The sequence below is a fragment of the Rhamphochromis longiceps genome, linkage group LG20 (genome assembly GCF_057381845.1).
Source record: "Rhamphochromis longiceps isolate RC_006_pf linkage group LG20, R_longiceps_female_GT1.1, whole genome shotgun sequence".
NCBI classification, from domain to species: domain Eukaryota; kingdom Metazoa; phylum Chordata; class Actinopteri; order Cichliformes; family Cichlidae; genus Rhamphochromis; species Rhamphochromis longiceps.
Window position 1 is genome coordinate 31,080,596 of NC_140576.1, and position 101,181 is coordinate 31,181,776.

The following is a 101,181-nucleotide window of genomic DNA, read 5'->3' on the forward strand; positions in this document are numbered from 1 at the left end:
GGGTGCTGCCGTGGGCACATCGCTCGTGCCAAAGCGCTCACAGGCGGAGGATAGTCCTCCTCCAGCCGCTATCAGGGCAGGAGATGTTCACGTGCGTCCAAACTGCAAATGAATCGCGCACGAGCAAAGCCGCCGCTCCCGCACTGACTGTAACGCAGTCAATTCTTCTTTTACTGTTATGCTGTTTTGTGGATCACAAGGTTTAAAACTACTTGTAAACACACACACAGTAACTCCAGCTGCAGCGCAAATAACAACGAAAATTGTTTGTAAACGTGTCCTGTAGTTTACAGGTGCAGACAGTGCAACAGCTTCCAGGTCATTTATTCTGCCAATATGGCAAGAAGGTCATAACTGCTTCAAGCACTGTCTATATCAGGGGTAGGCAACGCCAGGCCTCGAGGGCCGGTGTCCTGCAGGTTTTAGATCTCACCCTGGGTCAACACACCTGAATCAAATGATTAGTTCATTACCAGCCCCCTGGAGAACTTCAAGACATGTTTAGGAGGTAATTTAGCCATTTGAATCAGCTGTGTTGGTTCAAGGACACATCTAAAACCTGCCGGACACCAGCACTCGAGGCCTGGCGTTGCCTACCCCTGGTCTATATGATCTGGTCAGAGAGGCTGACTGCATCACCGCTGATGATGAGTACTAGCGGTTAGTGATGGCCAAATGAAGCTTTCCGAAGCACTGAAGCTTGTATTGAAAAACGGTTCATTACTCGAAGCTTTTCAACACAGTCCTCTCTGGTGACATCTGGTGGTGAAACTGTTGAAGAGCAGCTTGAATCTGCAAAATAAAACGGACTGCTCAATTATCACTGCTCACACAAGAGTAGAGTTCTCTCTGATATTGGGCCACCGTTCCGTTGCTTTGAACATGTAATTGGTTTTGTTTTCTCGATTGGGGGCCTGAAAAAAATGTAATGCGTATTTGCGTAATACATTTTGATCAATAAACGTTCCCTATTTAAACATGCACTATGGTGTGGCCTTTCTTTGCTCATAACTCATTGATGTTGGTAAATACAATAAGTGAGCAATATATATAATATACATATGAGAATGCACAGCACATTATGGAGTATGCCCCTGCTGTGGAGTCCTGCCTCCATCTTGTCATTTAATCACTGGACAGCTGGACAGGTTCATACAAAATATTAGATGAGGCCAATTGTCCTATACATATTTTTGACCTAGGGGTGGAATTGATTGTGAATTGGAAAGGGAAAATGCTTAGGGGGCTGAGTATGGCTGCATCGTTGTGAGTAAACAAAGGTCAGCGATTAGCTAATGAACCTTCTAACGATGGCGTCAGTGAGCAAACAGACATCAGGTGCACCTGAATGCACGTGATGTCCTCTGCTTTTGCGGGTTCACAGATGTTTCTGCAAAAAGCCTGGAAGACAAAACTGAGACATGAACACACTGCAGGTCCGCCTCAGATTTAGACCTGCAGCCGTGTGTGTGTTTTAAACCTGTGAATAAAGAGGACTGTTCTGAAGTCTGGTGTGAGTCTGTGGCTCTGTAAATATAATTTATCGTTCGTTCTGAGTTTCAGCAGCTTCACACTCTTCTGTAGTTTTGCGGTTTGTGCGTGGGAAATAAAACGTGCCTTAAATTTTATCTTTCCTGTACAAACATTTATATTTTGTGCTCTAACAATGAGAACATGTGTCTGCAAGTGTGGCTTAGAAATAAATAAATAAATCATCATGTTTCTATTTTTGTCACTGGCTGTCATTTATGGATTTCAAATATTATTATTGTTATTTTATTTTTTGTGTTCACAAGTTTCCCCGTACTCACACAGGGCGTGTGAGTGTGTGTACGACGTTGAAAAAATCAACTCACTCACAAAACGGTGTCTAATTTATACTATATTAGGGGGAAAAGACAGTTTGGAAATTTATGACAAATATCTGTAAAATTCTTTTGGAAAGTCTAAACATTTTAAGTCAAGGAGTAAGATCTATGTATTTTATTTTCAAGGTTATAATGGAAAAATGTAGACATTTGAACTGCTAGTAGAAATAATTAGTAAATATAGTTTTATAGAACACCCACAAATTAAGGCTGACAACAAGCTACAAGCTCATCTGCTGCTCACTGCGAGAATAGTGTGCAGGGACCATCTACAAAGTGCAACACCCAAATATGTAAAACATGCATATTCAGCAATAACCATGGTGCCTTGTAGTGTTACCACTGCACTGGGGTTTTCAGACTAAAAAGTCTGAATTTTACCTCACTTTCCTTAGCCCGGCCCATGGCTTCAGCTGCAACATAAAAGTGACTGGGGAATTTCAAGATGTACATCATAGACCTTTCTTATGCTACAAACCGCAGGTCCTTTTAAAAGATGCCAAACGGCTCTTAAAGAATGAGGAAATTTTGAGAAAATGTCCTACAATCCTTTGGCATTCAATAAATCCATATTTTAAAACACCCCTGTGGAAACGTTAAGAGTTCACAGATTGTCCAGCAGGGGGCACCGTTACATTTAAATGTGATTTAGAGCGCTTCACCAATCAAAAGGGAGTTTTTCCAAGCAGGTCGCTGCTGGGATCTGATCACCGCCTGACTGGATCAGGCCATGTAATGTTTAAAAACCTGCCCTTCTTCAAGAGATGTTTTATCTACAATTATAGCAATCTATAATTTTTTTCTTTTCCTTTTTAATGACATCGGACCCATGATTTTATACGAGCGATCTTTATGACGCACATTTCCACGAAATTAAAGTTAAGCTATATATGTCTAAGTAAGTGACTCGCGGTCGTCTTTAAAGCTCCAGAAGCCACTTATCAGTAAAATTATTCTTGGTTTGGGTGGTGCTCCTTCCCCGTGTTTTGTTTGTTTTGGAGGTAATCAGTTTAGTACACTTTATGGTTATTTTCTTTTAACCAGTTAAACCCTGCCCACTGCTCACATTTAGAGCAGTCTACAGACTCAACTTTTGATTCACAGAGATTAAGCCTATATACACCAGCCTCATTATGTAATACTTTGGACATGTTTAATACATGCATTCAATTCTCAAAGTACATGTGACGGTAAATAAAGAATAAAATGTCTTTTCAATGCTGCAGCAAGAGTACTGACAGGGACTAGAAAGAGAGAGCATATTTCTCCTATATTGGCTTCCCTTCATTGGCTCCCTGTTAAACCCAGAATTGGATTCAAAATCCTGCTCCTCACACACAAGGTCTTAAATAATCAGGTCCCATCTTATCTTAATGACCTTGTAGTACTATATCACCCCATTAGAGCACTTCGCTCTTGCCCTGCAGGCTAACTTGTTGTTCCTAGAGTATTTAAAAGTAGAATGGGAAGCAGAGCCTTCAGCCTTCAGGCCCCTCTTCTGTGGAACCAGCTTCCAACTTGGATTCGGGAGACAGACACTATCTCTACTTTCAAGATTAGGCTTCAAACTTAGGGCTGGACCAGGTGACCCTGAATCCTTCTATAGTTATGCTGCAATAGATGTAGGCTGCTGGGGGATTCCCATGATGCACGAGTATTTCTTTTTCAGTCACCTTTCTCACTCACTACATGTTTATACACCTCTTTGCACTGAATCACACTTGTTATTCATCTCTGGCTCTCTTCCACAGCATGTTTTTCTTCTCTCTCTCCCCCAACCGGTCACGAGCCTGGTTCTGCCAGAGGGTTCTTCCTGTTAAAAGGGAGCTTTTCCTTCCCACTGTTGGAAAAGCTCATAGGGGGTCATATGATTGTTGGGTTTTTCTCTGTATGCATTACTATAGGGTCTACCTTACAACATAAAGCGCCTTGAGGCGACTGTTGTTGTGATTTGGCACTGAAAAAATAAAATAGAATTGAATTTAATGTAACAGCAAAAACAATCTACAAATCAGTTTTCCAGTAACTGCTGTTAAAATATTTGATGCTTCCAGGTCTTGGTTTGTTTAAAAAACGAGAAGTTTAGAGGGAAGATGTTTCTGTAGTAGATCAGCTAACACAACACACGTCTGAAACTTGAAAAGGAGTCCAACTAGACAGGGTACCCTTTTTGTTTTTTTCTGCATGAGGGAACAAAGGCAATGAAACTTCACTTTATTTAAATCACAACTAATTCTGACAAATCCAGACAAAAAGGTGGAGGGGCCAGATGTGATGTAATGTAGTTTTAGCTTATTGGTATTGACTAACTTCAGTGATCCATTGTGTTTGGAAATGCTCTCTGGTCACAGTTGCATTTGAATACATTTTTTCATACTTTAGCAGAACAAACTGTACTAAAACAGGAAAAGAAAAAATAGTTCTGCATTGAGATTTGTAAGAAATCATTTAAATTATTTTCCAGAAGTTACCTGGAAAATTAACAATGATAGCAGATTTCACAGAAGGATAGGGAAAAGACCAAACTAAAGTCATTGTTAGATGTAAATAGATTTCTCTGAACAGTCACAGAGTTTGGGTTATTCGATTTTAATCAAGATTGACAAGTATTCATGTACCGTAATTCCCGGACTACAGAGCGCACCTGATTAAAAGCCGCATGCTCTAATTTTAGAAAGAAAATCAATTTCATACTTGTACAGGCCGCACCGGATTTTAATTCACTTGTAATAAAAGATATTTACACAGAAATATTACATGTGAGGATTTTTAAAGTTTAATTTAATCCGTAAGGTAACATAAACGTTATGGTAACATACAAAAATACATACTGCAAATGCTTTTTTTCCTCGAACAGCGCCTGTAACACGGCTACCTTTAAGTATACGTACGTATCAGTAACACACAAATTACGTTGCTTATGGTTTTTTTACGGAACAGTGCACAAACAACATTAAAACATCTCTTAACAACCGGTAAAAATATATACCGTATATATACACTACTTATCAGTTTTATTGGTCTACTGTTACCAGGCAAAATGTTTTTGGCCACATGAAAAAAAAAAAAATGCATTAGCCGCACGTCAGTATAAGCCGCAGTGTTCACAAGTAGCGGCTTATGACCCGAAAACTACGGTACATTTCCCACTTCCCGGTATAAAAAAAAGCATCTTACACGCTCAGGATGCGTTCGTTTACAGCAACAAAAATCTTTTTTATTTAATGTTTCAAAAAGATAAAATACAAACCAATTTTTTTGAAAACCTTTGACCTAAAAAGCCCAAATTTATTCATGACTAAAAATGATCAGTCACTGACTCAGTCCGTTTACAGATGCAGACATACCTGCATGAAAACTGTACACAAAGCAAACGAGTATAAAATGTGACACATCTGAAGAAAATAAGCAAGAGAATCTCCCGGTCACGGTGTTGCTCACAGCCCCATCACAGAGGGAAACACAGCAGCACCTGTGGAAGGAAGGAGAGTGCATTCAATCCATTCACAATGTCTCTCATTAACCCCTGTCATCTAAACTCACACGACGTCAAAATCAGTCTGCGTCTACTTCAGCGCAGTCTCGTACTTTTTGGGCTACCTTGACCATCTCCTGTGTCCGATTCCGGGACTTTCCAGTCCAGTTGGCGCCCTTTTTCATAGAGTCCCTTAAGGACCTTCCTCACTTCATCATTCCCGCCGCCATGACTCAGCTCCAGGTACTTCCTGTACAGCTGCAGGGCAGTGCGTGCATCCTCTATGCTGTCATGGGTTTCCCCCTGGATGTTGAGGTCTGTGGACATCAAGAAGAAAACAATCAGAAATGAGTTAAGGTAAACTGTTATCTTCAGATTTCAGAAGAGAATTACATTTATTGATAACGAGTGAAATAAAATGATTATCTTTATACATTTTTAAGTGTTTCAGCTTGAAATGTGTCTATAACCTTGACAGAAAGGTCTCCGACACTCATACATCAGTGTACTGTAATCTGCTACCATCTGGGATTTTTTTACACTGTGTGTATGTTGGAAGTTGTGATTTTATTTATTAATTTATTAATTTTTTGATTGGTTGGTTTAAGACTTCAAGATTTAAAGGAAAACTCACACATATTTGAATTAGTTAATTTAATTAAATAAAAAGTACAGGATTATTTTTTGAGGCATTCATCTGTATGTCTGAAGATCATTGAATGCAAAGACTTTAATGCTGTACATAGACGTGAGTTGCAGGTAAGGCTCATGGGCTTTTGTAGAAAATGCTAATGTCAGCTGGTCCCTTGCACCACGGCATCGCCAAATGTGTTAACTACTAACCTTTGTTTTTTGTACATTTTTTGATTTGTTTGTTTTTACAGTAAGCTCTATATTTTAACCTTGACTTACCGAGAAAATACCAGGCAAGAAATCTAAGAGAAATCATCCTCTTGCGGGGCAAATGGAAGAGATGGACAGTATCAACAACTTGATCTTTTGGAACCTTAAAAAACAAAAGAAAAACCTTAAAAATCACATCTAATCACTCTAAAAGTTGTGAGATGACTAAATTTGACTTTACTGAGCTCTAAATTATACACACTAGTTTATAGCAACAACATACCAGTAAGTTGATGACACGAAAATCTTTCTGTAGGCCGTGACCTACAAAGCGAACTCCTGTGTCAATGAGGAAGCGCAACTTTAGGTAGGTTGACTTCAGAGTGGTCAGATGCTTAGACGATATTTTGGCATCCAGGTCTCCAGGTTTGATGCCAGAGTATTGTGTCAAATAGTCGACCACCTGGAAGAACAAATTGACCAGTTAGCAGGTGGATCCTTTAAACATTATGTAATCATACTCTCTGCAGCTTCTCACCTGCTCCTGAGTGGAGATGTAGTCATCGATGAAGGGGACCCCCTCGTTGGGCCCCTGACCCCTCACACAGGTGATCCTGGCCACAGACATCTGACTGGGCTTAATGGTTGATTTGGTGCCATCACTGCGTAGCTCTGCTTCTTCCTGCAGACGCACACATTAAAGAGTTGGGTTTAATAACAACAAGATTACTTTAGAAAGACTCCAGGTTGTCAGTGGACTCGAACCCAGTACCTTTTCACGATAATACATCAGCTTTTTACTGCTTATGGGTAAAAAGCATTCCATTTAACACAGTCTAACCTAGGAGAGCACATATTACTAACCTTATTAACTGGACACCTGGATTAGTTTCATGAGTTAACCATTATGACCAGTCTGTTGTGACAAAGAGCTCCCTGTAAATGTCTATAATATTTTTTTATCATGAAAGATTATGTCTTCCCACCTTCTTCTTCAATCGGCAGGCTTTAGGGGTCACCTCCATCTCACCCTACCCATAACACCCACCATGTCTTCCTTCACTACATCCATAAACCACCTCTGTGGCCTTCCTCTTTTCCACCAGGCTGTCCAATATATCCACCATCCCTCCTCTGCACATGTCCAAACCACCTCAGTCTTGCCTGTCTAACTTTGTCGTGGCTGAGCAGCCCCTCTGATGAACTCATTTCTAATCCTATTCTTTCTGTAACACTTTTTCCTCATAACCAGGTCATCAGCTACAGGTAATACTTAATATTTAGTGTTATAGATTTCAACCTGGAAGCAATTTTTTTTTTAGTTATTTGGTTTAACATAAGACGATACAAATCATAATCAGATCATGATTAAAAAGGGCCTGATGTCTCCAGGTCACTGTAAATTTCCATGTCATGGAGATTTGTGTAGACTTTATTGTCAGCTTTTCGCAGGTAAACAACTCCAAACAAAAACTTCAAAGAGTACACTGCGCTTTGAAGTCACACTGCTACAGGAAAAGCAGAAGTGGTTTAATCCCATGGATTCCTCTTTATTATCAAAGTGTTTACACTAACCACAAAACAATGTGACAAATATCTGGCAATTTCACTCCTTTGAAATCCCACACAATATATTATTTTCAGTTTCAAGTTAACACCAGTGCATTATGGTTAGAATAGTTCTCCTTTAAGATGGGGAATGTTGTAATGGAGTGGGTGGATAAAACTTGAATGGGTTTTGAATTAAATTCATCCAAAATCAGAAAAAAAATTCAAAGCCACACAAAGCAGAAGTATGCGGAATGAAGAGGAAGGATCTTTTAATACGGTAAAGCAAGCAACGACAACCCGATTAATGTGGTTACAAGTGTTTTACAGGGTAATGTATTCACACTAGGGCTGCCACAAACGATTATTTTGATAGTCGACTAGTCACCGATTATTTTTGCGATTAGTCGACTAATCCATTAGACGTAAAACTACAGCTTATTGCACCAGCAGCATCTGCTTTTATATAACTATCATTAGCTTACAGCTTTAAGTGTGTAAGGTCTGTGCTAACTAAAAATAAAGACAAGATGATAGTTTATTAAATTTTAATGAAATTTGCAGATTGTTTCGGTGAAGTTTAATAAACTCCTTGCTATCTAAAATATAACAGGACACTGGAGTATATTCTGGAGCATCTCACACTTCTGATAATCAGCTGTCTGCTTGACGTTTATTCAGCTGTGTAAAAACTATAACTTTAATCTCAGACAAACTGATTTACTCAGGAACAAATAAAATACTAAAAAAAAAAAGCCAAACAATAACATTTTAAGTTATCTAAGTGACTCATATATATTTAACCTGAGTAGCGAAAGACGGCGGTGGGTTTGAAAACGATTTGCGGGGAGTCCGGTGTTCTCAGGGCGCTAGTGAGCCTAGCCCCCGGCTCGCTAACGAGCTAGTGGGTAACAGACGTCTCTGAAAACGTCGGAGCGCTTTTGAAAATATGTGGTGTCCTGGTAAACTGAGCAGATATTTGAGGTTTACACAGCTACATTCTCACCTGAAAATATGTTAAACGTTTATTTTGTGACCCAGAAAGAATAATAAGAGTAATATTAAAACTAACTAGCTGCCGCCATTGTTGGAAACTGAGCTGGGCTGCGCTATGAATTCTGGGACACAGCTGCTGCTTCTTCTTCTTCTTCTTCGGGGTTTAACGGTAGCTGACATCCTTGTACATGCAATGCTGCCATCTTCTGTTTCAGTCCGTTATTACACTCTTAAATCCTGCCACTTATTCCTCTTACAAAGCTTCAAACGACGCGTCGACTATTAAATCAGTCGTCGACGATTTTGATAGTCGACGTAATCGTGACTAGTCGACAAATCGTGGCAGCCCTACTTCACACAGTGGTATTGTGGTTAGAGTTACCTGATTGAGTGTTACAAACTCAGCGTCCAGCCCCACCAGATCACCAGCCTGCGGCATCTCACTGACCATGAGAGGGATAAAAGTGGCATGTGTCTTCCTCTGCTTCCGAGCCAGTGACGCCTCTGTGAGCAGCACGCTAGCATCTATGGGATTTTTAACTGAGGCAAACAGCAGAGCATGAGCAGTTAGATCAATAAAAAGAAAACCTTCAGATTTATTATGCTGAAACTTACTGCGGAGGTCGTATTTGGTGTGGTAGTTTCTCTTAGCGTAATACAGAATGGCTGGCACTTTCCAGCTCACATCAAACTGTGCAGCCTCAGTCTGAAAACAAAAACAATAAATCAACAGATAAAATAATAAATAGCTTTAGGTGACTGCACACGTTTACATTAGCAAAAATAAATAAGCAGTAAAATCCTTACTTTATCAATCGGTTCAATGAGGAAGTCATTGAAAAGGTACCACTGCTGGTGTGTGACTCCCTGAAATAATAAAATCATTTTAAATGTTAAAAATGTAACTTTTCAAAGTGAGTTTATCTCAGACTGCAATTTCTTATCTAAGACTAACGCACCTCTTTTCTTTGATGGTAGGTCTCACCCACTTTAATGTGTGCAACCAGATTACCACCCGTGCGAGCATCCAGGATGTGCGGCACCGTGACCACCAAGTCATACAGAGAAGCTCCCTCCGCCTCTTCAGCAGCACTTAACTAGTAACAGATAAAGTACGAGATAAAGAGAAGATAAACTTTTTTTTTTAACCACATGCTGTTACAGCAGCCAAAACAGTACACCCAATTTAAGATAAATAACCGTTAAAATAGAATATCTCAGTAACTCAAACTCTAATCTTTCTGTTTTTGTTTAAAAAAAAACCAAAACAGAAAGGAGCACAAATGAACAGAAAAAAAAATGAAGTAAAATAAATACAGGGGTTAGAGATCTAAAACTCTTAAGTTAAAGACAATAATGGTTTAAAATTATCTAAAAATTGAAATAAAATATAGCTAAATGCTATATATAAAAAATAATAATATGGCAGCAGGTTATTCCAGAGATTTTCCCCTAATACTCTCCAGTTACTCCTGAAGTCCCCAGATGGGAGAGCAGGCCAGATGAGATATATAATGTTTTCAATGGTTTCTGAGACATCCCGGACTACACCCATTCACCTCAACTAACACTTTTGGTAATAACCATAGGTGACTTGGAGGTGCTTATACCAGCTGTTTCCCACTTGACTGCAAACCACACCAGTACATGCTAACAGTCTCACTCAGATGAAGCCCGCAGAACCAAAAAAAAAGGGATGCTATTCTGAGCTTCCCAAAGCAGATACCCACCCCAGCTACATCTGCACTAATTCAGGTTTCTTCCACACCAGTGAGGGAACATTCCACATCCCAATGAACAGACAGTGATGCTTCGAGTCAACATATCCAAGCCCCTGTCTTTTCTTGATACCTTGATACCCAGGTCACACTGCACCTGAGCCCAGCGTCTCTCCCTGCATGTGGTGGGTCCATAGAGGGGCAGATCTGTTTACAGGTTTTGCCCCGCTCAGTGCCCGGCAATGTGGATTTTCTACATCTCTCTTAGTCTCTTATCCCTGCCCTGATAGCAGTTAGCCTTGGAACATGAAACAGATCCCTGGATCAAAGGGATGTGCAAATCCCTCTCTCATCAATAAGGTGTCAGTTTGTCAGGGGTTGTAAAAAAACTATATAAAAAGTTACATAATATATAATATAATGAAGTGTGTGTGTACAGTAAAACAAAATAAGAGATATAAATTTAACAAAGAAAGAATAAAGATGTCTTACTAAATGTAATGGGGAAAAAAGTGCAGCAAAGTTGCTCAATAAAACAATGTCTAAGTGTGGCCAGCAGATTTACTGCTCAGGGATACTGCAGTGAGTGGACAGGGAGGAAAATTACAGACTGAAATTATTTCAAATTATTGTTAGCTCAAGAAGCTCTAAAGGCCTCACCTCCTCGGTCTCAGACCACCTGCTGATCTCTAGTCCTTGACTTTTGCTGATGGACATCTTGAGAGTGGCGGGGATCCAGATGTGCCGCAGATCCTCTGTGCGAGTGTCAAAGGTGATGCCCTCCATACCGCAAATCTCCTCCCCACTGCACAAAGTTTAAAGTGTAAAGTTCAACAACATATTTAATCACAATTTAAGATAAAGAAGTGCAATTTCAACAGCACATTTCAGTTTTTCTCCATGATCAATGTAGAAAATTACAGAAAAAGATCTGATAGCTCAGTGCCAAAAGACTGTCCCATATTTGATGTTTCTTTTTTTCCTACTGAAACTTTTCTGTCATTTAATTGTTTATCCAATCCTCACTACTTTGGTGTAGTATGAATGGACACAGGGGAAGGTCTTTATCGGGAGGAAAAACTATAACACAACAAACACAGTTAAAAGTCCAATAATTTATACCTACCTTCATTTTTCCAAAGTTGTCTACCGGACCAGATTGGAGTCTTTGTCAAGCTCATTCTGGCCCAACTAAGGCCTCCAAACCTTATGTTTGACACCCCTAAGGCTTCTCAAAGTGCTCCTTCCAATGTACAGCTGTGTGTGTGTGTGTGTGTGTGTGTGTGTGTGTGTGTGTGTGTGTGTGTGTGTGTGTGTGTGTGTGTGTGTGACTATTTCTTTAAAATGAAAAGGGGTCTTACTCTACTTACTCTAAGCACCACTCAGTGGGCATGGGAGGTGGTTCTTTAGGTTTTGCTGGTTTCTCTTTCTGCTTGGCTTTATTGAAAGCATACTATAAAAAACATTCATGTAATTAATAACAAGTTGAAGAAGACCATCTTGGTTTTAATTTTTATCTTTTTAATGACAGAATCAATGTCGCTTACCTCGGCCTGAACCTTCCAGAATTCAGCCTCTTTAGCACTGTTCACCTCACAGTTTATCACCAAAACATCTGGTAGACATCGAATGTTTCGTGTCTGCACCTACAGTGTAACACAAACACACTATCACTCTGCAGCATGGCTAACAATCTGTTATGTATTGACAATATGAGTGAATAAAAGCTGTAACTCACTGTGGGCTGATACTTCTCACAGTTTTCACACCATGCCTGAGTGCTCTGCTCCAGGCAGATGCTTTTCTTCAGGATCTCAGCAAAGTCATACTCCTTTATTGTTTTTTCTGAAAAATATCAGAGTCAAATGAATATACTGGTAACAGATATAGCCTACTGCTCACTCAACATTAAAACTACCCATCTGTAATGGAGGACATTCAAATATTTAAAGCTACAAATACAGAACAATAAAATATAGTAGCTCTGGAAAAGGATATACAGAGGAAGATAATTAAATTTCTAAATACAGGATTAAAAAAACATATATTGGAAACTGATAAGATAAAATTATCATTATTATTATTATTTTTAAATGTAAGCATATGATATATATATACACGTGTAAGAAAGAGGAGATATTATGAGTGTGAAATGCACACCTCAGTGCTCTCAAACTGACCTTGAGTGTTCTGCTCGGGGTAATGCATGGTGAAGAGCAGCGTGAGGGAGGAGCGGACCGTTTCTTTGCCACAGCGACACAAACTACTGTTCTCAACTTCACAACCAAACAGCTTTCCAATGACAGACTCACCAGAGGAGCCCAGACAACTGCAACACAAACACAGAGCAGTCACATTTGTTACGCAGATGTTATCTTTTAAACGGTTTCTACTTTTATAAACAAACTTAATAAGACTGGAAATATGTTCAGTAAGACTGCAGGGCTTTCTAGACTCAGAGCAGTTTTTGCTCTGTGAGTGACTAGCGGTGGGGAAAGAGTAAGGAATCCTGCAAATGATTCACTTTCTCTCAACAGAGGTACAAGTTCCTGTCAAGGTACTCGTCTGATCTTTTATACAGTCTCACGTAACAATAAACTGGATGTTAAATAAATCCAGGTGATATGAGGTGTTTTGTAATGTTACTGTCACTTAATTGTTAGATGTATGTAATTATGTCTGTAATTGTGATGCCTTTTTTGATGTGGTTGTCTCTATCGAACAATCACCACACTCAGAAAGAGAATTTCTCAAAGGATAATGACAACATAACAATTGAACTATTTCCAAGCATTGGTCCCCAGGCACAACACCCATATGTGTGTGCTTTGGCCAAGGCCACAGTGACGGGAAGTGTAAAGTAACCATGTTAAGGATGGAAGAAACACCAGCTCCAGAGGAAACCCACAGACCCAGGGCTCTTTCTCTAAGCAGCCTAGAACACATCCAGACTGATGTATTATACCTGCTGCTAGCACCTCTGTAGGCTTGCGGACCCTCCTGCTCCTGTGTCTCCTGGTGAAGCTGGGTGAGGATGAAACGATTCCAACTTTGGATTAAGCGACCAAGCCTAGCCTTCCCCGTTTGCTCGTCCGAGTCTGAGAGGATCAGGCCCAACGCCGAGGCTTCAGGGATGGTTCGAAATGCTCTGAGGAAGTTACTGGCCTTGAGGAAGATGATAGGAGATGGTACTTTGGGAAAGCTACATAATAAATTATTGTCCAGTTGCAAAGAAATGAGGATTCAATTTAAGGGTTCTGTATTTCCCAAGAGGCTGAATCGTTATTTCAGAGAAATGAATGAAAAAACTTACCTGACATGGATCTCCTCGTGACAAATCTAACATGTGAAAGAGGAAGCCGAGCTCACAGGCCAAACAAAACTCTTTCTGGCACAAATGATTCTGAACAAGGCAGCGAATCGGCTCCAGGAAATATAACACCTAAGACAAAAAACCAGAGAGCAACTCTTGATGATGTCTCATATCAAAAAAATAAATTTTTACCAAACACATTGTAAATCTTCAGTCTCTTACCTGGATCATGCAGTTACAGTAGGCATTGGGAATGTGTGGCTCCAGGCCAGCAAACAAGGTCCTGTTGTAATGTTTGAAGTCAAAGTCCTCCAATCCAAGTTTAGAGTATTTAATTGTGACCTGAAGCAGAACAAAGACATCTTCATCACGTGTTTTGGAAATCTAAATTTACAGTAAAACTTTATAGATTGTGATACGTCAACAATAAATCTCATCTCTATATGAGAACGAGAATGAAATAAAGTCCAACCTTTCTATACTTTTTGGGCACCATGTAAAGATGTGGCTCTTCATCACGTCCTATTGGTGACTCAGGGACCTGGTTGTAATTATCATAATCAGGCTCCACATCTTTAATCTTATAAGGAACCTGAAACCAAAACAGGGACCACAAAAAAATGTTAAATTATGTTAAAAACCATGTGTTTAACTGGTTTTCAACCTTAAAATAGAAAGATTGTTAGGATTTTGTGAAGAAGGACAATTAAAAATCTTTTTTCCCCATTTAAATTAGCATAACCAAGTTCTTCACATGCCTGGTTCCTGGGGCGGGTACGAGGATTTGCTGCGTAACCAATGAAGCCAACAGTTTTCATAGTGCGGAGGATTTCTGGGTCCACCGGAGGGGCTCGTCTGTTTAAAAAAAAAAGAAGAAAAAAACAAAAACCAAAAAAAAAACCCCCACACGTTTTAGATTGTAAAGCAGTTAAGGGGAAAAGGGGGAAGGGGCAGCTACAAGCCATGCTTCTCATTCTGAAGTGCCTTTAATAGTGAAACAGGAGTAAATTAATATATTCGTTCAAAAAAAAAAAAAACCAAAAAAAAACTGCATCACAAACTTTACAAAATCTGAACACGAAATCCAACCAATTTCAAGCCATAGTTTACATGTTTTAATTAGTGTCATAAAATATGGCGTGTCTCTGTCCCTTCACATAAAGTGTGTAATATATGGCTTCAAATACAGATGTCATCATTTTCATAGGTAATGTTATCAACTATGACTGCAGAGAAGAGAAATTAACCACTTCCAGATTGTCAAGTAATATGTTTATGGTATGAACAGTTATGTCATGCATGAGATCGTACATCTCCACTGATCCAGCTTCTCTTTCCTGGTTTGGTTTTACCATATAAATTCAGAAAAGCTTGAAAATGTTTGATATTTCTCCACACTGTTTAAAAACTTTTTTTCTTCTTTTTTTTTTGGTAAAGAAAAACGATCCTTAAAAAACTGAAGTCAACAATGCTTTACTCTGTCTCTCAATTCTTTCCAACTTCCTTATTCTGTCTGTGGCATCCAGCCCCGAGCCCACAGGTTCCTGATGAAAATGTAAATTTCTTAAAAACACGTCATAAACCTATAGTTTAATTTTCCACCGAGGCTAAATAAATTCCTAAAACAGCTGGGAACTTAAAGTCTTGGCAATAGTGTATTTTTTGGAACCACTTTCTGCCTTTGATGTATTTCTTTGTATTTTGAGAAGTGTGACAGTGTAATGTGGAGTTCATTTGAGATAAACTATAGTGACCCTGATGAACTTTTAAAGACAAAAACAGTTTGGTTTTCTATCCGAGTTACTTTCCAGAGTGTGTGTTTCAGTTCAGTTTTTGGTGACTTATTTGTTTTTAATTTAAGTACAACAGTTTTGTATATACTGTTAATAATTGTGTTACCTGGGGCTGGGTGTAGCCAGGGCAGTGGGCCAGTCTGACAGCAGAGGCTCAGTGCTCGTCAGCGGCATGGGGATCAGAGAGAGGGGCAGCAGGTCGTGATTCCAGTCCAGCTGAGGCAGTGTGTCCACGAGGCAGGGCAGGGCAAATTCCGTCTCCCGTGAGTAGTCGTTGAATGAAACTTCTGGAGCATCGGACCAAAGGTGCACACATCCCCCTGAATCCCCAAAGGCTAAGGCTTGTTTGCTTGTTGACACGTCAAAACTCATGAGCAACTGGCCCACTGTGTTGACGTGAAAAATATCTGCCATGTTGGCAAGGCCGGTGGGCTCACAGAACTGGCACTGACCTGGAAAAAGAGAGAATACAGGCGGTTATAGTGAAGCTAAATGTACCATCCATCCACTCTCTTGCACTTTCAATTCAGGATCACGAGGCAGCGGGGCTGGAGCATATTCCAGCTATCATAGGATGACAGGCTGTCGGACTGTTGCAGGGCCAACACAGAGAGACATACAACCATTTGCACTCACATTCACACCTATGGTCAACTGAGAATCACCAGATAACCTAATGCCACTAACTGCATGTCTTTGAACTGCAGGAGGGAGCCACAGAGAACGCAAACTCTGGCCAGAAGGCGGATTCATACCCAGGACTAGCGCTAACCCCCACATAACCATGTTGCCCGGCTACATGTACCAGTTTTTGGAAGCATAAGAGACTGCGGTAAACTACTTATCAGATGTCAGTTTTGTTATTGACTTTCCTAATGATAATATATAAAAACTAAATGATGACTCCTATCATCAAAGTGTTCTGCTTTAGCTCTTAAAACCATACAAGACCAGAAAAATACAGTCATTGCATGAGGTCCTGTGCAACAGCTGGAAAGAGGAACAAACACATCAGGAATGCCACAACAGCTCTTGCTGGCCTCACTGTACAGCATTAAAATGAAAATAATTGTGTACATTGCTTGTGTCATGAGCACACTCTTCTATAGCACTAAGAGCTGGACAACATACTCCAGGTGGGAAAAAGACTCAACCCCTTTTCACTTATGATACCATAGTTACAAAGAGAAAAAAATACATTTGACTGTAATGACGAAATTTCGTCTTGGTATTTCTTGGTATTTCGCTTATGTTGACCAAACAAACCAAGGAAACTAACAAGCAATCAGACTAAAGAACTCTAAAATTGACTAGACTCTTTAGTTCATACCTGTCTGTGAGAGGATTGCAAGCCGTGACGTGTAGGTAGGAATGAAGCGCAAGAAGAGGGGATCCACATGCACCTGAAGGGGGGTTACAGCACGCATCATGCGGAGGTCATACACCATGAGGAAACGGTCACATGCCAACCCATTCAGGCCTCGGCTGGAGAATCCACATGCAGCCAGAAGGTTTCCGTGAACATCAAAGTCTGACAAGCTGCCAGAAAATGCGTCAAACTCATGCTCCATCTTAAAGGTACGCAAGTCACGAAGGGTCACCTGTTTTGAACGAAGGGTAAATGTGAGAGTCATGTAAAACAAACAAATATATTTTTTCAAAACTGATATAATCATATGAGACTTACTTTGCCAGAAGTGTGTCCACAGAAGAAGAAACGATTGGTCTGACGCATTATTGCCACTCCAGGTACCTCCACTGTGAACTGGAAGTACAACCAAAACAGCAGACAGTCAGACACTCGCTGTGAAGTGCTATGTTGTGCCAGTGGTCTATGCTTATATCAGGCTTGATAAATGCAAGCCTGATGTCTTACTTTTTGAGTTTCTTGGACTGTATTCAGGTCAACTTCAGCCACATAGTTTTGCAATCCACCCATGAGCAGCGTGTTGTTATCAGTCATGAGGAGGCTGTGCATATCAGCTCCTTCCTCCATCCTGCAAAGCACCAAAAATGGCCATTAATTCCATAACCGTAAAAATATTTTCATATCTCCATGTCATATACAATCACTATGAGCACAAAAACATAGAGGAAAAACACACCCCTATTTAAGATAGGTAGGATTCACAATAATATCTACTGACAGTGTTTCTTCTGTATTTTTGCAGAAAACTTCACCAGGACACTTAATGTTGTATTTTCTCTAATTTCTCACCAATATTGTGCAACATATCAACAATCAATGTAAAAGTAAACTCTTACGGATAATCAAACATGACGAGACCTCCACGAGTGTAACATCTCAGGTTGCATTTAGAGAGGACCAGCACGCCTGTTTCCAAACTCTGAATATGTCGGATGTCATCGGTTGCGTGGACTTGGAAAGAAGAGTAGCGTGCCATTGTTGGTCCAAAGAATGATGTTACATGACCCTTAAAAGAACACAAAAAAGGAATATTACAAAGTGTAACGGCTGACGAAACGATCTGTCCTCCAATATAATTCTGGTTCTCACTCTGTGGTTTCCCATCCAGAGCATTTCCTCCTGCAGGTCAAAATGTGTTGCAGTGACAGGGATGCCAACTTCTGAAACTACACTGTGCAGCTCAGAAAAGATCCCCTCCATCAGGTGTACAGGCTCCGGGACGGTCACAGCCTGTCCCTCTGGGTATAGCTCCACACCCTGGAGTAGTTTTGGGTTTAGGTGTGGGTCCATGGAGGGTTCCAGGCCTGCATCTAGAGTTCCATGAAGGCTGGCTGAGTATTCACCCATCCCAGGGTCAAGACCGTCAAAGTTCATCATGGATTCAGTTAAATCAACCTAAAGAGAAACGCCAACGCATGTTAATAGTGACACCGGGGTCATGTTAAGGTGTTGGATTGGAACCAGTTTGTCTTTGTATTTTTGTTGCTGGGTCTGAAGTGCTCTAATGTTAGGATGTTAGGCTTGGAGAAGGTTCTTTCGAGTTTTTCCTTTTCCAAGACGGTAGTCTTGTTTTATTTCTTTTTGGTTAAAATCTGAGGTTGTTTCTTTGACTTAACACTGACTTAATATCCCATCATACTTTTAGAGTTGGAGAAGGAATTCGGATGAGAGGTGAAACATCTTAAAAAACCTAAGAAGAAGTCCAGTAGTCCTAAAAGCAGGCGCTACTACAATGACCTGGATTACTGAGAATCTGCAAAAACATCCTGCAGCTTTGATGCTAGCTTTGACGTAGCTTTAGAGTTCGCGTTTGTAAGCTAACAGGGGGAAAGACCCGAAAGACGATTCTCTGGTATCCATTTCTAAAACATAAATAGGGTAGATAATCTAAAAAGTAAAATAAAATATCTCACACACAAGAGTATTGTCTAATTCAGCCGTGTTTGAACGCTGTTTGTGTCCTGTATCTAAATTAGCTAATGTTAGCAGCGTTGTGGCTAACCTGAATTGTTCATGCTAAACTGTACGATACCTGTAATACTAAACAGGCCCACCCATTTCTTAAACTTAAAAATATACCGATTTAAGGTCATCACCTACCTAAGCCTGAACTGCAAAGGTGTCCATGCTCACACTTCATTCACAACAACAAACACACGGATACTGGAAAACGTTTCCGGGGCACCTCTGGTGCGTTTAGGAACCGCGCTGGAGCGTAGGCTTCCGTTGTTATGCCAGACGCACATTTCATTTTAAGAGTACAGTAGGCCTATTCATTAAGTCTTTAAGTTGATTTAGCTAGTCATTCAGTAAAACACTAGTAAATTATCTTATTAATCATAGTTCATAGTTTATGTTTTTCACTGACAAAAACACAAGCACATGAGATTTATAGGTCCTTTTGGAGTTGTTTTCAAACATCTCAGTTATCTTGACAGCTAACTTGACAGCGCTAAAAATATATATATTAATCTAATACTAACATCAATTATTCTCTTTGTATGGCTAGCTCTCTAACCCTAGCGCCGCATGATACGTGAATGCACCGTGAACTCCCGTTTGTGTTTGTGAGTTCCTGAGTTCGACTCAGGTCGGGTTCCTTTTATATAGAGTTTGCGTGTTTTCTTTGAGGGTACTCCGGCTTCTTCCCACGGTGATAAGACATCCAATTAGCGGGGTTAGACTAACTGATTGATTCTAAATTTCTCATAGCTGTGAATGTTGGGTTACTATGGTCACTATGGTAACTGCGAAAACGCTCCATCAGATTAAGGTATGCCAGAGTTCAAGGGAAATTTTAAAATTACGCATTGTTTATTTCATCATCAGAAAGGTGACAATTAAAAGGTTTTTTTTCTCTATACTCAAATTTCCATGCCATCATGGGTGTAATGACAATTCAGGCTAATTTTATATCATAAGGTCATGAACAAACATTAACAAACAAAGCCAGTCAAAGCCAGTAGCTGTATTGCATGAGGCATTTCTGGAAATATGAACATATTGAAGTCAATGAAAGTGTTAACATCATGTTTTGGTTGTTTTTCGTTGGGATTTGCCAGTGATTACTCATCCTGATAGTTTCAATTATCGTTTGCTATGTCAAATCAAATTTGCAATATTAAAAACAGCTAATAGTAATTCAAAATATGGTATTTCTTTATCTACAGCTGGGATAAATGTGTAAATTATATTCAGTGAAATATATGTAACCTTGCTATTAAACATGGGCTGTTTCTAACATAAAAAGCAGAGTTTATAACACGATTTTCTTCAATGTAAAGATTAGTTTAAAATAATTCTTTAGCACTTCACTGATGGCCAGCCGTTCAGCGCACTTCGGGAAATAATCACGACCTTTTCCCCCAAGATGAGGGACTTTTCATCAATCCACTCTTATCTGTGTCCATCGACATAAAAATAATATTTTCCAAATGATGTCAAAAATTCCATATGATGAGGTTGGAGGCGGTGGATTTAGACTCATACACAGATGTTCACACATGGCTTGTATCAATTCGACTACGCAATGAATTAAAAATATGTCGCTTGTTTAAATTTAGGAATTAAAAACTATGCTACCTTGGGCTTAGAGAATATTAAAATTCAACAAATTCCCAAGTTTTAAATCTTTGTTTTAAACTTGGGAATCATCATGTTATCATGGTGACGCAACCCACAAAGCGTGTTCAGTGACACTAAAGACGTAGGGGAAAAGTGATAATTCGTGTCCACGGAAAAGCAATCATTTATTTAAAATAAATAAATAAATCTTGTCTCTTTGTAGGGTAATTGAGGTGATTAAAGAACTACTTGTGCTTCAAAAGTTCTTATTTCTTACGCTTATTTCTTATACTGCTTGTCAGGGACCAAGGCATAGGACACATGTGTTTAATTCAAAAATTGGATTTTATCTATCCAAAAATATGAAAAATAATTGACAAAGCCAAAACCTTAAATAGGCAGACCAATAAAAGAGGACAACTCAATAAACTAAACTCAAAATAACCACTAACAAAATCTCAAACAAAGATAAGAAAAACTGGTCACCTGAAATGACGCAAGGGAACTTACTGGCTTAGCTAAATTATATGAAAGACAAGGGGAAAACAAAGTGGTTGCCATATAACCAATTAACACAAAACAATTAAACAAACTCCAAACACCCCCGAGGCAATGAAGCATGTGGTTTAGTCCAATGAGGCTGTCAGCGGTATTTCAGATCCCCCAGCCCTTTGCCAAACCTTTTGCCAAACCTTTTGCCAACTGGAAAGGAGAAACAGAACCCCCAGGTAACTCAGCCAAAGAAAGCTGCTGTACTATACCATAAAACAGAACTTTGGCCCTGCAGTGTTGATATGTGCGCAGTCCATATAAACCTTGGAAGGTGTGATGGAGAAAAATACATTTAATAAAGAAAAAATATATTGGACAATAAGTTAAATATATTTAAAGTATTGACTGCAGAGTAAACTAAAGTGAAGCAACTAGTGGTGAGTTGTGGAGCTTGCCATCACAGAAAGTGAATAGTGAAGTCGATCAGAAATCAACGTGGAGTGTTAAAAGAAATTATATATTTAAATAAATATGCATTTGTATCAAATTAAAGTGAAGATATTAAAATGAATGGCGCAGAAATAATCAAATGTGGCAGTTAATATAAACTGTTATGATGGAACCATGATGGCTCTTCTTTTTTACAGAAAGGTATCCGTGGTGTTTCACCTGCATGTGTCGATAAACTGTGGAAGTACGAGTTTATGATCCATCACTTGCAAACTCTGTGAAATGCAAGAACTCCCTCCGATTTTCTTTCTTTCTTTGTTTAAAAAAAATCATATTAAACTAAATATCTTTGAATCTTGGATTACTGCCTTGGTAAAACACCTGCACCTACCGGATGTGTTCCAATATTTTCTAATAAATAATTATTGCCATACAAATTATTTCTAAACGAAATATTTAGTGTGGATAATAAAAGTAATTGTTCGCTGCTACTGAAAATAACAAAGAGGACTGCACCATTTGATAACAGCACAAACCGACTATAAACGACCTGAGCAGGAGCTTTTTCTGGACTTTTATTCCTGGACAAAGTGTGATAAGAATTATGTGCATAATATGGTTTTCTCACAAGCCTAAAGTGAGGAGCTATAACGTTTATGCTTTTATTGGTCATGTCTTTGCCGTATTTTTGAGTGGTTCTCAAACCTTTTCTGGCATGTCCTCTCCCTCCCCCTACAGTTAAAAGTAATAATAATAATAATAATAATAATAATAATAATAATAATAATAATAATAATGATGATGATGATGATAACGGTCGCCTTGATTACACCAACACACTCTTGTTTATTTCCCCTATATCATAAGTTTAATCAGCTTGGTTTCAGTTTATATTCTCCCCCTGGTCGTGTCACAGTGAGTGCCTATAGCATCGCGTGGTTTAACTGCGCAGCCACAAGTTAGAAGTGATTAATCCCAGCAACAACTAGGACACACAGAAGTGGGACTGTGCGTGATCCAGGGGTTTACATAGCAGCGTATGTTGACGTTGTTCAGGGGGAAATCTCCCATAGCAGCGAGAACATCAAAGCAACAGAGAGTGTGTGAAAGAGATGGTTGACCCGCAATTTTCGGATCCTCTGTCGTGTTAATCTTTCTTGATTGGACAAAAACGCCATATATGTGTTTATCCTATCAGCTGAGGATGAGCTATTTGACAGAGGTAGGAGCTTAATGCATTTTTCTGCTAATCTGAAATAAAGTCTCTAACCAAAGCTTTTTAATTGACAAATAAACACATAGATGGTCAGTAAATGTAATAGCAGGACCAAATCATTAGTGTTTGTGTGTTTTCGCAATAACGTTGAACAGAAATGGGAAAGATAAAGGAAGTGTATATCTTATGTCTTCCCTGAACTTTTTCTTTCTCAGAAAAAAAACAGACTATTTGGTTTTTCTCTGGTAGTGAAGAGGGGCAGATCATGGACACAAACGGAAAGTTTGCCCAATAAGAACTCACCTCGTTATCGCTCTGAAATACAAAGGTTACTCTCACTTCCTCGCCAGATGTGAAACTTTGATTAGAAAGACTTTAGTTGGTGTCTTTTTCCTTGTAATCTTTCGCACATAATAAGTGAAAAATGTGGTCATTGTGAATGATTTGATATTACACGATTAAAGCGACCCATAAAGGGGAAGACATGAACATTGTCAGACTGAATAACATTGTTGCTAACCTGGATTTTTTCTTTTGTCTTTCTTTCATTGTATTGTATACGGCGCGGGACATCTTGGGCTCTTTAGCGTCATGGTTTAAAGCCCACAGCCTGCCGACCCGAGTATTTTTGCTAACCGTGTACCCATCTTCTGATAGCTGATGGCAGCAGCCTTATCTGAAACATGACAGTGAGTTCACTGTACTCAAATGGCCTCCACAGCCACCAGATCTAAGTCGAGATTCGGGATGATGGAGAATCACATCGTGGTTAAGCAGCCGCAACAACTATTTGATGCTATCATGCCGATATGAACCACAATCTCTGATAAATGTCACCTTCATCTTGAGGTTTGACACGAAGAATTAAGACTGTGCTTAAGGCACACAACGGAGGGCTCAACCAGGTCTTGTGCCAAAGAGTGACAGTCTGCAAATAAAAATAAAAATGACGTTGTTGTCCTATAACCTGTCAAACAAATGCCAAACACATCTCTCATGAATGATATCAAGCCATTTTTAATCAAAAAGAACATTCCTATCACCAGCCAGTTAGTTTTACATATTGTTTTTATTTATCTGGTAAAAAGTGAAATTGATGTTAAAATACTTCTTTCAAGAGAGATCCTGCCAAGAGGGCGGCAATATGGAATTCATATAAAGATATTTTATGTGCCCAAAAAGGCTTGGTTGATCATAAACCTAAAAAGTAGGTATTGTACAACAACGCAGTCACAAATAGCTAAACTTGCAAAACAGGTAACTTCTTTATTTTATATATAACATATATATTTAACATATATACATGGCATTTATTAACATGAGCAAAGATATTAGAAACAACAAAATCGCAAATCACTTTCAGCAGGCACAAGGCTGGTACGAGTGAGGCGTCCCCAGTTAAGTGACCGGTGAATGCAGTTTTCCCTTTGAGGGTAACAGCATGACTGTGCCCCGATGTGAAACTTTGATTAGAAAATGTTTAAGCGAGTTGGCCTTTTTCGCTTGTAGCCTTATCACAAACAGTAAAGCATGAAACTGTGGTGGCGCTGACTAATTTCATATGATGTGTAATTAGAGCAACTCAATAATTAAAAAAGGGAAAGACGTGGATTTTGCAAGCCGACGAATATCATTGTTATGATCGGAGTTTCGCATTCTTCCAATGAATTCGACCTGAATTACCTAATGCGTTTCCTGTCTTCCTGTTGCGTAGTTAATTGGCTCACACCTGAGAGGGAAGCCCTTGGGAAACCCTGCATTTGTATTGAGTCACAAGTTAAAAGCATCCCTCGCGCTCTCATTCTCAAATCACACTCAGACGGGGCGAGTTCTTTTTAACAGACGATATTTAAGGTCCCAGCACCTCTCTCACAGAAAGGATCTCACAGCAGGAGGCAACTAACTAACTAACCATGGCGCACTCTTTTACTTTTGCTGTTCTCTCTTTAATGTTTTTTTCCACCGCGTCTGCTGCTCCAGCCGGGCATCAAGAATCCTGCGTTGACGTACAGACCAGTTCGCTGGAACTTAATAAAATTGCTAGAAATGTATCTCTGGAGGTGAGTTGTTCAATTTTTTTCCCAAGCTATTTCTTAATTTCTCCTTTTTAACCACTAGTGGAGGGGAAAACAAACTTTTTACTGCGCATTTGGAATATGTTTTGCTCACTCAAACGCATGCTTAGACGATGCCAAAGCAATAAACACATTTAAAAAGTCTAGTTTTAAAGTATGAAAGGTTTTCTCACAGGAGATGCATTACATTGTACCACGATGTGCTCATACCGACTGTTTCCAAATGTTCTGCAGGCACGAAAGGGATTAGTTACGAGGGAAGAGATACAATTTAGCACCTTACTTGTGTGGATGAACTCAAAAGACATGTGTGATCCTGGGACCCTCAAACAGGAATCTCTGGTAATATCACCTATAAGAATTATAAACTGTGACATGAATTTAATTGAACTGATATTGACATAAATCTGTGACTTCAAAATACGATATGTTATCTGATTAGGTGCGATTTCTAATCCTTTTTGTCTATTCTTCGTCCTTAGCCATGCTTTGGGAAGATCATCAAAGTCCTTGACCGTTACAGAAGTCTGGTGAGGAGGATTTCTGAATTTGAAAGGTGCTCAGAGTTTGCCAGCCAGGTGGTGCCAGTGATAAATAAGCTGCACACTGACGTGACGAAGTGCGCTGATTCGAAGGGAGAATGGGGAGCAGTGGTAAGTTTGGTCATCAAAGTATTTGCTTTTGACAACAGCACTGATACAGCATGCTTGCTGATCGGTCTGATTCTGCAGGATCTAGCCGTCGGAGAAGTAACAATTCCGGAGTGGGAGAAGCCGTATCTGTGTCACTACATTCTGGACAGACTCTTCTCCTTCTCCATCTTCACCGCTCGCGTCCTTTCAGTTGGAGATCCGGCTCACCACACAGACGGAACGACTCAGAAATGCATGTAGAACCTCACAGTATTTTAAATACTCAATGTATTGAGCATCTTTTAAATTGATCACAGTGATCGCAGTTTGTAGTGCAGTTTTCTGTAGTTAATAATTTATCGATTTTAATGATCTTTCCGAAAGGTTTGATATATTTATTAAAGTTTTTATTTATTGTATTTATTGTTTTTATTCATAATAATCAATGAATACTTAATGTATTCACCACTGTATTTTTCATTCAAACTGTATACAATATTTATTATAATAAAAACTGCTACGCATGATAACGTGTTTTGACCCTTAAATTTATTTAGATATATATTATTTATCCTATGGCGATTGTTCTTTTTGCCCAAACGATCACAATAAATGCTTACTCATTCAGGAAATTTATGAAGTTACCTGCGCTGAGGTATCCCTCTTCTCATTGAATAATTTTGAATAATAATGTTATGGTGCTAAAAGGAAGCTGTGCTTTCCTAAAACATTCCTGCTGCACTACTTCCTGCATATTTCCTCCCAGTCAACGCCTCTGCTCAGACCTGTTTGTTTGCATTCAGATGATGCAACGCATGTACAGCGGTAATTCAAAGAAAGGGGAAAAGAGAGAGAATGTGACACGTTTTTAAGGGGAAGAGGAAGTATTAATGAGCGTAAAGGCACTCTAGGCTGCTCAACAAGGAAGTCTCTCCTACTGTGAGTGATTTGATATCCTGAAATTATTCCGCCTCCCTCGTGTCCCACCCACCTGCACTCTTTGTGAGTTCGAAACTCCATACTCTACAGTTTCCATCCACTGCTGGAGAGCACAACTTATTTTCCTGGCTCTCGGAGCACATGAGGAAATTATTTACCTATTGAGCACATTTGCAAAAACTGAAAAATGTTCAATAAGTAATCACGTCAAATATAACACACAAAGAAAAATAACAGATGTGAACCCACATACAGCATTTAAGGTGCTACACTAATCAGCAATGGATGCTTTTGATGTCTGTGGGTAGGATCAGTTTTTTTTTTTTTTTTTTTTTTTTTAAATCACCTGCATGGTTTATTGTATGAGACGTGACGTTTACTCTGCAGAGGATTTGTGATGCAATCAGGAAGTTCAGAAATGTTACGATTAGTCACTCGAGAGATTTTGTAATTACGGTTATGATAATTTAAAAAAATCCTGGGCGGTGTATTGAAGGGATTAGGTCAAAATTATTTCCTTTAAAAAAAAATCTTGAACCAATTAGATTGCAAAATGAAAAGATCACCAAATACGACACAATATACTCATGGCAATCAGATGTAATCACATGATTTATATACAATAATGCAAGCTTTTCCTTTTGATAAAGCTTACAGACTGGGGAACTTCCAGTGATGTACTGAGCATTTCTTTCCTTTTCCCCTCATTCATCATGCATATTATTAACTCCTGTCTTCTCTCCCCCTAAGTCCATTGCTTTATGATAAAAATCTAAAATGTAAATGTTAAAAATTTCAGTCTGGATTGAAGAGCTGCCAATGTGACTCAAAATGTTTTGTTTTGTTTTTGTTTTTTGCTTTTGCGCACCAGTATCAAAACAGCAACTGTTTGAGTCTGTTATTTTGCAGAAACTGAAGATTTTCAGTTATTCCTTCCCACCTTTGGAAAGGACAGCTCAAGTTAATCAATAGAATTACTGCTGAAAAAAAACCCAAAAACAAAACAAAAAAACTAGATGGCTGTGTAAAGATGTTTGACCATACTGGAACATATTGTACAGTCTTTTTTTATTTATTTAAACTCAAACAGCAGCTGTCAAAACAGCAGCTCATGATCCACTTTTTTTCTTTTTTTGTCCATACTGTGAGTGTGCTCTATTATGTTGCAAACACTTAAGCTGTTCAGTGTCCCTGATTCTGAAACGCTCATCGTTTATGACAGGGGTCCCCAATCCCAGTCCACGAGGGCCGGTGTCCCTGCAGGTTTTAGATGTGTCCTTGATCCATCACAGCTGATTTAAATGGATAAATTACCTTCTCAACATGTCTTGAAGTTCTTCAGAGGCCTGGTAATGAACTAATCATGTGATTCAGGTGTGTTGACCCAGGGTGCGATCTAAAACCTGCAGGGACACCGGCCCTCGCGGACTAGGATTGGGGACCCCTGGTTTATGATTATGTCGATTGGTCAATCAGAGGATTCTTAGATTAGCCTTTATTGTCTCCCTTGGGAGAAATTCACCTTGGTCAAATGAGGCAAACATGTCATCTAAGAGATCAGACACATAGAAATCCTCATTACCACATGCAGCCACCCATTGCCATTTAATAATATGATTGATAATGGCACTATAGAAAATGTGGTTTGGTCAGTGGTTGTTGATCAGTGGTCATGAGAATTTGCATAATCATGATGAAGGAACTGACCACCCAGCCCATTGTTCCTTCAGTGGGCTGGTTTCAGTCACTATGCGAATGTACTGTTTTTAAGATTTGGGGAAACCTGCAGTCAGGTGAGACTGAAGAAGTCACTTGGATGAGTGATGAAACATTTCTGCCACTGAAAACGCTACGTCCACATGAATCAACTTTTGGAGAGTGGGGTTTCAACAATCCATTCAAATTTGGCTTACATTCACTGAGAATTTCAAGGTCAGCTTAATTTATTTATTTGTCAAAGATTTGAAAACAAAATATATTGTAAGACTTTTTTGCCAATATATACAGATATATTAAAAAAACAAAATGAATTTGTGATCAAAAACTTTATTCACCTCATATTTACTAAAAATGTAAGCAAATTTTACTAAACATTAAAATTAATGCTACACATTTACTATATCCACAAAAATAACAAATAAATATACTCAAAATTATGTCAGGTATATTAAAATAGGTTTCAACAGAGCAAATAACAAAAGCTTCTACTGTGTGCTTCTTTTTACTGCACTACAAACTCCTTAAAGTATATGTAAAAAGAACAAAGAAAACAAAATGAACATGTCCATAATACAATAATTCATTTACTACTATAAAAGTAAATACTGCCCAGAAAGGGACCTGTGTTGGCGGATATTTGTGCTCTCAGAGTGCTTCTTGTTTAATTGTGTGAAAAAAGTGTGACGCTTAAATTCATCAGAACATAGTGTACGGTAATCGTGTGGTCAATAGCAATGACATCACTTCTCTTTTTATTTATTTATTTATTTAACAACATGCACATGCTACCGGGAAACAATATCCTCAGGATCCTCCAGCACTACCCCCCCCCCCCCCCCCCTTTACTGTTAGAGGGACAATAACCAGGTGAACTCAGGTGTAGATACCAAGTGAGAGACACAGCATAGGTCAAATGATTTTTGCGAAGAGTAAGGGAAAATGACTAGGGATGGCCAACTCAGACTTGGCAAGGGAAAGCCAAGTCTGAGTTGGAAGGGGGAAGTGGTTTGAGTGCAGTGATGTAGTGAGTCAGAAGGAGATAAACACTGCAGCCAAAACAGAAAATCTCCAAGTGGTAATTGTTAGCATATATGTGAACAGTTTGGCCACACATTGCAGCAGAGACCATGATGTGGCCACCTGTAAATATAAGTAGTAGTAGTTTGTTTTTGTTTGTTTGTTTCTTGGGGGGGGGGGGGGGGGGGGGGGGGGGGTTTCTGCCTGTCCTAAATATGGTGTTTGACTTGGACAAACTCAGACACATTAACAGTGCTGGGAGGTAGTCAGATACATATTATATTTGACTGTGTTGACCTTTCCTACTCTTTTTTACTATGTTAATACAATAAGAATAAAAGAAAACTGAGGGGTTTTTTGTGGTCTCAAATGATAAAAGTCACTGGGATTCAGTAAAGATGCATGCACAGACTGACATACCTTGGAGGAGGTATGGAGCCATATCTGACAATTTGGCCAATTATGAAACAAACATTTCCCCCCTCTGTGTGAAACTGAAAAATAATTCTAGCAGAAAATGACAAAACCTCCATTTCTCAGTATATTTCTTGGTGCTTCATTTTCCTTTCAGTGCTTTCCATCATATTCAACAAAATCTGCCAAGTTTGTGACTTTCTGTTGACTTGTAATTTTCACCGATGGGCATAGCATTAGAGAGGCTAACCTTCATTTTACTGCAATAAAAATCCTTCCCTTCACAACCATTGGGTGGAAGCCAGACTTTAGAAAAGTGCATGGTCATCCAAATATGGGACACTTAGAGAAGGACATCTGGTCACCTTAGCTCTGGCTTCAGTATTCAAGCCAGCGCCGCTGTTAGTTATTTGATCCATATTTCTTTGAGGACAATAAATGTCTTTACAAAATTTCAGTCTAGACCAAAGAAGAGGTTCCTTAGAGCTGCTTGCTTTTGGATAGAAATTCTCTTATTCTGAGCCCCTCTATGACTTCTCATTTACATCATCCCCTAAAATATACTGATAAATATACATTTTCCACTCAAAAAAGTTTGTCAGAACACCCTGAACATTCAGTCAGTGGTCATTAGGAATAACATGATTTGTGCTTTTTAATTGTTTTCACACAATGCTGGGAAGCAACCACATCAGAGTGACATAACAGGTAACAGCACTTCTGCTTTATTTCTCTTCAATCATTCTACTCATTCCCGCTCTCCAAGACGCTTCCCTTACTGCACCATCAGACTCATCAAATCAAGGTTGAATTTCCACACTTGAGTTTACAGCTCATTGTTAAGTACTAAGTGATTATAACCCATCAACTGCTGCAGATGATCAGACAAATTCTGTGTGGACAATTCAACTATTGTTTAATAAGGGCAAATAAAAGACTCAGAGGTAAATATTAAATTTCCCTAAAGAAAAATGTCTGACGCAGCAAGCTTAAGTTTTTCAGAATATCCAAGACATTCAGCCAGTTCAGTAACGACATCACTTTCTTTTTCTCCTTTTTTACACAGCTCTCGTGCTACTGAAGAGGAGTCTCCTCAGTGTGACAGAATAGCAAACAGTACTTCTGACTTTGTTCCCACTGGCATAGGCTTACTTATTTCCCTCCTAAGAGGTATTCCCATTTCCATAAAATCAAGCTTGTTAAATTAAGAATGAATTGCCACACTTATACTTAAACACTTTACTGCTCTGAGCATTCTGAAATCACAATGCATCAACAGCAGCTACAAAGAGATTCTCTGTTTACTTTACTTCAGCTTTATAATAGGACTGCACTGGAGTTTACCCAATGGCTAACTCAGTTTTCACAAAGTAAAAGAGATTAATAAATCATAATATAAGCCCATTTTATGAGTTCTGCATTCAATAAATAAAATCTTAATAAGCTATATCAACTGGAATCATCAGAAGTACTCATTATGCAAAATTATGTTTTTTGAAGCTTGGTGGGATTAATAAGTCACGGGGCTCTGGCACAAAAAATACGCTCCAACTGATCGACTCACCCAACTGTTTGCTTACTGTGGAAGGGGCATGCATTGAATCACAAAGCTTGACTAAAGGAAATGAAATAAAAAATATGCATCTATTAGAGACCTGAAACTGATGTTTATGTAAAAACAAAAATAAATGATTAAATAGAGAAAAGGATGGTCAGGTGACTGGCTTACTTCCAGAGCTTTTTTTGCAGCTGTGTTGTGTAAAAATAATACTAATAATAATACTAATAATAATTATCCTTTTATGTGTCAAGATGATTATGACTGCTTGCGCCTGTGAATCAAGCTCATGGTGAATCAACTGATGATTGTAAGACCGTCACTGCAGACAGTCTTACAATCAATCATCAGTTGTACAATCAGTGTTGTCTGGGTTCAGCTGATGAGCATATTTCTCTTTCTCACTATATTTATAATATAACATAAATGCTATAAGAGTCAAAGCATTTGCCCTTTTGACTGCTCAAACCAAAAATGCAGGTTAGTGATGACTGCTTCCCCTTGCTCTCCATTTAGCAAAAAGCCATTTCTTTATTTTTAAGCTAAGGAGTCTCTTATCAAAGAGAGAATACACACTGTTTGGAAAGGGAGTTGGCCAGTAACGTTGCACATAGAGACTCATTACAGAGTTGCAGTATAAAGAAGAACAAGGGGTGTCAAACTCCAGGCCTCGAGGGACGGTGTCCTGCAGGTTTTAGATATCACCCTGAGTCAATACACGTGAATCAAATGATTAGTTTATTACCAGGTCTCTGGAGAACTACAAGACATTTTGAGGAGGTAATTTAGCCATTTAAATCAGCTGTGTTGGATCAAAGACACATCTAAAACCTGCAGGACACCGGCCACTGAGGCCTGGAGTTCGACACCTGTGACTGTTAAACAAATTCACAAACTTGATACTAAGAAAACAAATGCAACTTAACAAGATGTCAAAGTGAAATAGATATCGAGTTTAACTCTCGATTTATCAGCATAAACTTGATGGTCTTAGGGAAAAAATACCACTTCCTTTCTCAAGTGAGTGCTGTGCATTCACAGCCGGACTGAAACTGAAGTATCTGCTCAGAAGGAACAGAGAATCAAAACAGGCCATTTGCATGACTCAACTGAGCAATTGCTCTTCACAGAATAAATTCAGATCCTCCAAGTGAAGACATCCTGTTTTCAAGGATTAAAAAACAATAAGTCTGTGAACTAAGAACATCAAAGTAGCTGGGACCTTCCTGTGAATTCACAAGGTTCCTTTCAGGTAGTCCAGTCTTCCTACACAGTCCATTCATGTGAGGCTAACTGGATGTGAGGTAAATAAAGTGCATAATGTGTAGAACAAAGTACGGTATAATCAAATGAATGTATGACTACATGGTTAAATGTGGCCACTTCATACTACAGTATAAAGCATTCTGGGTAGTCAGAAAGTCTAGAAAAGACTATGAATGTCAGTTCACTCCATTTATGTATTATTTTTAATTTCATGGCAAAATTAATCAATGCCCACGATACCATAGAAGCTAACAGTATAATTCTGTAGTTCACTGGTGGCTTTGTACAAAAAAATAGACAAAGATATAGCTCAGAGTTACAAATGGAAAACATACTGAGCTGCAAGACCCGTTTGTAGAAAACATGATTATATTATTCATCTCTATAGTAGAAAAGAGGAATACAAAGGTTACCTAGTCATAGTTTTAAAGTAATTTCCAATACTAGCTTCATAATACTTTTACACTAGACTAATATTTCATCTGCTGGCAGAGTGGTTTAGTTTTACTGCATAAAACACTGTCAGCTATGAATATTTAAAATTCAGTTTCACTGCGTTCCTAAACAGCACTAAAAGTAAATATTTATGTAAAACAATAAATAAGAATTTGGGGTTAATTAAGGCAAGGCAAGGCAAATTTATTTGTATAGCACAATTCAACAACAAGGTGATTCAAAGTGCTTTACAGAGACATTAGAAACAAAAACAAATAAAAAGCATGATTTAAAATTGATTAAAACAAGCAAACAAACAAACTAACTAAACACACACATTTCACACCTGTTCGCGCAATCTGAACCCTTATCGTAAGGGGAGCTACCAGTCCTTCTGTGGACGAGCTACTTTCTATTTTAAATTCCCTGAATTTAAAATACTCTCTAGACCCAGTCTAGACCCAGTTGGGGAGCTACCCAGAGCTCTAAACCCACTTAACAAACAAACAAACAAACAAAACAGTATATAAAATCAAAACAGATAGAATCAGAAATAGATAAGATCAGTAGTTAGTGTAAGTTTTGAAATTTAAGCTTAAAAGTGTGGATTTGGTGCTTTATTCAAATGCAGCTGAGAATAGGTGAGTCTTCAACCTGGATTTAAATAAACTGAGTGTTTCAGCTGATCTGAGGCTTTCTGGGAGTTTGTTCCAGATATAAGGAGCATAAAAGCTGAATGCAGCTTCTCCGTGTCTGGTTCTGACTCTGGGAACTGATAAAAGACCGGATCCAGGTTAAGGGTGATTTGGACAGATTTTAACGTCCTGCTATTACAACACAAAACAAAAATATATAAATGTATTAAAGAGGATGACTTATTTGAAGGAAGTCAAGTGAATTTTGATGACACCTGACGATTGCATTCAGTCGATGATTTCTTGAAAGGGAAAAAAGTTGTTTGTGTACCGACTATAGTTTCCCTTAAAAAATAAACAAACTGAATTACCGAGCACTGTTGATGAAAATATTACTGATTAAAAATTATATATTGGAAATACTTTACATATTGTTAGAATTAATATTTGAAGCCTTAGTATCAGAGCTAGCCTTCTTGCCTAGTAAACAAAAATCATTGGTTATAATTTAGGTCTTTTATCTTAAAATCTGTGAATTTTAGAAATGATATAATTTGTTATAATCTTTGGCTGCCATACATGAATTGTCTATTAAATATTATTCCCACACATACTAAATTATGATTTCTACAGGCATCCAAATCTACCTTCAAAGACCAAACATCCAAATATCTTAGGGACTTCCATCAATCATGCTGCAGTAACTTTAGCTACATTCCCAAGATTCCACATTAATAAAGCCAGGAAACCTTCCATTTTTTTCCTATTTCTTTTTGTTTATTTTGTTTTACAATTCATATTAAATGTACTTTTCCCCCCCTTTTTTTCAATATTTTGACAAGCTGTGAGGAGGGAATTTTTTTATTAAACACGATGAACTGAGATGGAATTACCCTCATCTATTTGATGTGAAAAGGTCATATCATGTCCTCCTGAGAACTGAGGAAATCTTTCGGTTTAACTCTTTTGTCCACTACAGAGGACATAATGAATAGACTGGGTCTCAGAAGGACATGATCATATCATATTCTGAACGTGTAACCTAAGCCAAAAACTTTTTTGGAAACATCTGGGTGGTTTGAACAGCAGATATTTATCATTGGCTTACACTAGGTTAAGTACTTTTTTGTACAGTTCCGTTCATACTTAGTTTATAGTTTTTTGGTCATAATAGTTCATGTAATCATGTTTTTATCATTATGAATTTGAACTCAACTTTCATTTCTTTACTGTAAAAACAACGCTCTTACCAATAGATGTGTGACTAGGTATTTGTCATGTCATGGCTTCCATCCTCACTTTAGAAAGACCCACTGTTATCATATGTGTCCTGTCCAACCCAGAATGGGGGAAAGATTATTACCTTATAAAACCACCTGAGAAATGGCCAATCAACATGCTAATAACTGAAGTTGCAATGGGCATGATGCATTATTTCAAAAATAAATAAATAAAATTAAACGAATAATAAAAGAAGGCTACTTCTTACAGATTTTCTGATATGCACTAGAAATTGAATTATATTCTTGTTGTTGTTTTAGAGGTTGTTTGGTGTTCCTTTTAAGATGCAGTGGGTCACATCGACATGGTCCTTTGGCTCGTATTTTGCCTGTATATTGTTTATTTGATAAATGAGAGAAGGTACTTTTGGCTGCTTTCTTGGCCCAGAAGCTAGCTTGTGACCCCCTGGGGATTTCTAGCAAATGTGTTATTCACTACACCAGCAAGTGTTATTATTTTATTGTAACGTTGGTCCAATATGGCTGTAGTTAGCATGAATCCTGAAAAGAGGGTTAGAATATCTCATCTGACAACATTCAACCAGTTCATGAACCTTTTGTTGTTGATCTGGTGTCGGCACATATGAAGACCCACTGATATAGAGTCTGTTGAATACTTTTCTATTGCACGGGTGATAATTACTTGGTTTGGATGATCTAATATCATGTTCCTAAGATAGAGATGATGATAAGAAGAAAATTTACTGGTTTCATCATGTTCACTATAATCACTTATGTAATATATTTGATTAAAACTAGCTTGTGTCATTTTCCTCTGCTTTTCAAAGTCAACTTCCTCTTTGATCCTTAACCACTACAACATGTCATGTCACACTGATGAGAACATTATAGTGACTCTAGTGGCTTAACAAAAACATTCCACTATCAATCATCGGACAAGAAAACCAAACCTAGTATTACTGTGCTTTTCAATCTTATGTTCCCTAAATTCACCCCATTTGTTGATTGTTAGTGTGAGAGTTATTGTTAATCTGCAGAGGATATTGTGCTGAATATTTAGATTAGTGCATACAAACTCACTACATACTTTATTAGTACACCTTGCTAGTACTGAGTCAGAGCCCCTTTTGCCTTCAGAGCTGCCGTCTTTGTGACTGAGATTCAAAAAGTTCCTGGAAACATTTACAGATTTTAATCCATAGTGACAGGATAGCTTAATGTAGTTGTTGCAGATTTATTGGCCGCATATCCATGATGTGAAAACCTTTTATTTCACCACATTCCAAAGATGCTCTACTGGCCTGAGTTCTGGTGACTGTGGAGGCAATTTCCATGCAGTGAATCCTGCTGGAAGCAGCCATCAGAAGATGGGTACACTATGGTGATAAAGGGGTGAACATGGTCAGCAACACTACTGATTCAGAGTGTGTTTAAATGATGCTCATCTTGTACTAAGGAGCCCAAAGTGTAACAACAAAATATCCCCCACACCATTACATTACCACCACCCTGAACTGCTCATAGGTTTAAGTTATTTACCCTATTTTTGACCCCTCCAATCCATCTGAAAACCTTTTCCAATCTTTCATCATCCAATTTTGGCAAGCCAGTGTCCAGCAGGCAGCAGGTAACAAGATCCCTAAACAAAAAGAAAAAGAGTCACGAGGGAAACTGACAAACAGTATGACATGAGAAGAAACTGAGACAAAAGTAAACACAAGGAAATCAAGGAAAGTGGATGCTGGAGAGCAACAAGATACGGCTAAAACTAATTACACAAGACAAGAAGGTCAAACTGAACACAAGGCACAAAAAAATCATGACTATCAAAGTTAAACAGGAAAATGGATACAGGGATCTTAACTATATACAGGGAACACAAGGGAGGCAGGATAAACTACAAGAAGGAATACAACACTAACAAACTGCTACCATGGGGGAAAAAAACAAGATGGCAAATCAAACTGCACGAGTATATAATTCACAAACTCAACTTACAAAAGAGAAAACAAATGCTCTCCGATAATAGGCAATAAAAGGCATAATAATAATTCAGAATAATTATAGGAAGGCAAACTTAAGAAACCAACTGAAGATATTTAATAACAAACAGAATGTGAAAGCTCAAAAACCACAAAACTGTGTAAGATGACAAAGTGGTTATTTGAGTCACTGTTACCTTCCTCTCAGCTTAAAGGAGCCTGACCGCTATCCTATAACTTCTGGCATCAAGAAGGAATTTACCCACAGAGCTGCTGCTCACTGGATACTTTCTGTTTTTCAGACCATTCTCTGTAAACCCTTGAGATGATTGTGTGTGATAATTCCAGTAGATCAGCAGCTCTGGAAATACACAAGCCTGTTTGGCACCACATCAAAGTCTGTTACCTTACCTTTTTTCTGAATTTTGGCGCTCTGGTCGTCTTGACCATTTCTACATGCTCAAATAACGCCGTTGCTGCCGTGATTCTTAATTACATTGATGTGTTAAGAAGCAGTGGAACAGTTGTACCTAATGAAGTGCCCAGCGAGTAAGTGTATAAAGGTTTTTTTTGTTTGTTTTTTGTTTGTTTTTTTGTCCATGTGCGTTCCTGAAAGATGATCTGAAAGCTTCTGCATGCCTGCAGCCACCCTGATATCTAGGTAGTTATATGGGAATTAACAGTAGCACTAAATTGTGGCCAACACATTTACTGGGGCATCTCGGGAATTTCTTGGACAGCTGATCTTTAGTGTACCTCTCACAGTTTTCCCCTTTCACCTGTTTACCTGCCGTTGTTAAAGACAGGCTGGAGTTTTGACAGAGGAACCAGTCCAGCTCAAGCGAAGGCGGGGTTAAGAAGACAAAACAAGGAATTTCCTGGTGAGCTACGACAACACAGGAAGGTAAAGTTTTCTCCGGTGAAATGTAGCGCTTTAAATCTAGAAATACCACACGAGCTAGATTTGTTACTCACCGCACGACGGAATCGGTTTACGTCCTCAGTGCTTACGTATCGTGTGAAACGATTAATTGTAATTAAAGTACATTTAAACTGGTGTTAGCTTGTCAACCTGTAGGTAGCGGCTGTTAGCTAGCCCGCGAACGTCACGTGACTCGTATTTAGTTAAATAATATACTCGAAAAGTCTGAGCATTTTCTGAAAGGTTGTCTGTGTTGTTCTTGTGGTATATTTAACACTGTTCGAGTCTAAGGAGTCTGAAAATTGCGGTGAGACGACTGAATGTTGGCCCACTGATGTTGGGGACGGCTAAAAGAGGAAGCGTGTGTTTTGGTAACCAGAAGAACTCAGTCGGGTGGAGTCATTTTTCCCATAACCTCAACATGCTAGTTATGTTGACCACATCTAGCATGATAAGGCTTTGGTGCATGTGCTTTGTTGCATCTACTTTGAGAGGAAGCGTGTATTTTGGCAGCGAAACAAAATTCATAATAAGTCATTTTTCCCCCCCAGCACTTTTTCCCAAAGCCTCATCATGCTGCTTACGTTGACCACATCTAGCACGATAAGCCTTTGGTGCATCTACTTGAGAGGAAGCGTGTATTTTGGCCACCAACACAAAATTCGTATTAAGTGTTTTTTTTTCCCCCCCCAGCGCTTTTTTCCAAACCCTCATCATGCTAGTTGAGGCTTTGGGGATTGTGTGCATTTGAAACTGTCATGCCTGCATGACTTTGAGACATCTGCACCAACAAAGTGCTGTGTTTGCAATGTGACATATACTCTGAACTTCTTTAATTTAAATTTTAAATGCCCCTGCAGAGCATGTTTAAAAAAAAAAAAAAAAAAGAAAAGAAAAGAAAAAAGATTAACGCGAAAGTTGCACAAGAAAGCCCACTCTGGAAACTAACTGGAAGTTAACGAGATTATAAACAAAAGGCAAATTGATACACTTGACTGAAATGTCAAAGTAGGGTTATTCCATCTCAAATCGTCACTTTTTTTGTAATATTTCTTTGTTAAATCAGCTCCGATTTGAGATTGAGATCTAAGGCAGTGTTTGAACATGGATATATAAAAAATAAGACAAAGGTTTGAAATGCTCACTCGCCTCTGTTACCTTGAATTAAGATCTCTGATTTGATAAAATACATTTAAATATCAAGTAGTCCTGCAAAGTCCTACATGAATCAAAAATCACTTTTCAAAAATTAACTAGTGAGAACCTCTGAATGGTATGCAGTTGAATTTCGCAATAATGCAAAATAAAACTTTTTAGCATAAAAAAGGTCACAGAAATGAAGACAATGCTACTTTCATTCAACTGTCATTGTGGATTGAGCAGTTTTATTAGAATTCTTGCAGCACTTATTCTTGTACAAAAAATTACAATCAGTAATTACATTCAGTTTGATGGTAAAAGAGGCTAGTGAACATTTTTTACTTCTATCTTTAAAATTTTTGAGAGATTCATGTTCAAACATTGCTCAGGTTTGAAAGTCTGAATATGCTAGAAGCATGTTAACGAGCCATTTAGCTGGCTTTGTAGAAGATGGAAAGTTTTGGGGGTTTGTTTTTTTCCTACCAGAAAACATTGTATAGCAGGTTATTAATAATTTGTCACATCTGAACTTGAATTTGAGCCAGACATCAGCCAGGTTGGCTGATACTACAGGTCAGTGGAGAACAGTTTGAACTGTTAGGAAGGCAACAATAACTTAAAAAACAAGTTACTACATCCAGAAAAGCACCTCTGAATCCACAACACGCAGGAAAACAGACAAAGACACGCTGTGGAAGAGAGCTGGGGATTAATAATAACGAATAATTAAACACAGAGAGGTGTTGCTGGTGTTTTGGTGTGGGGGTGTTTTCATGCCACATTTCGGTTAATTTGTGCCAACTGATATGGTGGCTCTGACAGGTCAGATGCACTGCAACCTAAAAAACACCAGTGAATAGCAAAATGCTGCAAAAGCACACAAAAACACAAAGGTTGAATAAAGCACAACAGAAATTGAAACCAAAAAAAATCCAACTTGTAAAACACAAGTGTTTTGGGGAAGACAAAATGACAGAACAATTGCGAGATTGAATTCCAGTGCTTTTTCTGTGCTTGCGTAGAATTTCTCTATTTGCTGATCTTTTATTATGTTGTGTTGCATTCGACCTCTCAGGGTCGCTGTAACAGAGCATCATTTAAATGACATAAGCAAAAGAGAATGTACCCCTCCTCTGATAGCTGCTTCCAGAAAAGCTGAAAAGAATCTCCAACTGTTTTTTTTTTTTTTTTTTTTTTGAACACAACAAAGTTCAAATGGCCTCCAGAGTCACCAGATCTCAATGCAAACACCAGCTTTGGGATGTGGTGAAAATGGAGATTAACATCATGGATATGCACCTGACAAATCTGCAGCAACTGCAGGAAGCATCACGTCGGTATGAACTCAGGTCTTTGAGGAATATTTTCTAGCACCATGCTGAAATTAAGCCACAAAGAATTAAGGCAGTTCTGAAGGTGAAAGGGGTCCAACCAGTATTCGAAAGGTGTGCCTAATAAAGTGAATGGTACATGAATAAAGTGAAACCAAGTGAAGGGTTTTTGTATGTGAATAGTTCATATAATGTGAGCATTTTCAGGACTTTTTACAGCTTAAACAAAGAGGAACATTTGGATGATGATGAATGTGTAATTTGTTTGTAGTGGTCTATCTTGTTTCAGATCAGATTGGGCTGTATAGGGGCCATAAACCACTGCTTGAAATTTAGACTTCAAGAAAGAGGGACTTCCCCCAATTAAATGCCTCCCACAGGGGGGATTTCTACACTTTGGTGGGTTATAGCCAGTTCTAGATATAATACAACCTGAAAAAGACTGATTTCAGAGGTTTCAACAGATAACCGATAACCTGAAGCTTGTGGATTTGAGTCATTGTTGAGATATTGGCTTCTCTGAGATGACCGAAAAACTTTTTTTACCAGTGCTACTGTAAGTGAGCTAGCTTACTTCCAGTAAAAGGAAATAATTAATGAGTGTCCACTAAAACAAAATAATTTCACAGAGCATCTCTTCAAAGGCAGGGAGAAAAAAAGTGTTAATAAGATAAGCAGATAAGCTTCTTTACACATTATTAGGCTGTTCTTGTTCTTCGATGCCATAAGTAACTTCTAATTGAAAAGTTTATACTTGTTACCTGTATGTGACCACAGTTAGGGCTGTGCAATATGACCAAAATCTCATATCACGATATAAGAATTCTATCGTCCGATAACGATATAAATCACAAAAATGTACCATTTTCTGTAAATTCTGTGAATCTCGGGCAGCTCGACTTGCGTGAAGTGTTTCCAGCTGCGCGTCATGTACCTGGAGTCGAGTGTTTTAACAGATGCATGAAACGATATATTTTTAGACATAAGTTGTAACGGCCGCCGTTTTCTTTGTGAGTATTTATTACACAGCGTGCTGCGGGGAAAAGCCTGTTCTAACGTTTGAGTCTAAGGTTTATTTTTTAGCACCTGTCGGCTCTTTTTTACTTCTCATCCGTAAATAATCTGCTCTTTCACGTGATTCAGTTTATTTTGAAAAGTCTCAACAGGATCTTGAGCTTTATTGTGAAAGGTTTATGTGGTACATAAACACGCGGACACGCGATGGTGTTACCGTCGTTGTTGCTAACCACAAGGCATAAAAACAGGCGCTTGTCCGTCTGTAGTGTGGTTATATTAAATATAAGAGAAAGAGAGAACTTTAAGAAATTAATATAGCCACTACAGGGACCATCAAAACGGTGAAAAAATATTGCCATAAACAGTTTATTTTGCAATACCACGAAACAAACGATAGCGTAAAATGAAACATAGACGTTTGTATATCATCATCCGATATATATCGTTATATCAAACAGCCCTACTTGTTACCTGTATGAAGTTGACTGGGCTTAATATTATTAGATTCAGTTAATTGTGTGGGGGATTTTCCCACATTATAAGCGCTATATTTGCAAGATTACGTCACATACAGTTTGCACAGTCCTGCACTGATGAACTAAAATTAGTTTGATAGCCCTGCTTCTTTTTATATGAATGAAATGAGTAGCTAACATGACAGAAAACATTTCCATGAAAAAATATGGACCCACTCCTTACCTCCTCAAAATCAGCAAAATATCTTTCTAAAATAATCTAAGCATATTATGAAAGCATTTAAAACAGTCACAGACCCTTGGAGGTCATAGAGGACATAGTGGGAGGGTAAACATTTTGTACTTTTTAATTGGTGTGTAATTTTATCTCTTATATTGAAGAAGTTATAAAATATACAAAAATAATTTGAATTAAAATAAGGATTTCATCTCTCTCCCTACTTAGCATACTTCATGCTGCTGTAACTTGGAAAATGTTGATAGTATGAAAGTAACATTTTGCACGAAATGTACTAAAGTGATTGTACAAAATGAAGAAAAAAAACCAGCTGATTCTGACAGGTCACGTGGGATTGTTGTTGGTTTTTTTTTCATGGAATGGCCCAGAATAAATTAAAAGTATTATTCACTGATTTAACTTCCTTTTAGCTGCAGAGCAGATCAAGATCTTGACGTTATTGTTGTCTATATGAAAGGTACAGCAAGCAAAACTCAGGAACAAACAATGTACTGAGCTTGCGTGCAAAGGTTGTAGTCACTGCTGTAATGTAAAGCTTTTTGAAGCTTTTGTTGCATAAACAGATACCTTTGTTGCTAATAGGCATGTTGATGTGAAGATAAGATTTACATTAGGTATCCCAAATATCTGGAAATTCCTGTGTTACACAAGCCAAACCATTAAACAAAATCTATAATAAAATAGCATAAATAAAGTAGACTAGCTGAAAAAAATAAATACAATATGATGATCTCAAAAATATAAAAATGACCTAAGAGAAAAAAGTTCTGTAAAATATAATAAAGGAGATAAATGAATGAAAATTTAAATAAAATAATAAAACGCAACGTAAAAAGATGATTCGCAATACAGCAACAAAACAAAAAGCAACTGAAATTAGCCACTGTTATAAAATTACTACTGTTTAAATTGTCCAAGTTTCTGCTTGCTTACGTCTCGAAGCTGGAACTCTGTGGGGTCAAATGTTTACATTTGAGTGCTTCTGAAGCATGTGGGTTTTTGTTTGGTTTTTTTCCATTTACATTTTCTTTCCTTTTCTAGATGAATGTGGGCGTCGCTCACAGCGAGGTAAACCCCAACACACGGGTGATGAACAGCAGAGGGATATGGCTTACCTATCTGTTGCTCACTGTCGTCTTACACATCGTCCTGCTCAGCATCCCTTTCTTCACTGTCCCGCTGGTCTGGACACTAACTAACGTCATCCACAATCTGGTCAGTAAAGCCTAAACAGCTGTGCTGTGTAGAAATGAACATTTTCATGCAGTTCATCAGTTCATTTTTCTTTTTTTCATGAGCCTAGTTTCAGTTTTTATTTCAGTTAACTAAAATCTTTTTCCACACTTAGTTTCAGTTTTTACCTTTCAGCCGTAAAAGGTTGATGGGCTTCCGGATGGGCAGGCAGTGTGGACACGAGAGCTTCAAATTGATGGTGTAGCTACTAAAAATCTCTGACAAGTTCAGATCTCAGGGACCTCAACCTACAGGTCAGAGGTCAAGTTTTCTGAGAGTCTTCTGAACATGATGGTCGTGTCCAAATTCATGGGCTGCATCCTCCTGAGGACTCGCCCTTCGCGGTCTACGTGGGCGAGGTCGTCAGAAGGTTGGGTAGGCCGGAAGTAAACGGCTGTGAAATTGGACGGTCTAGCCTTCAGATTTGTGTCGCCGCTGTCTCGGTGGAGTTTAATAAACTCAGCCGTCTGCTTCTTGCTATCTAAAATATAACCAGACACTGGTGTAAATTCTCGACTGTCTCATACTTCTGTTTAATAAGTTTTCTGTTTGACGTTTAGTCAGCTGTGTGAAAACCAAGGAGGAACCCACCCGGGGGATTAATAAAGTTTTATTTTATGTAACCTAATAACTTTAATCTCAGCCAAACCGATTTACTCACGAACAAATAAAACACTGAAAAAAGCCAAACAAGAACATTTTTAGGTTATCTAAGTGACTTATATATTACGTTTAACCTGAGTAGTGAAAGACCGCGATAATCTGAAAAATGATCTGCCGGGAGTTTGCTGCTCTCGGCGGCTCTAGTGACCCTCGAGCTCCCGGCTAGCTATCGAGCTGGTGGATAACAGACGTCTCCGAAAACGTCAGAGCACTTTTGCAAATATGCGATGTCTTGATAAACTGAGCAGATATTTGAAGTTTACAGACCCACATTCTCGCCTGAAAATATGTTAAACATTTATTTTGTGACCCAGAGTAATAAGAGTAATATTAAAAACTTAGTGGCCGCCATTGTTTTATGGCGATCGTGGCTCAAGAGTTAGGAGTTCGCCTTGTAATCGGAAGGTTGCCGGTTCGAGCCCCGGCTCGGTCAGTCTCGGTCGTTGTGTCCTTGGGCAAGACACTTCACCTGTTGCCTACTGGTGGTGGTCAGAGGGCCCGGTGGCGCCAGTGTCCGGCAGCCTCGCCTCTGTCAGTGCGCCCCAGGGTGGCTGTGGCTACAATGTAGCTTGCCATCACCAGTGTGTGAATGTGTGTGTGAATGGGTGGATGACTGGATATGTAAAGCGCTTTGGGGTCCTTAGGGACTAGTAAAGCGCTATATAAATACAGGCCATTTACCATTTACCATTTTATAACTGGAATTGGCTGGGCCGCGCTATGAATTCTGGGATATGATGGGCCACGAAGGATACACCTGACCCATCCTTTAAATTCAGGGAAAAGGAGGACGCATTTGTCGGTTGCATTCGGAGGAGTGTACGACTTTGGACAGCCTTCGTCGCGTCGCTGTGATGTAATCGGCCTACAAATGCAGCCCATGAATTTGGACACGACTGATAACTGTGGGACAAGTCGACATAGGATTTTTAAATTGATACAATAGTTGTGTACTAGGAGTCTGAGCGTTATCACTGGCAGTTGCTAGTATTTGTAGTCTAGCAGGTGACAGGTATAGATACAGATAATATCAGAATCTAATCTGATTAATTCATAATTTAGCTTCTATATTTTGTGAGATCATAAAAACATCAAATTATTAAACAATGCTATTACACTAAACTGACAAATAGATGACAGTAAAACCTTTTGGTATATGACGTCAAAGACAGTGGACACTTGCATATTTAATCAGCTTTTCTTCAGTTTTATCATGACTTGTGCTGACATGTTTTTGTGTGGCACCCCCGCCTAACAATATTGCGTGATCCTGGGATGTTATTCCATTTTACATGCTGAAAGGTGGCATTGTCTGTTTTACTGTAGGGTGCGTATGTGTCGTAAAATATCGGTTTATCTGTTTTCAGGTGAAAAGAAACTGAAATTGTGGTCACGCTTTCATTTGCATTTAATCTGCAGATCAGCACACAGCACTACTTTCCTTAACACCTCCCTCCCCCAATATCAGTAAAGCGTGCTGGTGTCCAGAGTTAATGAGAAAAGTACAACTTTGTGAAGTACCATGATCTTGGTTGTTCATAACAGTGCTAAACAGTTTATCAGAAGTCGTCTGCTTCAGAGATAAAATTTTTTTGATTTTGATATGCTAAATTCAAATCATGTACAGTTGTTATTTTTTTTTAAATTTTCACCAATTTGCTGCTTAGATGAGTTTTACTTATAAATTGTAAGCTTATGTCTTCTCATCTGTTTATAGTTTTATATATTAATACAGTTATGTCCATAATTTGTTGAGTTAAGACTCAGTTTTTGTAGTTTTCTCTGTACACCATCACAGTGGATTTGAACTCAAACAGTGATTGAAGTGCAGACTTTCTGGGGTTCCAGAAAACTGCATTAACTGTTTAGGAATTGTTGCAATTTTTATACATAGTTTGTGGATGTTTCCGCAACAAAACCAAATTATTTATCGCTGTAAAGCCCGAACCATTAAGTACTTGCCAGAATATTCAATCGTTTTGAAACTGGAGTCTTTATTGATTCTTCTGAGAATTTAAAACAAAGCTGAATAAAAATGTGCATTATGAGTTTTAATTTGGATATTTTTTTACTACACCTGGCATTTTCCGATCCCTGTAGGATTATCCATCACACTGATGATGTGTGATGGATAAAGAGATACGAAAGAATTCAAATGTGATGCACTCTGCATTACAGGGTTAAGAGTGAAGGGGATCAATAAAAGAAAGTATTTACTTAGTACTAAGTTTACATGCATTTCGCTGGTACAATTTCCATTATTTACAGTACTTTATACAGCATATTGTGAAAGAAAACTAAAAAAATTACTTGTGAGATATTTTATATCTAATATTTTAATATGCTTTAAGAAAACATGTAACTTTACTGTGTGGCATTAGATTTCCTGCTACTAGAAAGGTCAAATCTAAGGTCAGAGTGGAAGTTGAAGGGTCAAATTTCAATGTCACATTTGAAATCTGTATAAGAGCCCAACTTCATCAACTTTAGATGAATAGTTTAAGAATAATAATTTGGTCTAAGAGGCAAGCTGGTAACATATCATTTAAAACTGGAGCCAACCAATGTACAGCATCATTTTCAGTTCCAGTGACTAAAAATTAGCGAACATTGGCAATTGTTTCAGAATCATTTTGGCTTTACATCAGTATGATTGAAAATCTAAAAACCAGCTGAATTGCTGCTGTTGTTGAAAGTGTATTAGTTGTTGTTTTAATATCTCAGGGAAGCGCTGTTCTTTAAAAAACAAAACCAAAAAAACCACCAGTTTTGCAGTGCACATCAGACAAAATGTATGTTGTTTTTCTTTTCCCACGGTTTATACCTTCAGTGTGGTTTGCACCTGGGGGAGGTAATTTTGCTCTCCACAATACTGCTCTTACATGTCAGAGCTGGGAAAATTTGTTGGGTCACTTCCAGGGTTAATGAAAACATCAGCTCTCCGGGCAGTGACTGAAATGTCTCCTTGATTCGTCGTTGCACTTGAACTTGCATGGAGTATTACTTCTTCTTCCCCCTGATAATGTTTGTAGATGACTGTTGTTATGTCTCCTCTGCAGGTGATGTACCTGTTTCTGCACACAGTGAAGGGCACTCCCTTTGAAACACCAGACCAAGGCAAAGCCCGTCTGCTCACACACTGGGAACAGATGGATTACGGCGTCCAGTTCACATCTTCACGCAAATTTCTTACCATCTCACCAATTGTTCTGTAAGTACATACACTGTTCACAACAGAACGTCACAGATAGCTTACAGTTTCACTTTCATTAGGATGAGTAATTTAACATGTAAAGGTTGCATAACTGCTGTATGTTATTTGACAACAATTTAGGCTTTTAACCGCTTTTTAAAGGATTTGTTAACAGTGATCAGCCGACAGAAACAGAAATATCAGCCCAAATAGCGACTGGCTACCCCAAGAATTACCCGTTGCCCTTATCAGTGGATAGAAAGTTAAACTTTGCTATGTTCTTTAGCCAACATGAGTCCTACATGTGTTTGTGTAAAGTAATTAAATTAAAAAGTAGTCTGCTTTTATAATAAATAAAAGATTTGGCAGTTTAATAGTTCTCCAAAGAGTAAAAGTAAAAAAGTACACCAGTTTCAATATAATTTTGACTGCAGCTGAGCAAATTAGTAAGCCAGCAGGGATGGTAGTGAAAGCAAGTGAAAGCAAACAAATCTGTCAACTCACTGTTAAATCCCCTGTTTTATTCTGTGACTGTTTTTTTTTTTTGTTTTGTTTCCTTTTGGATTTCAAAACCATAGTTAGGGACGCTCGGGAAAAGCAATTTGCATGTATTCATTCATGCTAACCACCGCTACTGAGGTTCAGTGAAACTAAGAGGAAAAGGTCTGAGGTGATAGACGTAGGCCGGTGATTCCCAAAGTGTGGGCTGTGAAGGCATGGACGATGGGGCATGAGAGGTCATTTATAATAAATGCAGTTTTTTTAAAAACATATATATTAAATATATATATATATATATATATATATTATATGATTTTTATAGTAGAGGTTAAACTTGTATGATCCCCTTTTATAGGTTGAATCCAATGATAATTCTTTTGGCTTTGGTTCCAGAAGTTTGTTAGAATTTTTTTCTTTTTGTTTTTAGATTTGTAATTTTGTTTAAAATTGTTGTGATGAATATGAGTTTCTGGGATTGAGGTTGGCCAAAAACTGAAAAGCTAAGGCCAAATATTCTCAGCCTGAACTTTCTGTGTGTCATGTACTTTTGTTTTATCATGTATTTGTGTGTGTGTTATAATCCTGAAGAATTCATGTTGATGCTGATGCTTTCTTTCTCTCACTCTCTTTCTTTACAGATATATTCTTGCAAGTTTCTACACAAAATACGATCCTACGCATTTCCTCATCAACACGTGCTCGCTCCTTAGCGTCCTCCTCCCAAAGCTGCCTCAGTTTCATGGAGTACGGATATTTGGGATCAACAAGTACTGACAGAACACTGGATTTTAAACTTCAACACTGGACTGTTTCAATTTTAGAGGCTGCAAAAGAAGAAAATCTGTTTAAATGGTCTGAACATGTACACATTGTTTGGAGTATTACATGAAAGTTGCTTGCAGCCTGGTGAAAGTAAATGCACTGCTGCTGTTTAATCAAAGTAAACGATGACATTCCCGATGTAAAGGCCAGACATGTTTGCTCTTGTCTTGGAGAAAGAGCATATTTATAACTGCACTGCTTTCACGTGTAGCTTTTCTACAGATGTTGGTTGTTGTCATGAATGTAAATGAATATTTTTGATTCATGTTGCAAATGGCACTTGAAAGTTTTCTTTTTCTTAATTTACTATGAAGGATTAACATGCAGCATGCATTTACATGCCCATAATAATAATAAACATTTTGCCATGATAAACATAATCATGTAATGTTTGATTCAACAGCAGGGTTATCTTTATTTCACAGAATCTAGTGGGAAAAGTGCAAAATCCCATTGTACAGAGGTGTGCAGGAATCAAATCCTGCCAAAATCTCTATTATAAATGATCAATTGTAGGTCAGTGTACAAGCTCCGGGGAAATCCAGACACTTTACATGAAGCAGCCATGTGGGGGCCATCACAGAGATTGCAATATACTTGTATATCCAAGGGATTCTCCCCCTTCCACATGCACCGTGGTCGCGTTTGCATTGCAGCGAGGTTTCCCTGTTTGTGACGTTCTTTGGGGAAGTTAAAAAAGAAAAAAGAGCGACGTGTGAATGTGATTACACTGCCAAACAGTGCCTGGGAAACACATGCAAATAACGCCAGCTGTTTCAAACAAGTTGTGTAATCGAGTGTAATCATTTGCAAAAGTGGTATTTGGGTTGTTCCCTGTCTCCAAATGTTGTGAGGGCAGACGTATAATGTAAAGAAGCCAGAGATGGAATGCACAGGGCAGTTGGGTTTAAATGTCAAAATGTCCCCAATACATCAGAAATGGCTCACTGAAACTAGAGAGTGGGAGAGAAAGAATGAATACAATGTTTTAGCTCTAACGTATACTTAAAGCTGCCTGATTGAAGATAACACTGTGTGGCTTTAACAGCAAGTTAGGTCCACTGCAGTTTTTCCCTGTTCTGTTTCCACTTTCAGTTTATTGTGAACTTAGTAAAACCTTGAAGATACGTACCGTATATTTAAACGCTTGACTCAACATTGCATATGTAATGCGAGTGTTTGCCAGTCATGACTGGATTACATAGAAGGTTGTGTGGCACGATATGTCGGAAGTAATGCGAAGATATGAGAAATGTCGCACATTCTTACTTTACAGCTGAGTGGTGGTTTCTTTGAAGTTAAGGTCATATTTTAACAGATTTAAAGATGCCCCTTTAAATGCGAACACCAGCGAAAATCATTTGAAAGATGCGTGTTTCAAACTGAAAATACTGTTTTGCTTGTTTTGTTTCTAGATAAGTGAGGAACAACAGAAGATATCGTGTCTAAAGTACATTTGAATCTGCATACTGGACAAATGAATCACTCGACAGAAACAACAAAAACAGTTTCTGCAAATGCTGTTTGATTCAAATCACTCCATTGTTGTCTGCAAAGTGGGTTTGCTGCTATGACAGGAGTTACCAAAAGAAGCATCAATGATTTACAGATAGAATCTACTTATCCAATTCAGGGTGACTGAGGGGCTGGAGCCCATTCCAGCTATCCACAGAGCAAAATATGCTACAACCTGGGCAGGTCACCAGCCTGCTGCGGGGCTAACAGCAGGCAGGTTAACTAGTGTTAACCCAACACCACTACATGTCTTTGGACTGTGGGAGGAAGCTGGAGTGCGGGGACAACATGCAAACTCTACACAGAAAAGCCCTGCCAGGTGCAATCCACCACCTGATTTTATTTTCAAAAAAAATGATCCGATCTTTAGTAAATCAGTTGTTAAACCTGTTGAAATGTGACCTAGTTGTCAAAAAGAAGCAGGACAGAATTGGGCTCCGACATCAAATTGGGGGAAAAGAAGTATTTTATTAAAACAAGCAGGTCCTCTTAAAAGATTCCCATGCTAATTTCATTCACCGAAGTCATGGCATTTTGACCAGACCACCAAACAAACCTGGCACCAACACAGCACCACAAAACTGCTGTGACCAAATTCAAACCGAAATGTGGGTTGCTTCCTAAAAGGCATCAAGGTAGAACTGGCTCTGTACCAGGACGGGGATAGAGCTGGTAGAAAGGCCACCTACTAAACAAAAGTGAATAGAAGTAAACCAAGAAAGACAGTAGCACAACCTAAATAATCAAGAATTATAATCCACACTCACACCATACAACCGAATGCTTACATTATGCCTGCTTTTTTTTTTTTTTTTTTTTAAAAAGGCCGCTTTATTCCCCTGCGAGTGACCCCAAATCCTTGTAACATCTAGTCACTGCTAGATGACTAAAATTCAAATTTTACATTCACAGGTATCTGGCATTAGGGAATACACAATTTTCCCTTCTAGAGGCCTGTTTGACCGGGGGCTTTACCTACATATGGTAATATGTCATTAATGATGACACGTCATGTGTTGGTGTGATGGAAGGATTGTTCAAGCGCAACACAACAAAATGTTTTATATGATAAATAAGTATTGTTATTGCATTACTCATTTTCATCCAGCCCGAACTTGGCCCCTCGAAATCTTCCTCCCACTGATGCCAGATGCTGCTAATAAGAGTTCATTGCATCCTTGAACTTGTCTCTCTGATACTACAGAGTCTTTACTTTTAAAATAAAGGTGCTTGACATGACAATTGTGTCAACCGGCACTAAACAAGAAAAATAACTTCTTTTCTTTGCATCAAAGGCATATGATAAAACCATGCTGACATTTACAAAACTAATATTAATATATATATATCTTTATTCAAATTACTTGGGGACACTTCTACTGATGGTTTTTGTTTAAAATGAATGAAATAAGTCAAATTTAAAAAATGACATCTCTTTCTCTTCCCAAGCAGGAAACTAGAGTAATAACTGGTAATAGTGATCTACAAGCATAGTCTCATTACATTCCACAGCAGAAAATCCAATTAGAGCCAAAGGCTGTAAACAAAATATGTTTAGAAAACTGAAAACTTATCTGGGCCACAACTGGGCACAAAGAAACCTGCAAGTCTCAGCTTTCACTGTCTTTAAACCTCTCAACAGAAATCTTAATTCCCTGAAATAAAGAAGTATTACACATTCTTTGACAGTACTTTGTTTACTTTGCCTGTGGTGATACAAAATGGCTCTTTATCCTGGAATTCAGGGATGCCGCTAATCCCGTCTCCAAAGAAGCCATTTAAAAGTCAGTCTGGACGGCCCTGGAGAGCTGGTCTCCCATCACCTTTCTGAAAGGCAGTAATAAGTGTTTTTGTTTCCAACACTGCGCCGTCTCACTCTGGTTTCATCACAGGTACAATATCGTCGTCATCTTCGTCGTCTGTATCAAAGAGTTCATCCTCAAAGAAAGATCCTCCAAAACCGTATTCCTGAGCATGGACGGACACCTCGTTAGGCATCAAGTGTGGGGAGCCTTCGACAAAATCAGCAAACCTGTGGGTAAGCATGACGACATCGTGGACCAAAACTGAACCAAAGCATGCTGCAATACTTAGTCTTTGTTATACATGTCTCTCTCTCTCTCTCTCTCTCTCACACACACACACACACACACACACACACACACACACACACGCACACGCACACGCTAGTTATCCCTTATTAATGTCAACCTCCTGTTTCTGACCTGTTGCCAATTAACCTAATTAGTTGCCAAATCCTAAAGTACCACTTACTTTTCCAGCCTTTTTTTGCCCCATCTCAACTTTCTTGAGACATGCATTTTATTTCACGAAATACTGAAATGTCCCAGACATTAAAATGTTTAAATACTTGATTTTTTCATGCTCTGTAAATACAATAATGGTTTATAATGACTGCATTCAGATCTTTATTCATTTATTTATTTACATTTTACACAGGACAGGCTACCAATGTACCTTGTATTTAAACCCTTGACTCAAAATTGCAAATGTAGTGTGAGTGTTTGCCAGTCATGACTGGATTACATAGAAGGTTTTGTGGCACGATATATCGGAAGTAATGTTAAGATATGAGAAATGTCGCACATTCTTACTGAAGTTTAGGTCATTTAATAGATTTAGTGACGCCCCTTTAGACAGGAAAACCAATGAAGATCATTTGACAGATAGGTGTTTCAAAGTGAAAATGCTGTTTTGCTTGCTTTTCTTCTAGATAAGTGAGGAAAAACAAAAGATATCATTCATAAAGTGCATTTGAATATGCATACTGGGAAAATGAATCACTCAGCAGAAACCATGAACTAAAGCAGTTTCTGCAAATGCTGTTTGATTCAAATCATTACTTTGGTGTCTGTAAAGTGGGTTTTTCAAATGTTCTTCCCCCAGGTTTGTTGTCTAAAACATTATTGCACAAGCAGTGCAGAAAAGGCTTACTGATAAATAAGCTAGATAGAAAGTTCTTATATGATTTTAGCAATATTTGTAATGTTTCTGGCATAAAGTAGTAATTTTGATGGTTGTCATTTATCCAGACAAGAAGCCTAATATTTGTGACACTAGCTGATTTATTGCAGTCTTTGTATTGCAGATATTTTTTTCCAGATTTTAGAAATGATCTTAAAAAAAACATGGTTACAGCAATTTACTGTGTGTAATTAAGGGGTGTTTGTATTATAAACCGTGTCTAAAGCAGTCAGCTATTGGTGATCAATATTGTTTCCCATTAGTTTTGTATAGATGATTTCAGAAAGTTGCAAGGCAATAATAAAAATGAAAACTTAAAATAAATTATTTTATAAGAAACATAACTGAATCAGAAAACAATTAGTAGATATAACACTCCTCTCTTTATTTTAGGATTAGGGGGAAGTTAAGCCAAAATTGGCATTGAATCATATCTGTTATTAACCTCTGTCTCTCTTCCACAGCATGTCTTTTATCCTGTCTTCCTTCTCTCACCCCAACCGGTCGCAGCAGATGGCCGCCCCTCCCTGAGCCTGGTTCTGCCGGAGGTTTCTTCCTGTTAAAAGGGAGTTTTTCCTTCCCACTGTCGCCAAAGTGCTTGCTCATAGGGGGTCATATGATTGTTGGGTTTTTCTCTGTATCTATGAAGCGCCTTGAGGCGACTTTTGTTGTGATTTGGCGCTATATAAATAAAATTGAATTGAATTGAATTAGCAAATGACAAATGTACGAGCATAAACCCACCTTTTTGGAGACTGAATTCTAGAGACTGTCTTCCACGGGCTGAACTCTGGGCTGTTACAATATTTCCGCAGCTCCTCCAGAGCCCGCCGAGTCTCTTCCTCAGCTTCCTTCTGATACTCCTCCTCAGTCAGCAGGCGTCGTGGCTGTGGCTTCCAGTAGATGTACTGCTTGATTTTTCTGCAAAAAGAGTATTTTCATGGCTTAAATAAATCCATATTATATGAACTTAATATGACTATTGTTCTTTATTCTACAACAAGCACAGTATCACTACTTTTAAGTTCAGCAGTTCACATAAAATAATTTACCGTGTTAAGAACATGCAATAGAAAAGTGTTTTTCTTCATTTATTCTGTGAAACTAAGTGTGTGTTTACCACAGAAGTCAGATTATACTGCCTGTGGAACAATTATCCACAGTACACTGTGCTCTTACGCCACCTTGTGTCAGCATTTTAAAATGCATACCTCCATGCAGCAACCAGCAGATAGACTGGGTACCCCAGGTTTTTGGTAAACAAAGCAGCTACAATAAGAGCGAAGGCAACTTGCTGAATCTGAATTCCTAAATAAACCAGGAGCAGACCAAAGAGCTGCAGGGTCCACGACAGGATGTTAATGCTCTTCTCATCAACCAGAGGGCCATAACGGTAACACACAGCAAAGCTGATGAATCCCACAATTGCTACATAACCTGCCAAAAAAAAAAAACCAAGCACACAAACAAAGAGAGAGAGAGTGAGATGTTTTTACACTGCATTAAAAATAGTTAAATCACTGCAAAGTTATGTACCAAATGCCCATATGCTTTACTTTTAGAACAAAGTTTTACAATTACAGCCATTTTTATACAATTTCCCATTTTCAAATGCTATGAAGTAATTGGATTATTGAGAAAGCAAACAGTTTCATGGCCAGGTCAAACCCATTTCCTCTGGTTCAATCTGGTTAACAACAAGGAGCAAACCGCAGGTTACCGTCCAGAAAAAGAAAGCCAGATGTCAGTGTGTCACAAAACATTTAAAAGTACTTGCAGAGGCTGCCAATGGAACTGGGTCACTAGTGTTTATTGATGCTGTGATTGTTGATAGATGTAGCAAGATGATTTCTGAATGTAAAGGGTTTTCCTTTTTGCTCAGAAACTGGTAAGACAGATCTTCACAGTTAAAATGATAGTGCCCCACAGAAAAAGTTTTTCAACACAAAGAAATTAGATATTCATCAGTCACCTGATTTCAAATTAAAAGACCATGCTTTTAGTTACTGAAGAAAAAACCTGACAAACAAGCAGCAACTGGAGACTGCTGCAGTAAAGATCGAACAGAACATCTTAAGGGAAGAAACACAGCATTTGGTGCCCCCATGGGTTCATGGAACATCCAAGTATTATACAAAATTGTTATATATTTTTTATTTTTGTTAGTTTGTCCAATTCTTTCTAAGCCTCTGAAAATGGAGAAATGCAAATAAAAATTGCTGTAATTTCTAAACAGTTAAAACAATAGTTTTCTTAAACTCCATGAATTAAAGTTTAAAGTCCCTACTTCAATCACATAGTGATCATTTGCTTTAAAATCAAACCGTCACTGATTTTGCAGCTGCAAAATGACAAAATACTGGTAGCCGCCAGTGCAACCCCTCAGCCTCATAGTAGATACAAATATTTCCCAATCCTACATCATCTTGTGCTCAAATTATTAACATTCACAAGATTTTCAGAAAACTTGACCTCTGACCTTGCCCTTGAGGTTGAAGTCACTGAGATTCAAACTTATCTGAGATTTTTGGTAGATACAGCTATCATATCCATGTTTACATTCGTATGTTGCCTTGTTCTCACATTCACCTACCCCACCCGCCCAGTGGGGTGATAACAATGACAAGTGCATCACTACCAAAAGAACATATGGACCCAAGTGAAAACTCCTCCATGACCGACGAGCTGCTTTGTTGCTTAGGTTATATTTTTAACAGTCTAAAACCCTAAATAATTCAAAAATAATGCTTGATTTTTATAAGGTTAAGCGGACATGTAGAAAGTTATGGCTGATTAATTATCTATCACTTTAAGTTTTGATTAGCGGAATAATCAGAAGCTGTAAAAATATATGTATGTGTGTATATACGTGGCAAATCTCTGTTAACGAGATTTGCCGTGGTGACTCTGTTAATGAGTCACCGCGGATCGCCCCTTTTAACATGTTGGCGCCGTCCAGCAATCGTTAACAGAGATTTGCCGCGTTAATGCAGTTATGGCGTTAACGTCATTTTAACTAGATTAACACTGACAACACAATTTTTTTTTTTTTAAATATTAGGATATTTGCTTTGGTCCTCAGTTATCAGCTAGTCACAACCTGTCCATGAAGAGTCTGTACCTAATGCCACATGCCAGTGCTCTCGAAGAATAATGCTGAGGTTCCTGAACACAAGCTGGATTGCGTACACAGAGAATGACCAGCCTCCAACTATCAACACATAAAAGGGGCTTTTCTGTGTGAAGGAACAAACACAAATGGTATAAATATCAAACATATTAGAGATATTCAATATTTTTAAAAAACTTGGATTTTGGATAAAAATTAAAAACTTTACCTTTGGTAAAAAGCGTGCCAGAATGAAAAAGAGGATTATGAGAGAGGCAATCATGCCAGTGCTCATACCGGCAGAATAGAAGAAAGCCTGACTCCTTCATACAGGTGGTGAAAAAAATATATCAATTACTATGATAAACCCAACAAACCTGAAAAAGAAACTTTAGTCCATGAGAAAAAATTACCTGCTGAGTGAGTCTGCAAAGAAAAACAGCAATGCTCCAGCGAGGAATAACAAGAATAGATATATATCAAACTCTGCAAGGGAATGAAGAACAGTAAAACACCCATATTTTAACTGCCAATAACCAGCAAATTTGTTTTATTCCATACCCCCATCCCACTTACTGCGAATGGGTTTGACAGTGTATTGCGCATTGCCAATAGGATCAACCTTGAAGCACGTCTTCTTGCTGAACAGGCTGACGTTAATAACAGTCTCATTGTGCTTCTCTCGCAGCAGGCTCTGGAACCAGCCCCAAAAACTGAAGCGATCAAGCTCCTGCAGCTCCTCCTCACCTTCCACAGTGTCCACCTTAAACACCTTTGAACTCCACACTTTGACCTGTCAGATATTGGTAATATTATATCACTCACAAATTTAATCCAGAGGCTCTTTTTAGCTGACTGTCAAGCTGTAAATAAAATTTGAAGTATGTTAGAGTAGATTACATTAGACCACTAAAATACCCAAACTGAGGGATGATTTTAAAGAAAGAAAGGATTTCAGTATTTTACCAGTTGTGGGCTGGCAGATTCACCTACTTGAATTCTTGTCCATGTCTGCCTCCAGGTTGGCAATACGGTGTTTCTGTAACAGAACCGGTTGGATCCTGACATGATATACTCGTCACCATCCCGCAGATTAGTTATTTCATGTTCTTCACCTGGGATGCATGCCAATAAATAGTAAGACTGCAACTGCCATTGTACCTTATAAGCAATATTGTTTGTGCAAGAATAACCTTTGACCAGAACACATTTGAACTCTCATTGTTTACAGCATTTACAGTATAATACAAACATTATAAAAAAATTGTAGTGACTGTAAATCCCAAGAAAAGACAAAAACCTGCAACTATATCAGTTCACACTTAATGTCTCTAATATTTCACAGTGCTATGGCCCACCGGGTGTCAGGGTACCCAACATAGTTGCCCTTTAATTTTCAAAAAAGTACTCAATTACCCATGTGTGGTTGAGACTTTTTATTTTATCATTATTATTAATGATTTTGTTTGCTGGTAGGGATGTTCTATATGTTTTCACACTGTTGCATTATCCGCTAGTTATGTTACCAAATATAGCAAATGGTAGTGTAATAATGGAAACAATGCTCATTATTTAAACGACACACGGCAAAAAATACTCAGTTTTTCTCAGGAAATATTTCAGTTTTGGGACAGAGTTAATAATAATTTGCATTTACTTTAAATTATAGGCTAAGCATTCAAGTTGTTTCCGTTAAGGAAAATATACAAGTGTTAACTGCAACCTCTTTTCGGGCAAGTTCATGCAGGTTTCTAGGGTTTCGGTTCGACAAATTTAAACCTAACAAATCTGAAAGAGCTGCATAAATAATGTTTAGTCTAATTTATTATTTATACGAACACACAACCGGAGCCAGGGAATAATCAAGATGTAGGAATCTTAGAAAATAGCCACCAATGTTCACCATACAATAACCTTTCTGCGGTCTCACTGACTCAAAGACTGAACACAAGCTAACAATAATTAGCCTGAGCAAAACCAGTTCGAAATATGCCCCCGTGTAACTCGCGGTGTATGTTTCTGCTTCACAAGACCGCTTCTTACCCGTATCCTGTTGTGAGATTTGAGGTAAACACATAAGGAGCACCGCAAGAACCATGAATCTAGCGTTTGCTGAAATAAAACCGTTTATGATTTTCATGCATCCCGCCATGATAATTCCACTGTACCCCGCCTCTAACGCCTTGTCCCGCCCCTTCCGTCTCCGGAGAACTCGGTTGAGTCGCAGGCCGATCAGCCAATCACCGCGTTACACTGGATCGTTCGTCATCGTTTTTAGAGTACGTCTCTTTATTTTCCCGAAATCCACTCCTATTTGCCCTGTATGTCTACTGTACAAACTGAACTGGAATGACTAACAGTTCACTTTACAATTTCAAGTAAGGTTATAAAAAAATCTTCCTTAAATCCACAAGAAAAATTGTTTTGATAGTTAGAAGATGTTTTATTTTTTAGATAAATCATTTAAGTATTATGTTCCAACCCCCCCCCCCCCCCCCCCCCCCCCCCCCCACAATACTTAAATTACTTCACTGAAGATATCATTCAAGTTCATATGCATGTGAAATCAGATGAGCAAATACACAAAAATCTGAACTCCACAATGCCCTGCACAGCTCAGGGTAAAGAAGGCTTTGATTAAAAGATAGAATTGTGTTATTCCTACCCAGTATATTCTTAAGTCTATGGGAGAATTCACATTCATTGTTTCAGTATTAATATAATCCTTGCTGTGGTCAGTTAATGATTTGTAAGAACATGTACTGCTGTTTAGCCTTTTATGTGGTCTTGTCTGTTTTGTATTATTGCACAGGACCGACTGATCTCCAGAAAGAGGAATCTCAAAGTTTATGAAAGAGGTCCAGACAAAGAATTAAACATAAAGCAATCGCCACAATTCAATATCACATTGAATACATTAAATTATCTAATAGATTACATTAGTCTGATCAGGAAGGCTGGCTCTGTGGTCAGCATGAAGCTGGACACTCTGGTGACAGTGGCAGAGAAAAGGACATTAAAAAAATTGCTGGACATTATGGACAATGCTGGGCATCCTCTGCACACGGCCATAGACAACCAGAGGAGTCTGTTCAGTGGCAGGTTGCTTCTCCCAAAGACAAGGACCAACAGACTTAAAAACTCCTTTGTCCCACATGCCATCAGACTGTTTAACCCCTCTCTGGAGGGGAGAGGGAGAGGAAACAGGAGGACAAAGTAGGGGGGAACAACTAAGCTGTAGTGCCTCTTCACTGTGCAATACTTTTTGTTAATATCCAACGGTGCAATAGACTTCAATACTTGAAATGTGCAATTCCCTTCTATTCTTATTCCTATTTATTCTATTTATCCCTTTTGTATATTTTATTTATATATGTCTCTGTATTTATATATGTGTATATAATGTCTCTGTAAAGCACTTTGAATCACCTTGTTGTTGAATTGTGCTATACAAATAAACTTGCCTTGCCTTGCCTTGCCTATATATAGTACTCTGCTCACATTCTGCAACTTCTGTCAGTTCTGTGCTATTGGAAACCGAATTTCCCACCCGAGGGATTAATAAAGTTTTATCTAGACTAATCTAATCTAATCTAGTCTTGATACAGCCTGTTGCGATGATGTTGTTTATTATATTGCTCTCTCTTTTTTTGCTTGTTTTCTCTTTTATCTTTCTCAACAGGTGATCCAGGTGATTGATATATGTTTTTTCTGTCTGTTTGTTTTGTTGGTTTTTGTTTTTTTGCCTTTATCACCGTTCCTCTCCCCGCTGTTTTTCTTTCCCTGCCTCTCTTTCTTTCTCCCTTCTCTTTCCCCCAGTCATGTCTGTCCCGTGTGTAGCAAGTGAAAATAAAATAAAATAAACAATAAAAGCAAAGGTGAATCAAATAGACCAATAGAGCAAGGCCGGGATGGTCCATTTGGTAAAGTAAATCCGTTGGGCATCTTTCTTTGCCTTTAGACAATAATTCTGGTTGGCAAAAGAACCAAACGGGACAGGCAGAAAGAAAAAATAAAAAAATTAAAGCTTCAATATTAAAGTTCTGACCTCTTTGCGATCCTGAATAGAGTACGCTAAAACCACTCCATCTGCTCATTTTATTTGTTAAATTGTTGATAATATGCGTTAAGAAAAAAAATCAGGCCATTTTATTACATTTTATGGTCGTGTAACCAAGGGTGATATTTTTGTTTGTTTGTTTGTTTGTTTGTTTGTTTGTTTGTTTGTTTGTTTGTTTGTTTGTTTGTTTGTTTGTTTGTTTGTTTGTTTGTTTGTTTGTTTGTTTGTTTTGGCTGCTAAAGGGGAAAACTGCTGAGAAAAACTCAGCACTAACAGCACAGTGACAACTTCCACTGAACTTCTGTGAACTTCCACTTAAGTTCAGTAATGTCAAACAAGTGTTGCCCTCTTGTGGACATGTAAGTACTTAATCATTATCAAGAGCTTGAATACAAATGAAGTTGTTCTTATCTTCACACAGTGAAATGTCTGTGTAAGTTTTCAGTCATCCAGATCATAGTAGTCTTGAGGGCTTGAATAAGGTAACTCGACGTCTTTAGGAATTTTACCTCTCAAGAAGCCAACTGCATGAGAGCTGAAAGGTCTTGGGAAACGTAAAAATGTCCAGTTGTCTTCTTTTTTTCAAGCCCTCAAGACCACACACTGACATATTTAAATGTCACAAGCTGCAAAGGACAAGTGTAATTGATCATATTAATTCATGACTCATTTTTGTGCTCACCCAGTTTTAAGATCCTGGTCTCGCCTTGAAGACCAGGAGGTAGACTGTCATGTGAAGGGTGGTGCAACTGTTTGGGTTAAGCCATCATTACTTCTTTAGTATCACCCACGCCTTTCCTGTTATGAGGAGTGAAAATGACCACCACTTCAAAAGCTTGGCATTAAAGCACAAAGGACTTTTAGCATGTAATTTTAGCAACTAATTGGTGAAGTGTTCAAAGGATGTTGAAAGATACCGCCTTACCGACAACAAAAATAATGTGGACATACACTTACGAAATGCATAAATATATTTTTATGATATGTCTCTAGTGTGATTAGCAAAATTGAAAACATGGCAAACACAACACCTAAAAATGTTTTAAATATGCTGAAGCAAGCATTCAGCTCAAAGTAGTGCTACATAAACACAGTGAGTGTAGCTCTAGGCTCCGGTTACAAACTGAACAGCTGCCCTGACCTACTGGCATACGTGTCATTTAATATTGTCAAATGGCGGAACCACATGACGCTGCATTTCACAATGTTATCACTATGTTCCCGCAGCATGCAGAGAGTGTAGCAGCTTTGAAATGTGTTCGTGGAAGGAAGCAAAGTGCTGTTTAATATTTCGCAGTTAGACACTCAGTGAAGGTTAAACTAAAAGCTGCTGCTGTGCATACATCAAATTAGCCAACTGTGACACCATCTGTCACTTGTGTCACTTATTTTATTTTATTTTAAACTAGGTCACACGTATTATTACTACTTTATGGTCTATTCAGGAATGTAGGTTACTCGGGTGGTTTTTGTGTGTGATACATTTATGAACCAACTACACATTTATTACTTTGCAGGTAACAAGGAGAGCACCTAGGATTAGTGATTTAGTTTCCTCTGGAAAACACTGTAAAACATATTTAAAAGTAAGAGAAAAATAATCATATAACTGTTTGCAAATAGAGCACCATAAAAATATAAGTGTTCAGCATTTGAACTGTTTTATGATGACCTGAGGAATACCATAAGTTGAAATGTGTTGGTTAAATAATAAAGTTGTTGTATGAACTAAAGTGTTGCTGGAGGTTTATCTTTATCTGTACTGGATTTGTTCACATCATTCAGACTTTTACCACATGATCATAAATGATAATAATACTTTCTGATGTTATAAAAGCACAGCCTTACTGTAATTTATATGTCACAGGAAGTGACAGTGACTTGAGTGATCACAGCTCATTTGAATTCTTTGTAAATTTTGGTCAGTAAGACACTTAATCACCAGGATAAGAACGTTAGTGTGTAAAATGGGGAAATATATGAGGAGTTCACCTTTCACACATTGTGTTGTAACTTGTGTATTAAACATAACTTGTGTCACACTTTACATTTGCACCCTTTTTTTTAATGGAAGTGAGATAATTTAATAACAAATGGATGGAGATAATCATGGCTTTGGGCACATAGTATACTACTCGTTTGTTGTGAAATACAAACTGGTGCAATTAATGTAGATATTTTAAATCAGTAGCCCTTTATTGATGTATGTGTAAATTTTGAACAATAGCAGCATGTTAAGAGAATGTGAACCAAATTTACAAATAACAAGAAGAGAAAATACATTTTCCCTGACAACCCAAAATTGGTTGTTAATGCCTTACAACGAATTTATATTAATTAGCAGCTTATGACGCTGGTATTTACAACTTGCAAATATTTGTATGAGTGAATGAAGAGAAAGTATTAGCTTTACTCAAAAAATAAGCTATACATAATAAACATGCGCACACAGACAAACAGCTAACATGAAGTGACACTGGGATTATATGATGCTGTGGTCCTAGAGTTACCTCTATTTATACTAATTAAAGTGATCTCTAGGTGACTGATGGAGTTATTTTTATGGATTCAAACTTCCAGACTATGTAAACAAGTCAGGTCAGTTTCTAAATAGATGGATGTATGGGGCTCATTTAAAAATGGGAAAATGAAAGTCAAACTGATTGGTATGTAGAAAGTTCTAGAATTACAGCTTTGCCATATTGGTTTTGCCACACCTCAACCTGACTCCAATTCTCCAATAACACCAACTAGTTAATCAACCGATATATCTTTACATATCCTAACATTAACCGACTACGCTAGAATATTACACAGCAGTAGGAGTTTGCATTTAACGACGGGGCCCTGAAGGCAGCATTGAAGGGTAGAGTTGCGCAGGACAGTAAAAAGGAGGGAGCAGGAGGTAGCAGAGAGCGTGAAAGAAAGAGGAGGGAGTATAAACGGCGGAACGCATCAGAGTCCCCTACAGCTTCAACTTTGTCTTCGCCTTTCGTGGCAAGATTTTAAAAACTTCTTCTGAAAGGTAGGTGTTAAAATAGCACTGAAAAAGTTTTCTTTTTCTCCTAACCGTTTTCCGTCCGGTGTTTTTTTGGGTCGCTTTCTAAACTGTGCATCTAGCGGTTCCGTTGTCTTTTCTTTTAGACAAAAGAAAAATGTCGCCTAATGTAGATAAGGGTGGTTTATCGTAATTCTTTTAACTTAATTTGTAGACTTATTTGTGTGTATTTAAGAATAATTCAGTTTTCAGACTAACAGCTGTCGGTAATTTGATCTTGGCTGTTTGTGTAAAAAGTTTGACTCGTTGACAAAGCTTGTTTTGTTGCTTGCTAGCAGTGATTAACGGTCAGAGAAGTGGGGCTGTGTGTTCCTCAGACTCTTCTCAATTTACTCCAATTATTAAGTGTTATCCAGATCTGCGTGTTTCCTTAATTTTATCGTGTCTATATATAATGACATTAAAGTACAGTCCTAACATTTTTTGAGACTCCTTCGTAACTTTTAATTAGTAAATCTAAATACAAATCAATCAGCGAAATGTGTGACGCGTTGATCTAACTTTAAAAATATAAATCACCAAGCGTTTTCATAGCAATGAGAGTTAGTATCCTACTGAAAACGAGTCAGCTCTTCCACCCTTCAGCTGCTCGTATTACAGCTGATGTAATCAGTTAAGAATTAAACTTGCAATAAACTTGCTTTCTTTTTTTAATGTAGAAAACAGATCTTCGTCATTCATCATGAGCGTAACAGGAGGAATGAAATGTGTCAAGTATCTAGTTTTCTTTTTCAACTTCATCTTCTGGGTAAGTAGCAGCAATCACATTTCTTTTATAGTAAAACTGGGCTATGAAAAAAAGAAACAAAACACAGCAGAGTGGACATGGAAACCACCTAAAACTAACTGCAGGAAGGAAGGCAACACTGTTGTCTAGTATAAGTTTATGTTTTCGGCTTATCTTCTTGATCTTGATCTACACAATATTTTCATTTCAGGACCTTTTTGTCACATTTCTCCTTTTACTAGCACTGTGACTCTGGCTTAAAGGTTGAGCATATAGGGCGGAATCATTTGTAAAATCAGATGATGAACACACACACACACACACACACACACACACACACACACACACACACACACACACACACACACACACACACACACACAGAGAAAGTCACATTACCCATTCTTCAGTTTTGTGTTTAAATCTAATGGGATAATTAGTGAACTTTTTCCAAGATTAGTTCGTTTTACATCACCTTCATGGTGACGATAAGAGAGAGGGTATAAGAGAGGCAGGAATGTGAATCTTATGACCAGATTTCCAAAGTGTTGCAGTACCATGTGACTCCAGATCATTTTTTCCTCCTGCTTAGTCACCCCATAAATTTCGGTAAGCTGGTGTTTGCACAGTTAACTCTAAATTAACAAACTGTTATTTATGATAGGGCAAGAGGAAGTAAAAATGACAAAGCTGTTTTGACGGGACTTCCCTTTAAGTCCCATTATTTAATACTTATACTCGGTAAACAGTTCAGTCTTTACAGCAGCATTTCCTTAAGTCCAGGTGTACCCTGGGATTTTGAGTCAACTGAGCAGTATTGTTTTAAGATGTCACCATAAAACCTAACTTAATCTAAAGAAAATGAAAATGAAATTGTTTTAAGAAAATAATACACAGTTTTTGTGAAGTCAATGGCCTTTAACTCGACAATACAGTCAAAGTTGTCATTGCCTTTATTTCAGATGTTTTTTTCACATTTGAACACTAGCATGCCTTTAAGTTTGACAAGTCTTGGGTAGAGCAGGGCGATGTGACCAAAAATATTTATCACGATATACATTTGAAAATTTGCTATAACAATATAACGGACGATATAATTGACACTAGACAAAGTACTTTACAACTCCACAACTTTATTAGTGCAAAAAAACAAACAAACCATCAATGTATTTTCACTTAAACAAGCAGCTGTTTTTTGTGTGCATTAAAGTTATATAAAAATTTAACAGTGCAAATGCAAATTCCTTGCTGACAGTTTAACCAAAAGGCATTTCCAGTGGAAATTGGCCGACATATCCTCAGCATAACCATGTATAATATCCACAAAACTTAAAAAGAGGTTATACACACACAATACAGTAATATTATGTTGAAGCACAGTACGTATCACTCCGCGAGGCTCCTGCCTACGATAGTCGTAATGCTCCGACAATCCATCAAGCGGTGCAGCTCCGTAGCTTAGCAAAGTCGTACTAAAACATTTGACAGATTTTCAAGCGCAGTGTACGACATAAAATCGTTTCAAGGTCAGTAAACACAACCAGAATTCATACATAAGGCACACGGGATTATAAGCGGCACTGTCGATTTTCAGAAAAATCAAAGGATTGATTTTAAGTGTGCCGTATTTTCCAAAAACAAGGTAATAACGACGGCCCGCTAGCATGCTCTAGCAAAAATAGTGCTTTGTTGTGTATCTGACAGACGAAAGCTAAACCAGTTCCACACCACTGAAGTTGCAGCATTTTTACAAACCAATTCTGGTTCATCCGTTTCATTCAACGATCCGCTTTCGCTCTTCTCATTCTCTGTCACCGCCATGCTTTTTCCGCCATGTTTGCATGAAAACAAAGGCACTGCGCATGCATATTTTACCCATATTCTATTGCGATATTTCATTTTCTTATCGTTGCCCAACATTATACTGGTATTACCGTGAACGGTATGATATGGCCCAGCCCTAGTCTTGGGCACATAAAGTCTACAGTCTAAGGCAGAAATAAAAACTTTTTCTGTTTATTTGTTTTAGGTGGCAATTTTCTCAACTCCTATTAAGAGCTTTTTTGTTGGTCATGAGTGAGCGGAGAATAACAATAAACAGTTATAAACAATAAACTGTTATAGATGCACTTTGGTATTGTTAATTTTTTCCACTTTTTTAGAAGTGCTGTCATTATTTTCATTATTTATTGGGACACCTTATTTCACTCTTCTGGTCAGTATTTATAAACAGTATATAATAATTTAATGTGTGTAGCACACTGATGTAAGTGGAGGCATATATAAACATTATGCTGACGAATTCCGATCAATAATAATTGACTATTACTTTAATTGATTTAATTGATAGTTGTAAATAAATAAATTAGACAGTAGTAAGAAATGCCTCTCGACTCTATGGTGCCTTTCCATATATGAAAATTGTCTACTCAATGACCCACTCAAACATCACAACTCTACAAAGGTGTATTAGGGCCACATTAAGAAAACATATTATTGATCATTTTGAGAATGAGGTGAAAATTTTGAGATTAAAGTCGTAATTGCATTTCGAGAAAAAAGTCAAAATGTGCACACTACATATGTTCTTTCAAGATAAACTGTCACTGCTGCTATAACCTCAACAAAAAGCCTTGTGTAGATGAGTTAATGAAACAAATTGGCACCTTGTGAGCTCCTTCAGGTTTGTGTGGTTTTTCCATGTGACCAGATGCAGCTTTCTGAACCATCCTGAACCATCATACTTATCACCATGCTGTGTTTATGTGCTATATGAGACATCATTTCCTTCCTTGTTACTAGAAACGATTCTGAAGTGCGATTTTTAATGCAGTTGTCAGGAAACAACAACTGTAAATAATCTCCACATTTTGACCTTTTTCTCAAAAAAGGTCAAAATGTGTATTGACACTGGTTACTGACAATTTACTACTTAATAATAACTAAAATTGAGCCCTGCACGCTAAAGAAGAAAGTATAACAGAAAAATGAAGAAACATGTCAGTGTTCACTCACTGATAACTCCCCATATAGGAAATACTCAGTGGATTTCGCAGTGTTGAGCAGTGGTTTGACATTAGGGGTGGGGGAAAAAATCGATACTGTGTAGTATCGTGATATTTTGTTTGCTAATAATGTATCGATACAGGGACAGCAGAAATCAATATTTTGTTACAAACAATTTTTTCGTGGACTGCAACATGCTCTGACTTCAGAGTATGTTGATCAGCTCCTTTTTCTGAGCAAGAATCCTGACATTCCTTCACTGTCCAAATGTGTTTAACTTTTTTTTTGGCAGCAATAAACATGACAGTTTATTTATTTTAATTTAAGACATGTTTTATTTTAATGAAGTTTAAAACTTTTTTATTTAATGTAAAATTATAGTTTGTTTTAATTTACTTTCAAATTCTTCAGTTGCTGAATGGGCTGCATAGTTTTCATAAATTGCATAGTTCAGAATAGCTATAATTGTACCAGATGGTTGCATTCAGTTAAGTTGGACTAGACTGTAATACAAACCGTTCAGTTTATAAAACTGACTGAAATGAGAGAAAGACTGAGTGTGAGACTTTGATATTAGATAAAATGAATATTGATAAAGTTTACCTTTATGTACAGAATTTGCATATCGCAAAATATTTTTAAAAATTGCAATAATATCGTATTGTGCGTTAAGTATTGTGATAATGTCATATCGTGAGTTGTATGGTGATTCCCACCTCTATTTGACATGTTGTGAAATTTCCTCAGCTGGTTGCACCATTATGTATTTTGACATCGCTTTGCCTTGTGGGAGTGTTAGTAAAAAAGGATGTTCGTAGCCATAGACTGACTGTTTTTCTAGCCCTTTGCCACTTTTTCTCTTTTTTTTTTGTAGATTGAAGTTTCATTCGCTCAGGCATAAAAGACATATAGGTTTTTGGATTTCAAATAAAACAACTTTTAAAATAATGCATACAGTTTCTTAAAATAAAGAAACAGCCACTCCCTTATCTGTTTGCGGAACGATCATGCTGACTGTGGTGACCACAGTGAGTCGTGAAAAATTAATGCTGTGAAACTGTGTGTATTTGATTGGCTAGTTTCTGCGTCTGGTTCATACATTTGTCTTCTCCCTTTCAGTTCGAGTAAGATTTTAAAATTACTACCTGAATTCTTTTTACTATGGTTGCTGAGTTGTGATACTTCCTTGTAAAAGGACTTTGGTTACACCTGTAGACACTGTAAATAAGAAAACTGGAGCCTCATGGTGAGTGACCTGTGAGTTTCAGCCCTATTGTGTTGCTAGTTTGCGCAAGTTTTTCTTGATTTTCATATCAGAGTGGCAACACAACTAGTGCCTCTGGCTGAATAACAGACATTCGAATAGTTTCTGGAGAGAGCTATTGAAAATCTATTCAGTACAATCTTCTATATCTTTTCAATGATAACCAATTCTGATGAGTGTTGTGAACTCTTTTGATTGATTGATTGATTGATTGAATCTTTATTTTGAACATGTTGAAAAAGTACAACAAAATAGAATTAAAAGAGACAAATGAACAAAGCAAAACAAAAGGAAAACGAGCAACCACAACTCCAAATAATGTTCATGTTCAAAAAGTCTTAACAGCACAGTTGTTTTGTACGTTAATCTCACAGTCTGATCTGCCTGTTGATTAGCTCTTCAGTTGTGAGAAACATGAAGTATACTCTCTTCTGAATTTCTGTGACTTTCTGGGCTCTGCTTGGCTTCTCTGTTCACTCCTTTATATTTTGTCCTACACCAACCATTAGCTGTTTGTTTGACTCAGGCTCAAATATTTACATTGGTGGAGCCAACACAGAAGGATCTACAGTAGCAGCCAGGTCTTAATATGGATAGCATAGCAAACATGTGACTGACACTGAGGCTGGAGAGGTATCAGGTTGTCATACTGGTATGAAAACATTTATTTTCCCTTAAATGTTTCAAATATTAAACCCCTACAATAGTGAGCATACTGTTGGGAGCTGAAGTTGTTCTTCAGGGACTCCCAGTGGTATCTCCAGCCACAATATATTTGTTTTTGCCCTCGCCCATGTGTATCAAGAACAATAAAAACAGGTTAATGAATAATTTAATCTTACTCACACCTTATACAAAAGCTTTAAAATATCTAACATAGGTCTACATTTTACAGTTTAGCAATTTTTATACTGTTAGTCATTCGAAACATGATGTTTGATATGGCAAATAAATAACACCTGTTCTTTTATTTATCTATCTATATATATATATATATATATATATATATATATATATATATATATATATATATATATATATATATATATATATATATATAATAATTTTTTTTTTTTCTTGAAAAAGTGCACAACTGAACAATTGTTTATCAGAAAAGTAGCAGGACTGAGTTAAAAGGGAATAAAAGTAAAAAGAATACAGTTTGCTCAAGGACACAGCTGATTGCGGTCAGACATTAGTGTTTGTAAAAGATCGAATGAATTGCTCTTATCACCCAAACCAGACAGTGACACTGTGACAGTGTCATTGTATCATCTGATCGTTTTACATCCGCATTCAGGGACTGAAAAATGTTGCAACTTCCTCTTTTGTTTTAGACCTTTCTCATGTTGTTTGCTTACATGAAATGAAAAAGTACAATAATATAAAAATCAAATTGATTTAATGATACCATAATCAGATTTTTTTTTTTTCAATCTTTAAAATTTGTAGTAGCTATATTAAGATAAAAAACTTGTCTTGGGAAATTTGTCCCCCCTTGAGGTGGCTGTAGGAGGCAGAGCAGGTCCCCTACTGATCGGAAGGTTAGTGATTTGATCCCAGGCTCCTCCAGTCTGAATGTCAAGTATCCTTGGGCAAGATATTAACCCCAAGTTGCTCTCCGATGCATCCATCTGAATATGAATGTGTATGAATGAAGCTAGGAAGCACTAAGTATAGAAAGAAAGTGCTTGTTTGAATGGGGGTGATTGGGTGACTGTGGCATGTTGTATAGAGCGCTTTGAGTACTCCAGGAGACTAGAAAAGCTCTATATAAGAATCAGTCCATTTACCATTACCCCTTGGCATTGCTGCCAACTGTCAGAGAAGGTTAACATACACCTATTAAAGTAGTGGTATTCACCCTCCATAACTGGCACACAGGTGTGACACTTTCTAGATTGATCCCTATCAAAGTCAAGTACCTGGGTGTATAAAAACACAAGTGTATTTGGTACAGTTTTATTGTTTAGCTGCTAATAAGAATCAAATTATTGTTGCTTTTCTTTGCTATCATACTTTTGTCAAATAGCCAAATAAAATATTACATTACAAATTATAAACCTTTCCCCATGAATTCACTCTAGCCTAACTTCTTATTCTTGCAGCTATGTGGCCTAGCACTGATTGTGGTAGGAATCATGGTTCAGGTGTCGCTTAACAAAACCCTCAAGATCACTGATCCCACTGCCTCGGCAGCTCCCATTATCCTGATCGGAGTTGGTGTGGTGATTTTCTTCATCAGCTTCTTTGGTTGCTGTGGAGCCTTCAAAGAAAACCACTGCATGGTCACCACGGTAATTCACACAGCACCATATGCAGTAACTTTGTTTTTGTTAACTTTTTTGCACGAGATTTCATTGTAAAAATTGCTGTTTATTTGTGTGACAACCACTCAGGTAGATCATTCAATTCCTCATTCGTTCCTTTTCTCCTCCCTCAGTTTGCTGTCCTTCTCTCACTGATTGTTATCGTTGAGATTGCAGCAGCAATTGTTGGATACGTCTTCAGAAACAAGGTAAGTGTTGAATACATCTGTTTTATGTGAGTCCCTGCAGAAGGTGTGGTTTTAATTTGAGCTGCAATGTTGTGTGTGTTGTGCCTCCCGTGTAGCTCTCAACTATCGTCCACGATAGCGTCACTGAAATGATCTCCAAGTACGAAAAGGGTACACCAGAATTCAAAGAGACCGTGGACAATCTTCAGCATAACGTAAGTTCACTGTAAATGTTCCTGTTCACTGTTTGGTTAGTATGGTACCACCCTGTCAAAACATTTTGCATCCTGTTGGTAAGTTTCGTGTGACAGGATATTGTTGCTGTTTGCACAATGTGTTCCATATCATTTTACTCTACATCTCAAGTTCATAGCTGTTGTTCATAGACTTGTTTGCATTTTCCAGCTGAAATGCTGCGGTGTGAACGGTTCTTCTGACTGGAAAAACTTCACTAGCAAAGGAAACTCTGTGCCTGACTCATGCTGCAAGAATGTCACTAAAGGCTGTGGAATAGGAACCATGACTGACTCTGACAAAGTGTATCAGCAGGTAAACAGGGGTCAATTTCTTTCTAAGTTTAATTAACCTGAAATTCACTTTCTTAATTCTTAAGTCCTGTTTATTTAGTAAAACATCTAAGTTATCAGCATGTTGCTTAAATAGGTAAAAAAAATATATATATCTGGCAAGCTAAAGAGACATACAGTAAATAATTGTTACCAAACTGCAACTGGATGGCATGTAAATATTAGAAACAGGACTCCAGCTGCGTAACAGTCTTGCTTTGTGCCAAGCACAGAAAAGGATTAAAGGACTTGGAACTGCAAACTCATCTGCTAACGACTGATTGATATGTTGTTAGGCAATGAGTGCGCACTAGTTAATCATCCTTTGTGAATCCAGTAGTGAGCATAATTTACAAAATGGACTTTGTGCTATTAAATGAGTGTCTGAGGTCATAAACTCTTAAGGAAAGTGTTTGAGGCTACAAAGCAAAGAAGCCTAGTGCTGTTTTCTCACAGACTATACAACTGGCAAACAGAGTACCTCCAAAGTTAAATCTTTGAAACAAATTTTCCACCAGGAGATTAGTGACTAAAACAAACAAACAAAAAAAGATTTACTGCTTTACGTGCACGAGAAAATGGTTGAGCTAGCTGCTCTCATTGTCACACTATGTGATTTGTAGAACCTCAAATGTGGAAGGAGGAAAGAAAAACGAAACGGCAAAAAGCCCACAAGCATACAGAGTGTACTCTGAGTTAACCTTTCTCAGACACAGTGGAGATCAATTCTAACTTTTCTGTTTGTTCTCTTTAGGGTTGTAGTGCTGCTATGGAGACATTTCTAAAGAATAACATCTTATGGGTGATAGTAGCAGCGGTTGTCATTGCTATCCTGCAGGTATGTAACACCATTAAACAAAATTTGCTCTTAAACTCAAGAGTCTATCAGCTCATTTTAGTTTCCTTTGTTACTATGGTAATGTGTTGTTGCTCATCTTGCTTCTGGACTCTACAGACTTTTAGTTTTTAAAAAGTTGTAAACAAAAATGATGACCGTTTTCTCTCTTCCTTCCAGTTACTCGGTATTGTGTTTGCCTGCTGTTTGATCAAAGGCATTCGGGACGGCTACGAAGTTATGTGATCGACACCAGAAGAGGAGTTGACTGTTCGGGCTACTCACAAAGTTCTTCACTTGGATATTTTAAAATGTTCATCATACTTTCCACATATAACGCAGAATATAATTTTCTTCATACAGATAATATTTTCATAGTTAATGGCTCTGCTTTGATGCTGTACATGGAATGGAAATGGAGATTAATGTACAGTGTCATATTAGCATAAGTGAATGTTCTCTCTTAACTTTGCTTGCTTTGTTGTAAACGTGAGTTTATTTTGGTGTTCCTGGATCTGTTCTAAGCTTTGAACTGCTTTGGTGTTTATACGTCGTACTGGGTTCCAGTTTTTAATTTTTTCATTAAAGACCTTTTTAATTTCATCTGAATTTTCTGTATAAAGTTATACAGGAGGAAAATGCACCTTTAAGATTTTTATTTCAGACACATTTCCAAGATATTGTATATAATATTGGCACAACACAACACTGAACATTTGCAGAGCAAGTAATAAAAAAAATCTTAAAAAACACAACATAATTTTTGCATCTTCTATTTCAGATAAACTCTGTGTGCTCTTGCAAAAGGCACAGGAAGCGATGACATGTTCAGTTTTACACTTACACAAGTCACCAGCAGATACAACAGGAATTTCCTCTTCGTAGGAGTAACCAGAAAGCAGGCGAAGGGCTTACAACAAATTTTGCACTTAAGTTAATGTCATTCCAGCCTTTCAAAAAAATAAGAAGGTAAACAATAAAGTGATATCTTGTCAGAAATGTGTGCTGTGCCACAAACCAAAAACTTTGAGAACGTGCAAGACGTTCAGCATCTCATCACACAAGCAAGCTTCAATGACTTTACAGCTGGGCCACCAGTGGGCTTTTTCTTTACATAGTTACTCTCAGGGACTTTCATATTGTCTACTGCTGTTTGACGTCAACCAAGTTATAACGCCTCTTCATCTCCACATTACCCACCACAAGTCCTGTTACCCACAACCTTGATCATGGTAAACAATATTCAAAGTATATAAAAAAAAAACACAAAGTGAGGTACTGGCATGAAAGAACACAGGACATGTTTGATGTGAAATGTAAAAACAAACATGCCCATCTTAATGTAATTCTTTTAAATGGAATGTGTCTGAGCATATCACCAAACAAAAAGAACTGCTGAACTTAAACAGTGTAATAACATGTATCAGTTCACACATGCAAACAAGGTTCACATATAGCAATAGATAATCATTACATTACTTCCACATCACCAGTATAGCACTAATGTCTAATAGATGACAATGGATTCATCTTGTTTTTAAATGCTATTAACTGCAAAGGCTTCTTTTTTGTGGTAAATCCTTTGAATAGAAATGGTTTCTTGCCAAAAACACCCTTAAAATGTTGTTTACTTTCCAAAAAGGAGCTGTTGAAAACCTCTTGGAAAGTTTTGCTTTTCATTGCACGTAAGAGAGTATAATCACAACAGCAGATAGCATGTGGCTTCCTGTCAGTGATGGCTGGGACCACTTGGGTAGTTTGCAGAGAGAAACACAATGCTGTGCAAAAGCAGTGACACCTCTGAGTCTGCAAAAATGAAAGTAAAAAATACATGCTAATGTAATAGCTATAAAATAATCATGCAACATTTAGGAAATACTTAAAAGGTCTTTTAAAGCACCCCCCAAAATGCTTTAAATATAACTCAAAGCCTGATCTTTAAGTCACAAAAGGTAGTGGATATTTTGTCTTGACTATTGTACATAGAACAAGTAGTTCCTATATTGTTTAATGTGTGGAGACAATGTGCATTTATTACATTAGCTAGTTAGCAGATTTAGCCTCTAAACAGTTTTTCAAGCCTCCCGTTATAACCTAAAAGAGCCAAGATTTTTGTGTCCGGCCGCTACTTAAGAATGCAGAATATCTTGATAAAGCTGATTAAAAAGATAGACAATAGCCTGATGGTTTCCAGATGCATTTTGGCAAATGCAATCCCTCTTGCTCTCATTCTGAATTGTACTTGGATTAAAAGCAAAGCCTGCTCAAATGTAATTGTCAGCAGATTCTGAATTATGAGAGAAACAAAAAATGCTGTTAGTGTCAAAAAAAATCTTATTCCTTGACTTGGCATAAATCTGTAGAGCAGCAGATTGTGCACTTATCAGGCTGTTCACACTGCTTTGTTAGGGCCATAAGCTGTGCACCAAACACCTCCTCTAGAAAGTTCACCGGCTCATCATCTAGGGTCATGTACTGAACAATAAATGCAACATGCACAGGTAATGCTGAATTATATTGAATTTTGGTTCCAATTAAATGCCCTTTCAGATTAAGTATTTTTTAAATGTTTAACTTTAGAGTAAAGTCCTGCATCAGTGAATGAACTGAGTATTAACATTCAAGTACAAACAGACACTTCATATTCAAATAAGAATTAACTTAAATAATTTTCTGTTCTGTCACTACACATGTTCTTGAGTGAGACCGTTTCTGGAGCTACTTTGATACTACTGCAGTACATAGAAGGAGAAAGGCTTGGTTACTCTTCATAAAGATGATTTATATGTTAGATAAACATGCAGTATATTTCATCAGCCATTATCTGCAGGGTGTTTCATTTGTTTAGAGGGCAGGTGTTGAACTCCAGGCCTCAGTGTCCGGTGTCCTGCAGGTTTTAGATGTGTCCTTAATCCAACACAGCTGATTCAAATGGCTAAATTATCTCCTCAACATGTCTTGAAGTTCTCCAGAGGCCTGGTAATGAACGAATCATTTGATTCAGGTGTGTTGACCCAGGGTGATATCTAAAACCTGCAGGACACCGGCCCTTGAGGCCTGGAGTTTGACACCCCTGGTTTACCGAAACAAAAAGTGGAGTGCCATCTGTTGGAATCATGTCAAATAGCAGTACAGACTCATTCCACTCATTTGGCTACAGATACACTGGAGTTTAGTAAAACTGGAACAGAGATGATTTGTGGGACAGTCTAAGCCTTATACACTGATCAAAAAATTAAAGGAACACCTTTTAGGAACACTTCTGGGATGTTGATCTGGTCAGTTAAGTAGCAGAGTGTGTTTATAACCATTTTCAGCTTTTTTGGTGCACTGGAGGGGCACCAATGAGACAACCATGAAAATAGGAATGATTTTACCTCATGGGGGCAAGTGACATTTTTACCCTTCTCATCTTTTCTGACAGATTTTTCACTCGATGGCTTGGGTCAGTCTCACTATTGGTAACATGAGGCAATACCTGGGCCCTATAGAGGCTGCACAGGTAGTCCCACTTCTACAGGATAGCACATTAATGTGTACAATTTCCAGAAGTTTTGCTGTGTCTTTCAGTGCAGTCTCAAGAACAGGTGGATTCCAGGGGACAGGCTGTAGAAGGTCGTTAACCCATCAGCAGCACCGGGATCGATTAAATTTTGGCAAAAAGGACGAGCCTGTTAAATAACTTTTTCACTTTAACTTTCAGGGTGTCATTAAATTTAGCCCTCTGTAGGTTGATACTTCCATGTCCATCACACAGTATGCCATTCTTTCATTCCTAACATATTACCCAGTCCACATCAATATCTAGCACGATTTCTTTTCGGATGTCCTTTCAAAGTGTTTTTAATGTTTTTGAGCAGTGTACATCCAACAGATGTGCTGCACTTCAGCTATCCACAGCATCCACAAAGCACATCAACTCTAAATTGTGCTCCACATACACATGCATAAAGCCAGAACTTTAGTTTAGGCTCATATTTACTTACATTTTGAACTATTATTTTGTTTTATTTTAATCCATGGTTTTTCTGACTCATTATGGACATTTTGGGGCTGACTATACAGGTAAGCACAGTAGAAGCAATCAAGTCTCAGCTACTTTATTAGGGAGAAATCTGTGCAATATTCTGTCTGGAAATTTCTCTTCACATAAATCCTCTTAAGGAAACAGGTAAAGTTATTTTTATTACAATTCTGGTCATTTTTCTTTGGCTCTCATCAAAATCTTTAGGGTAGGTGACAGAAAAAAAAGAATCTATACTGCAAATCCAAATAATAATAATACCTTTCAATGAGCTTGACACCTGTAGCCACTGGGACAACCATTCACGACACTGGTTAACACCAAGAACATCAGCATTGAGGCCCCTTAGATAACAAGCCTGAAAGGAGAAAAACATCAAGTATTTATAAAATGGCTTAAAGAGGAAGGCACTCAGTATATAAAGTCATGGAGAGTGATGGACCTGTCTGAGTTCAGAGTCATTCAGCTGGTGAACGCCCAGTCTGCTGAGGCCCCGGTCCAGTTGGAGCAACTCCAGCCCGTGGCTGCTTAGCCGCTGGCCAATCAAGAAGCCGGGGAGCCGTGGCGTCAAGAAGAGCAGCGGGCTGATGTGTCTCTGATTAGCCATAAAAACATGAATACGAAGGCTTTACTAAGCCTTTTGCATTCCTGTTAACTGAGACAGAAAATTGGAGGAGTTTTACTGACCATGTGATCAACGCTCATTCTCCTTATACCCAAAGGAGGTCCAGAAAACAGGCTTCGGATAGCAAGGATTTCAGACGCTTTGGGGTTTGCTCCACTTTGGACCTGAACAAATATCAAACATACATGTACTGGTTAGAAATGAACAGATCTGCAAATCTGTACTGTTTCACACAGTTCACAGCCAAACTTTGTGGCGTTTAGGCACCATCATGACTGACTCCTGCAATGTTTATTAAACTGAAGAATGAGAACTAGGGTGCACTTACTATTTGTGCATCCATAATGAACAGTTTAAAATTTAACAAATAAGTTGTAGTTTTCTAATGAAAAGAAATGACAGTTATCCTCGCAAACTGGCCAAGTATCCCAGCTATGTGTCCAAAGTTTGAAGTGAAAAACTGCGTGAAAGAATACTTAGCAGAGCAGAAAAACAATGCACTATTTTAAAACCACTGACAATTTAGAGTGAGGATTTCCATTGTCTTAATAAGAGGGGGGATACATTAAATAGCAAGTGAGGAGTCAGTTTTCACAGTCGACATGGAAGTGGGGAAAAAATTGGACAGCATAAGAATCTCTCAGACAGAACTGTAATGGCCAGATCACTTGCACAGATCATCTTCAAACCACAGGTATCAGGTGTTTCCCCAATAAGCATGGGTTAGTACTAGAAGCAGGCCAAGCACAGACAAGCAACAAGATTTCTTGGGTGCTTACAAGATTATAAGCACCCAAGAAAGCTGACAGGACACATGCATGGAGCACAATAACCACAGACAGGTCATAGTGCGCATGCTCTCGGCTCTCCACCACTAAAATCTACCCAAATCATCAGCTGGATAGCCTTTAGTGATTATGCAAGTGCAAAGCTGGGTTATTGAGCAAGGGAAGAAGATGGATCAGTTTGATGAGTCACATTTTCTCTTACATCATGTGCACGGCCAAGAGGATGTGTGTGCGTGTCCTTAACTTTGGAAGAGTGCTGGCAGGATATGCTACAGATTTAGTGCAAGACAGTAGAAGAAAAGTGATGTCTGGGCAATGTTCGGCTGAAAAATCTTTGGTTCTGACATTAATGAGGATGTTACTTTGAGACATAATATCTAGTTATTCCCTGATAACTCGTGCTACATTCAGGAAGATAACATTATAAGGGGCCACACTGTAAAAACTGTTCGTGAATGATTAGTGTACTTTGAAAGCAGAAAGCAGTACTGCTACACATTCCCGATACTTACTTTTGCACACAGGTCCTTAAGTTGTCTCTGTAAGTGACCATTTTTGACCTGCTGACTCGTGCACTCAAGTCCTTTGAGCACCGGCCAGTGGTGCCGAGCTCTGAGGGAGTGGTACACTCTCCGAAACTCCAGCTGCTGGCTGGGAGTCCAGAAGTGAGGGATCAGGAGCTGACGGGGGAAGAAATACCTGTCGATGCAGGAGGAGGTGTTGTTAGCAGAGTGAGGCACACTAAGTGACAGAAAATGATTAATGAACAGGGACAGCAACATAAATAAGCCTGCAAATCAAATGAGATGGTTATTTCAAGAGGACTCACATCAAGACAAAAACCAGGTAGTTGGCAAAGGGAGGGATGGATATGATCACCAGCGGGATGGCCTTGATCAAGTCTCTGCGAAACTGTCAAACACAAGTCAAGTGAGCCAAGTTACTGTGAGACATTACAGCCCTGAAACACTGACAATGCATAAACTAAAAATACTACACTGCCATAAACACAGGAATTGAAACTCTACCAAAATCTACACTAATTTATGAGAATGGGTGACTAAACGCTAATCCCTCCCCTTAAAGGATGCTCTGACAGTCCTCACGATTATGAAATTCTTTTTAAATACCATTAGTATTTACTCAGAGCGATAGCTCAGATTGAATACCTGACGTACAAAATCAGAGAGATGAATCGGCTGAGATGTATGGAGGGGAGAAAGTGGGATTATCGGGAAAAGGATGCAGAAGATGAGGCTGACAAGCAAGAAAAAAAACAAAAGAAAAAGGAGCTTTACGGTTGTTTTGACAGGAAACGCTGATGGTTGGCATGAAAAGGGAAGATTTAGAAGACAAGAAGAGTTGGAAACAGACATTCCACTGAACTGATCAAAAAGAAGAAGCTGCCAAAAATAAATAAGAGCATTGCTTACATCAGCATTACACATTTTTCAATGCTGATAAAGTAGATGACCTTCTCTACCTCCTGAGGCATGCCATCCCACCCCTAATGAAGTGCTAGCATCTTGATAAATCCTCACGCCTGTTAACCTAATACCAGACAGAATTAACTCATTATGACCGGTTCAAACAGTAGGTGTTTGTTTTTTCTTTTTATGGTTGATTTAAGCCTTTTCATTTTAGGAGTTTAAATTAGAATATATTAATTTGTTATTTTGATCTTGAATTCTGTTTTTCTGTCTATTTATTCTTTTAATGAATACAAACTGATGGCTGCACTAAATAATATGATAGTTTATTTGCCTTTAAAATTTTATACAGTTTTGCCAATTAGTGTCAAAACAAAATAGAACTGGTTTTATTTGTGTGCATGGAGATGGTGTTAACCCGACATGAATTCCCATTGCCGGTATTACACTAATAATACTCCAATCGATAATCTAAATGAAATAGGATTATATTGGATTTTCTGTGACAAAATGCATCACATTTTGGTAGATAACGTGATAGAAAACGCAACTTTTTTTTGCTAAGAGTGAATGTATGAAGGAAAGGACTTTTAAAAAGATCCCAGATAAAAAAAAAAAGCAGAGGGAATTTCTATACAAGGGAATTTCTTTTTGCAACCAGGGTTCGCCTCCTGCTGGCCATTAGACAGAATGCAGTCAAAAGAAAATTTTACACTCAGAAGCAATAGCATCATATTAACAATCAAAATCAAGTATATTCCAAACTTTTGCAATTTGAAAGATTAAAAAAATCAAATAATGTTTTTCTGACTTATTGCAGATTTAATAATAACAAAATAAATGTAATTATATTTAATACAAATTTAATAATAATAAAGAAATTACTCATTTTCACTGAGCTATAAGCAGTTTGATTCCCTCCATTTCTAATATGTGTGGAAAATTCTGATATTTCTGTGTGCAGTGTGGTAAACAGACCCACCTGTCTGAGTTTCTCCATGTCCCTGTAAGGCAAATCCTGGAACTTTACTCCATCAGACCACATTTTTCCTTTTATCCTCCTGATATCTTTGGCATCTCGGAACAGTAGCTTGAATCCTGGAATGAGTGACAGAAAAAATTGTTTTAAATATTACTGTAGATTTTAAAAAAAATTATTTGACTCTTAGAACAAAGTGCTTTGTAGCATGCTGTTTATTTAGACACCAACTCCTTAGCCTGCTTGTACTCTGTAGATGTTCGCTTTAGATTGGGGCCACAAAATGATGTAATTGTATAATCATTTGTATATTACAAACAGTATGTAGTATGCAATGTTTGTTTGCTTGTTTAATGCAGTTTTAATAAAGTAAAATGAAAATTTGACTTGCAAGACCTGAAAAAAATAAGCTCGGGTAAGTGATGGACAAGAACAGTGTTTTCTGGATATAATGCTGCTGATGGGGTGATGTTTGAAAGAAGACAACTGGACTTCTTTAGGTTTTTGAAGACATTTCACCTACCATCCAAAAGGCTTTTCAATTCTAGAACAAAAGCAGACACACCTATACAGGAAGTAAAGACCCTGAGGACCCTGATGTTAGTAGACCAGGTGAAACGATCATATTAAGGCCATGGAATATGAGAAATCTGGCTATTAAATGTCTTATTTTAACTCCAGATTCTGATCATGAGTTGGGTCTTGAATTCTCTCTCTCAGCAACTTTCATCTTCAAAAACCTTCATATATAAGGTGCCTATGTACTACAGCAGCCTGTTTCCTGGTCCCTAGTCAGGTTTCCCAACCTCATTGTTGGGCTAACAACACTCACAGGGCTCTCCTGCAGTTTTTTGGAGACCTCAGGAGTGAGTAAACCGTGAGCTTACCTTCCACGAAAGTGTGATAGAGCAGAAAAAAGCGGGGAAATCGCTTTTTAAGGAAATCTTCATATTTGGTATTAGCCCACTGGAGTTTGGAGGCAACATAACGAGCAAAACCTCGTCTGACTTCGGACGATGAGTAGTGTCTACACAGGGGCAGTCTGTCAGAGAGGAAAGATATCTGTCATTAAAGGAACAAAATAATTGTTTGTACATTAAAGAATTAAACATGATTACTCTTTATCGTTGGGGTATGCACCGATCACGATATAATAATTGCTCTGATGAAAATATCAACAACGTACTTTATTTTTTATTTTAAATTTTATTTTCAATATCTCTTATCAGCCGGTAGGTATAGCTAGCTTAGCAAAGGTTTACGAAACACGAGTAAAACAAAAATGATAAATGATGGAAGCGACGATGTTAATCGGCTTCATATATACCTGAACTGACAGACCACGTAGGGAGAGTAAAGACCATGTGTTATCCTGTTTTTACCGAGACGACAATGTCGGATTAAAGACAGTTGACTACACAGACTCGAACAGGACAGCGCCATGTTTGACAGGCAGCGCACTTACCGTAATGACGCTCATATACAGCAAAGATTAAAGTGAGTCAGTTACCGTAATGGAAAAAAATGGTGCCAGGGTAAATAAGAGTCACATGCTACTAAGTGTGTAAAATGATGGCAAAAAATAACCTTTTTTGTTTTATAAATGTAAATAAGCATTCTAAAAACACTGACTCTTTCATATTTTAATGAACCATCTATTCACAAAATAAAACGTCTGCTTTAATATAAGAAAAATATGATATGATGTGATACAAATAGGTCCAGTTACAAATAAGTATTTTATTATAAGTATATTACATTTTGTTGTTTTTCGCTGCTCTAATACAATAATTTCTAACCTTTTAAGATCACTAAAGAATTTCAGATTTTTTCTTATTCTTCATACTACTTCTTTGCCAGTAGCTGTGTACTTTTACGTTAGCATTTTACTTTGAGTACTGGAATTTTACATGTAATCAGTAGTGTCTACTGTATGTACTCTTACTTTTGCAGTTCATTTAATTTAGCAATCCTTCCAAAAGTCAGTGCAATTTAATTAGCATGTTTTATTGATGCTATTTATCATCTTTACTTAAAAATGAGTGGGTAGTTTTTGCACGGACAACTAATTTAATTAGCTGCTTCTTCCACCAAAAGCCAGAGATTCAGTTTGCACATTTTATTGATAGTATTCATAGTTCATATAAAAATATTTTTTAAAAAGAAAAAAGGTAAAATCGGCCCTGCGACAGACTGGCGACCTGTCCAGGGTGTACCCCGCCTCTCGCCCTATGACAGCTGGGATAGGCTCCAGCGCCCCCCGCGACCCTGAAAAGGATAAGCGGAAGCGAATGGATGGATGGAAAAAGGTAAAATCCCCGTAGAGCTAATAAAAAAAATTTAACTGCCAAAAATCACGTGACTCTTCGCGAGATTTAAAGAAGTGGGGCGGCTCTGGTTGTTTGATGTCTTTTGAGAGAAACGGATCTCTTTCATGGTAATTTTAAACTGCTTCTAGGCTTTATTCGAACCATTTTCTATAAACGTTACAAAAGTTAAGTGCAGGTGTTTAAAATTCACGTGTTAGTGTCTCAGGCAATGTGCTGAGTAGCTAGGCAACTTTTTTGCTAACAGACTTTGGAAACCGGCCAGGTCTTCTTGCTGCATATTTTACGGTAACGTTTGATGAGCTAGGTACTGTGTAGCGTGTCCACGAGTTAGCTCTGCGACTTATTTTATCCATATAGAATGGCTTTATATCAGTCAAACGTGAATATTTGGTCATCATGGGATGTTTAATCAGGTCAAAGAAGAACTGGGGGTGTAGGAACCACCTGCACCTATACTGAGACACAAAGAGTTGGGGGGGGGGGGGGGGGAAGAGCTAGCTTCATTCACTAAGGTCACTCATGTTTCTGTCTTTGTACACACATTAGGAGTATTTTTTTCTTCTTCTCTATATTTAAAAATAATCCAAACCAGCAGGCTAAGTTAAGCTCACTTTGGGGTAACAGAAAAATGTTGCACACCTGCAGAGCTGAAGGGTTAATGTGGTTATGCAGCTTGTGAATGCTGTGCCATGTGTTGGCATTACCAAAGTGCAAGCATTTAGCTTACACAATTCCTGCGTGTCTATTTGGGGGTGGGTGGTTATATTTTAATTTAAACTGTTTGCCTGCCCACAGTAAATTCCAGCTACAGATGGCGAGCAATTTTGTAATTGGAAGCACCAGCAGTCCCTGCAGGACCTCTTCTGCAGAGCCAGCACAGCTGGTGGAGGAATATGGTGAAACTTTTTTTTAACATTAAGGTGTTGTCAGTACTTTAAATCCTAAGTTAATGCATTTGCTTCTCCCCCCCCCCCCCCCCTCCCCCTTTTAAAGATGGGAAAGGAAACACAGACCCAGAAAAACTTCTTCAGTGCCCTTTTGATAAAAACCACAAGATCCGGTCCAGCCGCTTTCCTTACCACATCATAAAGTGCAGGAAGGTGAGTCAAGTGCTAGTATCTTTAAAATTTTAGGTTTTAGTTGTATTTTCTTTCTATTTTACATTAGTCTGTCAAATTGAGTTTACTCATTTTAGTTTTGTTTTTTAGTTTCTGTAGTTCCAGTGATGGTTTTAATCTTATAAGAGACTTTGGCCTTGTTAGATGTTCACAGCAGCCATTACAATGCAAACATTAAATCTTGGAAGGGCCTCTGGATTTCATGCAGCTGAGTTAAACAGGATCCTATTGAATAATCTAACCACTGAACCAGTGCTTACAATTATTTTTATTCAGCAGAACATCAAAACGCTAAAGTAGCCAAATTTTCTCCACTGGTGGATGAGGGAGAATAAAAATTGCTAAGTGGCGAAGCTGGTACTGGTCTTGAGTAATTTCCTGGCTTGAATGAAACTTTAGCCATGATTGAAAGTTTGATTGTTTATACAAACTCTCTGCAGAACCATCCCAAACTGGCCCGTGAACTAAAAACCTGCCCTTTTAATGCTCGCCACCTGGTCCCCAAACATGAGCTGGCTCACCACACTGAGACCTGCGAGGACAGAGTTCCTGTGGACATGGAAGAAGGTAAGACTGCTTTTTTTTTTTTTTTTTTTTTTTTTTTTCTTTAACTTAAATTTAATCATGTTTAACCTCGTGAATATTTCTTATTTTACACCCCTGTTACAGATGGAAGTTCAAGTTCAAATGGACCTTGTAACTGGCATGTCCCAGTCAGCACTTGGGTTAACCCAAACATGACTGAGGATTGGGATCAAGGTATGACTTATAACCTCATCATCTTGGTATTGGCACAAGGATGACTAACCCTTACCTGGCTGTGTGAATCAAGCGTTAAAGTGCTTTAGACTCGTTTTCCTTGTAATGGAAAGCTGAAGACAACTGCTCCTCCTGCTTGAAGCTTACGCTCACTTGATCTGTGACCTCTGTAAACGCTTCATCTGGGTTAATGGTCTTGGTTGCTAGTTTTAGTAATTATTACTGAATAAAACTCTTTAACTCTGGAAGATTGTTCAGGGCTGTTGTGATGAACTGCTACTGTGTAAAATGTGAAATATCCCATTTCTCACCTAGGTCAACCTTTTTCGAACCTTGTGTCTGAAAACTGCTTTTCCCCCTTCAGTTTCTGACTGTTAAACAATACTTTCCATTTTAAGAATGGGTCTGGGTCTAAATGCACCTGAAATATAAACTTTTTGTGCTGCACCCTGAGACATTGAGACAATACTTAGTGAAAGTATTAAGGTAACTGTCCCATCTTGCAGAGGCAGATAACACTGCTCCTCCATTTGTGTGGGGTGAAACCAAAACCATTGGGCCAAAGTAAGTCAGCTCTTCCATCAGTCTGAATCGGCTAACAGTAGTTTTTCTTTGTTCTCTAACTGTTGTCTCTCTCCCACCAGACAGGAAACAAGACCCACCAACAATCTTGGTCCAACGTTTAGATCACCCAGTGACATTCCATGGTCTGGTTTTTAAGCTATAATTTGTATTTACTGCATATGCAAGCATGTTTAGGCATTTCCCTTTTTAAATTTGTTCTTAACATTTTTTTTTTTTTTAAATCTCCCTCAATATGACTCATGCCTTCTGCCAGATGCAGACTACGTTGATGTGATATGTCCACTTTTTTTTTTTTTTCGTCGCGTCTAGCATCCTCACTGTTTAGTCAGACTGCATTGTTGCTTAATAAAGCTGTTTACGTGAGGAAACTTGAGTAAATTCATTTTCAGTCACATGCTATGCAATGATTCAAGATGGTTTAAAGGCAAACTTTTCAAGTCCTATATTTGCAGCACATCCCATATTTGACGCTTATAACAGCTTGGAACACTTTGACTTCAGTGTTGCTTTGATTGGTTAGCATTCAATATAACGCACCCTGAGGTAGCTGTGTTTTAGTACTATATAAAATTGAGTTGGAATGAGTTCTTGGCATAATTTCATCAAGGTGCTCCACGCATTCCTCAGATTTTGAGTGACATGATTGCATCACAGTTGCTACACATCCATGACTGGAATTTCATGTTCCGCCACATTGCAAACGTGCTCTATTGCAGCGGTCCCCAACCTTTTTTTGCGCCACGGACCGGTTTATGCCCGACAATATTTTCATGGACCGGCCTAAGGTGTCGTGGATAACTACAACAAAATAAAACTAGTACCGGTACCGAAAAAAGAAAATTTATTCATAACACATGGTACCGGTCCGAGGCCTGGGGGTTAGGGACTGCTGCTCTATTGGATTGAGATCTGATGACGTGGAGGTCATTTGAGTACAGTGAACTTGCTATCAAGTTCAAGAAACCAGTTTGACATGACTTAAGAGGTTTGCAAAGTCCTGCTGGGCCTTTGTGTGGAGTGGTTGGATGTGGTTGTAATTTTTAATAGAGGTAAAATGTTTGGGTTTTTTAGCCCTTAAATATCCTGTGGATCAGGGCTCATAAATGCTTGAAAATAAAATTAACTGAAGTAAAAACCTAATTGTTTTTAGGTTTCAACTGGTCTAGCTGTTGGTTTGAGGTGAAGTTGAATTTGTAGGTACACGTCATCCTCTATTACTCTTTCCACTTTTCATAATGCACCAGTGACTGTAAACCATCCCCAGAGCCTCACCTTTACTCCTTCAATCATGCTTCTTGTCATTGTGGCTAGATAGTTCTGCCTTTGTCTAATCCAACCATAAAACTTTTCTCCAGAAGGCTAATCCACGTGGACAGCTGGAAATTTCAGTCGAGTTTGAAGGTGTCAGTTTTGGAGCAGGGGTGTCTTTCTTGGCCAGCACCTTCTTAGACCATGACAATGGTAAACTGTGATACTGGTTTCCAGTTCATGGCAGGCTTCACTCTGAGTGATTCCTGGGTTGTTCCTGAACTTGCATACAGTTGTCTGAACATGCTCAATCATCCAGGTAAGGAGATCCTGAGGACAAGTTTGAACTGTTTAGAAACGGCCTTCCCAACTCGTGTAAATCTACAATTGTCCTTAGATGTTAACTGAATTCCTTGGACTTTCACATTGTGCTGGGTATTGGTCAATCCAGTAAGTGCTGTCAAACAAATCCTTTTTATTCTGGCAAAAAGAAACTACCAGTTGTAGTCAATCATGATCAGTAACTAGAAGATAATGTGCTTTGGCCCTCATCATGTATTAAAAGATTAAAGTGAATATACGTAAATATTTGATCCTGTGTGGATTATGCAGAACCATTAAAAGGCCAGAGTAACATTCATACCCAAGATCAGTCTGAGCACAGCTGTGTATTAACTGTCATTTTCTGACCTCTGGATGGCGCTATTTGTCAACTTTCTACATTCATTCTTTCTCTTTACGTTCTGTCACTTTGACTTCATTATCACACATCGATTCAATGATCTTCTCTTGTCAGACATGTTTAACATGTGGCTTTTCCGGGTATAAAGAACATTTCTCTCTTGACATTAACTTTGTCATGCATCCAAAGCTGCCGCATAAGAGTGAGCTTAGTTGCAAGTGTCACGATAATCCAAGTGTGAGGGGCAGCATGCAAGCCCACTCTGTCATATCTAAGTGGCATTATTGATTTCATGTGATGACTGTCTATTTTAGTTGTGGCTATTATTAGAAATGTTCACGGGGGCGCTAAACTGCTCTGTGACCATCTGTAAGAACAGGTGACTGAGTAAAGAAAAAAACGTGAACCCTTCACCTCTAAGGCGAAGTGATCTCTCTATTATGCAGTGAGGGAACATTTTGTTCTAAGGTTTTCCGGTCCTATTAGAGGAAAGCATCTCTACAAAGCAATAAAAAGTTTATAGTACGTGACCAAATTTGTTATATTTCTGTATTTCTGGGATTGGTATCCTACAGAATGACATTAACTCCATCCATGGACATTCACCAATCATCTGATAAATATTAAATTGATGTTAACCATTTTAGCTAACATCAACTTAATTAAATATGATTGACCTTTTGATGACAACCGTCATCAAAATACCAAATACGGGAATTTCTTTTTTAGGATTGTTGTACAATCCCCAATCCCTACCAGTAATTTTCAGTTGTAGAATCCATGCCAAGGATCATTGAAGCTGATCAAGCAAGACACGGTGTCAACACCTGACTAAGAAACTTGATGCTGTTTTTTCCTTTTATTTTTCATGCATCTGTACCCAGTCTGCGGGACCTCTGTTCTATATATTAACACCAATATGTTTCAATGAGCTACAAGAGCTGCTTATAGTTGTGTTACTACTTGTATGACCACTTAAGGTGGAACATGAAGATGCTTGTATTGATATAGATCTTATAACCTTGCCACTAAGCAGGCTTAAATGTCACGGTGCCCTTTTTAAACCAGCCAATGATGTAATTGTGTATTATCAACGAATAACTGCTAGTAGGAGCCCATGCTGTCTATTTAAATAACACGTTATGTGACATAAAGTGTCTTTTAAAAAAAAAGGAGGTAAACTGAACTGAGCCAGTATTATAAATAGCTCTTCAGATGCTCTCTGATTTCTTAATACCGCGGGTGTTCGTATCTGAGATTTTATGAGTATTTTTAGAAAGTGATTTTATCTCAGCATGGAAGAAATCTTCAGATTTTTAGTAGTACCCTGTGCTCATTGTCGTGGTTGTGCATCAGATACATATGTGATTATTTCAAGGCTGCCAGTTTATTTAAAGACATCACAGGGAGGGAGGGTGTTATGTTATGTCAAAAAGTGGAAAAAGATCCGTTCCTTAGTTGAGAAGTTGGACTGTGTTAAAACTTTTGAACAAGAAGGGTCTTTATGTGAAGAATCAAAATGTATTAGATTTAAAAGTAGAATTAAAAACCGGAAAGTACCACAGTTGTAAATACTGAATTTAACTTAAACATCCTGAATGTTTATTTTTTCATCTGTAGCAACAAGTAAAATTAAATTTGTCATACAAAATTGTCATATGTATCACAATTTTTAATTTCACAATTACTGTAACCAACAGAACTGGCAAAGTAATCAATGCTATCAGTTAAAATCGTCTTTGTCTCTGGTTTTACTCTTTTCTTTTCTTTTTTTATGGTAGGTTGCAGTCACCAGCTCTATCAGCTACATGCTGACATGTTGGAGTGACAAGATCAGTTCATCTTGTGATACAGTCTTCGATGCACTGGCACCTGAAGTTACTTTTGGTTGCTGCCTTGTTTCTCACTGGGAGTTCACTGCTTCGTGTCTCCTTCCAGGCTTCAGACTGGGGAGCATACAACTAACCAGAGTCACTGTTTTAGGATTAATTGTGATGATGCTAATGAACAGAGTAAAAATGATCAGAAGTTGCAAAATAGCAAAAAAGAAAGGGGTACCATTAGGTTCAAAGTCACCATACAAGCCTCCATACAAAGAGGATGTAATTTGATGTGCAGGTGTTCAACCGTATTTAATTTCATTTTCAACTCTTTAGGAATTATTCATAAAGAAGTTCATATTCAGTTCCTTATATTAAGTTCCTCATTTTCAGAACCTCAAAAGTAATTCAGCAAGCTAATATAATTTTAAGTCATGGTTTTGAAGTCAATAACTGTCTGAAGACTGGAAAACCACCAATTCTTCTGTGTCCTCCTTTGAGATGCTTTGCCAGCCCTAAATTGTTTATGGGCCTCTCTGCCTTTAGGTTCATCTTCAGTAACTGAAAAGCAAACTCTGTTGGGTTGAGATCAGGTGACTGACTTGGCCACAGAAAAATATCTAAGTTCTCTGCTTTGAGAGAAATTAGATTGATCGCTCTTAGACTGCCTTTGCACTTTGCATTATCCATTTGCAGTTTTAGAGCATTGGCTGAATCTGAGCAGAGAGGACTTTTCACAATTCATCCTTCCATGAACAGTCACATCATAAGTGGAGATATTATCTGAATTTCAGGAGCGGGATCACACCTCATTCACGCCCCTTCCGGCCTCAGGCTCTATAAGCCCCTTCACCAATACCTGCTGTTCTCATTTTCATGCCCCACCCTTCTCCCGCCCCTTTTTTCTTCTTTCTTCTAATCTTTCTTTCATCCACTTCTCGTTAGTACATGGGGAATGGGTAAATGACTGGATGTAGTGTAAAGCGCTTTGGGGTCCTTAGGGACTAAGTAAAGCGCTATACAAATACAGGCCATTTACCATTTACCAGTGCACGGTTCCTCATCCATCGTCGATCATCGTCACTGAGGATGTGGTCCCAGCTAGTGAGATAAACACTAGTGACCCTGTTCTGCTCGCAGCTTTGCATGTCTGTGCTGGAATATTGCTTACACTGTGTTTGACAGATAATGTGGCTTTTAATATTGGGCTTAAAACTTTGCTTTTTTGATAAAGCATAGAGTTAGGGCAGGATCAGCTGACCCTGAATCCTCCCTTAGTTATGCTTCAATAGGCCTAGGTTGCTGTGGTTTCCCATGCTGCACTTCACTCACCCTTTTTCCACTCACTATGTGTTTACCTACCATTTTGCATTTAATTATTAGTTATTATTACTCTGGCTCTCTTCCACAGTGTGTCTTTTGTCCTGTTTCCCTCCCCTCACCAGTCGTAGTAGGTGGCTGCCCCTCTCTGAGCCTGGCTCTTGTCGAGGTTTCTTCCTGTTAAAAGGGAGTTTTCCCTTCCCATTGTCACCAAGTGCTTGCTATTAGGGGGTCATCTGCTTGTCTAAGTTTTCTCTTAATGACAATATCTGGATTAACTTTATGAGACTTATTGTTATTAAAACAGATGAAAATATACAATTTTGTAGTTGCTTAATTTGATTCACTGCATCTCTTATCACAGTTCTTTTCCAAACTGTTCTCCTTTAACACAATCCTGCTGTTGCTGCAGGGGCAGCTCTACTGTGGAGGCATGGGGTGGCCCTAAAACAACCTCTTGCCACCCCTATTGCCACCCTAGTTTTGCATATGAAAATGTTGTTTATAAAAAATAAACTAGCGTGAACACACTTTGAGCCTAGCTACAATTAACATTGAATATGAATTCTAAAACTGAATATATTGCATTAAGTTACCCCCATCCCCACCCCACCCCTTTGAAAAATGGCTCAGTATATATTAGAGAATGTAACACCTGTAAATGTGCAAAGAAATGGCTTTCATTTCACCACCCCATCTGATTTCCATCCCACATGTGTTGCTATTGATTAGCAATAAAACATTATTGATTATAACATGTTCTCGTACTTTGGTTGGACATCTATCACCAAATCAATATTTACACGCCTTCTGGAAACATAAATTGAAATAAATTAGCTTTGTTCCAGACTCAGTGCTGAGAAAAGGTGACGTACTGTAAATATCCCGGGGCAAGGAAAAGAATACGAGGAACTCCTGCTCTTTTCCCATTCAAATTGTTTCATTTAAATACTACTAAATATGACTTCACGTGGGCGGTATCAGCTTTTAGGACAACAAATGGGGTCAAACTCATTTTAAATTAGTGGCCACATGGAAACCAAGTTGATCTCATTCTGATCTCAGCTTGGTAAAATAGATGAATAATATTCTCTAAAAACAAATGTTTAAGTTTTTTCTGTTCTGTTTGTCTGACGAAGTTCAAGCCCATTGTTAACTAACTCTTGCTTCACTGTGGTTTGTCATAACAAGGGCTTTAAAACTGATAACGATTCAGACCTTTGGCTCAGATGAAGCTCAATCACTCTCCTGTTCTTAACGAATTGCATAATGTTTCCTAGTCAAACTACAATAAAAAGTCAAATTTTTACACTCTAGATGTCATTGAGTTGCAGAGATTGGAAGCTGTGGCTGTCTTGCTCTGGTTTGTCTGCTTATGTTTGAACATATCAGACTAAAGTCCAGGTTTCACCTGATCTACTGTCTTGTGGTTTTTATCCTTTTCTTCTCCTCCAATGGCTTTTTTGTGGCTCTTTGACTGCGAAAAACTTGTTTTGTAGCCCCCTTCAGAATCAGAAAGGGTTTTATTGCCAAATGTCGAGCAGGTTTACAACATTAGGAAATTGCTGCGGTACTTAGTGCAAAACATACTGTAAGACAACACTTAAATAAAAATGTAAATTAAAAGTGCTAAGCAGATAGATATATACATGAATGCAGGTGATGATCAGTGCAAAAATTGAACAGATGCAGAGAACACAGTATAGGGTCATGTGTTTGTGGTGCGAACAGTCATATGGCCAATGTTCACGAGTTCAACAGCAGAAGGGAAGAAACTGTTCTTATGGCGAGAGGTTTTGGTCCGAATGGGCATTCAGCACCAGGTTGTTGTGGCTGCACCAGGACACCAAATGTTCAACGTCCCTCCTGTAGGCAGACTCATCCCCGTCCGAGATGAGTCCAATAACGGTGGTGTCGTCTGCAAACTTGATTAGCTTGACAGACTGGTGGGTGGAGGTGCAGCAGTTAGTGTACAGCAGGGGTGGGCAATTCCAGGCCCAGAGGGCCGGTGTCCCTGCAGGTTTTAGATGTGTCCTTGAAGCAACACAGCTGATTTAAATGGCTAAATTAGCTCCTCAACATGTCCTGAAGTTCTCCAGAGGCCTGGTAATGAACTAATCATGTGATTCAGGTGTGTTGACCCAAGGTGAGATCTAAAACCTGCAGGACACCGGCTCCCGGGGCCTGGAATTGCCCACCCCTGGTGTACAGGGAGAAGAGCAGAGGAGAAAGAACACAGCCCTGAGGGGAGCCGGTGCTGATGGTCTGGGAATCCGAGACATTCTTTCCCAGCCTCACATGCTGCTTCCTGTCCAACAGTTGATGTCAAGATGTGTCTTGAGAAGCGCTGATATGAACTGTAGAGTGCATTTAATTGGTGATTTTTGAAGCTCTAATAAATCTTCTGTATTAGAGAGGATCTCTGGGTCCTCTTTTCAGTTGGTTCTCTTAGGAGACAATTTTATGGTTTTTTTGTGGCTGCAACAACTTCTGTTGTAATAAAAGCTTTATGCAACATCTGGAAAGAAACATGTATATATAACTTGCAATAATATGGATTTCTTCAGTAATTGGAAAAATCTATTACAAAAACATCTCTGATGGTTTCAATCCATTAACAAGGAATGCCCAGCTTGATTGATGACCCAAACAAGCTGGGCAAGGATCAAAGCCTCTGCAGGGCTGATATCAAGATTGTTCTACATTGTGCAAAATGAGTTTTGAGTGTTACTGTGAATTAATCACAATTCTTTAAAATGATTTAAACAAATTTAAATAATCTAAACACATTCAAGGACATATTTAAAACAATTATTTGCATGGGTAGATGAACCCCTTGATCACCATGTTCTCACTCGTGTTCATCTGTTACACAACAGATTTTATTTCACTCCTGGTCAGATGAGTCTCTTATGAAGCTCATCACTCTGCAAGCTTAAAGCATGTATTTGGAACAGAAACCTTTCAATTAGTCTTGTTTTGAATTTTTTTACACACATGAGGAACTCTGTCACAGCTTGTTCATCTATTATCACCTGAAATCTAACAAGACATGTTCAAGTTACTCTCACTTTCCCCAGTTTCAACCAAAGTGTAATGAGTAGATCATAAAAGAGTTGTCCTATCCACGCTATTTTTATCACTCACATAAGTTTGGTAATCAAAGCGATACTGGTTTTATATAGCAGCTCTTTTTGGACAAGTCTTCACTTTTCCAATTATATAATCTTCCAGCTTGTGTATTAAGATACATTACCTTACCAGACAGAGATCTGAGATTCTGCAACTGTCATGAAGAAACATGAGATGTGCACAGTAGAGAACAACACGTACTGAGGGTCTATCGTACAGTGCAGCTAAGGATAGAAAGCACTATCCTGAGCCACTCATAATGATGCAGTGTAGTGACTCTTGATAGTTCTGTGATCCCTGAACCTTAGTGTGGCATCATCTGTGCATCATTACAACATGTTGGTCCAGACAGTCATTTCAACAATGGAAGAACAGCATTAAAATGTAACACATTTTTAGTTTGTTGTTGCCACATGATACTTTTTAGTGAAGGTTACTCTGACTTTTAAATACATTTTATGCTCAATCATGTCCTCCTCTGAATTTGATCTAATTTTGGTTTTGAACTCTCATCTTGCAACATCATCAGGTCAAAAAGGTCTCCATGCCTTCACTGTTACATCTCATCTTCTTTCTCCTGCTTGACTGTTAATATGATCCCATGTAAATACTGCTAAATGGGTCGCAGTGCCACATGCTTAACCCACACACACACAATTTTATTTATCTGTGTGTTTTTCATATTTATGTGTTAAATGTGTTTTGGCTCTACAAAAACAACAATGGAAAGCATTTTGAGTCACTTCCCATTGTTGTTTTTATGAGGTTCATGTGTGTGTTGACATACACTCACACATGTATTCGTTATGCAATGATGAAGTAGTCTGGGTCACTTGAGACCGAACTGAGAAATCCACCAGCTTCTAAAAACAGATCAGCACATATCTGGGAGGGAAGAGGGTGGAGGGGATTCATTTTTGAGCGGTATGTACTGATCTGTCGCCAAAGGAAGAAACTCATCTTGACTGAGGTCAAAGGGTTTAACAGGCTACATTCACAACAGTATACAGTGACTGAGAGAGAGCTCAGCACGCTGCAACATAAGAAAGCATATTAAAGCAGACAAAACACAAGTGATGTGATGACTCCAGCTGCAGCTGCCGTCAGGGTGAAAAAGTGTGCATCTTTATGTGGGACTGCACAGCATTTTTATCCCTTGTCCTCCTGTCCCGCTTATTACAACAAGATTCCTTATTTTCCTGCTTTTATTAAATGGCTTTAAAGAAAACCCTAATCATAGATTTCCTGCAGGTTGCCATGTTACAGTTTTTCAAGATGGTGAATTGCAGGTCACCAGACAGTCACAAGCAATGCAGATTTCTTTTTCTTTCTTTCTTTCTTTTTGTTTGTTTGATGGAATATGATGGAAACTACCATAAATAGAAATACATGCCGCTACATTGAAGAGGAAACTTTAACTAAATTGGTGAGTGGAAAAGTATTCTCCATGGGTTTTTTTTCCTCCTAGTTATCATAGACTGTATGTAAAAGATAGAGGTGGTTTCTGATGAGCCAATGTGGAAGTGCCTTAAGCCTGCATTCTTTCTAATAGCAGCGGGTGATGCCTCTGGTTGGAGAAAGTCCTACAAGTCACATACAAGTATATGGGAAAACAGCCCAAATGCTCTCTCGATCTTGATCTGTACTAAATCAGTAAATGATTTTTGGTGTTTTGGTGTCAGCTGCTAGCTTCATTTTATTGAGTGCAGTATGTTGATCGTTTCATAAGTGGTGGTAGCCATTAGAGTTACCAGAATGCTCAGTCCAGGTTAGCAGACCGTGACTCTGCAAACCAGTGGCTCCTACCACAGTGGCTTCCTTCTTTTAGTTACAGTATGTTGTGTTATTTCCATTTTTATGAGGTTTATAGCACCAGAACATCGTATATGAACAAACAGAATCTCATACATCTTAGTTAATTTTCCAACACTGGTGACAATCAACTTCAGAAGTCACAAAACATCAAGACGTGTGTCCAACTGACTTCAACACTTGTTTTTGTTTATCCTGATAAGTTTTACATTGTGTTGTGAGAATTTTTAGGCCATTGGTCGTAAGACTGATGAAGATGTTTTCTCATTTTGTAGTACACCGACCTTCATAGCTTGGTCAACAAGCATTTGCTGGGAACGACTTTTAAATTCACAATGTACAGTTCAAGTGACACAAAACTGTAAGATGTAACAAATAATTCACACAACTCAGTTGGATTTATTGCAGCAAATTGTTCACTAGTTATGCATAAGAAGAACTACATTTAAAAAATACTCACTAGTTAAAGAAAAAGCACAGTTAATATCGAATTTGGCTTTATATTTATACAAAGACCATCAGACAGACACCTGATTCTATGGTGGGGGAATTGCACCACTCAGTCAACTTCCACCATGCAATAACTACCCTGAACCTTGGCTTATAAATACCAATGATTGATATTTTCAGGAAATTTATCCATGATTATGCTGTTGCAGTTTGAGACTTGAGTAACACCTTTTGCACATGCTCTAAGTGTGTGGTGGTGGCTGCCTGCCAAATGCACTGCCTGGGCATGACTTTGTAGTGGAAATTGGAGGCGGAGCTTGCAAAAGGGGCTTCAATTACAGTAAGACAGGCAGCGTGAGATAAAAAAAACATTCCTTTCCTTTTATGGTTCTTTTCCTTTTTATAGTTTCGGTAGGAAGCTATATCAAAAATGACAACAACAAAAAAAAGAAGCGAGTGAATGATCAAGATGTACGATCGGTTCATTACTCCCCAACGCTGCCTGAGCTAAACAATAAATAAATTAAGACATTTAAAATATCCTAAACATTCAGAGAGAAAACAACAAACGCACTCAAAACATGCAGTTCGACATTTTATTAAGTGTTTATCTGCAGTAGAAGAGAACATCTTTGTACATAAAAACAACTCATCCAAAACAAACTGTATAAAACAGTTCAAGTGGCACCAACACCAGACTTCATAACAGATATAAAATCATTTACAAACAAGACCAGTGTGTAAGACTGTACTGGAAAATACACAGTATGTTAGCTGCTCAGAGTCGATTCATGATACATGAACTGTACTGCTGAATAAATCTGTGGGTATTGGCTATTTTAATACTGGAGCTGAAAATATCACATTAATGCTTTTTGCTTATATCATTCAAATGATGGTGCGGACCTTATTTGAATTCATTTGTAACTGTTTGGAAAAGTGCTGTCATTTCCCTCAGTTTAACAAAGTTTCCATTCACGGCACCTCGTATGTAAACAGTTACTGTTTGATCCATGAGATGACCTCTCTAATTCCATCTTGAGAGATTACAATTTCCTAACCAAATAAAGAATCATGTGATTGCTCCAAAAAAAGGGACTTCTACAAGTTTTATTTCATTTTATAAGTCAGAAGTAGCACTTTACTTCTAATAATGCATAATCCCTAAGGATTGCTTTTTTTATTTCTTAGCTGCATGCAGTTTTACTTTGCTACCTGGAGTATGAGCACTCAGTCTGTTTGCTTTGGCTCTCAGATCAGCTCCAGATTTCACATCACAGATGGCATATCTCCCATCTCACGCTCAAAATGGAAGCGTATCCAGAAAGATTTTTTCCACGATCGGTGGCGGAGGAACGAGGTCTTCTAGTTTAAGGTAAAAGATGCGCTGGAGGCCTTGAGTGCACAGAGTCCTGAGCTCAGGCAGCTTCCCGAGAAGTCTGGATAAATAATTGGGCCTCAAAGAGTCAGAGCCACAGCCAGAGACGTGATCTTTGAGGCAGGTGATGAGCTGATTCTGCAGGTCTTCCACACGTTTTGGTTCCTTAAGACCATGCCGATCTGAGAAAATATAAGAGTCATTAAGCAATCATTTATCTGACTTTAACAAAATAAAACTAAATACAGATGGGAAAGCATAGCATCGTGGCCACAGAGGGAGGAAACAAGCAAATAAAGACCAATATAAGGGTATCAAAGATGACCCCACTTTGAAATTGCGGACTATATTTTGAAATATAGCACAGTGTAGATTGCGTTTAGGTCAGCTGTGATATATAATGTGCTCCATGTTATATTTTGTCATACACCTGTCATGTCAGTATTTTGAAGCAGATTCCCTATATATAGTGCTGTAATCTGAACTCAGCATGATAGTTTCTTACCGGTGATTATGACGAGGGCTGTGAGGCAGGAGAAGGAGGAAACGTCGAGCTTCATGCGATGGAGATTTTGCGAAAACTCCAAGATGGACTCGATCCAGTCGCCAAAACCCCGTACGCACTGCGTTTTATGAAGTACGACTCCATTGCAGAAGATGAGCTTCTCCGTTTTAGGATCAGACCTGCACAAGAGAAACACAGTTTGTTAGCTGTATAAAATATCTCAAGAATGTCAAAAGTAAATGCTAAAGAGGTAGTTTAAATTTTTTTAAAGGAAGTTACACTCACCGAAATGCAAGACGCAGGATGTAGAGTTCAACAAATGCCGATTCAAGCAGCAGTTCCTGATCCTCAAGACAGAACTCAGAGAATCCCGGGATGCTATTTGCCCACTGCCTGATAACCTCCATGGAGGCTGTAAGCAAGTCGTAAAACTGTCTGATGTCACTGGCGTCCTCTTTCTGATTAGGGCTGGTATCCATCTCAACATACTGAAATTAAACACAGCGCAGACATTTAGGTAGCTATCTCAGTTTATTCATTTATTTTTTAGCAAAGATTACTCCAAAAGAACTGAAACAGCTGTAGAAAATGTATTTTTCTTACCTTGGAATAATCCAGTGTCCCAACGCTGGGGTTTGAGTCAATATGTGCCCTCACGAGTGCGGCGATCATGCTCACTGGAGACACAGCAGCTGTTACATCCTGAATAATTTTAGGCTTGGAAGGTAAGCGGCCTCTTCGCCCTTTCAGGCTATCAGTTCTGACAACTGTAACAAAACAAACAAAATAAGAAATGTGGTAAATCTGTTACTTCAGGTTCAGTGTTAGCATCCTTCTACACTATGAATCATGTGTGTTTGCACTGCGCTCACCTTCCCTGACCATGCCTACAGCTAGACACTTCTGGAAACGGCAGAACTGGCATCGATTCCTCCGCCTCTTGTCCACAGGACAGTCTTTGTTGGAAAGGCATACATACTTTGAATTTTTCTGCACAGTACGCTGTAAAACAGAAAGAAGAAATGCTCTTAACTCACATAGCACAAACAAACAATTCGATAACAACTGTTTTCAAATAGGTGATTCTGCAGGACAGAGATATCAGATGTTATTACCTTGAAAAACCCTTTGCATCCTTCACAAGTGCGAACTCCATAGTGATGGCAGGAGGCGTTATCCCCACACACAGCACAGCAGCCTTCGTTTCCACCTGGACTTTTCAGCTTGGGTGACAAGCTTCCAGCGTCCAGTTGGTCAGCACCATCAAAGCTGCGCGCATGCTCCATCTCCAAGGTGGGAAAGGTCAGCGTAGATGGGTGAGGATGGCTCAAGGCAAAAGCATCATGATCTCGTAAGTGTGGCTGACCCAAAGGGGACATATCCTCCATGGATCCTGCACCAAACGTGAAGAAAGATGGTGCATGGGGTGCTGATGTCTCCTCGGTTGCCCAGTACCCTGGACTGGGTGAATATGGCCCAAAGGCTGAATCCCAGGTGGATGTGTGCTGACTCTGAAACCCAGGGGTTGAAGGAGCCGAGGCTGATGCAGGGCTGCCATAATAATCTGACCCAGTGGGGGACACAGATTCATCGGGGTAACTCAACATGAAAGATCCAGGGTAGCAGCCGTAAACTTGGAGTTCATCGAGCTTGAAAGGAGTTTCCTGCGCTGAGGATGGAGCAACATGGGCAGGAGCCGTAGTAAACTGGCATGAATATGCATCGAAGTCTCCCGTGGGAGTGCCCACCAGGGAGCCGATGCTTGGCAAGGATGGTGCAGAGAGGTGCTGGTCCAGTGGGCTACTCATTCCCACAGCCAGCCTGGAGATAAAGTCTGTGTTCTGAAACTCTGAGCTGCCGAGGTTGTTCTCACTAGGCTGAGATCCGTGCTGGGAATATATGCAAGTCATGACTGCAAGACTGAAAAACACAAAAAATGAGAATATAAGAGAAGCCACAAAATCCTGTCATTATCTTTACCCAACCTTCAAGCTTTGGCAGGTTAACCAGCTATAACAGAGGTGGAAGACACTGTTTCTCCACAGCCTTAGACAACATAAGTGCAGGGCCACACGTTGGATAACCAATGGTTAAAAGTTAGAATAAAAGTATTATTATGGAAAGAAAAAGCTCACAATACTATAAACACTCAAATAAAAACGGACTAGAATCATCTGAAAAGTGGCCCAAAGTCATTGCAGTGATTCAGCTCAAAATTTCATAGCAAAATATTGCCTGTTTTTAATTTATGTTGCTGTAGATTTTTCATGAAAAATGTCTGGCTTTGCCCTGGATGTCTTAACTTCTCAAGCATTAGTTTGATACAACACTAATTAACATCAAGTATGCTTCTTTGCAGCATCTATAGATATGCAGAAAGTCTTAAAGGAAGACCATCATGCGCGACATTCTTGAACCCCTCTGCAAATCCACAACAAGGAACCGCCACATGGTGAATTTCGAAGAAATTAAAGAGCCCGGCTGGAGGCGCGTTAGGCATCATTCATTACTGGAGAAGGTTACCCGCTTTTTTATATCACTTAGTCGTGGGGTATATATATATAGTCACGCCTGCAAAGTTCATTGAGCTTGACTTTCAGACATGGGTCCAATGCCAACCCATGAATCACATGTTACATATTACGATACCGCGGAGAAGACTGATGAGGGAACCCACTTGACATACTTATTCCAATCGTAGCCTATATTAGTGTAGATGTAAATCTAGCAAACTTACAACATAATGTATTTCTGCAAGCACAACTTCAAACACGTTTTCGTGTATAAAGGTGTAAACAGATGGCTGCATTCGTTCCGATTTAAAGTTATTTTGCTGCCAGATTAAGTTTTAGTATCATTCAGCTGCAGCCGTACATCTGAGAACTGAAAAAACGACATCCTGCATTCAAGTCTATTGTATTAAAGATCATTAATCCTCATTCTCACCTGTTGGGTCCGTCTACAAGTGTTTTGAACGGTCCGTATTCCACAAACGACCGTGTGTCATCTTATGCGTCTCTCAGCTGAGAAGCAGTCCCTGAGCTCTGGACCCGGGAACAACTTTATACGATTGGCTTTACTCTACCCATGACGCAGGAAGGTTTCCATACATGGGCGGGGAGATTTCCAGTCTGCGGCCAATCACAGCGCTGTTCGAGAGAACAGTCACAGGATGACGCACTACGGGATTCCGTTGACGCGCATACGACCAAGAACCGCAGCATTGTCCTCCCTGAGCAGACACGCACGCACAGGCACGCTCTCACTCTCACACATGGCTAAATAAAACTCTACAAATACAAATAAAAGTAATTCTGCGCATGCAAACACTGATAGTCGACTCCCCACAAGAATGTCTTTGTTATAGGCTGCGAATGCTTTGCTGATTATTGGTGGAAAAACTGTGATTTTATCATTTACAAACAGGAAGTCACAGATGTCTTTCTATTCCTGTGAGAGAGACAGAGAAAAAAAGAGCTATTTTCAAGCCTGGTGTCTTTGGGTAAGAATGGAGAAGAATACTGCTGAGACCTACATTTTACATATCTGCTGTGTACATATCCATCAGGTGTTCTACTTTGTATGGGACTGCACAGAAATCCTTCAATCTCCCATCTAGAGAGGGGTTATTGCAAGGACAAAGTAGGCACACACACAATGGTGGAAATATTATTTGATCCCCAGCTGAATTTGTAAGTTTGCACAGTTACAAAAATTGAATAGTCTATTTGTCTTATGATAGTTTCATTTTAATGTAGAGAGACAGTATATCAACCAAAATGTTGAAAAAAAAATACACTACATGAAAGTTATAAACTGATTTGCATGTCAGTTAGTGACCTTAATCCCTAAGTAAAACATGACTTAGTAGTACAAGGGTGGAGAAGCACTTGTTGGCAGCACAGCGATAAGATGTTTCTTGTACTCGGTCACCAGGTTTGTACACATCTCAGGAGGGATTTTGGCCCACTCCTCTTCACAGAAACAGTCTAAATCTGTTTCTTGGGTGGTACTTGCCAGCACGATGCATCATGCATTGAGGTCTGGAGACTAGCTATATTAATTACCTTAACTGCTCCTGCTATGGGCCAATCAATCACCTTTCTGATGGACCCAGGACCCAGGCAGGATCTTGCATAGCATTCTGAATGGTCGAACTAACAGGTGTTATGTTCTCTCACAAAGCTTCTTGCTTTGAAAGCTCTTTGGTCTTGTCCATGGTGGGGGAGAAGTTGAATGAAGAAAATGACTTTGTGGAGAGATGTGCTATATACACAAAATGAGTTGAGATCAGCAGTATCTGTAATTGATGTGTTATACTCTGTGTGCTACATGGACAAATCAGGCTGGGTTTTAAGGCCCTTTAGCTAATGAGGGCCAGTCAGATTTATTACTGTGGTTTTGATTCAAGCTTGTGTTT

At 38.4% G+C, this 101,181-nt stretch overlaps 8 protein-coding genes and 1 long non-coding RNA gene across 11 annotated transcripts; 4 read left to right on the top strand and 5 right to left on the bottom strand.

Moving 5' to 3' along the window:
• Window positions 1–4,449: 4,449 nt before the first annotated feature.
• On the bottom strand, window positions 4,450–19,173 carry pan2 (poly(A) specific ribonuclease subunit PAN2). Of its 2 annotated transcripts, none has more exons than XM_085393751.1 (26): window positions 19,084–19,173; window positions 18,073–18,378; window positions 17,820–17,989; window positions 17,431–17,551; window positions 17,242–17,319; window positions 16,885–17,155; window positions 15,661–16,006; window positions 14,520–14,616; window positions 14,234–14,353; window positions 13,984–14,103; window positions 13,762–13,890; window positions 13,414–13,613; window positions 12,629–12,777; window positions 12,187–12,293; window positions 11,996–12,094; window positions 11,819–11,901; window positions 11,109–11,253; window positions 9,690–9,827; window positions 9,538–9,597; window positions 9,346–9,436; window positions 9,113–9,270; window positions 6,725–6,868; window positions 6,470–6,649; window positions 6,256–6,349; window positions 5,469–5,660; window positions 4,450–5,340 (listed from the first exon to the last, which is right to left on the bottom strand). In XM_085393751.1, exons 2-26 carry the CDS (start codon window positions 18,358–18,360, stop codon window positions 5,306–5,308), a joined length of 3,615 nt encoding a protein of 1,204 aa, XP_085249877.1. In that variant the 5' UTR covers window positions 18,361–18,378; window positions 19,084–19,173; the 3' UTR covers window positions 4,450–5,305. The 2 variants fall into 2 exon arrangements, with proteins under 2 accessions (XP_085249877.1, XP_085249876.1); XM_085393750.1 differs by having other exon boundaries at window positions 5,457–5,660.
• Window positions 19,174–24,531: 5,358 nt separating this feature from the next.
• LOC146645639 (uncharacterized) lies at window positions 24,532–25,930 on the top strand. Its single transcript, XM_085394789.1, has 4 exons — window positions 24,532–24,765; window positions 25,015–25,122; window positions 25,263–25,433; window positions 25,512–25,930. Exons 1-4 carry the CDS (start codon window positions 24,619–24,621, stop codon window positions 25,671–25,673), a joined length of 588 nt encoding a protein of 195 aa, XP_085250915.1. The 5' UTR covers window positions 24,532–24,618; the 3' UTR covers window positions 25,674–25,930.
• Window positions 25,931–33,323: 7,393 nt separating this feature from the next.
• LOC146645640 (uncharacterized) lies at window positions 33,324–37,876 on the bottom strand. The gene is made up of 3 exons (XR_014909071.1): window positions 37,594–37,876; window positions 36,176–36,275; window positions 33,324–36,012 (listed from the first exon to the last, which is right to left on the bottom strand). It is a non-coding gene; the product is annotated as an uncharacterized LOC146645640 (long non-coding RNA).
• On the top strand, window positions 37,398–48,534 carry ormdl2 (ORMDL sphingolipid biosynthesis regulator 2). The gene is made up of 4 exons (XM_085393924.1): window positions 37,398–37,522; window positions 42,784–42,957; window positions 46,698–46,849; window positions 47,971–48,534. The coding sequence occupies exons 2-4, from the start codon at window positions 42,784–42,786 to the stop codon at window positions 48,104–48,106; spliced, it is 462 nt and encodes a 153-aa protein (XP_085250050.1). The 5' UTR covers window positions 37,398–37,522; the 3' UTR covers window positions 48,107–48,534.
• A 1,583-nt stretch (window positions 48,535–50,117) lies between these two features.
• nemp1 (nuclear envelope integral membrane protein 1) lies at window positions 50,118–57,963 on the bottom strand. Its single transcript, XM_085394061.1, has 9 exons — window positions 57,807–57,963; window positions 56,757–56,878; window positions 56,340–56,556; window positions 56,177–56,249; window positions 55,993–56,086; window positions 55,776–55,890; window positions 53,866–54,091; window positions 53,399–53,575; window positions 50,118–51,701 (listed from the first exon to the last, which is right to left on the bottom strand). The coding sequence occupies exons 1-9, from the start codon at window positions 57,913–57,915 to the stop codon at window positions 51,542–51,544; spliced, it is 1,293 nt and encodes a 430-aa protein (XP_085250187.1). The 5' UTR covers window positions 57,916–57,963; the 3' UTR covers window positions 50,118–51,541.
• A 4,727-nt stretch (window positions 57,964–62,690) lies between these two features.
• On the top strand, window positions 62,691–72,379 carry cd63 (CD63 molecule). Its single transcript, XM_085392913.1, has 8 exons — window positions 62,691–62,848; window positions 63,541–63,629; window positions 69,987–70,175; window positions 70,322–70,396; window positions 70,492–70,590; window positions 70,781–70,924; window positions 71,696–71,779; window positions 71,957–72,379. Exons 2-8 carry the CDS (start codon window positions 63,564–63,566, stop codon window positions 72,020–72,022), a joined length of 723 nt encoding a protein of 240 aa, XP_085249039.1. The 5' UTR covers window positions 62,691–62,848; window positions 63,541–63,563; the 3' UTR covers window positions 72,023–72,379.
• A 74-nt stretch (window positions 72,380–72,453) lies between these two features.
• On the bottom strand, window positions 72,454–81,179 carry letmd1 (LETM1 domain containing 1). Its single transcript, XM_085392912.1, has 9 exons — window positions 80,950–81,179; window positions 80,510–80,664; window positions 79,626–79,741; window positions 78,043–78,125; window positions 77,726–77,912; window positions 76,488–76,589; window positions 76,243–76,395; window positions 76,062–76,158; window positions 72,454–73,582 (listed from the first exon to the last, which is right to left on the bottom strand). The coding sequence occupies exons 1-9, from the start codon at window positions 81,063–81,065 to the stop codon at window positions 73,506–73,508; spliced, it is 1,086 nt and encodes a 361-aa protein (XP_085249038.1). The 5' UTR covers window positions 81,066–81,179; the 3' UTR covers window positions 72,454–73,505.
• A 665-nt stretch (window positions 81,180–81,844) lies between these two features.
• gtsf1 (gametocyte specific factor 1) lies at window positions 81,845–84,783 on the top strand. 2 transcript variants are annotated; one of them, XM_085392915.1, is made up of 7 exons: window positions 81,845–81,931; window positions 82,748–82,848; window positions 82,946–83,052; window positions 83,511–83,637; window positions 83,740–83,829; window positions 84,336–84,393; window positions 84,474–84,783. In XM_085392915.1, exons 1-7 carry the CDS (start codon window positions 81,918–81,920, stop codon window positions 84,547–84,549), a joined length of 573 nt encoding a protein of 190 aa, XP_085249041.1. In that variant the 5' UTR covers window positions 81,845–81,917; the 3' UTR covers window positions 84,550–84,783. The 2 variants fall into 2 exon arrangements, with proteins under 2 accessions (XP_085249041.1, XP_085249040.1); XM_085392914.1 differs by having other exon boundaries at window positions 81,921–82,059.
• Window positions 84,784–94,860: 10,077 nt separating this feature from the next.
• Window positions 94,861–99,818, bottom strand: nr4a1 (nuclear receptor subfamily 4, group A, member 1). Its single transcript, XM_085394443.1, has 7 exons — window positions 99,708–99,818; window positions 97,877–98,681; window positions 97,634–97,763; window positions 97,365–97,528; window positions 97,047–97,249; window positions 96,762–96,940; window positions 94,861–96,438 (listed from the first exon to the last, which is right to left on the bottom strand). The coding sequence occupies exons 2-7, from the start codon at window positions 98,669–98,671 to the stop codon at window positions 96,182–96,184; spliced, it is 1,728 nt and encodes a 575-aa protein (XP_085250569.1). The 5' UTR covers window positions 98,672–98,681; window positions 99,708–99,818; the 3' UTR covers window positions 94,861–96,181.
• Between the last annotated feature and the right edge of the window lie 1,363 nt (window positions 99,819–101,181).

Excerpts from the sequence above, each read along its gene's own strand:
- LOC146645639 (XM_085394789.1), top strand. The coding sequence starts at position 24,619 with ATGGCGCACTCTTTTACTTTTGCTGTTCTCTCTTTAATGTTTTTTTCC. Across the intron at positions 24,766-25,014 it reads CTAGAAATGTATCTCTGGAG|GCACGAAAGGGATTAGTTAC; the intron begins GTGAGTTGTTCA and ends AATGTTCTGCAG. Across the intron at positions 25,123-25,262 it reads CCCTCAAACAGGAATCTCTG|CCATGCTTTGGGAAGATCAT; the intron begins GTAATATCACCT and ends CTTCGTCCTTAG.
- pan2 (XM_085393750.1), bottom strand. The coding sequence starts at position 18,360 with ATGATGAACTTTGACGGTCTTGACCCTGGGATGGGTGAATACTCAGCC. Across the intron at positions 17,156-17,241 it reads GTGGACACACTTCTGGCAAA|GTGACCCTTCGTGACTTGCG; the intron begins GTAAGTCTCATA and ends CGTTCAAAACAG. Across the intron at positions 6,350-6,469 it reads TTCGTGTCATCAACTTACTG|GTTCCAAAAGATCAAGTTGT; the intron begins GTATGTTGTTGC and ends TTGTTTTTTAAG.
- letmd1 (XM_085392912.1), bottom strand. The coding sequence starts at position 81,065 with ATGGCGCTGTCCTGTTCGAGTCTGTGTAGTCAACTGTCTTTAATCCGA. Across the intron at positions 77,913-78,042 it reads TACCTGGTTTTTGTCTTGAT|GTATTTCTTCCCCCGTCAGC; the intron begins GTGAGTCCTCTT and ends CTGCATCGACAG. Across the intron at positions 73,583-76,061 it reads GGTGTCAAGCTCATTGAAAG|ACTCAGAGGTGTCACTGCTT; the intron begins GTATTATTATTA and ends TCATTTTTGCAG.
- gtsf1 (XM_085392914.1), top strand. The coding sequence starts at position 82,028 with ATGTCTTTTGAGAGAAACGGATCTCTTTCATG. Across the intron at positions 83,053-83,510 it reads ACATCATAAAGTGCAGGAAG|AACCATCCCAAACTGGCCCG; the intron begins GTGAGTCAAGTG and ends AACTCTCTGCAG. Across the intron at positions 84,394-84,473 it reads ACCAAAACCATTGGGCCAAA|ACAGGAAACAAGACCCACCA; the intron begins GTAAGTCAGCTC and ends CTCTCCCACCAG.
- ormdl2 (XM_085393924.1), top strand. The coding sequence starts at position 42,784 with ATGAATGTGGGCGTCGCTCACAGCGAGGTAAACCCCAACACACGGGTG. Across the intron at positions 42,958-46,697 it reads CTAACGTCATCCACAATCTG|GTGATGTACCTGTTTCTGCA; the intron begins GTCAGTAAAGCC and ends TCTCCTCTGCAG. Across the intron at positions 46,850-47,970 it reads ACCATCTCACCAATTGTTCT|ATATATTCTTGCAAGTTTCT; the intron begins GTAAGTACATAC and ends CTTTCTTTACAG.
- nemp1 (XM_085394061.1), bottom strand. The coding sequence starts at position 57,915 with ATGGCGGGATGCATGAAAATCATAAACGGTTTTATTTCAGCAAACGCT. Across the intron at positions 54,092-55,775 it reads GCACTGGCATGTGGCATTAG|GTTATGTAGCAATTGTGGGA; the intron begins GTACAGACTCTT and ends TTTTTTTGGCAG. Across the intron at positions 51,702-53,398 it reads AGAATTCAGTCTCCAAAAAG|GTTTGCTGATTTTGTCGAAG; the intron begins GTGGGTTTATGC and ends GCTTACCCACAG.
- nr4a1 (XM_085394443.1), bottom strand. The coding sequence starts at position 98,671 with ATGACTTGCATATATTCCCAGCACGGATCTCAGCCTAGTGAGAACAAC. Across the intron at positions 97,764-97,876 it reads GATGCAAAGGGTTTTTCAAG|CGTACTGTGCAGAAAAATTC; the intron begins GTAATAACATCT and ends TCTGTTTTACAG. Across the intron at positions 97,250-97,364 it reads GGACACTGGATTATTCCAAG|TATGTTGAGATGGATACCAG; the intron begins GTAAGAAAAATA and ends GTTTAATTTCAG.
- cd63 (XM_085392913.1), top strand. The coding sequence starts at position 63,564 with ATGAGCGTAACAGGAGGAATGAAATGTGTCAAGTATCTAGTTTTCTTT. Across the intron at positions 70,397-70,491 it reads GATACGTCTTCAGAAACAAG|CTCTCAACTATCGTCCACGA; the intron begins GTAAGTGTTGAA and ends CCTCCCGTGTAG. Across the intron at positions 70,591-70,780 it reads TGGACAATCTTCAGCATAAC|CTGAAATGCTGCGGTGTGAA; the intron begins GTAAGTTCACTG and ends TGCATTTTCCAG.